This window comes from Coregonus clupeaformis, chromosome 1 (genome assembly GCF_020615455.1).
Source record: "Coregonus clupeaformis isolate EN_2021a chromosome 1, ASM2061545v1, whole genome shotgun sequence".
Taxonomy (NCBI): Eukaryota; Metazoa; Chordata; class Actinopteri; order Salmoniformes; family Salmonidae; genus Coregonus; species Coregonus clupeaformis.
In genome coordinates this window covers 97060972-97205150 of record NC_059192.1, presented here as the reverse complement: position 1 = coordinate 97205150, position 144179 = coordinate 97060972, and the positions used below count along the sequence as shown (strand labels likewise).

The 144179-nt window shown below is 42.0% G+C and overlaps 1 protein-coding gene and 1 pseudogene across 1 annotated transcript; one reads left to right on the top strand and one right to left on the bottom strand.

Annotated features, from left to right (window-relative positions):
- Nucleotides 1–43968: 43968 nt before the first annotated feature.
- Nucleotides 43969–47656, top strand: LOC121570671 (annotated as a pseudogene).
- Nucleotides 47657–52066: 4410 nt separating this feature from the next.
- LOC121570578 (mitogen-activated protein kinase kinase kinase 21-like) lies at nt 52067–138083 on the bottom strand. The gene is made up of 10 exons (XM_041882080.2): nt 137953–138083; nt 121439–121587; nt 121068–121243; nt 118970–118990; nt 113324–113543; nt 70627–70740; nt 53680–53830; nt 53478–53575; nt 52602–53361; nt 52067–52292 (listed from the first exon to the last, which is right to left on the bottom strand). Exons 1-10 carry the CDS (start codon nt 138081–138083, stop codon nt 52067–52069), a joined length of 2046 nt encoding a protein of 681 aa, XP_041738014.2.
- Between the last annotated feature and the right edge of the window lie 6096 nt (nt 138084–144179).

Sequence of the window (144179 nt, the reverse complement as noted above, 5' to 3'; positions counted from 1 at the left end):
ATGTTGAGGTGAATTTCCCACATAAACACTATGATGTCTGTGGTGGACTGTGCTACATCTCTAGAGCTGAGTGAGAGCTGAGACTGGAGACATAGAGACATGGAAACATGTCACTCAGAGCCAGACTGGAAGTTCCCCTCCTCTGCGCATGTCTCCATTGTTCAGCTGCCACAGAGGGCACCAACCCCATTCATCACAGTGACAAAGTTTCCTTTGGGCCATTCCCACACAAACAAGATACACTTAAAGCTACCACGGCCATGTACATCACCATGGAGACCAGGGGCCAGTTGGGAATGGGCCCGGCTAAACCGAGGGGTGGTGTTAGGTCCACGGCTACACTATATGCTGACGCTCACCTTTGACATGGCCCGTTGAATGGGAGTTTGTTTTCTGATTTCCACGGTTCATCTTCGCATGGAGGAAATCAAACACCAGTAAACAGGGCGGCTGGAGGTTCAAAGCCGGCTGGAAGGCCAGGGTCCTTTCTTCAGCTGTGTTCACATGAGAATCAATCTGTTTTGAGTCTTTGAAGTGAAAGAGGAATAAAAGAATGACGGGTCAGGTTATAAAGGAGACGAGGAATAAGGTTAAAAGAACTTGCAGTGGAAAACACTGTACCAGTCGATCAGGGCCTCCCCAACAAGTCTCTACATGTCTAACTCAAACCAGGATTTCACATTAGCAGGAAAATAGAAATGTAAAATCAGGGGCAAAATCATATTGTGATTGCAAAAATAATCAGACCTAATGTACGCAATAAAAAACAACGTGCTCAATGTAGGTACTGTGTAAAAGGCCCTTAATGCTAAATGTAGTTATTGTGTAACAGGCCCTTAATGCTCAATGTATGTACTGTGTAACAAGCCCTTAATGCCCAATGTCGGTACTGTGTAACAGGCCCCCAATGCACAATGTAGGTACTGTGTAACAGGCCCCTTATGCTCAATATAGGTAAGTACTGTGTAACAGGCCCGTAATGCCCAATGTAGGTAGTGTGTAACAGGCCCTTAATGCTCAATGTAGGTACTGTGTAACAGGCCCTTAATGCCCAATGTAGGTAGTGTGTAACAGGCCCTTAATGCTCAATGTAGGTACTGTGTAACAGGCCCTTAATGCCCAATGTAGGTATTGTGTAACAGGCCCTTAATGCACAATATAGGTACTGTGTTACAGGCCCTTAATGCACAATGTAGGTACTGTGTAACAGGCCCACAGTGCTCAATGTAGTTACTGTGTAATAAGCCCTTAATGCTCAATGTAGTTATTATATAACAGGCCCTTAATTCTAAATGTATGTACTGTGTAACAGTCACTTAATGCCCAATGTAGGTACTGTGTAACAGGCCCCTAATCCTCAATATAGGTACTGTGTAACAAGCCCCTAATGCTCAATGTAGGTACTCTGTAACAGGCCCCCAGTGCTCAATGTAGGTACTGTGTAACAGGCCCTTAATGCCCAATATAGGTACTGTGCAACAGGCCCTTAATCCTCAATGTAGGTACTGTATAACAGGCCCCCAATGCACAATGTAGGTACTGTGTAACAGGTCCTACATAGGTTTATTTGAACAGTGAGAGACAGAATAACAACAAAAAAATCCAGAAAAATGCATGTAAAAAATGTTAGAAATTGATTTGCATTTTAATGAGGGAAATCTCAGCTTGTTACCTGTATAAAAGACACCTGTCCACAGAAGCAATCAATCAATCAGATTCCAAACCCTCCACCATGGCCAAGACCAAAGAGCTCTCCAAGGATGTCAGGGACAAGACTGTAGACCTACACAAGGCTGGAATGGGCTACAAGAACATCGCCAAGCAGCTTGGTGAGAAGGTGACAACAGTTGTTGCGATTATTCGCAAATGGAGGAAACACAAACTAACTGTCAATCTCCCTCGGCCTGGGGTCCATGCAAGATCTCACCTCGTGGAGTTGCAATGATCATGAGAACGGTGAGGAATCAGCCCAGAACTACACGGGAGGATCTTGTCAATGATCTCAAGGCAGCTGGGACCATAGTCACCAAGAAAACAATTGGTAACACACTACGCCGTGAAGGACTGAAATCCTGCAGCGCCCGCAAGGTCCCCCTGCTCAAGAAAGCACATATACATGCCCATCTGAAGTTTGCCAATGAACATCTGAATGATTCAGAGGAGAACTGGGTGAAAGAGCTCTTTGGCATCAACTCAACTCACCGTGTTTGGAGGAGGAGGAATGCTGCCTATGACCCCGAGAACACCATCCCCACCGTCAAACATGGAGGTGGAAACATTATACTTTGGGGGTGTTTTTCTGCTAAGGGGACAGGACAACTTCACCGCCTCAAAGGGACGATGGACGGGGCCATGTACCGTCAAATCTTGGGAGAGAACCTCCTTCCCTCAGCCAGGGCATTGAAAATGGGTCTTGGATGGGTATTCCAGCATGACAATGACCCAAAACACACGGCCAAGGCAACAAAGGAGTGGCTCAAGAAGAAGCACATTAAGGTCCTGGAGTGGCCTAGCCAGCCTCCAGACCTTAATCCCATAGAAAGTCTGTGGAGGGAGCTGAAGGTTCGAGTTGCCAAACGTCAGCCTCGAAACCTTAATGACTTGGAGAAGATCTGCAAAGAGGAGTGGGACAAAATCCCTCCTGAGATGTGTGCAAACCTGGTGGCCAGCTTCAAGAAACGTCTGACCTCTGTGATTGCCAACGAGGGTTTTGCCACCAAGTACTAAGTCATGTTTTGCAGAGGGGTCAAACACTTATTTCCCTCATTAAAATGCAAATCAATTCATAAACATTTTTACATGAGTTTTTCTGGATTTTTGTTGTTGTTATTCTGTCTCTCACTATTCAAATAAACCTACCATTATAAGTATAGACTGATCATGTATTTGTCAGTGGGCAAACGTACAAAATCAGCAGGGGATCAAATACTTTTTTCCCTCACTGTAGGTACTGTGTAACAGGCCCTTAATGCTCAAAGTAGGTACTGTGTAACAGGCCCCTAATGCTCAATGTAGGTACTGTGTAACAGGCCCAGAGTGCTCAATGTAGTTACTGTGTAATAGGCCCTTAATGCTCAATGTAGATATTGTGTAACAGGCCCTTGATTCTAAATGTAGGTACTGTGTAACAGGCCCTTAATGCCCAATGTAGATATTGTGTAACAGGCCCTTAATGCCCAATGTAGGTACTGTGTAACAGGCCCTTAATGCTCAATGTAGGTACTGTGTAACAGGCCCCTTATGCACAATATAGGTGCTGTGTAACAGGCCCTTAATGCTCAATTTAGTTATTGTGTAACAGGCCCTTAATGCCCAATGTAGGTACTTTGTAACAGGCCCTTAATGCACAATGTAGGTACTGTGTAACAGGCCCACAGTGCTCAATGTAGATACTGTGTAACAGGCCCCGAATGCACAATGTAGGTACTGTGAATCAGGCCCTTAATACTCAATGTAGGTACTGTGTAACAGGCCCTTAATGCTCAATGTAGGTACATTTGACATTTTAGTCATTTTCCAGACGCTCTTATCGAGAGCGACTTTACAGTTAGTGAGTACATACATTTTTTTTTTCTTCATACTGGCCCCCCGTGGGAAACGAACCCACAACCCTGGCATTGCAAGCGCCATGCTCTACCAACTGAGCTACACGGGGTACTGTGTAACAGGCCCTTACTGCACAATATAGGTACTGTGTAACAAGCCCCCAATGCACAATGTAGGTACTGTGTAACAGGCCCCTAATGCTCAATGTAGGTACTGTGTAACAGGCCCCTAATGCTCAATGTAGGTACTGTGTTACAGGCCCTTAATGCTCAATGTAGTTATTGTGTAACAGGCCCTTAATGCTCAATGTAGGTACTGTGTAACAGGCCCCTAATGCTCAATGTAGGTACTGTGTTACAGGCCCCTAATGCTCAATGTAGGTACTGTGTAACATACCCCCAATTTACAATATAGGTACTGTGTAACAGGCCCTTAATGCCCAATGTAGGTACTGTGTAACAGGCCCCTAATGCTCAATGTAGGTACTGTGTAACAGGCCCTTAATGCTCAATGTCGGTACTGTGTAACAGGCCCCTAATGCTCAATGTAGGTACTGTGTAACAGGCCCTTAATGCTCAATGTAGTTATTGTGTAACAGGCCCTTAATGCCCAATATAGGTACTGTGTTACAGGCCCTTAATGCCCAATATAGGTACTGTGTAACAGGCCCTTAATGCACAATGTAGGTACTGTGTAACAGGCCCTTAATGCTCAATTTAGTTATTGTGTAACAGGCCCTTAATGCCCAATGTAGGTACTTTGTAACAGGCCCTTAATGCACAATGTAGGTACTGTGTAACAGGCCCACAGTGCTCAATGTAGATACTGTGTAACAGGCCCCGAATGCACAATGTAGGTACTGTGAATCAGGCCCTTAATACTCAATGTAGGTACTGTGTAACAGGCCCTTAATGCTCAATGTAGGTACATTTGACATTTTAGTCATTTTCCAGACGCTCTTATCGAGAGCGACTTTACAGTTAGTGAGTACATACATTTTTTTTTTCTTCATACTGGCCCCCCGTGGGAAACGAACCCACAACCCTGGCATTGCAAGCGCCATGCTCTACCAACTGAGCTACACGGGGTACTGTGTAACAGGCCCTTACTGCACAATATAGGTACTGTGTAACAAGCCCCCAATGCACAATGTAGGTACTGTGTAACAGGCCCCTAATGCTCAATGTAGGTACTGTGTAACAGGCCCCTAATGCTCAATGTAGGTACTGTGTTACAGGCCCTTAATGCTCAATGTAGTTATTGTGTAACAGGCCCTTAATGCTCAATGTAGGTACTGTGTAACAGGCCCCTAATGCTCAATGTAGGTACTGTGTTACAGGCCCCTAATGCTCAATGTAGGTACTGTGTAACATACCCCCAATTTACAATATAGGTACTGTGTAACTAGGCCCTTAATGCCCAATGTAGGTACTGTGTAACAGGCCCTAATGCTCAATGTAGGTACTGTGTAACAGGCCCTTAATGCTCAATGTCGGTACTGTGTAACAGGCCCCTAATGCTCAATGTAGGTACTGTGTAACAGGCCCTTAATGCTCAATGTAGTTATTGTGTAACAGGCCCTTAATGCCCAATATAGGTACTGTGTTACAGGCCCTTAATGCCCAATATAGGTACTGTGTAACAGGCCCTTAATGCACAATGTAGGTACTGTGTAACAGGCCCTTAATGCCCAATGAAGGTACTGTGTAACAGGCCCTTAATGCACAATGTAGGTACTGTGTAACAGGCCCTTAATGCATAATGTAGGTACTGTGTAACAGGGCCTTAATGCCCAATGTAGGTACTGTGTAACAGGCCCCTAATGCTCAATGTCATATCAACTGCATGGACTAACTAACCAATTAAATTTACTGTAATTTTTGTAACTTAATATTTTTGTTTAAATTATTTTTTATTTCATCATGCTTTTATCAATTTCTCATTAAATACAGGATTTTTGGAGTTCCTGATGAGAGAGGGGTGAATAAAGCAGGGGACTTCCTATTTAACTCGGCAAACTCTGCAGACATGCAGTACATTCTGACAGGAAGGAATGCTGTTTTATTTGTATTCCTTTTCTCAGAAACCAAGATGTCTGTCAAGAGAGGCACAGGGACAATGCGAGGGGGAGAGGGATGCTTCTGGCTGTTTCTTTTTGATTTCAGCACAAACATGCTCCGACATCGCTCGGCTTTCAGCTAATTAAGCTGTTTTAAAGAGAGCTGGTCTAACACTGACATATTGGCAGGGAATCATGGAGTCAATTGGGCAACACTGAAGAAGAGACATGTATGGGGTACCTTTAGCCATTGTTTCCCCCACAAGGATCTTTTCTACTTGACCGCCTCTGCTGCAGTGACCTGTACAAGAAGAAGAATGCAATGCCTAACCTCGTCGTTCCCCACAAAAGGGACAGTCGCAGAATAAGAATTTCACGGTGCTGTGCTGCAGCTCTCCTCTGCCAAGATTCCAGGGATATTTTGTCAGTTCTTCAGGGAACTACAACACAGTATAGCAAAGCTCTGGGGCATTCTGCAACACAGATGGGCCATACTGGACATCATGGGTTAGGCCTGCTATTTCCCTTGGGCTACATATGTATTGTTGTAAGAGTATGAATATATTATCATAAACCTTTGTGCATTTCAAGCCATTTAAAAGGTGATCGTTACAGAAAAACACTTTCTCTTCACAATGCAGGGTTAATAAAATCACTGGAGAAAGCATTGGATAAATATTTACTTTATAGCCAGCCTGCTGGCCACATGAACACTGTTATCTAACCACCACTAAATGGTGTCTCGTCTAAAACTGTCCCAATAAAAAAAGAGGACTGGATCATTCAACTGACTTGCTAGCCAAATGTTTTAGTAAATGATTCAGCAAAGTCTTCAAGAAGGGAAAACAGTTATTTCTGTCACCTGTTCCTCCTTTAATGAGTGTTTCTCAACCTCTAAGATTAAAAAGGTATGATGAATGCTTTGAGAATATCCACTGGTTAATCTACAAAGGCTACAAAGCCCCCTTCTATATTTGATACTTATCCAACTTGTTTTGTCTGTACCAACCCAGGCTTGTCTCTAATAGCAATGCGGACCCTTCCCTCTGTCAGACGGCAACACTGATGTTGGGCTCAAGACTTCTTTGATCTGTAGTGGCCATAACTCTTTAAATCATCATTTTAAGAGGTAAAACAAAATTGTCAACACCAACTGCTACTTTTCATCACTTTGGCAGTTTTGGTGTCTTTTGCAAGAGCGATGTGTTGTGATAATGTAACGCCATTACACAAAGTCTTTAGTGTAGTTTCAACAGAGACAACACATGAACAACAAAGTGTTTAGTGTAGTTTCAGCAGAGACAACACACGACCAACAAAGTGTGTAGTGTAGTTTCAGCAGAGACAACACATGAACAACAAAGTGTTTAGTGTAGTTTCAGCAGAGACAACACATGAACAACAAAGTGTTTAGTGTAGTTTCAAAAGAGACAACACATGAACAACAAAGTGTTTAGTGTAGTTTCAGCAGAGACAACACATGAACAACAAAGTGTTTAGTGTAGTTTCAACAGAGACAACACATGAACAACAAAGTGTTTAGTGTAGTTTCAACAGAGACAACACATGAACAACAAAGTGTTTAGTGTAGTTTCAACAGAGACAACACATGAACAACAAAGTGTTTAGTGTAGTTTCAACAGAGACAACACATGAACAACAAAGTGTTTAGTGTAGTTTCAACAGAGACAACACATGAACAACAAAGTCTTTAGTGTAGTTTCAGCAGAGCCAGCACATGAACAACAAAGCGCACCAATTATAGAGACATTGATGTGTTTGTTGAGGCTTCAAATGGGTCCAGCTTTCTCTGGGTGACCATATTGTCAGGGTCACAATGAACATCTGAAATGCTGTTTTATTACCGAACATGTGATCTCTCTCTTATTTTAATGCCCAAGAAAAAATACTTTGTTCCTTGTAACAGTTTGGCTCTAGAAGTCTCCACACATTGCTCCTGCGTCTGTACCAGCATGTGTTTCTGGGATTGTTCTGGAAGGGGAAATGGTCAAACAGCAGGGAGCAGTAGATAAACAGGTAACTTGGTGACTCATTAAAAAAGGCAATGGTGGCCAACGTTGTAGACGTAAGGACCCTCGTTTCAACTGGGCTATAAACTTTTTCTCCACCAGCTGGACCAAGCATCTGTCAGCCCGCGCGAGGAGAGATAATCTGCTACAAATGAAGCGCAGCGTTTAAAAGACCTGACGACTTACGTAAACGTGCTGATTGAGAGCCCAGGGAACGGTTTGAGCAATGACACAGCTTAATGTCACCGCGGCCGCTGGGCAGGGTGTCTGTTTGTACCACTCCTCTCTGGACACTAGCTGTGGCCAAGCAATGTCTTACCGTCTCATGCTGGATCTGGTTTCACAAAGCAAACCCTACAATGGACTGGGTGGCTGACTGGAAAGACAGGGTTTAGTCCTACTTGGGTTGGTCACACCCATTCTGAGAGAGAAAGAGAGAGTTACATTGTCAAGGCTTTTCCAGTGGACCATGGTACATTGTATACAGTAGGCTATGCTATGGCTTGTTTATCAATACAATGCCTTCCCCTTAAGCAGGACAATTCAATTCTGGTCCTGGAGGGCCAAAACACTTCTGGTTTTCATTCTTGCCTTCTGCTCATGGATTCAGGCATGGGAAACCAGGTGAGTTGAATAGCTCTAACCCTTCCCTGAAGTAAAGTGTGAGGGGAAGACCCTATATTCAATATAGTAATGTTACACTAACTTACGGCACCTTGAACGCAAGGTCATCAAAACTCCCCAACATCTAAAAAGTTTATACCAGCATAACTTTAGCATGAAGAAAGTTGTCTCTCCTTCCCTGGGGTTTATAAGGACACTAATTACAGTACAAGTGCAGACAAAAGGCATGAGAAATAGATAAGCTGGGACAATGCCACGTCTAGTTCCCTTCCAAAGGACAAATGTCTTCCACTTAAAAGTATTTGCAGTGCGAAAGAAGGCTCCTTTCATCTCGCTGCATCAGGGTATAACTCAGAGTTCAAGAAACTTTACGCGTCCCTCAACTAATTTTTCTGGAATATGAAAACATCAGCATGTGGCTGAGAACAGCACAGGGCTACGAAGTCAATTTCCCCGATGTCACATTGGGACAGGGGTGACATTCATATAAATTCTATCCCCTTGGCCCTGCGCTCTATTTCACTTTACTGCCAGGTTGTCTGACAAATCGAAGGCAAATGTTTAGCGTGGCCACTAGAGCGACAGAAGCTGGCTCTCAGCTGCCAAAGGTTGAGGCTCTCACCATTCTCAAAGCAGCATTAAAAACCTACTGTTTCATGCATATGAATTACAAAATTCCCGTTGTTTCTTTTAAATGGCCCTGTTCTTGGGCGGAGATGTGCCCACACTCGGCAGATGGGATGCAATATGGCCTGTTTTTGCCTGGACAGATGTGGCGCTCCACATCACACGGCCCTGAGGGGGATCTGCACCAAGCCAACATCTGGAGCTGTGGGCACCTTCACCCTCTGCCAACATCTGGAGATGTGGGCACCTTCACTCTCTGCCAACATCTGGAGCTGTGGGCACCTTCACCCTCTGCCAACATCTGGAGCTGTGGGCACCTTCACCCTCTGCCAACATCTGGAGCTGTGGGCACCTTCACTCTCTGCCAACATCTGGAGCTGTGGGCAACTTCACCCTCTGCCAACATCTGGAGCTGTGGGCACCTTCACCCTCTGCCAACATCAGGAGCTGTGGGCACCTTCACTCTCTGCCAACATCTGGAGCTGTGGGCACCTTCACCCTCTGCCAACATCTGGAGCTGTGGGCACCTTCACTCTCTGCCAACATCTGGAGCTGTGGGCACCTTCACCTTCTGCCAACATCTGGAGCTGTAGGCACCTTCACTCTCTGCCAACATCTGGAGCTGTGGGCAACTTCACTCTCTGCCAACATCTGGAGCTGTGGGCATCTTCACCCTCTGCCAACATCTGGAGCTGTGGGCATCTTCACTCCCTGCCAACATCTGGAGCTGTGGGCACCTTCACCTTCTGCCAACATCTGGAGCTGTGGGCACCTACACCCTCTGCCAACATCTGGAGCTTTGGGCACCTTCACCCTCTGCCAACATCTGGAGCTGTGGGCACCTTCACTCTCTGCCAACATCTGGAGCTGTGGGTACCTTCACTCTCTTCCAACATCTGGAGCTGTGGGCAACTTCACCCTCTGCCAAAAAGCTAACTTCTTATTGATGGTGAGCTGTGTTGCCAGATCACCTACTGTAGCAGTACCTCCAGGCAGGACAGGACAAACCAACATGCCTCCAAGTAGGGGTCTCTCTGGCTTAGGACAGCAGCTTGAGGGAAGAGGGTCCCCTACAGTTCAGAGGGGCCACATTCTGCTCTGGATGAACGCATCCTGCTCAACACCCATCAAGTGTGACAGTCAGGGGGCTCCACCCCTTGAGTAAGGCTTGAAGTAAAAGGGTGTCAATCATTCTGGCTGCTAAGGGGTCTGATGCAGTCTGGCTCAACATGGGCCTGTCATGGAAGGATGGACAAGTGGATTTTCCCACCTCGTAGGGGGTCAGGCTGGGGCTAACACAGATAGCAGATTTACACAGTTCACTTTCAAGCAAGGGCAAAATATGAATGTATTCTCTGTGAATTGTACAGATGCTGAGAGAAAAATGTTTTGAAGAATGGTCTGAAATACACAGATAATAGGGAGAGAAAAGTTCCCACAAAGAATGTAATGAGAAATCTATTTCAGTTGTCTTAGAAATGTTTTGTATTAGGTAAAAAGAATAATAGACTTCGGAAGCCCAATTACACAATCACAGAACAATTTCACAGTACAACAGGCAGCAGGCAATTATCCAACTTACTAATGCAATAAAGGCCTTAAATGTATCTGTGCTTGTTTTACACAGTGGCATACTAAGCTGTGGTTTTACATGGTGGCATGCTAAGATGTGATATCGTATCAGCTGCTCACACAGTTAAAACACACAGTGCCCTCTTAAGGGTAAATCTACGGGGCAGTAATTAAAATTCATGAAAATATAAATAGTATCATATGAATGAGATATTAAACACACTCCAAGTTGAAATCAGATATATATAACAATCTTAGTAACTGCATCCACCAAATGTATTATTGTGGTTAGTGGACCTCTAATTACATTACAATTATTCTCAATATAAGCAGCAACTTCTTAGCAAATGAGCTTGTGTTGAAATAGTGTGTTCAGCATTTACAGTGTCACAAAGGAAATTGTCCCATGGGAATACAAGCTTCTTAAAAAGATGTTGTTGGATAAGGAGTTCACCAAGATCTATAGCAAGACCATTATGGACCGAAGTTATCCTCTGATGTCAGACCTTACAATTCACATTTGAACATTCATGATGTGAAAAACATTGCAAATAGAACATGTAAATCAGAATGATCTTTTGAATGCCCAGGCTTAGAAGTACAACACTGTGACAGAGTGGGGACCTGGGATGCCTCCTCTGTTCAGTTCCCTTTCTATGAATAATTAGTGATGTGTGTCAATATTGCGCCCCATAGTAACCATATGGTTAGTTCGGACAGACAGGCGATTGTTTGGTGCTGTGAAATATTGTGTTGCCCTATGAGTGCTGGAGCCAGTGGATGCAGGAACTGTTGTTCAGACTGACAGTTACATTGTGTGAGTGAATGGGAAAACTTCTGAGGCAGAGATGCGAGTGGACCCAGACAGAATGTCCTGACCCTGGATATAAAGGCTGATTTGACATGGTATAGGCTCTCCCTTCATCTCCCCACATCAGCCATTAGAAAGACCAAAAGGAAGCCCACTTAACTTATGGGTGCCTTTCAAATAGGAAAGAAAAAACTCATATATTTATGTCAGACATGTTGCCGGGATAGCCTTTCTTCCCCACTGCACTGTGGCTTAGTTAAACAGGTTTCTTAACAATAGTGTACTGGTTAGCTTTCTTCTTCAACAACAAAAAAACAACAGTTGATTTGACACCCGAATTCAAATATTTTGTAAGATTTAACAGAAACATTAGATCTATAAATTGTCATATTTCATATTTGTCTTGGTATTTATTTGGATGTCAGCCATCCACAAATGTTTTCATTAATTTATTTGTCAAGGACCCTACGCTTCTTTATTGCGGTCAAATGCAGTCTTTTGATGCATTGCACCAGATTTTCGCAATTTGATTTCCATACGCAGTCCTTAGTTAATACATCCCACTGTAAATGATGTGTGTATGTTTTTATGACAGCTAGGTACAGTGTTAGTACACTGCCACAAAGTACTACCTTTTGAGTTTTACTTTCTAATTTGTATATGCAATAGAGTAAACAAATTAATCAAATTAATTGTGCCTTAACTTTCGCTCACCTTATAATGATTATTTTGGATAACTTGGTTATCTCCATTTTGAATTTATTTTAAATACTTAAAAATAGAAATACTTAAATATAGAAATATTTAAATATGGAAATGCTTAAATAAAGAAATACTTCAATATAGAAATACTTTTAAATGCTATTTGGAGAACAGCAAAAAAAGCCAAAATGACCCCAGCCATTATCACCTTGGCTGCTGTAGGTTCATTCACCTCAGTCCATCTACAGTGGCTTGCGAAAGTATTCACCCCCCTTGGCATTTGTCCTATTTTGTTGCCTTACAACCTGGAATTAAAATGAATTTTTTGGGGGGTTGTAACATTTGATTTACACAACATGCCTACCACTTTGAAGATGCAAAATATTATTTATTGTGAAACAAACAAGAAATAAGACAAAAAAACTGAAAACTTGAGCGTGCATAACTATTCACACCCCCAAAGTCAATACTTTGTAGAGCCACCTTTTGCAGGAATTACAGCTGCAAGTCTCTTGGGGTATGTCTCTATAAGCTTGGCACATCTAGCCACTGGAATTTTTGCCCATTCTCCAAGGCAAAACTGCTCCAGCTCCTTCAAGTTGGATGGGTTCCGCTGGTGTACAGCAATCTTTAAGTCATACCACAGATTCTCAATTGGATTGAGGTCTGGGCTTTGACTAGGCCATTCCAAGACATTTAAATGTTTCCCCTTAAATCACTCAAGTGTTGCTTAAGCGGTATGCTTAGGGTCATTGTCCTGCTGGAAGGTGAACCTCTGTCCCAGTCTCAAATCTCTGGAAGACTGAAAAAGGTTTCCCTCAAGAATTTCCCTGTATTTGCAGTTCCTGCTGATGAAAAACATTCCCACAGCATGATGCTGCCACCACCATGCTTCACTGTGGTGATGGTGTTCTCGGGGTGATGAGAGGTGTTGGGTTTGCGCCAGACATAGCATTTTCCTTGATGGCCAAAAAGCTCAATTTTAGTCTCATCTGACCAGAGTACCTTCTTCCATATGTTTGGGGAGTCTCCCACATGCCTTTTGGCGAACACCAAATGTGTTTGCTTATTCTTTTCTTTAAGCAATGGCTTTTCTCTGGCCACTCTTCCGTAAAGCCCAGCTCTGTGGAGTGTACGGCTTAAAGTGGTCCTATATCTCTGCTGTGGAGCTTTTCAGGTCCTTCAGGGTTATCTTTGGTCTCTTTGTTGCCTCTGATTAATGCCCTCCTTGCCTGGTCCGTGAGTTTTGGTGGGCGGCCCTCTCTTGGCAGGTTTGTTGTGGTGCCATATTGTTTCAAATTTTTTATAATGGATTTAATGGTGCTCCGTGGGATGTTCAAAGTTTCAAATATTTTTTTATAACCCATCCCTGATCTGTACTTCTCCACAACTTTGTCCCTGACCTGTTTGGAGAGCTCCTTGGTCTTCATGGTGCCGCTTGCTTGGTGGTGCCCCTTGCTTAGTGGTGTTGCAGACTCTGGGGCCTTTCAGAACAGGTGTATATATACTGAGATCATGTGACACTTAGATTGCACACAGGTGGACTTTATTTAACTAATTATGTGACTTCTGAAGGTAATTGGTTGCACCAGATCTTATTTAGGGGCTTCATAGCAAAGGGGGTGAATACATATGCACGCATCACTTTTCCGTTATTTATTTCTTTGAAATTTTTGAAAGAAGTTATTTTTTTCATTTCACTTCACCAATTTGGACTATTTTGTGTAGGTCCATTAAATTAAATCCAAATAAAAATCAATTTAAATTACAGGTTGTAATGCAACAGAATAGGAAAAATGCCAAGGGGGATGAATACTTTTGCAAGGCACTGTACAAACACATAGCCTTTTAGCTATACAGTTGTAATGTTATACCCCTGAAAGGGAATAATATGAGAAATGATTCACACTGACACATAGCATCAGGGACTGTTCAGTCAGCTGTAATGATGAATTCCATAAAATCATCAACCCTTTACATAGATATAAATTTTTTCAAATGACATTGCGTTTACATTTGTATTCCTAGGCATTACTTATCAAGCTCCGCACAAACAGACATCATTAGAGCACACAGATGATCATATTATCACATTCTCATGAATTATTAGAATATTATGTAATGACGCTGGGTGTCAAGTAAAGTGTTACCGAATATTACTTACGATTCTATATTAATATCAGTGATGTAGTGGTAACATAAAGGTGGATAATGAGTAAACTATAAACTCCAGTGTGCGATCGAGATTAGACGAACAACCATTGATATAAATGAAAACTTAGGACATTTTTAGAACTGTATTATGTTGATTGCACTGCTGAGGCCAATAGAGAAGACAGGCCATGTGGAGATGTTCATATTGAAACATATCTTCTTATTTTTTAAGTTCCTAACTTGTTTGATAAGATTAGAACAGATTTTCTCAGTGGACACCACATGGGGCCCCGACCCCAAGTTTGGGAACTACTGTACTAACCTCTCTCTCTGCTTGCTTCCCCTCTCTCTCTATCGCCTCTGCTTCCTCCTGAATGCATTGCAGCCTGCCTCAGCCTCACCACTGAGCGCCACATCACTGTCTCAGTATCCTACTCTCTGTAAAGCAAAGTTATTATATGAACTTAGTAGCCGTCCTTCAGCTGGATAAGTACTTCTGGCCAGAGCCCTTCAACGTTACTGCAATAGAAGTCTCTGCTGGCAGTTAGCTACCTGACTGACTGTCTATAAGATACTATTTACCAGCTGTGCTCTTATTCTCCGAGAGTAGTTTTTGGTTTGTTTGGGGGAAGTCTGTAGACACGGCAGTAGTCGCAGGAAGGTTTTAAAATTGCCTTTTGTCCGGCATCTCGCCAACACACTGTCATCAGCATCTCTAATGTCTACTTGAGCCTATTCCGAGCTGGGGTAGTTCGGTTCACGTCTCAGGCCCTTGACCTGTGCCGCAAGATAGCGGAGTTAGCTGTTTGAAAGAGTAGTGAATATGCTGCTAAAAAGGCAAATACAGGAGGCAAATCCGTGAGACGCAGGCGAACATAACGAACAAACCCCAGTTCATGATTCAGCTCGTTCGCAAAGAGGCAGGCGTGATTAGAACTCAGTTAGATCAAGAATATTAGCGTTCTGAGCATTGATCAATGCTGGGAGCAATATTTAGATGTTGACACGTAATAGATTTTCTTTCTTGTGCACAAAATCTCTCTCTCTCTCTCTCTCTACAGTGTATATATATTATTATTAATTTTCTTTGTCCTAATAGTTACTTAGGGCCCTGCGTACAGGCCATTATATATAGACCATAGCAACTTTGTTGAATCAATTAATAAAACATATATCAGGTCACAATTTCTACATTGTTGTTTGGTTTTTATGTTCTTCCATCAAACATGTTACCCTACATGACCATGACATGTTACCCTATATGACCATGACATGTTACCATGTATGACCATGGCATGTTACCATGTATGACCATGGCATGTTACCATGTATGACCATGGCATGTTACCTTATATGACCATGGCATGTTATCCTATATGACCATGGCATGTTACCATGTATGACCATGGCATGTTACCATGTATGACCATGGCATGTTACCATGTATGACCATGGCATGTTACCTTATATGACCATGGCATGTTACCCTATATGACCATGGCTTGTTACCTTATATGACCATGGCATGTTACCTTATATGACCATGGCATGTTATCCTATATGACCATGGCATGTTACCCTATATGACCATGACATGTTACCCTTTATGACCATGACATGTTACCCTTTATGACCATGGCATGTTACCTTATATGACCATGGCATGTTACCTTATATGACCATAACATGTTACCCTATATGACCATAGCATGTTATCCTATATGACCATGGCATTTTACCCTATATGACCATGACATGTTACCCTTTATGACCATGGCATGTTATCCTATATGACCATGACATGTTACCCTATATGACCATAGCATGTTACCCTATATGACCATGACATGTTACCCTATATGACCATGACATGTTACCCTTTATGACCATGGCATGTTATCCTATATGACCATGACATGTTACCCTATATGACCATGACATGTTACCCTATATGACCATGGCATGTTATCCTATATGACCATAGCATGTTACCCTATATGACCATGACATGTTACCATATATGACCATGGCATGTTATCCTATATGACCATGGCATGATATCCTATATGACATGTTACCATATATGACCATGGCATATTACTTTATGTGACCATGGCATGTTACCCTTTATGACCATGACATGTTACCATATATGACCATAGCATGTTACCCTATATGACCATAGCATGTTACCCTATATGACCATGACATGTTACCCTATATGACCATAGCATGTTACCCTATATGACCATGACATGTTACCATATATGACCATGGCATATATCCTATATGAGCATGGCATGTTATCCTATATGACATGTTAACATATATGACCATGGCATGTTACTTTATGTGACCATAGCATGTTACCCTTTATGACCATGCCATGTTACCCTATATGACCATAGCATGTTACCCTATATGACCATAGCATGTTACCCTATATGACCATAGCATGTTACCATATATGACCATGGCATGTTATCCTATATGACCATGGCATGTTATCCTATATGACCATAGCATTTTACCCTATATGACCATAGCATGTTACCCTATATGACCATGACATGTTACCCTATATGACCATAGCATGTTACCCTATATGACCATAACATGTTACCCTATATGACCATAGCATGTTACCCTATATGACCATGACATGTTACCATATATGACCTTGGCGTGTTATCCTATATGACCATGACATGTTACCCTATATGACCATAGCATGTTACCCTATATGACCATAGCATGTTACCCTATATGACCATAGCATGTTACCATATATGACCATGGCATGTTATCCTATATGACCATGGCATGTTATCCTATATGACCATAGCATTTTACCCTATATGACCATAGCATGTTACCCTATATGACCATGACATGTTACCCTATATGACCATAGCATGTTACCCTATATGACCATAACATGTTACCCTATATGACCATAACATGTTACCCTATATGACCATAGCATGTTACCCTATATGACCATGACATGTTACCATATATGACCATGGCATGTTATCCTATATGACCATGGCATGTTATTGTCACGATCGTCGAAGGAGGAGGACCAAGGCGCAGCGTGGAATGCGAACATATTTTATTAATTAACTGATTACACGAACAAAACAACAAACGATAACGTGACGTCCTCGGTCTAACACAAACCAACACGGAACAAGATCCCACAAACACTGTGGGAAAACTGGCTGCTTAAGTCTGGTTCCCAATCAGAGACAACAAGCAACAGCTGATACTCGTTGCCTCTGATTGAGAACCACACTGGCCAACATAGAAACACAATACTAGAAATACGTCATAGAACAAAAACACATAGACTCTACACACCCTGGCTCAACATATTAGAGTCCCCAGAGCCAGGGTGTGACAGTTATCCTATATGACATGTTACCATATATGACCATGGCATGTTACTTTATGTGACCATAGCATGGTACCCTTTATGACCATGACATGTCACCATATATGACCATAGCATGTTACCCTATATGACCATAGCATGTTACCATATATGACCATGGCATGTTATCCTATATGACCATAGCATGTTACCATATATGACCATGGCATGTTATCCTATATGACATGTTACCATATATGACCATGGCATGTTACTTTATGTGACCATAGCATGTTACCCTTTATGACCATGCCATGTTACCCTATATGACCATGACATGTTACCCTATATGACCATAGCATGTTACCCTATATGTTCATGACATGTTACCCTATATGACCATAGCATGTTACCCTATATGACCAAAGCATGTTACCATTTATGACCATGGCATGTTATCCTATATGACCATGGCATGTTATCCTATATGACCATGACATGTTACCATATATGACCATGGCATGTTACTTTATGTGACCATAGCATGTTACCCTATATGACCATAGCATGTTACCTTATATGACCATGGCATGTTATCCTATATGACCATGACATGTTACCATATATGACCATGACATGTTACTTTATATGACCATGCCATGTTACCCTATATGACATTGACATGTTATCCTATATGACCATGGCATGTTATCCTATATGACCATGGCATGTTATCCTATAAGACATGTTACCATATATGACCATGGCATGTTACTTTATGTGACCATAGCATGTTACCCTATATGACCATGGCATGTTACCCTATATGACCATGGCATGTTATCCTATATGACCATGGCATGTTATCATATATGACATGTTACCATATATGACCATGGCATGTTACTTTATGTGACCATAGCATGTTACCCTATATGACCATAGCATGTTACCTTATATGACCATGGCATGTTATCCTATATGACCATGGCATGTTACCCTATATGACCATGGCATGTTATCCTAAATGAAATGTTACCATATATGACCATGGCATGTTACTTTATGTGACCATAGCATGTTACTTTATGTGACCATAGCATGTTACCCTATATGACCATGGCATGTTATCCTATATGACCATGACATGTTACCATATATGACCATGGCATGTTACTTTATGTGACCATAGCATGTTACCCTATATGACCATGGCATGTTATCCTATATGACATGTTACCATATATGACCATGGCATGTTACTTTATGTGACCATAGCATGTTACTTTATGTGACCATAGCATGTTATCCTATATGACCATGGCATGTTATCCTATATGACCATGGCATGTTATCCTATATGACATGTTACCATATATGACCATGGCATGTTACTTTATGTGACCATAGCATGTTACCCTATATGACCATGGCATGTTACCTTATATGACCATGGCATGTTATCCTATATGACCATGACATGTTACCATATATGACCATGGCATGTTACTTTATGTGACCATAGCATGTTACCCTATATGACTATAGCATGTTACCGTATATGACCATGGCATGTTATCCTATATGACCATGACATGTTACCATGTATGACCATGGCATGTTACCCTATATGACCATGACATGTTACCCTATATTACCATGGCATGTTACCCTATATGACCATGACATGTTACTTTATATGACCATGCCATGTTACCCTATATGACCATGACATGTTATCCTATATGACCATGGCATGTTATCCTATATGACAATGGCATGTTATCCTATATGACCATGGCATGTTATCCTATATGACCATGGCATGTTATCCTATATGACCATGGCATGTTATCCTATATGACCATGGCATGTTATCCTATATGACATGTTACCATATATGACCATGGCATGTTACTTTATGTGACCATAGCATGTTACCCTATATGACCATGGCATGTTACCCTTATGACCATTGCATGTTATCCTATATTTACATTTTAGTCATTTAGCAGACGCTCTTATCCAGAGCGACTTACAGTTAGTGAATACATATTATTTTTTTCATACTGGCCCCCCGTGGGAATCGAACCCACAACTCTGACGTTGCAAACGCCATGCTCTATCAACTGAGCTACATCCCTGCCGGCCATTCCCTCCCGTACCCTGGACGACGCTGGGCCAATTGTGCGCCGCCCATGAGTCTCCCGATCGCGGCCGGCTGCGACAGAGCCTGGATTCGAACCAGGATCTCTAGTGGCACAGCTAGCACTGCGATGCAGTGCCTTAGACCACTGCGCCACTCCTATATGACCATGGCATGTTATCCTATATGACATGTTACCATATATGACCATGGCATGTTACTTTATGTGACCATAGCATGTTACCCTATATGACCATGGCATGTTACCCTATATGACCATGGCATGTTATCCTATATGACCATGACATGTTACCATATATGACCATGACATGTTACCCCATATGACCATTACATGTTACTTTATATGACCATGGCATGTAACCCTATATGACCATGACATGTTACTTTATATGACCATGGCATGTAACCCTATATGACCATGACATGTTACTTTATATGACCATGGCATGTAACCCTATATGACCATGACATGTTACTTTATATGACCATGGCATGTAACCCTATATGACCATGACATGTTACCATATATGACCATGGCATGTTACCCTATATGACCATGGCATTCATGATACAGTATATTGCAGAATAGCTGTGATTAAGTCTGAGAAAATGGGAGGAAGTGCTTGTATTGAATGTGGACATTTCCATGTAAAAGGACCCATGAGCACCAACATGTGAAGTTCATAGGAGCATATCAAATTGGGTGTCAAATTAACGTTTCTTGGGGGAAGTGAAGGCATAGATACATTTTTCAACAATTTTCTATTTTAACAATGAGGCATAAGTAAAGGCTTTGGTTTCTGATTAAACAGATGGAAAAGGGGTCATAGATAACGTCTACCAGAAAAAGTCTTAAAAGGTATCAGAAATACAGTTGCAGACAAATATACTGTATTGGCACCCTTGCATTTGCTTAAATAATTCCCTATTTCTTCGAGAATGAGTTCAAATTGAAAAATACTTTTGGTCCCCACAACTTATTGGATTTTCAACATTTCAGAACCTATTTTGTTTTTGTAAACGTAAGTAAAATAAAAAGTGTAATTCCGTTATCATGGAATTGCCCTTGTGCAACCTGATCAAAACCCATATCTGCTCTGACACAGTAATCCACATCACTTTCATCATCCTTTACGTTTTTCTTTCAATTAGCATTCTGTTAGCCCATTCTGTTCTGCTCTCTAATAAAGACAGGCTAAATTGATGCCCAGTCTGCCTTTATCTTAAAAATAAAGCTGAACAATTAAAACCCATGTCTCTTTGCACAGCTTTTGATACTATCAGTATGATTTATTTGTCTACATTGCAGACACTGCTTAATTACCCTGGGATAATCTCAGGGAGCACTTCCTGACACCCACAGAAAGGCCAGCCACTCGGGCTCTGTGGAACAACTGTTGACCTGATGGTCGGCCTGACAGGCAGGGGTTATAGGTCCGCACTGACCACTCCACCACTGTTTCTCTGTGGAGGCCGGAGCCAAAGCCCATGCCCATGTAGTCAGGCCCACGAGGCTTCTGGGTAAATTATTCTCATTCCCCCTAATGAAGCGTTAAAATAGGACTACGGACAGGACCGCCCCCATTAACGTCAAGTGATGGCATCAGCGATAAATCATTGAGCAAATGCGCTGCTCCTTTGCAAGGCTAAGCTCATAATTGTCATGTCCAACACCTTTCTCATGAAATATTCAGTGTTGTCATGCTTTAGGTTGATTACCTAAGAAAACAGTGATGTTCGAGTTTCGCTTTCTTTAGAAGTTCAAGTTTCATTATACGTGAGGGAAAGGAAAAGTTATTTTGCACTTTTAAAATGTGAAATAAAATGCAATCTTTGCAACAGTCAAGGTAATGAAAAATTATATAGAATTGCTTGATGTGAATTAAGGCAAAGTTAATTACAAGGCAAAGTGATGTCTGGAAAACAAACATTTAAAAAACACAGCTTGATACCAAACAAACATTTAACATGGTCCCTCCTTATTTATTCAATTGTGTTTTCTATATGCTTTGACACCAGGGTGTAAGCTTTTTTATATACATTTGAATAGTCAATGAAAGTAAATGAGAAGGTATGAGAAAATCATGAAACAGAAAGTCATTTTACCAAACAAAGTGCTGCCTTGTCATTGCAGAAAACTGAAAAGGAACTTGCACCCTGTCATCATGGAGAGGCAGGTAGCCTGGCGGTTAGGAGCGTTGGGCCGAAAAGGTAAAATCTGTCTTTCTGCCCTTAAGCAAGGCAATTAACCCTTACTGCGCCAAGGTCCCCGTCAGTAATGGCCCTGGCTGTGACCCCACTCTCCGAGGGTGTGTCAGGGGGTGGGATCATCAAATAAACCATTTCCATTTCACACCTCACACCTGCACAGGTTACCCACAGAGAAACAGAACTATATAAGCACCCCCTAATTATTGTTAGATAGTTTATCTTTGTCGCTTGATAGAATATGATAACATTATCAAAACAACATAAAATGCATCTGATTAAATAACGAATATCAAACATGATCAATACATTATGTTTGACATTGCAGCTACAGTATACATTTCATCCCTCCTTGACAGTTCTCAACTACACTAGTTTTCTTTCTCATTATCTATTATCAAATTAACTTAATATTTCATGACTAATCAAAGTTTTTCTTCAGGTGGGTACATTTGCAAATTGACATTTAACAAATTAAAACTTTTAAACTTTTCCATCAAGACATCAATAAGGCAACATAAACTCAGCAAAAAAAGAAACGTCCTCTCACTGTCAACTGCGTTGATTTTCAGCAAACTTAACATGTGTAAATATTTGTATGAACATTACAAGATTCAACAACTGAGACATAAACAGAACTAGTTCCACAGACATGTGACTAGGTGCATGTTCATTAATTGTTTATGGTTCATTGGACAAGCATGGGAAACAGTGTTTAAACCCTTTACAATGAAGTTATTTCACAGTTATTTATCTTTGAAAGACAGGGTCCTGAAAAAGGGAAGTTTCTTTTTTTGCTGAATTTATGATCAATGGACATCAATAAGGCAACATATGATCAAGGGACATCAATATGGCCCCTTACGTGCAAAGACAAACAAAGTTCCCATAAAGTCGTTGCCTCCTATGTTTGACTGATGTTGGGGATGTCAGATAAAAGTGAGGTAGCTTGATTCTACTGGTGTGAACAAAAGCCAGTCTCTGCGGGGCCCAGCCGCGCTCCCCACTGACTCCAGTTACCTGGTAGCCTGCAGCCTGGGGTCTGAGTAATGCTCCCCACACAAAGAGCATGACAGCAGAAGTGTGGAGAGACAGAAGAGGCGCCCCACTGGCCCTGCCTCAATGCCTTTTCTCTTTCAGCCACCAGAGGAGAGTAAACATTGTGTCCACACCGGCTCTTTTCTCGTGCCGCCAATGGGGCCTGTCAGCAGCATGGCCGGAGGGGCTAGTGAAAGCCTAGATCTACAACAAACACAACATCATTTGTCATAAAAATTAAAGGGGAGTTGGTTGATTAGTCTTCCCCTCAAAACTTCCTACATGAGTTAAGGAAATTCACTCCAGTAATCAAAATTACATCTGGTGTAGTAAGAAACTGCAAAAGAACAGACAGACTGTTAAACAAAGCCTCAAATCCTCATGGTGCTGATAGTGATGCATAACGCATGTTGAATTTCACATTGATTTGTAACCAAAACACAAGGAATCAATAATAATATACTGAAGCTAATGACCCAATGCTTTAAATCAAATCAAATTTGATTGGTCGCATACGCATATTTAGCAGATGTTATTGCGGGTGTAGCGAAATGCTTGTGTTCCTAGCTCCAACAGTGCAGTAGTGTCTAACAATACACAAAAATACACACAAATCTAAAAGTAAAAGAATGGAATTAAGAAATGTAGAAATATTAGGATGAACAATGTTGGAATCCGGAGTGTACAGTGGGGAAAAAAAGTATTTAGTCAGCCACCAGTTGTGCAAGTTCTCCCACTTAAAAAGATGAGAGAGGCCTGTACTTTTCATCATAGGTACAGGTGAACTATGACAGACAAAATGAGAAAAAAAATTCCAGAAAATCACATTGTAGGATTTTTAATGAATTTATTTGCAAATTATGGTGGAAAATAAGTATTTGGTCACCTACAAACAAGCAAGATTTCTGGCTCTCACAGACCTGTAACATCTTCTTTAAGAGGCTCCTCTGTCCTCCACTCGTTATCTGTATTAATGGCACCTGTTTGAACTTGTTATCAGTATAAAAGACACCTGTCCACAACCTCAAACAGTCACACTCCAAACTCCACTATGGCCAAGACCAAAGAGCTGTCAAAGGACACCAGAAACAAAATTGTAGACCTGCACCAGGCTGGGAAGACTGAATCTGCAATAGGTAAGCATCTTGGTTTGAAGAAATCAACTGTGGGAGCAATTATTAGGAAATGGAAGACATACAAGACCACTGATAATCTCCCTCGATCTGGGGCTCCACGCAAGATCTCACCCCGTGGGGTCAAAATGATCACAAGAACGGTGAGCAAAAATCCCAGAACCACACGGGGGACCTAGTGAATGACCTGCAGAGAGCTGGGACCAAAGTAACAAAGCCTACCATCAGTAACACACTACGCCGCCAGGGACTCAAATCCTGCAGTGCCAGACGTGTCCCCCTGCTTAAGCCAGTACATGTCCAGGCCCATCTGAAGTTTGCTAGAGTGCATTTGGATGATCCAGAAGAGGATTGGGAGAATGTCATATGGTCAGATTAAACCAAAATAGAACTTTTTGGTAAAAACTCAACTCGTCGTGTTTGGAGGACAAAGAATGCTGAGTTGCATCCAAAGAACACCATACCTACTGTGAAGCATGGGGGTGGAAACATCATGCTTTGGGGCTGTTTTTCTGCAAAGGGACCAGGACGACTGATCCATGTAAAGGAAAGAATGAATGGGGCCATGTATCGTGAGATTTTGAGTGAAAACCTCCTTCCATCAGCAAGGGCATTGAAGATGAAACTTGGCTGGGTCTTTCAGCATGACAATGATCCCAAACACACCGCCCGGGCAACGAAGGAGTGGCTTCGTAAGAAGCATTTCAAGGTCCTGGAGTGGCCTAGCCAGTCTCCAGATCTCAACCCCATAGAAAATCTTTGGAGGTGTCAGGTTTTGGCCATGACTGTTCGGGTTTTGGTCACTAGATGTCCCCATTGCACCTTTTTTGTACCTTTTGTTTTTCTTGCTCTAATTATTGTTTGCACCTGTAGGTCATTCCCTTGTTAGTATTTCATACCCGTGTGTTCCTCAGTTCCTTGCTCAGTGTTTGTAAGTTGCTTCAGCCCCAGCCCAAGCCTTGTTTTAATAGATATTTCTCTGGTGGGATTTTCCAGAGGTTCTCTGGTTTGTTCTTGTGTTTTGTTTGAGTAGTCTTTTGAGGTTTGTTTTTCCCTGCTGTTTTACCACTTTGTGGAGTTTCTTTTGTTTTTTGGAGTTTTCCTCTTTGTGCCTCTTGGCTTTATTTTTGGACATTGTGGATTTAGTTTCTTTGCCTGAAGATTTTGTTATTTAATTAAACCACCATCTCTAGTACAGCTGTGTCTGCCTCATCTTCTGGGTTCTGACAATTATTAGTGACTGTTTCTCGCACCGGGTCGTGACAGAAACACTGAGCCTTTCTGTCACGACCCGGTGCGAGAAACAGTCACTAATAATTGTCAGAACCCAGAAGATGAGGCAGACACAGCTGTACTAGAGATGGTGGTTTAATTAAAGAACAAAATCTTCAGGCAAAAGAAACTAAATCCACAATGTCCAAAAATAAAGCCAAGAGGCACAAAGAGGAAAACCTCAAAACAAAAGAAACTCCAAAGTGGTAAAAACAGCAGGAAAAACAAACCTCAAAAGACTACTCAAACAAAACACAAGAACTAAACCAGAGAACCTCTGGAAAATCCCCACCAGAGAAATATCTATATAAAACAAGGCTTGGGCTGGGGCTGGGTGCTAACTACAAACACTGAGCAAGGAACTGAGGAACACACAGGGTATAAATACTAACAAGGGAATGACCTACAGGTGCAAACAATAATTAGAGCAAGAAAAACAAAAGGTACAAAAAAGGTGCAATGGGGACATCTAGTGACCAAAACCCGAACAGTCATGGCCAAAACCTGACAGGAGGGAGTTGAAAGTCTGTGTTGCCCAGCGACAGCCCCAAAACATCACTGCTCTAGAGGAGATCTGCATGGAGGAATGGGCCAAAATACCAGCAACAGTGTGTGAAAACCTTGTGAAGACTTACAGAAAACGTTTGACCTGTGTCATTGCCAACAAAGGGTATATAACAAAGTATTGAGAAACTTTTGTTATTGACCAAATACTTATTTTCCACCATAATTTGCAAATAAATTCATAAAAAATCCTACAATGTGATTTTCTGGAGAGAAAAAAATCTCATTTTGTCTGTCATAGTTGACGTGTACCTATGATGAAAATTACAGGCCTCTCTCATCTTTTTAAGTGGGAGAACTTGCACAATTGGTTGCTGACTAAATACTTTTTTCCCCCACTGTATAGACATTATGGACAGTATGTGGATAGAATATATAGTATATCTGTAGAATACGTGGATAGAATAGTATATGTATTGCAATAGTTGAATAGGATGGACTTGACTAGAACACAGTATATACATATGAAATGGGTAAAACAGTATGTAAACATTATTTAAAGCCTGATGCAAAATCGCTGCCTAATGACTCTACCCTCTCTCATAATAACATCACCCATCCCATAACCTCCCTCCTCCCTCCATCCCCCTCCTCCCACAGCCACAAGTGTCCCGCAGGGCAGAAGCGCCATTCTCTCTCCAGGGTGAGGCAGCCCTCTACTTGGGGCCCCATTGTCACGTGTCCCACATCCCCTGGCCTTAGGAACAGAATCGCCACAGTTTGCAAGTCTATGTGTTTCCCTCAGAGCCTGTGGAGAACTTTGTCTCCAGCAGGCAGGGGAGCTGATAGGGAAGTTGGAGCGTGTCATCCTAGGGCACCCCAAGTCAGCAGAGCAGCCACAGGGCTCCTGGGCCTCCCAGCCACCATATCCAACAGGACATTAAGAGCACTGGCCATTGGTTAAACAGAGACTGGGACCCGGTCCCCATGCTCTTCCTGGTCTCATTGCTGTGGCAACAAACAGTAGAGAGTATGGATTTGTAAAGGCTAGATGCAGCCCTGAAGTTCCATTTCTAAAGGGATGTTCTTAAGCCCTCAAGCTCTCACTGAACAAGCCTAAGAGGCTTTTGGTTGGTTGCGGGATATTGTCCCATTACATTAATAATGCAGTAATATCTACATCTAGATCCACAACATACACTTGCTCATATTTCAGAGCAGGTGAGGGTGTAACATCTAGATACAAATTTGACAGTTGGGGCAGGATTGCAGATTATTATTTTTTAAATTAATTGTGGATTAGTAATTGAATACTAGAAAATAATAACAGTTGACAGTACAGGTTTGTACTGTAAGTAAATGGGGAGACACCATTAACAACAATTATTGTTATTGATATATAGTGGCAATGACATCATACATTTGGTTGCATTTGCCACTAAAATACTGATATGTTCACATATAATTTGTTGATATGTCAATAACATCATGGGAATACATATGAAAAGAAACTTAAGGTCACCATACAGCTAGACCTTTAAAAGAGGTTTGTCTCAATGACACCAGAATTCCTTCCCAGAGAGTGAGACGACAGCCAGGGCAGGAGACGTAGTCAGGCAGTTAAAGCCTGACAGAGGATGAATTGTTTCTGCTTCTGCCTATTTCCCAGCCCCTGGTTGCCACGGTTAATGTCACAGTGACCATGGAATCAGTTCACAGCCCAGCAGGGAGGGTCAATGTAATGTTATGTGTGACATGATATTCAACAATTCCCGTCCATAGCAACAATACAAGAATGCTGCTGAGCAAAGAGCTCAACAAACATCTATGAAATGGCATTAATATCAACAATATTTCCATGTCTTTGTGGAGGAAACCTCTGAATGGAGACATGTCAGGATGTTGGAGATGTTGATGGGTTGTAGATGCTGCATGAAAGGCCAGGGTAGCCTAAATTATTTTAGATATTACGGAGACAAGACTTTATATAAATATTATAAACACAGAAAATAACTTGATTACATTATTTATTTATTTTCTATAAGAATCCATGATATACTATGATATACCATGATATAGCATTATATACCATGATATAGCATGATATACCGTGATATACCATGATATAGCATGATATACCGTGATATACCATGATATACCGTGATATACCATGATATACCGTGATATAACATGATATACCATGATACAGCATGATATATCTACAGGTGTAATAGACACCATAACACAGTAAGAGACTATTATACCTGAATAAGTGGTTTGCACGTCCCCAGTGATAAAAGTATAGTTACTGTGCAAATACAAGTTATTACTATATTCCACCCACCAAAAAGTAAATCCAATTCAACCATGTGGTGTTTGTGCAACTAAACTTAATATGAAATTCAAAACGTGGAAAAAACACTATCCCTATTTGAATGGTAACTCTCCAGTCAAACAACTTACAGAGGACCACAAGGAGAAACATCAAATGGTCACTGAACCCAGTTGAGCGGACCAAAATGCATGAGACTGGAGTGGCATGCAGAGGAGTACTGGGACTTGTGCTCTCCCTGGTGGAACAGATTGCCTGTGTTCCTGAAACTACTAGGACAGTGTCTACCATCAGGTACCGGCTGGCCTTGTAGTTCAGACAAGTCTACACTGCCACCAAGTGGTAATTTTTTGCAACCCCTTACTTTCTTTCAGACAATGATGGAGCACAATCCTAGTGAAAGTTTGTATTATTTAAGCAGGGAGTCCTACTGAGACCAAGTTCTCTTTTACAAGGGAGCCCTGCATGTATTATTATTCATTCAAAACAATCAGGATGTGTTCCCTGTCTTAAAGCCATACACAATCAGGATGTGTTCCTTGTCATAAAGCCATGCACAATCAGGATGTGTTCCTTGTCATAAAGCCGTACACAATCAGGATGTGTTCCTTGTCATAAAGCCATACACAATCAGGATGTGTTCCTTGTCATCAAGCCATACACAATCAGGATGTGTTCCTTGTCATTAAGCCGTACACAATCAGGATGTGTTCCTTGTCATAAAGCTATGCACAATCAGGATGTGTTCCTTGTCATAAAGCCATACACAATCAGGATGTGTTCCCTGTTATAAATCCGTTCACAATCAAGATGTGTTCCTTGTCATAAAGCCGTACACAATCAGGATGTGTTCCATGTCATAAAGCCATAACCAATCAGGATGTGTTCCCTGTCATTAAGCCATAAACAATCAGGATGTGTTCCCTGTCATTAAGCCATAAACAATCAGGATGTGTTCCCTGTCATTAAGCAGTACACAATCAGGATGTGTTCCCTGTCATAAAGCCATACACAATCAGGATGTGTTACCTGTCATTAAGCCATAAACAATCAGGATGTGTTCCCTGTCATTAAGCCATAAACAATCAGGATGTGTTCCCTGTCATTGAGCCATAAACAATCAGGATGTGTTCCCTGTCATTAAGCCATAAACAATCAATATGTGTTCCCTGTCATTAAGCTATAAACAATCAAGATGTGTTCCCTGTCATAAAGCCATAAACAATCAAGATGTGTTCCCTGTCATTAAGCCATAAACAATCAAGATGTGTTCCCTGTCATTAAGCCATAAACAATCAAGATGTGTTCCCTGTCATAAAGCCATAAACAATCAAGATGTGTTCCCTGTCATAAAGCCATAAACAATCAAGATGTGTTCCCTGTCATTAAGCCATAAACAATCAAGATGTGTTCCCTGTCATTAAGCCAGAAACAATCAAGATGTGTTCCCTGTCATTAAGCCATAAACAATCAAGATGTCTTCCCTGTCATAAAGCCATACACAATCAGTATGTGTTGCCTGTCATAAAGCGATACACAATCAGGATGTGTTCCCTGTCATAAAGCCATAAACAATCAGTATGTGTTCCCTGTCATAAAGCCATAAAGCTAACGGCAAGAGAAAACAGTCATGTCCTGCCCACATCCGGACGAGAAAACGGAAAGGTTTAATGCTTAATCTTCATCATCATCATCATCATCATCATCATCATCATCATCACCACAGAAGCATGTAGTTTACACACATCACATATTGAGCTTCCATGGCGATTGACTAAAGAGATTTCCTTGTTCTTTGTTTATTAATAGCATTACTATCAATTAGCTCTGATTTCTATTGCTTAATTTAGGGGTATGTTCGAAATTAGTAAACATTGTCATCAAACATGTTCATATTATATTATTCATATGTGCTTGCACTGTACACCCAGCAGGCACACGTTCTTGACTGCTAGCAAAACTTCACTTGCCGAACAGAGATGCCGGCAGAAAGATGTAGTGTCAATCAGAAAGAGACAGGAGCAGGCTGCATACATGTCTCCCTTTGGGGGAACAGGACTTTTGGCACCAGTGGATAGCAGGGGCCATGTATGACAGTGAGCCAGTGTTGGACAACTCAGTCCTCCTATCTCATATCAAATAAAATAAAATGTTATTTGCCACATGCGCCTAAAACAACAGGTGTAGACCTTACAGTGAAATGCTTACTTACAAGCCCTTAACCAACCATGCAGTTTTAAGAAAAATAAGTGTTAAGTAAAGAAAAAGATAAGTAAAAAATATTAAAGAGAAGCAGTTAAATAAAATAACAGTAGGGAGGCTATATACAGGGGGTACTGGGTCAGATTCAATGTGCAGGGTCACAGGTTAGTCGAGGTAATATGTACATGTGGGTAGAGTTAAAGTGACTATGCGTAGATAATAAACACAGAGTAGCAGCAGCATAAAAGAGGGGGTGGGGTGGGGAGACAATGCAAATAGTACGGGTAGCCATGATTAGCTGTTCAGGAGTCTTATGGCTTCGGGATAGAAGGTGTTAAGAAGCCTTTTGGACCTAGACTTGGTGCTCTGGTACCGCCTGCCGTGCGGTAGCAGAGAGAACACTCCATGACTAGGGTGGCTGGAGTCTTTGACGATTTTTAGGGCCTTCCTCTGACACCGCCTGGTATAGATGTCCTGGATGGCAGGAAGCTTGGCCCTAGTGAGGTACTGGGCCGTACGCACTACCTTCTGTAGTGCCTTGCGGTCGGAGGCCGAGCAGCTGCCATACCAGGCAGTGATGCAACCAGTCAGGATGCTCTCGATGGTGCAGCTGTAGAACTTTTGGAGGATCTGAGGACCCATGCCAAATCTTTTGAGTCTCCTGAGGGGGAATAGGCTTTGTCGTACCCTCTTCATGACTGTCTTGGTGTGTTTGGACCATGATAGTTTGTTGGTGATGTGGAAACCAAGGACCTTGAAGCTCTCAACCTGTTCCACTACAGCCCCGTTGATGAGAATGGCGGCGTGCTCAGTCCTCTTTTTTTTCCTGTAGTCCACAATCATCTCCTTTGTCTTGATCACATTGAAGGAGAGGTTGTTGTCCTGGCACAACACGGTCAGGTCTCTGACCTCCTCTCTATAGGCTGTCTCATCGTTGTTGGTGATCAGGTCTACCACTGTTGTATCGTCGGCAAACTTAATGATGGTGTTGGAGTCGTGCCTGGCCATGCAGTCATGGGAGAACAGGGAGTACAAAAGGGGACTGAGCACACACCCCTGAGGGGCCCCCGTGTTGAGGATCAGCGTGGCAGATGTGTTGTTACCTACCCTTACCACCGGGGGGCGACCCATCAGGAAGTCCAGGATCCAGTTGCAGAGGGAGGTGTTTAGTCCCAGGGTCCTTTGCTTAGTGATGAGCTTTGAGGGCACTATTGAGTTGAACGCTGAGCTGTAGTCAATGAATAGCATTCTCACGTAGGTGTTCCTCTTGTCCAGGTGGGAAAGGGCAGTGTGGAGTGCAATAGAGATTGCATCATCTGTGGATCTGTTGGGGCGGTATGCAAATTGGAGTGGGTCTAGGGTTTCTGGGATAATGATGTTGATGTGAGCCTTGACCAGCCTTTCAAAGCATTTCATGGCTACAGACATGAGTGCTACGGGTCGGTAGTCATTTAGACAGGTTATCTTAGTGTTCTTGGGCACAGGGACAATGGAGGTCTGCTTGAAACATGTTGGTATTACAGACTCAGTCAGGGACATGTTGAAAATGTCATCGAAGACACTTGCCAGTTGGTCAGCGCAGGCTCTGACTACATGTCCTGGTAATCCGTCTGTCCCTGCAGCCTTGTGAATCTTGACCTGCTTAAAAGTCTTACTCGTATCGGCTACGGAGAGCGTGATCACATAGTCATCTGGAACTGCTGATGCTCTCATGCATGCTTCAGTGTTGCTTGCCTCGAAGCGAGCATAGAAGTTATTTAGCTCGACTGGTAGGCGTGTGTCACTGGGGAGCTCGCGGCTGTGCTTCCCTTTGTAGTCCGTAATAGTTTGCAAGCCCTGCCACATCTGACGAGCATCGGAGCCGGTGTAGTACGATTCAATCTCAGTCCTCTATTGACTCTTTGCCTGTTTGATGGTTCATCGGAGGGCATAGAGGGATGTCTTATATGCGTCCGGGTTAGAGTCCCGCTCCTTGAAAGCAGCTCTACCCTTCCACTCAGTGCAGATGTTGCCTGTAATCCATGGCTTCTGGTTGGGGTATGTACATACGGTCACTGTGGGGATGACGTCATCGATGCACTAACTGATGAAGCCAGTGAATGATTTGGTGTACTCCTCAATGTCGTCAGAAGAATCCCGGAACATATTCCTGTCTGTGCTAGCAAAACAGTCCTGTAGCTTAGCATCTGAGTCATCTGACCACTTCCTTATTAACCAAGTCACTGGTGCTTCCTGCTTTAGTTTTTGCTTATAAGCAGGAATCAGGAGGATAGAATTATGGTCAGAGTTGCCAAATGGAGGGCGAGGGAGAGCTTTGTACGTGTCTCTGTGTGTGCTGTAAAGGTGGTCTAGAGTATATTTTCCTCTGGTTGCACATTTAACATGCTGGTAGAAATGAGGTAGAACGGATTTAAGTTTCCCTGCATTAAAGTCCCTGGCCACTAGGAGCGCTGCCTCTGGATGAGCGTTTTCCTGATTGCTTATGGCCTTATACAGTCTGTTGATGTTTAGAGGAAGAACGGCAGCACATACTGTCTTTAAAGTAATGGGACTATCTGTGCAGAGCCATGGTGTAGTGGTAACACTCCCTGGGAACCAGTTGCATAAAAGACTGGACACCAGGGTTCAATCCCCGTGCCCATCCTCACTGTTTCTTCCACTTGGCTGTCTCCCTGTCTGATTTCCTTACTGTGAAAATAACAAGAAGTGATGGCATTGTGCTGTGCAAATCAAACCTGTGAAAATACACTGTGTGTAATGATTGAATCCTGACCTTATTATATTGAAATGACCACAAGGAGAAACATTCTGTTTGGTCAACAGTGATTATGATTGCAGACATGGGTAGTGGTACATTGGCAATGTTAGCAGAGAAAAAAGGAATCTGCATAAGTATATTTAAGTCACAAATATACAGGAATTATCTGGTTGCTTGACTTTAGACAACAAGAGATCTGGGAAAGGAGGATTCATTGCTGTCTATATTGGTTTGAACGGTACAGGCCTTCACATTGGATTCTCCCAGCAGCACTGAGCTGTGGATGATCCCTATTCTGGCCTCGCACCCACGTCCCTCCCCAGTATGATGTCATGTGTCTGTCCAGACCGCCACAAGGTGTACGACACAGTCAGCCTCTGCAGATGCTGTACTGTGAAAGAGTCCAAGGAGGCTGGCTGGCTTCCCACAGACTTGCACTTGATCAGTGTGAGATGCCACACCTCCGAGTTGTTCAGCAGGAGGGCCACGTTGACTGGGCACGTGTACCAGACGGTCAGGAGTCTTACAGCAATAAGCTGGAGCTGTCTGCCCGGTGCAGCACAGAGAACGGGTGGTTCTTACAGGTACCCTCTCTGGGGTTGATGACGCCACAGGCCACCAGCTCATGGACACAAGCACAGTGATCAGTCACATAGGCCAGTTTGAACTCTGGCCTGAGGAGGCCGGACACCACCATCCATATCAAGCAGCACAATAGAGCCTGACTAAGGTGCCTAAGGGCAGACACCTCCAACGAGGCCCTCACACAGGAAGCGTGATTAGTACTCATCTGTGTGTTTGTGTGTATATATATGTGGGGGGGGGGAGAAACAGACCACACAGTCCATTTAGACGGAGGCACACCTCACTGAAGTCAGGCCAAGATGGTGCCTCTGATCCCTTTATGAAATGGATCCTGTTCCCCAGCCAGAGACTGAGGGAATCTTAGGACCTAACTAAGCAGCTTTTGGATTATGATGAGAGAACGTCCAATCACGGACTGTCTTTGTTCTAAGCTGAGCTGCTCCATTGGCTGTTTGAGGCTGTCCTGACCAGATGGAAGGGAGTATATTGGCTCAGGAGCCTTGTTAGCACAGGGTCACATCTGTCAACAACAGAATGAACAGTAAATACAAAACAGTTCATCCTGGACCTCAAAGACGACTCCCACAGTACATCTATCAAGACATTAAACGTCTAACATTTTATTCAATGTACTTGTAGCATTTCTGTGTCTCTTCACATAGGCTTGTTTTTTTCAGGCCACCAGGTGACATATTGGCAGATATTACCCTCATACCTGCTGTAATTACCTGATTGTTTGAAGGTGTTGTTTTGAGGGATGACAGATTATTAATTTAGCAAAATAACTGAAAACCACAAGAGGGCCTTGGATTGAAAGACAGTAAGCCGAACATTTAAAGACAAGCTATGGCTTAGCAGTTTATTTCTAATAGTATGTTCCAGGGATTCTGAGAACATCGATTAAAGATTTCATTTGTGTGCTAGGAACTAGAGTTTGAATGTTTGTTGGTTGTGATCACTGATCAAGAACAGTATTAACTCCCTCCCTGAGAGATGGGTGTGTCCCTTTTCTTCAACTCAGGAGGGTCATTGGACACTATGTGCAGCTCTGAGCATGCAGGCAGACACACACCAGAGGCGGTCGGTGCAGCCTATTGGATGACTGTCATTCATGTTCTATTCACCCAGCTCAATGTAACATCGATATGTTTAGGCTACTACATGATACTCACATTTTCCCTATACACATCATAAGGTTGCTACAACCTAGCCTATGAATGGAAGTTTACAATGTAGGTGCACAGGTCGAGAGAATTTTGAGTAATCAAGGTGACAGACAGTGACATATTCAATAGTGCATTGCACACTCTTGCCTGCATCTAGCTGATCTAGGGTGTAATAATTAGTCCAACAGTTGCAAACAAGAGTTTCTAGTGAACAAATTCAGGTATGTTTATCCACGTTTCGTTCTGTTTGCTTCCGTTTAAGAAACATTTTTCAACAGAATTGGCAGAATGAATACACCCCTGATCACACGCAAACAGATCACTTTCATAGCAGCTACATACAAACAGCATGATCACTTTGCTCGTTGTATTTCTTCTCGCATCTATGCGCTTTCCTCCTCTCACCTTTTCCCTTCACTCGTGGACTTCACTGCACAACACATCAGCTGTCTGTGACCAGGTGACAAAACCTCTCCAAGCCAAACCTTCATACCATAACCGCTAACCGTTACACACAGCCTACATCGTTGTCACCATATTAGCTAACGTCATAATCAACATAGCTAATAGAACTAACGCGTTAGTAAACCCGCTACAATCATGCAGTACAGTGTAGTCAGTCAGCAAGCAGTTTAGCAGTTACACCGGCGGGCCCCGGTGGTAATAAATTACTCAAACGAAAAACGTACCTTGACTTGGAAGAGTTCCAGTGTTGGATAGCCATAGCCAGCTAGCTAACATAGCATCCCTCTCTGTTTGAGCCAGGTGTCTGAGTAGGATAAACTAGCTATCTGCATTCTCTAGCTAAGAAAGTGAACGTGAAAAAAAAATACTATGAAATCTTTCTCTCTCTCTTTCTCTCTCTCTTGCTTCTCTTTCATTTTTGAAGAAATCAATTTGTTCAAAACTGTTCAGCTATTGTCTTTCTCTGTCTGAGTCAACTACTCACCACATTTTATGCACTGCAGTGCTAGCTAGCTGTAGCTTATGCTTTCAGTACTAGATTAATTAATGTCAGTTCATGCTGCAAGACCTCTGATAGGCTGGAGGACGTCCTCCGGAAATTGTCATAATTACTGTGTAAGTCTATGGAAGAGGGTGAGAACCATGAGCCTCCTAGGTTATGTATTGAAGTCAATGTACCCAGAAGAGGACGGAAGCTAGCTGTCCTCCGGCTAAACCATTGTGTTACCCTACAGAGTGCTGTTGAGACTACTGTAGACCTTCTTTGCAAAATAGTGTGTTTTAATCAGTTATTTGGTGACGTGATTATATTTAGTATAGTTTTATTTTTAAAAAGGATAAAGGATGTTTTACAATTTTAATTTTTATGAAATTCACTGAGGAGGATGGTCCTCCCCTTCCTCCTCTGAGGAGCCTCCACTGGTTGAGGGCAGCACCAGCACTCTCTCTAGACCCTGTGGTGACAGACAGATCTTAGTCTAACCCTCAACACTTATGTCACACAGACACCAACCTTCTTTGGACTGTAGTAGACTTTGATTTGTAGAAGAAAGTGAAACATAAAGGCTTAGTTTCTGTCACAGCAGTGTTCGTACAGATGATCAGATCAAATCAAAGTTTATTGGGTGAACACAGTTTAGCAGATGTAATAGCGGGTGCAGTATCCATGGTTGTGACTATTGAGACTGATCAATGGCCTGTTATGTTTTGAAATTAATACTGTTTGTCTTGTCTTCCCAGTTGTAGGCCTATACGGTGCTTCTGTTGTTGAGGTGAAGGCGTTGCAAATGTATCAGTGGAATTAATGTCAACTAGAATCAACTGCAAAGACAAAATGTCAGGAGAAATTCAGAAAAGGACTGACTACACTGGAATGAAATGTAGTATACATCATTTAGCCTAGCCGTTTTTGTACACCTGTGAACTCTGCAGGACATTTCTATGTTTATCTTGGAGATGTACTGGTCTAGATCCTGCTTTATTCCTATGATTCAGAGGACTGGACACTGAACAAATTGGCCATTTAAATGTATAGAATCATCTAATATTCAATAAACATAGTATTCAAAACATGAAAATGGTCAGAAACAGAGAACTGATACTATATACACTCGTTGTTGGGGTGGGATTGTTGTGGGGTGTGGAGGGTCCGTGGGTGGCTTTTGCCCAATCCTTTGGGTTCTTCATGTCTAACTCATTGTTAGATAAAAGTTTGGTCCAAATCGGATGTTAGGTATTATATTTATTGAATATTATATGAATCCTATAAATGAAAATGGCAAATGTGGATGCAATCAATTAGCTTAATTTCTAAGATATAATTTTATATTTCAACAAAATAATGTTGCAGGAATCCTAATCTTATGTTTCTAACAGAAACAGTTTCAGAACAATCTGAGATGGTGGGTGGAACGACCCCGCAGTGTGTGTGAAACGCCGTCAATGGAGTATACTGGATATGCAATTATTTGGAAGAACTGAAAAATATGATATTATTACTATCACAAACTATGCAATTCATATTTGGTGCCAAGGTCCCTTCCTCATCTCAAAATGCCCAGAGCAGCTGTATTTTATGTCTTAAAATATGACAGAATAGTTATACAGTGGGGGAAAAAAGTATTTAGTCAGCCACCAATTAATTGTGCAAGTTCTCCCACTTAAAAAGATGAGAGAGGCCTGTAATTTTCAGCATAGGTACACGTCAACTATGACAGACAAAATGAGAAAAAAAATCCAGAAAATCACATTGTAGGATTTTTTATGAATTGATTTGCAAATTATGGTGGAAAATAAGTATTTGGTCAATAACAAAAGTTTCTCAATACTTTGTTATATACCCTTTGTTGGCAATGACACAGGTCAAACGTTTTCTGTAAGTCTTCACAAGGTTTTCACACACTGTTGCTGGTATTTTGGCCCATTGCTCCATGCAGATCTCCTCTAGAGCAGTGACGTTTTGGGGCTGTCGCTGGGCAACACGGACTTTCAACTCCCCTCCAAAGATTTTCTATGGGGTTGAGATCTGGAGACTGGCTAGGCCACTCCAGGACCTTGAAATGCTTCTTACGAAGCCACTCCTTCGTTGTGTTTGGGATCATTGTCATGCTGAAAGACCCAGCCACGTTTCATCTTCAATGCCCTTGCTGATGGAAGGAGGTTTTCACTCAAAATCTCACGATACATGGCCCCATTCATTCTTTCCTTTACACGGATCAGTCGTCCTGGTCCCTTTGCAGAAAAACAGCCCCAAAGCATGATGTTTCCACCCCATGCTTCACAGTAGGTATGGTGTTCTTTGGATGCAACTCAGCATTCTTTGTCCTCCAAACACGACGAGTTGAGTTTTTACCAAAAAGTTCTATTTTGGTTTCATCTGACCATATGACATTCTCCCAATCCTCTTCTGGATCATCCAAATGCACTCTAGCAAACTTCAGACGGGCCTGGACATGTACTGGCTTAAGCAGGGGGACACGTCTGGCACTGCAGGATTTGAGTCCCTGGCGGCGTAGTGTGTTACTGATGGTAGGCTTTGTTACTTTGGTCCAAGCTCTCTGCAGGTCATTCACTAGGTCCCCCGTGTGGTTCTGGGATTTTTGCTCACCGTTCTTGTGATCATTTTGACCCCACGGGGTGAGATCTTGCGTGGAGCCCCAGATCGAGGGAGATTATCAGTGGTCTTGTATGTCTTCCATTTCCTAACAATTGCTCCCACAGTTGATTTCTTCAAACCAAGCTGCTTACCTATTGCAGATTCAGTCTTCCCAGTCTGGTGCAGGTCTACAATTTTGTTTCTGGTGTCCTTTGACAGCTCTTTGGTCTTGGCCATAGTGGAGTTTGGAGTGTGACTGTTTGAGGTTGTGGACAGGTGTCTTTTATACTGATAACAAGTTCAAACAGGTGCCATTAATACAGGTAACGAGTGGAGGACAGAGGAGCCTCTTAAAGAAGAAGTTACAGGTCTGTGAGAGCCAGAAATCTTGCTTGTTTGTAGGTGACCAAATACTTATTTTCCACCATAATTTGCAAATAAATTCATAAACAATCCTATAATGTGATTTTCTGGATTTTTTTTCCTCAATTTGTCTGTCATAGTTGACGTGTACCTATGATGAAAATTACAGGCCTCTCTCATCTTTTTAAGTGGGAGAACATGCACAATTGGTGGCTGACTAAATACTTTTTTCCCCACTGTAGATGTTAGAAATGATAAAATAGTGTTGTTTGTTAGAATGCTCATGGTAGGCCTGAAGGCCAATCTAGCTTGTTATAAAAGAAAAAAAAATTAAACTCACTCATATCCAAGGAATCTTTGAAAGAAGGAACTTGGCCCTTATATTGCGCAATAAGCTGTGTCCGTCAAGGGCTCAATTCAACCAAAATGCTTTCCGTTTTCAGAATAATGCATTTATGTGCAGGCAGTAGTTGTGTAAATAATGATATTGTAAATATTAACCCTACATTGCTATGGCTGGTTTAAAAAATAGTTTACTTAACTAAAGTTACTTTAAAAGTAGTTCACTACATCCAAACTACTTTGTGAAAACATATGTACATCTGAAACGTCATAGACGACAAATTGCAAGAACAGATCACTTTGGGGTCATATTTTTTATGTTAACAGAATGTGTACTTTAGCTTATTAAACACACAAATGATTTTCAAGTGAGATTTAGGCAGGTCTGATGCCTGAAATTATTTCCTACTTCACCCATATTCTATTTCTGCCAAAGGAGTAGTGTGTAGTTCCAGTAGTTCGCTTCACCGCTACTTGGCAAATAAAAGTAATTTACTACTGAAAACACTACCTAGATTTCAATTTAGTTAAACTACCACAAAGCTACTGCAAAATGTAGTTAAATTACTAGTTGAACTACATTTAGTCCACAACACAATTTTAGCACAGTTTTAGAAACAGTCATATGGTAACTGTAGATCTTGGTCTTCACTGAGCTTTTTGAGTCGGACTGACTTTGTACTATCCTCCAGTTTCTCCTCCTGTCAACGTGAGTCTCAACTGAAACAGCTTCATAATGTAATCTATTGGAACAACAGTAAACCATCTCTGAAGCCACAGTTTAACGCGGAAATGACAATAATATATTATTGGTAATTGATGCTTAACCTCTCCCATTAATATGTTTAAGCAAAAAGGCTATCCAGTAGCGAATAGCTAGTGAATATGAAATGTTTGTTGCCACAACACCACTTCAGGTAATTATTGGTGTTCGGTTCTAATTTCTGGTACAATAACCCAGACGGACTCAGAGAAAAACTAAAACTAGATTTATTCGCCACTGGGTGTTGCAGCTGCGCAGCACCCCTACAGGACACACAAGCACAATATATATATTTATATCTTCTGACTAGGCGGAGTCGCCTTGTATTTCTAGGATAAACAATCAAACTCTGTTGCTGGGCAACAACTGAGTCTGTTCCTCCTGTTGGTGTTGTCATGGCCCAGCTTGAGTCCAGTACCGTTATACTCCTCCTCCTTTCACAGGACTTATCAGTCAGAAGAGGCCTTGAGTTATTGAGAGTACACATTCCTACAGTCTACTGCAGTCCACTAGATAATTACACTTTCAATCTCTAACAATGTATAAAACTGTATATTCATACTAAGAGTAGATAATGTTATAAAACAGTTGATATTAGATGGTGTTATAGAACAGTAACTATGATCTATTAGCTCTAGACACATGGCTCCCATTCAACTCTTATGGAATCATTCTGGCCCTCAGACAGGCCCCCTTTGTACTTTCCCTCTGCCCAAATACAATGCACATAGATCGTTACATCTAACCCATAACTCAATTACTGCTAGACTAATTATACAATTAAAACAGATTAAAATGGGCTCAAGTCAGTCTCCAACATCGGGAAACATCATACCTCCTGCAAACACTGTCAAGACAATAGCACATTAAAAACATATTTCACCCACAGACTGAATGTCTTGTCATTCTCTGGTAGGCTTCCATGCTGTCACATGGTTCAGGTGGGTCCCCCATGCACCCTGAGAGAGACATGCTGAGTGAGGTGCAAACTGGTGGCTTCCACCTGATGCAGATCCCTGTGGAATCTGTGCCAGACGAGACCCTCAGTCATCACTACCCCTCAGAAAGAGGTCCTCCACCTCCACATTGGACTGAAGGACCAGGAGAGGAGCGGTGGGGAGGTCATGTCACCCAACGTGGGGTCAGGCTCTTCACTGGAGGTAACGAGAGGGTGGGAACCAGAGAGGGACTTCGCTGAGCTGTCAGACTACGACTGCCCCATAGACCTGTGACAGAGGAAATTAGTCCTGGGGACAAGATCTGAGTCTCTCAATAACCTAGTCTTAGAGCAAAACGTATTATGTTACTGTAATGATGTCATGTCATAGTATCGTGGGGAACAGAGGTAGAGTTATGAGATAAGTAGTTTGGGATCATGAAGTCTACATTCCTTATGTCAAGGTAGATTAGTGATTTTTAGGATAGCATGAGTGATGGGCAGGATAGTGACTTGGGGTAAAGAGTGATGAACATCAAAGACAGGGAGTGCCCATGGAGACTTACCAGATGTATGCCAGGAAGAGGGTAACAGAAGGTACAGTGGGGGAAAAAAGTATTTAGTCAGCCACCAATTGTGCAAGTTCTCCCACTTAAAAAGATGAGAGAGGCTTGTAATTTTCATCATAGGTACACGTCAACTATGACAGACAAATTGAGAAAAAAAAATCCAGAAAATCACATTGTAGGATTTTTAATGAATTTATTTGCAAATTATGGTGGAAAATAAGTATTTGGTCACCTACAAACAAGCAAGATTTCTGGCTCTCACAGACCTGTAATGTCTTCTTTAAGAGGCTCATCTGTCCTCCACTCGTTACCTGTATTAATGGCACCTGTTTTAACTTGTTATCAGTATAAAAGACACCTGTCCACAACCTCAAACAGTCACACTCCAAACTCCACTATGGCCAAGACCAAAGAGCTGTCAAAGGACACCAGAAACACAATTGTAGACCTGCACCAGGCTGGGAAGACTGAATCTGCAATAGGTAAGCATCTTGGTTTGAAGAAATCAACTGTGGGAGCAATTATTAGGAAATGGAAGACATACAAGACCACTGATAATCTCCCTCGATCTGGGGCTCCACGCAAGATCTCACCCCGTGGGGTCAAAATGATCACAAGAACAGTGAGCAAAAATCCCAGAACCACACGGGGGGACCTAGTGAATGACCTGCATAGAGCTGGGACCAAAGTAACAAAGCCTACCATCAGTAGCACACTACGCCGCCAGGGACTCAAATCCTGCAGTGCCAGACGTGTCCCCCTGCTTAAGCCAGTACATGTCCAGGCCCGTCTGAAATTTGCTAGAGTGCATTTGGGTGATCCAGAAGAGGATTGGGAGAATGTCATATGGTCAGATGAAACCAAAATATAACTTTTTGGTAAAAACTCAACTCGTTGTGTTTGGAGGACAAAGAATGCTGAGTTGCATCCAAAGAACACCATACCTACTGTGAAGAATGGGGGTGGAAACATCATGCTTTGGGGCTGTTTTTCTGCAAAGGGACCAGGACGACTGATCCGTGTAAAGGAAAGAATGAATGGGGCCATGTATCGTGAGATTTTGAGTGAAAACCTCCTTCCATCAGCAAGGGCATTGAAGATGAAACGTGGCTGGGTCTTTCAGCATGACAATGATCCCAAACACACCGCCCGGGCAACGAAGGAGTGGCTTCGTAAGAAGCATTTCAAGGTCCTGGAGTAGCCTAGCCAGTCTCCAGATCTCAACCCCATAGAAAATCTTTGGAGGGAGTTGAAAGTCCATGTTGCCCAGCGACAGCCCCAAAACATCACTGCTCTAGAGAAGATCTGCATGGAGGAATGGGCCAAAATACCAGCAACAGTGTGTGAAAACCTTGTGAAGACTTACAGAAAACTGTTGACCTGTGTCATTGCCAACAAAGGGTATATAACAAAGTATTGAGAAAGTTTTGTTATTGACCAAATACTTATTTTCCACCATAATTTGCAAATAAATTCATTAAAAATCCTACAATGTGATTTTCTGGATGATTTTTTCTCATTTTGTCTGTCATAGTTGACGTGTACCTATGATGAAAATTACAGGCCTCTCTCATCTTTTTCCCCCCACTGTATATAAGGTAGAGTGTCTTCTTTGTTCAAGTTAGTTCGTAACACCAAGGGCAAAGCTCTGGTCATTGTTGTAACGAACCCGGTACCGATCATTAAACATTTGCATTAACTGTCTACAAAGTGTCTAAGTATATCCTTGCATCCTTGATTCTTTGATACCCGAGAAACTCATCATAACAGTTACTAAAATCTGTACCATTCTATTTGGTATGATATGTTACATTACATTGGCCTACCAATGTAATAGCGGTCGTACAATATAATACAAATGTAGTACGTATAGTATGTTACAAATTACAATTAGGATATGTTACAAATTGCAATTCATACAATGTTACGAATTTGCAATACGTATGATATGTTACCAATTACAATTTGTTGTTACTAACGTTAGCTAGATGGCTAATGCTAACGTTAGCTAGGCCGTTAACGTTAGCTAGGCATTAGGGTTAGCTAATATGCTAAGTAGTTGCAAAGTTGTTAATTAGCTCAAATTGTCCATGGATGAGATTTGAACGCACAACCTTTGGGTTGCTGGATGTTCGCATTATACACCGACCCATAACACCACCCTACTTTCATTTTTGTAACCTACTCTTATCGAACGTAATAAACTCAGCAAATAAAAAAACGTCCTCTCATTGTCAACTGCGTTTATTTTCAGCAAACTTAACATGTGTAAATATTTGTATGAACATAACAAGATTCAACAACAGACAAACTGAACAAGTTCCACAGACATGTGACTAACAGAAATTGAATAATGTGTCCCTGAACAAAGGGGGTGGGAGGGGGGAGGGGGGGGAGGGGGGTCAAAATCAAAAGTAACAGTCAGTATCTGGTGTGGCCACCAGCTGCATTAAGTACTGCAGTGCATCTCCTCATCATGGACTGCACCAGACTTGCCAGTTCTTGCTGTGAGAGGTTACCCCACTCTTCCACCAAGGCACCTGCAAGTTCCCGGACATTTCTGGGGGGAATGACCCTAGCCCTCACCATCCGATCCAACTGGTCCAAGACGTGCTCGTCGCTGGCCACGGCAGAACACTGGTGAGACAAAACCGCGTCTCGTCAGTGAAGAGCACTTTTTGACAGTCCTGTCTGGTCCAGCGACAGTGGGTTTGTGCCCATAGGCAACGTTGTTGCCGGTGATGCCTGGTGAGGACTTGCCTTACAACAGGCCTACAAGCCCTCAGTCCAGCCGCTCTCAGCCTATTGTGGACAGTCTGAGCACTGATGGAGGGATTGTGCATTCCTGGTGTAACTCGGGCAGTTGTTGCTGCCATCCTGTACCTGTCCCGCAGATCTGATGTTCAGATATACCGATCCTGTGCAGGTGTTGTTACACGTGTTCTGCCACTGCGAGGACAAACAGCTGTCCATCCTGTAGCGCAGTCTTAGGCGTCTCACAGTATAATGTAATGCATCTCAATAGGAAAATAGCGCTTTTACACAATGTAGAAACCTAATATTCCACAAATGACTTTGTAATTTCATTGACATCTATTCGTATCAACATTTTAGCTTTTATAATAAACAAATATATTTACAGTGTTACATATTCGTTTCTGGGGCACACCATGTGCTTCAAAAGTAGCTAGAATTAAAATCAAATCAAATTACATTTTATTGGTCACATACACATATTTAGCAGATGTTATTGTGGGTGTAGCGAAATGACCCCTGTCTGTGCCTACTTGAGTGACATTAATGTTTATGTAAGGTAGCAAGGGAATATAATGATGTTTTTGAGAGCTCCTCCCACCAGCCTCCTCTGGTGAGATATTCATCAGTTTATTGTCTGTTTATTGTCTGTCCTCCTATATCTCCTCCCACCAGCCTCCTCTGGTGAGATATTAATTAATCTATTGTCTGTTTATTGTCTGTCCTCCTATATCTCCTTCCACCAGCCTCCTCTGGTGAGATATTCAGTTTATTGTCTGTTTATTGTCTGTCCTCCTATAGCTCCTCCCACCAGCCTCTTCTGCTGAGATATCCAGTTTATTGTCTGTCCTCCTATAGATCCTCCCACCAGCCTCCTCTGGTGAGATATTACGTTTATTGTCTGTCCTCCTATATCTCCTCCCACCAGCCTCCTCTGGTGAGATATTCATTAGTCTATTGCCTGTGTATTGTCTGTCCTCCTATATCTCCTCCCACCAGCCTCCTCTGGTGAAATATTCAGTTTATTGTCTGTCCTCCTATAGCTCCTCCCACCAGTCTCCTCTGGTGAGATATTCAGTTTATTGTCTGTCCTCCTATAGCTCCTCCCACCAGCCTCCTCTGGTGAGATATTCATTAGTTTATTGTCTATTTAATGTCTGTCGTCCTATATCTCCTCCCACCAGCCTCCTCTGGTGAGATATTCCGTTTATTGTCTGTCCTCCTATAGCTCCTCCCACCAGCCTCCTCTGGTGAGTTATTCCGTTTATTGTCTGTCCTCCTATAGCTCCTCCCACAATCCTCCTCTGGTGAGTTATTCCGTTATTGTCAGTTGTCTTGTGCTGTGTATATTTGTTATATTTGGACTGTTTACACGACTGATAGTATTAGGAGTATGTCCTATCATATTCAGATAACAAAGTTATACCAATGTAAGGGGATTGCTGTGGTGATCATTTCTGTTGTTGCTATAATTTCTGGTACCTTGCTATTGTGAACGATCTTTATATTGTACTTTTCATGTAGCTAAAATCATATATATTTTTTATAAATGATAAGGCAAATGTTGCGTGCAAACAAATTCTGTTGTTTTTAATATCTTTTTTTAATCTGTTCCCCTATCATTTCCCTCATCTTAGCTTTTTTGTATTTTCTTCGCATAATATACAATAAAAGCAAATTAAATGTATTATTATAATTACAATGTTGTTAAATACAGGTTTGAAACTTCAAACAAATTGTTATGCTTGCAGGGAAGGCTGAATTACATTTTCATGTCAATTAATTTAATTAATTTAACTTATTAGTATCCCCATTAGCCGATGCCAATGGCAACAGCTAGTCTTACTGGGGTCCGACATATAACATCCTGATCCCTGTGCTACTGCTGTGTTTCCTCAGTCGCTGCTCAGAGGAAGTACTGTCTTAATATTCAACATGACGCATGTTGCATGAATATAAAATTATTTAAATGTGTATCTCTTCCAGTTAGGTGAAAAAGTATTGCTTTATGACACTGGTGTCCATTTCAGGTAAAGGGACTCCTCTAGATGTCTTCGCCCCACAGGAGGTGAAATTCCACTCCATGGACTACAGAAGTGTCTTGCACTGGAAGCAACATGCCAACTCTACTAAACTTTGTCCAATGCAGAGAAGTGCCAGCCGGCTTCTCTGTGACCTGAGCCAGGAGACATCCGACCCCAGAGAATGGAACTACGCCAGGGTCAGACGCAGGCCACTCAGGAACCCAGTCTTCATGGGTCTTAACCGCCAGATTCAACCCCAAGTGGGAGATTAAGTGCTTCTCATTACTATCCATGGGATATGAGTAATCACAAGCATTTTATTGAAATGAGGAATATATATTTCAGAACTGCTGTTATTTGACATCTTCATGTGACGGAGAAAGGCATTGTGGTCCGGCTCAAGCCTCCACACTCTCCCCACAGGAGACCTAATGGCAGCTGGATCAGTGTGAGGAAGCTGCAGAGAATGTCATATACAATACACCTCATGCACAATGACGTCGAGGAGGTAACTAGCTACTGTTATTTATAATTCGTTAATTATCCTAAACAATGGTATTTTCCACCTTTTACTCTAAAGGCCCGTTTACACCTTGCGCTAACATGTTTTTTGTGATCTGTTCAAGATGATCTAATCACTATCTGATCAAGGTTAGTCATGTCTACACTTAGTATTAAAATGTGTCTCTTATCCGTCCACTGTGCCCGAATTGTGACCACATTTCCTAGTCCCTCCGTGTATGCAAATTATTTGACAGATATTCTTTCAAAGTAATATGAATTTATTTATGTTAAGACAATTATTTATGCCATAAGTCAATGGTGCCATCTGTCAATTATTTTACAGGGTGGCATAATGATGATTTAAATAGTTTGACCATCCAGATCTGTTTATACTCTTAAGATATCCAGGCACAAATGACTTCCTCCGGAGGTGGTCAGGAAGATCTGATCACAATGAGTCTTTTAATCGTCTACACCTGTCAAAAAATGTGGGCACCATCAGAATGTGGACAAGATCAGGACAAAGGACACATGTTAACATCAGTTTTAATTGGATCTTAAGACTAGAGCCAAAATGGTCACAGAATAGTTATAAATCAAATAATTTAAATAGTTCACAGAATACTTCAAGCTTTTTACTTGACGAGTGCTGCCAAGTGATTCAGAAGTCTTCAGAGTTCTAACAACTCAAATATTGTAAATTTTTACATTTTAGTCATTTAGCAGACGCTCTTATCCAGAGCGACTTACAGCTAGTGAATACATACATTTTTCATAAATATCGCACCTCTGACTAACCCTATTCTCTGACTAATCCTTGTGAAGGAAACGTTTGAAATGGAGGGCTGTGTCAAACAGCTCCTGATCTCAGGCCTGAGCCCCTGGACCACCTACTGCCTGCAGGCAGAGAGCCAATTGCACCTGCTGGACCGCAGAAGCACCCGCAGCCCCAGGGCCTGCGTCACCTCACTGTGAGGGCCAGGGTCGTGTCTTCCCCCAGGTATGCCTTACGTAACCCAGCGCTTTGTGTCTCAGGAGCAGGCAAGACATGAGACAACCAGCCAAGACTAGCAACTGAATCTGGCCTTAGTGTGTAGACCGGTTGTACAGTCAGTGTTGACCCCAGGGAGTCAGGGGAGAAAGGCTGTTAAAAAAAGGCTGTCGGCCAGGACAAAAGATGATAAATTGAGGGGAGAAGTATTAACCGTCATCAGGGAGAGAGAAATCTCTCCCCAGAGAGATATTCATATGGGGTGAATCGTGAGTTGTGCCCTGCGACTAAAATTAGCTTTGTCAAATCTTCCCTTTGAATAAAGAACTGCCTTGTTTGGTATTTTTAGATCATTTACATGTGTAAAGCCACCCAGATTTGTTTTCGGTTTTAGCTTCAAGACATTTTAAAGTTTCTCTCCTCTGTGTTATTTCCTCCTGCAGGGGAAAATGGAGCCCTGGACTTCTCTGACAAACAGGAAACTCAACATGATACTGTGACAACCTAACCGGTCCGGAAGTATACACTGATGTATCTACTATTACCTCAGGTACTGCACAGGGATGCACTTTAGGATCCTTCACATTTCTTTCACTGATTGCTTTGGTGCCAAATGTTGTACAAAAAAACATGAGTAGACACCAAACAATGACAGCACAGTATGAGACTAGGCTAGTATAGATATATATATATATATATATATATATATATATATATATATATAAGATATTCAGACTTCCCATGCACTAAGTGCTTGTGTAGTTGGAGTGGGGTTGCACTCAACAAGCTGCAAGATAGACGGGAAGGAGCTCTGCTGTTGATCTGCAGACGGTCTCTGTGTTGAGGGACAAAACAACCTACGGTCTCCCATTGAATTAAATAGAATGACGTGGTTGTTTTACCTACCTTAGTTGACTGACGTGGGTGTTTTACCTACCTTAGTTGACTGGCATGTGGTTGTTTTACCTACCTTAGTTGACTGGCATGTGGTTGTTTTACCTACCTTAGTTGACTGGCATGTGGTTGTTTTACCTACCTTAGTTGACTGGCATGTGGTTGTTTCACCTACCTTAGTTGACTGGCATGTGGTTGTTTTACCTACCTTTGTTGACTGGCATGTGGCTGTTTTACCTACCTTTGTTGACTGACATGTGGTTGTTTTACCTACCTTAGTTGACTGGCATGTGGTTGTTTTACCTACCATAGTTGACTGATTTGTGGTTGTTTCACCTACCTTAGTTGACTGATTTGTGGTTGTTTCACCTACCTTAGTTGACTGATTTGTGGTTGTTTCACCTACCTTTGTTGACTGATATGTGGTTGTTTTACCTACCTTAGTTGACTGACATGTGGTTGTTTTACCTACCTTAGTTGACTGGCATGTGGTTGTTTTACCTACCTTAGTTGACTGATTTGTGGTTGTTTCACCTACCTTAGTTGACTGATTTGTGGTTGTTTCACCTACCTTTGTTGACTGACATGTGGTTGTTTTACCTACCTTAGTTGACTGATTTGTGGTTGTTTTACCTACCATAGTTGACTGATATGTGGTTGTTTTACCTATCTAGGTTGACTGACATGTGGTTGTTTCACCTACCTTAGTTGACTGACGGGTGGTTGTTTTACCTACCTTAGTTGACTGACGGGTGGTTGTTTTACCTACCTTAGTTGACTGACGGGTGGTTGTTTTACCTACCTTAGTTGACTGACGGGTGGTTGTTTTACCTACCTTAGTTGACTGATATGTGGTTGTTTTACCTACCTTAGTTGACTGATATGTGGTTGTTTTACCTACCTTAGTTGAATGCACTGTTGTTGTGGAACAGTTAGATATTACTTGCTAGATATTGCTGCACTGTCAGAACTAGAAGCACAAGCATTTCGCTACACTCACAATAACATCTGCTAACCATGTGTATGTGACCAATACCTTTAATTTGATTTTGATGTTTGACTAAGTCACTCTGGATAAGTGTCTGCTAAATGTCTTAAATGATAAAAAATACGCAAATAGAGTCTACTCATTTTTCTTTGGCAAACATATTGTTGAGGAGATCTTTATTTAGGTTGATTCACACAAGGGACGTGTCAAGAAAAACCTCAGGAAACTAATAATTCCAAACAAATCTGAACAATAACTTTGTCTTTTACAAGAGTCATCTCAGGCAACAATTCCAATCTACAATTCATAAATTGCAATATAATCGAGAATTTGACCTCTTTATGAATACATTCTACCTCATACTGTATCTTAAACATCACTACACCGTCTTAGAACAAAAGGGTTGTATGCTAGCTTCATATATGGTACCCCTTAAGGTTCTATATAGAACAGAAATTGGTTCCCTATATGGAACCCAAGAGTTCTATATGGTACCAGTTGTGGTTCAGTGAAGAACCACTGGGGTTCTGATCAAACAACCCTACAAGAGGGTTCTTTATAGAACCTTTAGGGGTGCCATTTTTAAGCAAGCATAGAACCCTTTTTGGTTCTATCCAGAACCTTTTTTTCTAAGAGTGTAGATTTGGTTCTGTTTTCACCAACCTATATGGAGCATGACATGGGATAGACTCATACAATTATACAGTATATTTCATTATTATAGAGTTCAATGTGTCAAATCGGAGGGCCTCAATGATGTCGCTCTTGCTGCTGGTGACTCTCAGATCCACCTCTACGCAGACGACACCATTTTGTATACATCTGGCCTTTCATTGGACACTGTGTTAACAAACCTCCAAACGAGCTTCAATGCCATACAACACTCCTTCAGTAGCCTCCAACTGCTCTTAAACACTAGTAAAACTAAATGCATGCTCTTCAGTCTAACGCTGCTGGCACCCGTCCGCCCGACTAGAATCACCACTCTCGACGGGTCTGACCTAGAGTATGTGGACAACTACAAATACCTAGGTGTCTGGTTAGACTGTAAACTCAACTTCCAGACTCACATAAAGAATCTCCAATCCAAAGTTAAATCTAGAATCGGCTTCCTATTTCGCAACAAAGCCTCCTTCACTCATGCTGCCAAACATGCCCTCGTAAAACTGACTATCCTACCGATCCTTGACTTCGGCGATGTCATTTACAAAATAGCCTCCAACACTCTACTCAGCAAATTGGATGTAGTCTATCACAGTGCCATCCGTTTTGTCTCCAAAGCCCCATATACTACCCACCACTGTGACCTGTACGCTCTTGTTGGCTGGTCCTCACTACATATTCGTCGCCAAAGGTTTCTGTACCAAATATTAAGTTCTGCTTTTCTGATGTATCAAATACTTATGTCATGCAATAAAATGCAAATTAATTACTTAAAAGTCATACAATGTGATTTTCTGGATTTTTGTTTTAGATTCCGTCTCTCACAGTTGAAGTGTACCTATGATAAAAATTACAGACCTCTACATGCTTTGTAAGTAGGAAAACCTGCAAAATCGGCAGTGTATCAAATACTTGTTCTCCCCACTGTATATTTTCTGTTGTATTTTTGACTTTATGTTTTGTTCTACCCCATATGTAACTCTGTGTTGTTGTTTTTATCGCACTGCTTTGCTTTATCTTGGCCAGGTCGCAGTTGTAAATGAGAACTTGTTCTCAACTGGCTTACCTGGTTAAATAAAGGTGAAATAAAAAAAATAAAAAAATAAAAAGAATAGTATTTAGTGTCACGCACGCAACGTCAGTAGTTTTAACCCCGCACAATTTAGGGAAATGACCCGATCCTGTAGGTTCATGCTCTACAACATTCGCAGAGTACGACCCTGCCTTACACAGGAAGCGGCACAGGTCCTAATCCAGGCACTTGTCATCTCCCATCTGGATTACTGCAACTCGCTGTTGGCTGGGCCCCCTGCCTGTGCCATTAAACCCCTACAACTCATCCAGAACGCCGCAGCCCGTCTGGTGTTCAACCTTCCCAACTTCTCTCACGTCACCCCGCTCCTCCGCACACTCCACTGGCTTCCAGTTGAAGCTCGCATCTGCTACAAGACCATGGTGCTTGCCTACGGAGCTGTGAGGGGAACGGCACCTCCGTACCTTCAGGCTCTGATCAGTCCCTACACCCAAACGAGGGCATTGCATTCATCCACCTCTGGCCTGCTGGCCCCCCTACCTCTGCGGAAGCACAGTTCCCGCTCAGCCCAGGCAAAACTGTTCGCTGCTCTGGTACCCCAATGGTGGAACAAGCTCCCTCACGACGCCAGGACAGCGGAGTCACTGACCACCTTCCGGAGACACTTGAAACCCAAGGAATACCTGGAATAGTATAAAGGTAATCCTTCAATATGGAATGTCAAATAAGATTTGTTCATCCAACTCATAAACGTTACTTAAAGATTGTTCCCTGGTAATAAGGCAGCTTATTTATTCTATGACAATAACGTATTCTCTAGTTGGAAGACGGCGGGGCGACTGGGGCCACTCTGACGGCGGGGCGACTGGGGCCGCTCTGCATTCGGCAGAGGGGCACGGTGCAGTCACGTTTCTGCCCCTCCGTGTCCATGTCCAGCAGAGAGCAGTCCATCTTGACCTCGGCGGAGGAGAGGACGATGTTGAGGCTCCTGGCGCTCTTCTCTCCAGAGAATAGGCCCAGTGAGTAGCTTTTGTTGCGGCCCCTCAGGAGACCCCAGGAAAGTGAGGTTTGCCCCGGAGGGACAGAGGCAGGGGCCTGGAGGTGACAGTCTCCCCACTGGCTGCTCTCTTAGGGGTGTCCACCCTGTCAGACTTCTTCTTCTGAGAGGTAGTGGTGGAAGACTGTCCCGATGAGGTCGTGAGAGAGCCAGATGTACCGTTAGCTGGGGACAGAAAGGAGAAACAGAGGCTGTTTCATCGTTCAGTGGTGTCAACTCACAATTAAACACTACTGCATTAAATATATACAGCCTCTATGTGTCACCCACGGTCCTGATGTCACGTTCACTCACTGTCCTGAACGACGGCCGACTTCTTCCTCCAGAGGTGAAAGCCCATACTCTGACGGTGAGTCTGCTCTGGGGCAGCAGGCTGGGGAGGGGGAGGCTGGAGTCCTGCAGCCAGGCGCCTCTGGACCCTGGGGCTGGGAGCCGCTGCTGGGCTGTGGCCTGGGGTCCGACAGGCTGACAGGGGCCACTTCCTTCACAGAGCTGGGCTCTGGCCCCTCCAAGTCCGACTGCAGGAAGCGCTTGGTGGAGTTGCACTCTGAGATGGAAGACATGGAGATGAGGTTGACGGGGCCTTGGGAGGCTGCCGACGAGGACAAGTCTGCCTCCTCCTTATGGGAGGAACGTCCGACAGGGGGGCTGGTGCTGCGGCGGAAGCGTGTGGCACGCTGGAACAGACCCTCTTTCTTCTCCTTCTCCACACTGGGCTGGGGCTCAGGGTCGTCTGCTGGTGGGGCCTTGAGCACGTCATGCAAATCAAAGCCCAATGCCACCGAGGCCAGCATAGAGGCACAGCTGTAGAGTACGGTGTCTGTCCAGCTGCGAGCGGAGGCCCTCTTCAGGCTGTTGGCGGGGGTGTGCTGGGGGGTGGTGCTGGGGTCCTCCAGGCTTTCTCCAGGGCAGCCTCCTGCCGTTCCCTCGCCCCCTTGCTGATGCTCATCTTTCCACAGAGGTAGATCGATGTACACCTGATTGGAGAACTTCAGTTGCTTTGGTTTGGTGTTGTCCGAGCCATCTGGCGAGCACATCTCCTCTTTACTGGTCCCTGAACAAGAAGGACGAGGACAGAGACAAATGGTCATTAATAGGTTTTTGACAGGGACTAAGACATGGTCTTGTTGTGTTCTATCTGATTATATTAGAATACACATTTCACCTCACCTTGCTGCTCTGCAAACAACGCAGCCAACGGAACGGACTTCTGTGACTTCCCCAGACTGGTGGACCAGGGGTTGTTTCCATCAGACAGTGGCCTCACTCTGCCAGGACAAGTCCGTTTCATCAAACAACCCACACAGACACCATGAAGATGACAGAAGAAATACTGAATGGAGAGATGGAAAGAAACACTAATGTCCTGTACCTTTCAGCATAGTTTCCCCGCTCCTTGGTCTGAACGGAGCTCGGTCCCCACGTCCTCCCCTTCTTCTTAATCCCCATCTTGACGTCATCAAACTCCTCCGGCTTGTAGATGGTGCTTCGTCCCCATGTTCTGTTGCTCTCGTCCAGAGTCACTGTGATGAAGGACAGAACATCAACAACTGGCAGACTCCAATACGCCAGTGACAAATCTCTGTGAGAGTCCAGGCCAACAGCAGATACAGTTGCAGCCAAATATATTGGCACCCTTGCACTTTTCTTAAATAATTCCCTATTTCTTCTAGAATAAATTGAAATGTTGAAAATCCAATAAGGTGTGGTGACCAATCTTTTTAAAAATTAAACTTATTTTAGAAGAAATAGGGAATTATTTAAGAAAAGTGCAAGGGTGCCAATATATTTGGCCGAAACTGTAAATTAGTCTTCAACCACTTGAGTAGCATTTAGAGGACTGGATGATTTGAGAAGACAACCTCCACCATCAACCGCAATGGGAAATATTCATATAATCACTGCAGCTGAACACTGGATAGGAAATTAAAAATAATCTGTATATTGATCTGTGAACATTTCAAGAACACGTTGGGTTGCAAATGAATAGAAAACACCTATGATCAGGTGATAAACATATCAGGTTACAAATGACCTCAGATGCATCCCAACGTGTTTTTCATTTCAAAGCAAACCTATATTATTATTATTAGTAGTAGTTGTAAACAACCTTGAAACATTCAGGGCTTTTCAGAGGATAAACCCAAGTACATTTTCTGAAATCAGGGATGATGATAATCCATCAAATTGTCTTAGAAGCCAGAAGCACAGGCAACAGCTGGTAGTCTGTTGTTAGAATCCTAGCCATTGAGAAACATGTTAGCCGGTGAGGTACACGTTAGCCGGTGAGAAACACGTTAGCCGGTGAGAAACACATTAGCCGGTGAGAAACACGTTAGCCAGTGAGAAACACATTAGCCGTTGAGAAACACGTTAGCCGGTGCATCCACAGCAGACAGAATGGCCACATCCCAACAATGTCACAGTTGCTTGCCTTTCTTCCTAACCCCAGTAGAGGGCTGGCACTCGCTGGTGATATCCACATCCTGATGATACACATACAGTGGGGAAAAAAAGTATTTAGTCAGCCACCAATTGTACAAGTTCTCCCACTTAAAAAGATGAGAGAGGCCTGTAATTTTCATCATAGGTACACGTCAACTATGACAGACAAATTGAGAAAAAAAATCACATTGTAGGATTTTTAATGAATTTATTTGCAAATTATGGTGGAAAATAAGTATTTGGTCACCTACAAACAAGCAAGATTTCTGGCTCTCACAGACCTGTAACTTCTTCTTTAAGAGGCTCCTCTGTCCTCCACTCGTTACCTGTATTAATGGCACCTGTTTGAACTTGTTATCAGTATAAAAGACACCTGTCCACAAGCTCAAACAGTCACTCTCCAAACTCCACTATGGCCAAGACCAAAGAGCTGTCAAAGGACACCAGAAACAAAATTGTAGACCTGCACGAGGCTGGGAAGACTGAATCTGCAATAGGTAAGCATCTTGGTTTGAAGAAATCAACTGTGGGAGCAATTATTAGGAAATGGAAGACATACAAGACCACTGATAATCTCCCTCGATCTGGGGCTCCACGCAAGATCTCACCCCGTGGGGTCAAAATGATCACAAGCAAAAATCCCAGAACCACACTGGGGACCTAGTGAATGACCTGCAGAGAGCTGGGACCAAAGTAACAAAGCCTACCATCAGTAACACACTACGCCGCCAGGGACTCAAATGTCCCCCTGCTTAAGCCAGTACATGTCCAGGCCCGTCTGAAGTTTGCTAGAGTGCATTTGGATGATCCAGAAGAGGATTGGGAGAATGTCATATGGTCAGATGAAACCAAAATATAACTTTTAGGTAAAACTCAACTCGTCGTGTTTGGAGGACAAAGAATGCTGAGTTGCATCCAAAGAACACCATACCTACTGTGAAGCATGGGGGTGGAAACATCATGCTTTGGGGCTGTTTTTCTGCAAAGGGACCAGGACGACTGATCCGTGTAAAGGAAAGAATGAATGGGGCCATGTATCGTGAGATTTTGAGTGAAAACCTCCTTCCATCAGCAAGGGCATTGAAGATGAAACGTGGCTGGGTCTTTCAGCATGACAATGATCCCAAACACACCGCCCGGGCAACGAAGGAGTGGCTTCGTAAGAAGCATTTCAAGGTCCTGTAGTGGCCTAGCCAGTCTCCAGATCTCAACCCCATAGAAAATTTTTGGAGGGAGTTGAAAGTCTGTGTTGCCCAGTGACAGCCCCAAAACATCACTGCTCTAGAGGAGATCTGCATGGAGGAATGGGCCAAAATACCAGCAACAGTGTGTGAAAACCTAGTGAAGACTTACAGAAAACGTTTGACCTGTGTCATTGCCAACAAAGGGTATATAACAAAGTATTGAGAAACTTTTGTTATTGACCAAATACTTATTTTCCACCATAATTTGCTAATAAATGTGATTTTCTGGATTTCTTTTCCTCATTTTGTCTGTCATAGTTGACGTGTACCTATGATGAAAATTACAGGCCTCTCTCATCTTTTTAAGTGGGAGAACTTGCACAATTGGTGGCTGACTAAATACTTTTTTTCCCCACTGTATGTGTATCACCAGGATGTGGATATCACCAGCGAGTGCCAGCCCTCTACTGGGGTTAGGAAGAAAGGCAAGCAACTGTGACATTGTTGGGATGTGGCCATTCTGTCTGCTGTGGATGCACCGGCTAACGTGTTTCTCACCGGCTAATGTGTTTCTCACCGGCTAACGTGTTTCTCACCGGCTAACGTGTACCTCACCGGCTAACATGTTTCTCAATGGCTAGGATTCTAACAACAGACTACCAGCTGTTGCCTGTGCTTCTGGCTTCTAAGACAATTTGATGGATTATCATCATCCCTGATTTCAGAAAATGTACTTGGGTTTATCCTCTGAAAAGCCCTGGGTGTTTCAGGACGTTTACAACTACTACTAATAATAATAATATAGGTTTGCTTTGAAATGAAAAACACGTTGGGATGCATCCGAGGTCATTTGTAACCTGTAATGTGTATCACCTGATCACAGGTGTTTTCTATTCATTTGCAACCCAATCTCATCTTTTTAAGTGGGAGAACTTGCACAATTGGTGGCTGACTAAATACTTTTTTTCCCCACTGTACATACTGTCCTTTCAGATACTGTCAATTCGGGCGAACACTAGAGCGAGAAAACATTCATGCAGAACCAGAACAGAGGTCAGAGAGGGAAGCTTACCCAGTCATAACAGCTACAGTGTCTTCAGAAAGTATTCACACCCCTTGAATTTTTCCACAACGTTGTTACAGCCTGAATTTAAAATTGATTACATTTAGATTTGGTGTCACTGGCCTACACACAACACCCCATAATGTCAAAGTGGAATTATGTTTTTAGAAATGTTTACAAACTAATTACAAATGAAAAGCTGAAATGTCTTGAGTCAATAAGTATTCAACCCCTTTGTTATGGCAAGCCTAAATAAGTTCAGGAGTAAAAATGTGCTTAACAAGTCACATAATAAGTTGCATGGACTCACTCTGGGTGCAATAATAGTGTTTAACATTATTTTTTAATGACTACCTCATCTCTGTACCCCACACATACAATTATCTCTAAAGTCCCTCCGTCGAGCAGTGAATTTCAAACACAGATTCAACCAGAAAGACCAGGGAGGTTTTCCAATGTCTGGCAAAGAAGGGCACCTATGGGTAGATGGACAAAAAAAAAAAAGAAGCAGCCATTGAATATCCCTTTGAGCATGTTGAAGTTATTAATTACACTTTGGATGGTGTATCAATACACCCAGTCACTACAAAGATACAGGCGTCCTTCCTAACTCAGTTGCCGGAGAGGAAGGAAACCGCTCAGGGATTTCAACATGAGGCCAATGGTGACTTTAAAACAGTTACAGGCTGTGATAGGAGAAAACTGAGGATGGATCAACAACATTGTAGTTACTCCACAATACTAACTTAAATGACAGAGTGAAAAGAAGGAAGCCTGTAAATAATACAAATAATAATAATAATAATAATAATAATAATAATAATTTACTCAAATTATATACCCTACATGACCAAAAGTATGTGGACACCTGCTCGTCGAACATCTCATTCCAAAATCATGTGCATTAATATAGAGTTGGTCCCCCCTTTGCTGCTATAACAGCCTCAACTCTTCTGGGAAGGCTTTCCACTGGAACATTGCTGCGGGACTTGCTTCCATTCAGCCACAAGAGCATTAGTGAGGTCGGGCACTGATGTTGGGCGATTAGGCCTGGCTCACCGTTGGCGTTCCAATTAATCCCAAAGGTGTTAAATGGGGTTGAGGTCAGGCATCTTTGCAGGCCAGTCAATTTCTTCCACACCGATCATGACAAACCACTTCTGTATGGACCTCGCTTTGTGCACGGGGGGCATTGTCATGCTGAAACAGGAAAGGGCCTTCCCCAAACTGTTGCCACAAAGTTGGAAGCACAGAATCGTCTAGAATGTCATTGCATGCTGTGGCATTAAGATTTCCCTTCAGTGAAACGAAGGGGCCTAGCCCGAAACATGAAAAACATCCCTACACCATTATTCCTCCTCCACAAAACTTTACAGTTGGCACTATGCATTGGGGCAGGTAGCATTCTCCTGGCAGGTAGCGTTCTCCTGGCATCCTCCAAACCCAGATTCATCACTCCAGAGAACGCGTTTCCACTGCTCCAGAGTCCAATGACGAGCTTTACACCACTCCAGCCGAGGCTTGGCATTGCGCAAGGTGATCTTAGGCTTGTGTGCGGATGCACGGCCATGGAAACCCATTTCATGAAGCTCCCAACGAACAATTATTGTGCTGACGTTGCTTCCAGAGGCAGTTTGGAACTCGGTAGTGAGTGTTGCAACCGAGGACAGACAATTATTTACACGCTGCGCGCTTCAGCGGTCCCATTCTGTGAGCTTGTGTGGCCTGAAAATAGCCACACAAGCTATTACTCCTAGACCTTTCCACTTCACAATAACAGCACTTACAGTTAACCGGGGCAGCTCTAGCGGGGCAGAAACTTGACAAACTGAAAGGCTTCCTATGACAGTGCCACGTTGAAAGTCACTGAGCTCTTCAGTAAGGCCATTCTACTGCCAATGTTTGTCTATGGAGAGTGCATGGCTGTGTGATCGACTTTATACACCTGTCAGCTTCGGGTGTGGCTGAAATATACTTTTGTATATATATATATAATGTATCACTTTTCTCAAAGCGTTTCAAAGCACAAAAAAGACAAGCAATTTAGAAAAACAACTTCACAACATGACACTCATTAGAAAGTTTATGGCTTGTGTGGTCATCGGAGGGAGGTAGGCAGGAAGTGCTCCCATCAAGATGTCTCTGCCTTTTCTGTAGTAGAACGGAGATTACGTTTGGACTCCGTAGTAGATAGCTAGCTACTCATTCACTACTACCAAAATGAAGCACCCACTTGGATGCTGCTCGGCAGTTACATGGCCCCAGAAAGCACACCACATTGAAATAATAAATCAATATCATATACAATATATAAAATACAGGGTATGCTTTTTTAGGATAGAAAGAAACGTAATAGAGTTAAGCACACGCAAAATCCTAGAGGTAACCTGGTTCAGTCTGCTTTCCAACTAGGGCTGACCCCAATTCGTCGAATGGTCGATTGTTTGATCGTTAGGCTGTTGGTCGACCGAGATTGTTTTAGTCGAGCTATAACAAATATATATATATATATATACACACAGTACCAGTCAAAAGTTTGGACACACCTTCTCATTCAAGGGTTTCTTTATTTTTCCTATTTTGTACATTGCAGAATAATAGTGAAGACATCAAAACTATGAAATAACACATATGGAGTCATGTAGTAACCAAAAACGTGTTAAACAAATCAAAATATATTTTATATTCTTCAAGGTAGCCACAACTTTGCACATTCTTGGCATTCTCTCAACCAAATAAATGAGGAATGCTTTTCCAACAGTCTTGAAGGAGTTCCCACATATGCTGAGCACTTATTGGCTGCTTTTCTTTCACTCTGTGGTCCAACTCATCCCAACCCATCTCAAGTGGGTTGAGGTCGGGTGATTGTGGAGGCCAGGTCATCTGATGCAGCACTCCATCACTCTCCTTCTTGGTCAAATAGCCCTTACACAGCCTGGAGGTGTGTTTTGGGTCATTGTCCTGTTGAAAAACAAATGATAGTCCCATTAAGCGTAAACCAGATGGGATGGCGTATCGCTGCAGAATGCTGTGGTAGCCACGCTAGTTAAGTGTGCCTTGAATTCTAAATAAATCACAGTGTCACCAGCAAAGCACCCCCACAGCATCACACCTCCTCCTCCATGCTTCACGGTGGGAACCATACGTGGAGAGATCATCCGTTCACCTACTCTGCGTCTCACAAAGACACGGCGGTTGGAACCAAAAATCTCAAATTTGGACTCATCAGACCAAAGGACAGATATTCGAAAACATAATGTTAACTTTCACTGCTATGCGGATGACACACAGCTGTACATTTCAATGAAACATGGTGAAGCCCCAAAATTGCCCTCGCTAGAAGCCTGTGTTTCAGACATAAGGAAGTGGATGGCTGAAAACTTTCTACTTTTAAACTCGGACAAAACAGAGATGCTTGTTCTAGGTCCCAAGAAACAAAGAGATCTTCTGTTAAATCTGACAATTCATCTTGATGGTTGTAAAGTCGTCTCAAATAAAACTGTGAAGGACCTCGGCGTTACTCTTGACCCTGATCTCTCTTTTGACGAACATATCAAGACTGTTTCAAGGACAGCTTTTTTCCATCTACGTAACATTGCAAAAATCAGAAATTTTCTGTCCAAAAATGATGCAGAAAAATTAATCCATGCATTTGTTACTTCTAGGTTAGACTACTGCAATGCTCTACTTTCCGGCTACCCGGATAAATAAACTTCAGTTAGTGCTAAATACGGCTGCTAGAATCCTGACTAGAACCAAGAAATTTGATCATATTACTCCAGTGCTAGCTTCCCTACACTGGCTTCCTGTTAAGGCAAGGGCTGATTTCAAGGTTTTACTGTTAACCTATAAAGCGTTACATGGGCTTGCTCCTACCTATCTTTCCGAGTTGGTCCTGCCGTACATACCAATACGTACGCTACGGTCACAAGACGCAGGCCTCCTAATTGTCCCTAGAATTTCTAAGCAAACAGCGGGAGGCAGGGCTTTCTCCTATAGATCTCCATTTTTATGGAACAGTTTGCCTACCCATGTGAGAGACGCAGACTCGGTCTCAACCTTTAAGTCTTTACTGAAGACTTATCTCTTCAGTAGGTCATATGATTTAGTGTAGTCTGGCCCAGGAGTGTGAAGGTGAACGGAAAGGCTCTGGAGCAACGAACAGCCCTTGCTGTCTCTGCCAGGCCGGTTCCCCTCTCTCCACTGGGGTTCTCTGCCTCTAACCCTGTTACAGGGGCTGAGTCACTGGCTTGCTGGTGCTCTTTCATGCCGTCCCTAGGAGGGGTGCGTCACTTGAGTGGGGTTGAGTTACTGACGTGATCTTCCTGTCTGGGTTGGCGCCCCCCCTTGGTTTGTGCTGTGGTGGAGACCTCTGTGGGCTATACTCGGCCTTGTCTCAGGATTGTAAGTTGGTGGTTGAGGATATCCCTCTGGTGGTGCGGGGCTGTGCTTTGGCAGAGTGGGTGGGGTTATATCCTTCCTGTTTGGCCCTGTCCGGGGTTTCTTCCGGATGGGGCCACAGTGTCTCCGGACCGCTCCTGTCTCAGCCTCCAGTATTTATGCTGCAGTAGTTTATGTGTCGGGGGCTGGGGTTAGTTGGTTATACCTGGAGTACTTCTCCTGTCTTATCCAGTGTCCTGTGTGAATTTAAGTATGCTCTCTCTAATTCTCTCGTTCTCTCTTTCTCTCTGAGAACCTGAGCCCTAGGACCATACGTCAGGACTACCGGGCATGCTGACACCTTGCTGTCCCCAGTCCGCCTGGCCTTGCTGCTATTCCAGTTTCAACTGTTCTGCCTGCGGTTACGAAACCCCTACCTGTCCCAGACCTGCTGTTTTCAACTCTTAATGATCGGCTATGAAAAGCCAACTGAGAGACCTGAGCCCTAGGACCATACGTCGGGACTACCGGCCGTGGTGACTCCTTGCTGTCCCCAGTCCGCCTGGCCTTGCTGCTATTCCAGTTTCAACTGTTCTGCCTGCGGTTATGGAACCCCTACCTGTCCCAGACCTGCTGTTTTCAACTCTTAATGATCGGCTATGAAAAGCCAACTGAGATTTATTCCTGATTATTATTTGACCATGCTTGTCACTTATGAACATTTTTGAACATCTTGGCATGGTTCTGTTATAATCTCCACCCGGCACAGCCAGAAGAGGACTGGCCACCCCTCATAGCCTGGTTCCTCTCTAGGTTTCTTCCTAGGTTTTGGCCTTTCTAGGGAGTTTTTCCTAGCCACCGTGCTTCTACACCTGCATTACTAGCTGTTTGGGGTTTTAGGCTGGGTTTCTGTACAGCACTTCGAGATATTAGCTGATGTAAGAAGGGCTATATAAAATAAAATTGATTGATTGATTGATTGATTTCCACCAGTATGATGTCCATTGCTCGTGTTTCTTGGCCCAAGCAAGTCTTTTCTTATTATTGGTTTCCTTTAGTAGTGGTTTCTTTGTAGCAATTCAACCATGAAGGCCTGATTCACGCTGTCTCCTCTGAACAGTTGATGTTGAGATGTGTCTGTTACTTGAACTCTGTGAAGCATATATTTGGGCTGCAATCTGAGGTGCAGTTAACTCTAATGAACTTATCCTCTGCAGCAGAGGTAACTCTGGGTCTTCCTTTCCTGTGGCAGTCCTCATGAGAGCCAGTTTCATCATAGCACTTTATGGTTTTTGCGACTGCACTTGAAGAAACTTTCAAAGTTCTTGACATTTTCCGGATTGACTGACCTTCATGTCTTAAAGTAATGATGGACTGTCATTTCTCTTTGCTTATTTGAGATGTTCTTGCAATAATATGGACTTGGTCTTTTACCAAATAGGGCTATCTTCGGTATACCCCCCTACCTTGTCACAACACAGCTGATTGGCTCAAACGCATTAAGGAAAGAAATTCCACAAATTCACTTTTAAGAAGGCACACCTGTTAATTTAAATGCATTATAGGTGACTACCTCATGAAGCTGGTTGAGAGGATGCCAAGAGTGTGCAAAGCTGTCATCAAGGCAAAGGGTGGCTATTTGAATAATCTCAAATATAAAACTTATTTTGATTTGGTTAACACTTTTTTGGTTACTACATGATTCCATGTGTTATTTAATAGTTTTGATGTCTTCACTATTATTCTACAATGTAAAAAATAGTAGAAAATAAAGAAAAACCCTTGAATGAGTAGGTGTGTCCAAACTTTTGACTGGCAATGTATACAGTGGGGAGAACAAGTATTTGATACACTGCCGATTTTGCAGGTTTTCCTACTTACAAAGCATGTAGAGGTCTGTAATTTTTATCATAGGTACACTTCAACTGTGAGAATCCAGAAAATCACATTGTATGATTTTTAAGTAATTAATTTGCATTTTATTGCATGACATAAGTATTTGATCACCTACCAACCAGTAAGAATTCCGGCTCTCACAGACCTGTTAGTTTTTCTTTAAGAAGCTCTCCTGTTCTCCACTCATTACCTGTATTAACTGCACCTGTTTGAACTCGTTACCTGTATAAAAGACACCTGTCCACACACTCAATCAAACAGACTCCAACCTCTCCACAATGGCCAAGACCAGAGAGCTGTGTAAGGACATCAGGGATAAAATTGTAGACCTGCACAAGGCTGGGATGGGCTACAGGACAATAGGCAAGCAGCTTGGTGAGAAGGCAACAACTGTTGGCGCAATTATTAGAAAATGGAAGTAGTTCAAGATGACGGTCAATCACCCTCGGTCTGGGGCTCCATGCAAGATCTCACCTCGTGGGGCATCAATGATCATGAGGAAGGTGAGGGATCAGCCCAGAACTACACGGCAGGACCTGGTCAATGACCTGAAGAGAGCTGGGACCACAGTCTCAAAGAAAACCATTAGTAACACTCTGCCGTCATGGATTAAAATCCTGCAGCGCACGCAAGGTCCCCCTGCTCAAGCCAGCGCATGTCCAGGCCAGTCTGAAGTTTGCCAATGACCATCTGGATGATCCAGAGGTGGAATGGGAGAAGGTCATGTGGTCTGATGAGACAAAAATAGAGCTTTTTGGTCTAAACTCCACTCGCCGTGTTTGGAGGAAGAAGAAGGATGAGTACAACCCCAAGAACACCATCCCAACCGTGAAGCATGGAGGTGGAAACATCATTCTTTGGGGATGCTTTTCTGCAAAGGGGACAGGACGACTGCACCGTATTGAGGGGAGGATGGATGGGGCCATGTATCGCGAGATCTTGGTCAACAACCTCCTTCCCTCAGTAAGAGCATTGAAGATAGGTCGTGGCTGGGTCTTCCTGCATGACAACGACCCGAAACACACAGCCAGGGCAACTAAGGAGTTGCTCCGTAAGAAGCATCTCAAGGTCCTGGAGTGGCCTAGCCAGTCTCCAGACCTGAACCTAATAGAAAATCTTTGGAGGGAGCTGAAAGTCCGTATTGCCCAGCGACAGCCCCGAAACCTGAAGGATCTGGAGAAGGTCTGTATGGAGGAGTGGGCCAAAATCCCTGCTGCAGTGTGTGCAAACCTGGTCAAGACCTACTGGAAACGTATGATCTCTGTAATTGCAAACAAAGGTTTCTATACCAAATATTAAGTTCTGCTTTTCTGATGTATCAAATACTTATGTCATGCAATAAAATGCAAATGAATTACTTAAAAATCATACAATGTGATTTTCTTGATTTTTGTTTTAGATTCCGTCTCTCACAGTTGAAGTGTACCTATGATAAAAATTACAGACCTCTACATGCTTTGTAAGTAGGAAAACCTGCAAAATCGGCAGTGTATCAAATACTTGTTCTCCCCACAGTATATATGGGGTATTGTGTGTAGATTGATAAGGGAAAAAAACAATTTAAGGCTGTAACCTAACAAAATGTGGAACAACTTTTTTTTAGGTTAAAGCCTTATTTTAAATTGATTCAATCGTTTTTCTCTCTCATCAATCTACACACAAAACCCCATAATGACAAAGCAAAAACAGTTTTTTTGAAATGTTTGCTATTTTTTTTTTTACATACTGAAATATAACATTTACATAAGTATTCAGACCATTTACTCAGTACTTTGTTGAAGCACCTTTGGCAGCGATTACAGCCTTCTTGGGTATGACGCTACAAGCTTGGCACACCTGTATTTGGGGAGTTTCTTCCATTGTTCTCTACAGATCCTCTCAAGCTCTGTCAGGTTGGATGGAGAGTGACGCTGCAAAGCTATTTTCAGGTCTCTCCGGAGATGTTAGATCGGGTTCAAGTCCGGGCTCTGGCTGGGCCACCCTAGGACATTCAGAGACTTGTCCCGAAGCCACTCCTGCATTGTCTTGGCTGTGTGCTTAGGGTTGTTGTCCTGTTGGAAGGTGAACCTTCACCCCAGTCTGAGGTCCTGAGCGCTCTGGAGCAGGTTTTCATCAAGGATCACTCTGTACTTTGCTCCGTTCATCTTTCCCTCGATCCTGACTAGTCTCCCAGTCCCTGCAGCTGAAAAACATCCCCACAGCATGATGCTGCCACCTCCGTGCGTCACCGTAGGGATGGTGCCAGGTTTCCTCCAGACATGACGCTTGGCGTTCAGGCCAAAGAGTTCAATCTTGGTTTCATCAGACCAGATAATCTTGTTTCTCATGGTCTGAGTCCTTTAGGTGCTTTTGGCAAACTCCAAGCGGGCTGTCATGTGCCTTTTACTGAGGAGTGGCCTCCGTCTGGCCACTAACATAAAGGCCTGATTGGTGGAGTGCTGCAGAGATGGTTGTCCTTCTGGAAGCTTCTCCCATCTCCACAGAGGAACTCTGGAGCTCTGTCAGAGTGACCATCGGGTTCTTGGTCACCTCCCTGACCAAGGCCCTTCTCCCCCGATTGCTCAGTTTAGCCGGGCGGCCAGCTCTAGGAAGAGTCTTGGTGGTTCCAAACTTCTTGCATTTAAGAATGATGGAGGCCACTGTGTTCTTGAGGACCTTCAATGCTGCAGAAATTGTTTGGTACCCTTCCCCAGATCTGTGCCTCGACACAATCCTGTCTCGGAGCTCTACGGCTTTTCCAAATCATGTCCAATCAATTGAATTTAACACAGGTGGACTCCAATCAAGTTGTAGAAACATCTCAAGGATGATCAATGGAAACAGGATGCACTTGAGTGGGTTGAGTCACTGACGTGATCTTCCTGTCTGGTTTGTCGCCCCCTCGGGCTCGTGCAGTGGAGGAGATCTTTGTGGGCTATACTCAGCCTTGTCTCAGGGTAGTAGGTCGGTTGTCTGTTGATATCCCTCTGGTGGTGTGTGGGCTGTGCTTTGGCAAAGTGGGTGGGGTTATATCCTGCCTGGTTGGCCCTGTCCGGGGACACAGTGTCTCCCGACTCCCCCTGTCTCAGCCTCCAGTATCTATGCTGCAATAGTCTATGTGCCGGGGGGCTAGGGTCAGTCTGTTATATCTGGTGTTATTCTCCTGTCTTATCCGGTGTCCTGTGTGAAATTAAGTATGCTCCCTCTAATTCTCTCTCTCCCTCCCCTCATGGAGGACCTGAGCCCTAGGACCATGCCTCAGGACTACATTTACATTTACATTTACGTCATTTAGCAGACGCTCTTATCCAGAGCGACTTACAAATAGGTGCATTCACCTTATAGCCAGTGGGATAACCACTTTACAATGTTGTTGTTTTTTTTTTTTTTTTTTTTTGGGGGTGGGTTGGGGTAAGGGGGGTAGAATGATTACTTTATCCTATCCCAGGTATTCCTTAAAGAGGTGGGGTTTCAAATGTCTCCGGAAGCTGGTGAGTGACTCCGCTGTCCTGGCGTCGTGAGGGAGCTTGTTCCACCATTGGGGTGCCAGAGCAGCGAACAGTTTTGACTGGGCTGAGCGGGAACTATGCTTCCGCAGAGGTAGGGGAGCCAGCAGGCCAGAGGTGGATGAACGCAATGCCCTCGTTTGGGTGTAGGGACTGATCAGAGCCTGAAGGTACGGCTACCTGGCCTGATGACTCCTTGCTGTCCCCAGTCCACCTGGTCGTGCTGCTGCTCCATTTTCCACTCTTCTGCCTGTGGCTATGGAACCCTGACCTGTTCACCGGACGTGCTACCTTGTCCCAGACCTGCTGTTTTCAACTATCTCTCTCTCTACCACACCTGCTATTTCAACCTCTAAATGCCCGGCTATGAAAAGCCAAGTGACATTTACTCCTGATGTACTGACCTGTTGCAACCTCTACAACCACTGTGATTATTATTTGACCATCTATGAAGGTTTGAACATCTTGGAGAAAAATCTGGCCTTAATGGCCATGTACTGTTATAATCTCCACTCGGCACAGCCAGAAGGGGCCTGGCCACCCCTCAGAGCCTGGTTCCTCTCTAGGCTTCTTGTAGGTTTCTGCCTTTCTAGGGAGTTTTTCCTAGCCACCGTGCTTCTACATCTGCATTGCTTGATGTTTGGGGTTTTAGGCTGGGTTTCTGGAGAGCACTTTGTGACATCTGCTGATGTAAAAAGAGCTTTATAAATCCATTTGATTGATTGACCTGAGCTCAATTTTGAGTCTCATAGCAAAGGGTCTGAATACTTATGTAAATAAGGTATTTTTTATTTATTATTTGTTTATACATTTGCAAAAATGTCTAAAAACCTGTTTTCATTTTGTCATTATGGGGTATTGTGTGTAAATTGATGAGAACATTTTTTTATTAAATCCATTTTAGAAAAAGGCTGTAACGTAACAAAATGTGGAAAAGGTCAAGGGGTCTGAATACCTTCCAAATGCACTGTATTTAGGTGCAGGAGCTCCACAATACTTTTTGAACTAATATTCTATAAGAGAAACAGGAGCTCAAGCAGTAGAACATTTGAGGTGCTGGTACTCAGCTCCGGCGAGCTCCTGCCCAAGTCAAGCACTGCTTCTTATCCCTTGCACAAATAGCCTACAGCTGTGACTGTCCCGAGCCCACTGGCCCAGGGAAACTCTGAGGGCCCAGAATATTTTATACAATGTTGCTAGCGCAAGCTTCGGGGCTGGACCCAATTGAATAGTTGATACAATGTTTCAAGTTCATTGCAGACAGGCCATGTGTAGGCAATGTGATTTATAGGATATTTATTTTTATCAGGATATTTTCTACCTGCAGGCTGCAATGTTTTTATTTGTTGGCTATATGTAGGCTACTTTTACATAGTTTGCAATGGCAATAGAAGTTACTTTTTAGGTTTGTATCATTTTCATTGAGATTTGGATAGAATTTTGATTAACCACATGACAATGACTTTGAGATTTGAAGACGTTATTGTAAATGAAATTAAATAGTTTCACGAAAATGTGCATATGAAAGCCATAACTGGCATGCATATCGGTAGAAATTGTAAGATAAATTGGCATTCCACATGAGAAAGGTTGCCTACTCCTCATGTAGCCTATTACCGGCAACTTCAGGAGAGTAATGGCAGAATCTGCGAAAGCCAGCAGGAGCAGGAGGAGAAGAGTTGGGTCAAGTTTTTCTTCTTCTGGTTTTATATATATATATATATATATATATATATATATATATATATATATATATATATATATATATATATATATATATATATATATATATATCTGGCACCCTCTTGAGGCACCAAACCGTAAGCTTAAAGCATCAGACAAGCTCAATGCTTATAGTTGATTTTATTAAAACACATAAGGTGTGTCTATATATGGACAAATACATAACTTTCTGTCGACCAATATTTTTTTGGGTCGGGGACAGCCTTATTTCCAACAGAGACAAATTCACCTTTCAGCAGGACAATAACCTAAAACACAAGGTGAAATCTACACTGGAGTTGTCTTGTTAGTATTCTGTCCTACATGATGTCTTGTTAGTATGTTGTCTTGTTAGTATGCTGTCCTACATGTTGTCTTGTTAGTATGTTGTCTTGTTAATATGGTGTCCCACATGTTGTCTTGTTGGTATGTTGTCCTACATGATGTCTTGTTAGTATGCTGTCCTACATGTTGTCTTGTTAGTGTGCTGTCCTACATGTTGTCTTGTTAGCATGTTATCTTGTTAGTATTGTGTCCTACATGATGTCTTGTTAGTATGTTTTCTTGTTAGTATGCTGTCCTACATTTTGTCTTGTTAGAATGTTGTCAAGTTAGTATGCTGTCCTACATGTTGTCTTGTTAGTATGCTGTCCTACATGATGTTTTCTTAGTATGCTGTCCTACATGATGTCTTGTTAGTATGCTGTCATGCATGTTGTCTTGTTAGTATGTTGTCTTGTTAGTATGGTGTCCTACATGTTGTCTTGTTAGTATGTTGTCCTACAAGATGTCTTGTTAGTATTCTGTCCTACATGATGTCTTGTTAGTATTTTGTCCTAAATGATGTCTTGTTAGTATTCTGTCCTACATTATGTCTTGTTAGTATGTTGTCCTACATGATGACTTGTTAGTATGCTGTCCTACATGTTGTCTTGTTAGTATGCTTTCCTACATGTTGTCTTGTTAGTATGTTGTCTTGATAGTATGGTGTCCTACATGTTGTCTTGTTGGTATGTTGCCCTACATGATGTCTTGTTAGAATGTTGTCCTACATGATGTCTTGTTAGTATTCTGTCCTACATGATGTCTTGTTAGTATGTTGTCTTACATGATGTCTTGTTAGTATTCTGTCCTACATGATGTCTTGTTAGTATTTTGTCTTGTTAGTATGCTGTCCTACATGTTGTCTTGTTAGTATGTTGTCTTGTTAGTATGGTGTCCTACATGTTGTCTTGTTAGTATGTTGTCCTACATGATGTCTTGTTAGTATTCTGTCCTACACGATGTCTTGTTGGTATGTTGTCCTACATGATGTCTTGTTAGTATGTTGTCCTACATGATGTCTTGTTAGTATTCTGTCCTACATGACGTCTTGTTAGTATTCTGTCCTACATGATGTCTTGTTAGTATGTTGTCTTGTTAGTATGCTGTCCTACATGTTGTCTTGTTAGGATGTTGTCTTGTTAGTATGGTGTCCTACATGTTGTCTTGTTGGTATGTTGTCCTACATGATGTCTTGTTAGTATGCTGTCCTACATGTTGTCTTGTTACCAAGATGACATTGTATGTTCCTGAGTGGCCTACATAGAGTTTTGACTTAAATCGGCTTGAAAATCTATGGCAAGATATGAAAATGGCTGTCTTGCAATGATCAACAACCAACTTGACAGAGCTTGAAGAATTTAAAAAAGAATAATGTGCAAATATTGTACAATCCAGGTGTGCAAAACTCTTAGAGACTTACCCAGAAAGATTCACAGCTGTAATCGCTGCCAAAAGTGATTCTAACATGTATTGACTCGGGTGTGAATACTTATGTAAATGAGATATTTCTGTATTTCATTTTCAATACATTTGCAAACATTTCTAAAAACATGTTTTCACTTGTCATAATGGTATATCGTGTGTAGAAGGGTGAGAAAAAGAATATATTTAATCCATTTTGAATTCAGGCTGTAACAAAACAAAATGTGGAATAAGTCAAGGGGTATGAATACTTTCTGAAGGCACTGGATGCCATGAGAAAGCACACGTAAAAAGCTTTGTTTCACAGCACACTTAAGCACATAGACTTTTTATACTGTTATGTATCTGACCCAGGTCTGTCTTGTTGCAGTATGTTGGATTGTCTGAGGTGCACTTACACTGGATAGCCCGGAGGCAGGGTATGAGTGTGGGGCTGCTGGGGGGGCTGGTGTTGTTCAGACTCCTCCTGTCCATGGAGGGTGACGCCTGCACCGTGATGTTGTGCTGGAAATCTAGAAAACAGAGACACAGGCCAGGGTGGTTGGTCACTTTGACCATTGGTGTAATCTCTCGTGGACAGACTACGTAACATAAATGGTATTGTAACGTCTGTGAAAAGACTGGTATGCGACGACCAACGAGTAACAATAGTTCCGTTTAGGGGGGTGGAGAGTCTTGTTAGTATGTTGTCTTGTTAGTATGCTGTCCTACATGATGTCTTGTTAGTATGCTGTCCTACATGATGTCTTGTTAGTATGCTGTCCTAAATGTTGTCTTGTTAGTATGCTGTCCTACATGTTGTCTTGTTAGTGTGTTGTCTTGTTAGTATGTTGTCCTACATGATGTCTTGTTCGTATGTTGTCTTGTTAGTATGCTGTCCTACATTTTGTCTTGTTAGTATGTTGTCAAGTTAATATGCTGTCCTACATGTTGTCTTGTTAGTATGCTGTCCTACATGATGTTTTCTTAGTATGCTGTCATGCATGTTGTCTTGTTAGTATGTTGTCTTGTTAGTATGGTGTCCTACATGTTGTCTTGTTAGTATGTTGTCCTACATGATGTCTTGATAGTATTCTGTCCTACATGATGTCTTGTTAGTATGTTGTCCTAAATGATGTCTTGTTGTCCTAAATGATGTCTTGTTAGTATTCTGTCCTACATTATGTATTGTTAGTATGTTGTCCTACATGATGTCTTGTTAGTGTGTTGTCCTACATAATGTCTTGTTAGTATTCTGTCCTACATGATGTCTTGTTAGTATGTTGTCTTGTTAGTATGCTGTCCTACATGTTGTCTTGTTAGTGTGTTGTCTTGTTAGTATGGTGTCCCACATGTTGTCTTGTTAGTATGTTGTCCTACATGATGTCTTGTTAGTATGCTGTCCTACATGTTGTCTTGTTAGTATTTTGTCTTGTTAGTATGCTGTCCTACATTTTGTCTTGTTAGTATGTTGTCAAGTTAATATGCTGTCCTACATGTTGTCTTGTTAGTATGCTGTCCTACATGATGTTTTCTTAGTATGCTGTCATGCATGTTGTCTTGTTAGTATGTTGTCTTGTTAGTATGGTGTCCTACATGTTGTCTTGTTAGTATGTTGTCCTACATGATGTCTTGATAGTATTCTGTCCTACATGATGTCTTGTTAGTATGTTGTCCTAAATGATGTCTTGTTGTCCTAAATGATGTCTTGTTAGTATTCTGTCCTACATTATGTATTGTTAGTATGTTGTCCTACATGATGTCTTGTTAGTGTGTTGTCCTACATAATGTCTTGTTAGTATTCTGTCCTACATGATGTCTTGTTAGTATGTTGTCTTGTTAGTATGCTGTCCTACATGTTGTCTTGTTAGTGTGTTGTCTTGTTAGTATGGTGTCCCACATGTTGTCTTGTTAGTATGTTGTCCTACATGTTGTCTTGTTAGTATGCTGTCCTACATGTTGTCTTGTTAGTATTTTGTCTTGTTAGTATGCTGTCCTACATTTTGTCTTGTTAGCATGTTGTCTTGATATTATGGTGTCCTTCATGTTGTCTTGTTGGTATGTTGTCCTACATGATGTCTTGTTAGTATGCTGTCCTACATGATGTCTTGTTAGTATGTTGTCTTACATGATGTCTTGTTAGTATTCTGTCCTACATGATGTCTTGTTAGTATTCTGTCCTACATGATGTCTTGTTAGTATTCTGTCCTACATGATGTCTTGTTAGTATGTTGTCTTGTTAGTATGCTGTCCTACATGTTGTCTTGTTAGTATGTTGTCTTGTTAATATGGTGTCCCACATGTTGTCTTGTTGGTATGTTGTCCTACATGATGTCTTGTTAGTATGCTGTCCTACATGTTGTCTTGTTAGTGTGCTGTCCTACATGTTGTCTTGTTAGCATGTTATCTTGTTAGTATTGTGTCCTACATGATGTCTTGTTAGTATGTTTTCTTGTTAGTATGCTGTCCTACATTTTGTCTTGTTAGAATGTTGTCAAGTTAGTATGCTGTCCTACATGTTGTCTTGATAGTATGGTGTCCTACATGATGTTTTCTTAGTATGCTGTCCTACATGATGTCTTGTTAGTATGCTGTCATGCATGTTGTCTTGTTAGTATGTTGTCTTGTTAGTATGGTGTCCAACATGTTCTCTTGTTAGTATGTTGTCCTACATGATGTCTTGTTAGTATTCTGTCCTACATGATGTCTTGTTAGTATTCTGTCCTACATTATGTCTTGTTAGTATGTCTGTCCTACATTATGTCTTGTTAGTATGTTGTCCTACATGATGTCTTGTTAGTATGCTGTCCTACATGTTGTCTTGTTAGTATGCTGTCCTACATGTTGTCTTGTTAGTATGCTGTCTTGATAGTATGGTGTCCTACATGTTGTCTTGTTGGTATGTTGTCCTACATGATGTCTTGTTAGTATTATGTCCTACATGTTGTCTTGTTAGTATGTTGTCCTACATGATGTCTTGTTAGTATGTTGTCTTGTTAGTATGCTGTCCTACATGATGTCTTGTTAGTATGTTGTCTTGTTAGTATACTGTCCTACATGTTGTCTTGTTAGTATGTTGTCTTGTTAGTTTGGTGTCCTACATGTTGTCTTGTTAGTATGCTGTCCTACATGATGTCTTGTTAGTGTGTTTTCTTGTTAGTATGCTGTCCTACATGATTTCTTGTTAGTATGTTGTCCTACATGATGTCTTGTTAGTATGTTGTCCTATATGATGTCTTGTTAGTATTCTGTCCTACATGATGTCTTGTTAGTATGTTGTCTTACATGATGTCTTGTTAGTATTTTGTCCTACATGATGTCTTGTTAGTATGTTGTCTTGTTAGTATGCAGTCCTACATGTGGTCCCCGACTGAGCAGTGGTCTAAGGCACTGCAGCGCAGTGCTAGCTGTGCCACTAGAGATCCTGGTTCGAATCCAGGCTCTGTCGTAACTGTCGCACCGGAGACCCATGGGCCGCACATTGTCCCACGTCGTCTAGTGTAGGAGGAATGGCCGGCAAGGTGTGTAGCTCAGTTGGTAGAGCATGGCTTGCAACGCCAGGGTTGTGGGTTTGATTCCCACGGGGACCTTAAATTATGTATGCACTCACTACTGTAAGTCGCTCTGGATAAGCGTTTGCTAAATGACTATGTTGTCTTGTTAGTATGGTGTCCTACATGTTGTCTTGTTGGTATGTTGTCCTACATGATGTCTTGTTAGTATTCTGTCCTACATGATGTCTTGTTAGTATTCTGTCCTACATTATGTCTTGTTAGTATGTTGTCTTACATGATGTCTTGTTAGTATTCTGTCCTACATGATGTCTTGTTAGTATGTTGTCTTGTTAGTATGCTGTCCAACATGATGTCTTGTTAGTATGTTGTCCTACATGATGTCTTCTTAGTATGCTGTCCTACATGTTGTCTTGTTAGTATGCTCTCCTACATGATGTCTTGTTAGTATGCTGTCCTACATGTTTTCTTGTTAGTATGCTGTCATGCATGTTGTCTTGTTAGTATGTTGTCTTGTTAGTATGGTGTCCTACATGTTGTCTTGTTAGTATGTTGTCCTACATGATGTCTTGTTAGTATTCTGTGCTACATGTTGTCTTGTTAGTATGTTGTCCTACATGATGTCTTCTTAGTATGCTGTCCTACATGTTGTCTTGTTAGTATGCTCTCCTACATGATGTCTTCTTAGTATGCTGTCCTACATGTTTTCTTGTTAGTAGGCTGTCATGCATGTTGTCTTGTTAGTATGTTGTCTTGTTAGTATGGTGTCCTACATGTTGTCTTGTTAGTATGTTGTCCTACATGATGTCTTGTTAGTATTCTGTCCTACATGATGTCTTGTTAGTATGTTGTCCTAAATGATGTCTTGTTGTCCTAAATGATGTCTTGTTAGTATTCTGTCCTACATGATGTCTTGTTAGTATGTTGTCCTACATGATGTCTTGTTAGTGTGTTGTCCTACATAATGTCTTGTTAGTATTATGTCCTACATGATGTCTTGTTAGTATGTTGTCTTGTTAGTATGTTGTCCTACATGATGTCTTGTTAGTATGTTGTCCTACATGATGTCTTGTTAGTATGCTGTCCTGCATTTTGTCTTGTTAGTATGCTGTCCTATATGTTATCTTGTTAGTATGTTGTCTTGTTGGTATGTTGTCCTACATGATGTCTTGTTGGTATGTTGTCCTACATGATGTCTTGTTAGTATGTTGTCCTACATGATGACTTGTTAGTATGTTGTCTTACATGATGTCTTGTTAGTATTCTGTCCTACATGACGTCTTGTTAGTATTCTGTCCTACATGATGTCTTGTTAGTATGTTGTCTTGTTAGTATGCTGTCCTACATGTTGTCTTGTTAGGATGTTGTCTTGTTAGTATGGTGTCCTACATGTTGTCTTGTTGGTATGTTGTCCTACATGATGTCTTGTTAGTATGCTGTCCTACATGTTGTCTTGTTAGTATGCTGTCTTGATAGTATGGTGTCCTACATGTTGTCTTGTTGATATGTTGTCCTACATGATGTCTTGTTAGTATGTCTGTCCTACATGTTGTCTTGTTAGTATGTTGTCCTACATGATGTCTTGTTAGTATTCTGTCCTACATTATGTCTTGTTAGTATGTTGTCCTACATGATGTCTTGTTAGTGTGTTGTCTTGTTAGTATTCTGTCCTACATGATGTCTTTTTAGTATGTTGTCTTGTTAGTATGCTGTCCTACATGTTGTCTTGTTAGTATGTTGTCCTACATGATTTTGTTAGTATGGTGTCCTACATGTTGTCTTGTTAGTATGCTGTCCTACATGATGTCTTCTTAGTATGCTGTCCTACATGTTGTCTTGTTAGTATGCTGTCCTACATGTTGTCTTGTTAGTATGTTGTCTTGTTAGTATGGTGTCCTACATGTTGTCTTGTTAGTATGTTGTCCTACATGATGTCTTGTTAGTATGCTGTCCTACATGATGTCTTGTTAGTATGTTGTCCTACATGATGTCTTGTTAGTATGCTGTCCTACATGTTGTCTTGTTAGTATGCTGTCCTACATGATGTCTTGCTTAGTATGCTGTCCTACATGTTGTCTTGTTAGTATGCTGTCCTGCATGTTGTCTTGTTAGTATGTTGTCTTGTTAGTATGGTGTCCTACATGTTGTCTTGTTAGTATGTTGTCCTACATGATGTCTTGTTAGTATGCTGTCCTACATGTTGTCTTGTTAGTATTTCTGTCCTACATGATGTCTTGTTAGTATTTGTCTATGTCTTGTTAGTATGCTGTCCTACATGTTGTCTTGTTAGTATGTCCCTGATGTCTTGTTAGTATTCTGTCCTACATGATGTCTTGTTAGTATGTTGTCTTGTTAGTATGCTGTCCTACATGATGTCTTGTTAGTATGTTGTCCTACATGATGTCTTGTTAGTATGCTGTCCTACATGTTGTCTTGTTAGTATGCTGTCCTGTTATCTTGTTAGTATGTTGTCTTGATAGTATGGTGTCCTACATGTTGTCTTGTTGGTATGTTGTCCTACATGATGTCTTGTTAGTATGTTGTCCTACATGATGTCTTGTTAGTATGTTGTCCTACATGATGTCTTGTTAGTATTCTGTCCTACATGACGTCTTGTTAGTATTCTGTCCTACATGATGTCTTGTTAGTATGTTGTCTTGTTAGTATGCTGTCCTACATGTTGTCTTGTTAGTATGTTGTCTTGTTAGTATGGTGTCCTACATGTTGTCTTGTTGGTATGTTGTCCTACATGATGTCTTGTTAGTATGCTGTCCTACATGTTGTCTTGTTAGTATGCTGTCTTGATAGTTTTACATGTTGTCTTGTTAGTATGTTGTCCTTGTTAGTATTGTGTCCTACATGTTGTCTTGTTAGTATGTTGTCTTGTTAGTATGCTGTCCTACATTTTGTCTTGTTAGTATGTTGTCAAGTTAATATGCTGTCCTACATGTTGTCTTGTTAGTATGCTGTCCTACATGATGTCTTTCTTAGTATGCTGTCATGCATGATGTCTTGTTAGTATGTTGTCTTGTTAGTATGGTGTCCTACATGTTGTCTTGTTAGTATGTTGTCCTACATGTTGTCTTGTTAGTATGCTGTCCTACATGATGTCTTGTTAGTATGTTGTCCTAAATGATGTCTTGTTTAATAGTATTCTGTCCTACATTATGTCTTGTTAGTATGTTGTCCTACATGATGTCTTGTTAGTGTGTCTGTCCTACATAATGTCTTGTTAGTATTCTGTCCTACATGTTGTCTTGTTAGTATGTTGTCTTGTTAGTATGCTGTCCTACATGTTGTCTTGTTAGTGTGTTGTCTTGTTAGTATGGTGTCCTACATGTTGTCTTGTTGGTATGTTGTCCTACATGATGTCTTGTTAGTATGTTGTCCTACATGTTGTCTTGTTAGTATGCTGTCCTACATGTTGTCTTGTTAGTATGTTGTCTTGTTATTATGGTGTCCTACATGTTGTCTTGTTAGTATGTTGTCCTACATGTTGTCTTGTTAGTATGTTGTCCTACATGATGTCTTGTTAGTATGTTGTCCTACATGATATCTTGTTAGTATGCTGTCCTACATGATGTCTTGTTAGTATGTTCTGTCTTGTTAGTATTCTGTCCTACATGATGTCTTGTTAGTATGTTGTCTTGTTAGTATGCTGTCCTACATGTTGTCTTGTTAGTATGTTGTCTTGTTAGTATGCTGTCCTACATGTTGTCTTGTTGGTATGCTGTCCTACATGATGTCTTGTTAGTATGCTGTCCTACATGATGTCTTGTTAGTATGCTGTCCTACATGTTGTCTTGTTAGTATGTTGTCTTGTTAGTATTGTGTCCTACATGATGTCTTGTTAGTATGTTGTCTTGTTAGTATGCTGTCCTACATGTTGTCTTGTTAGCATGTTGTCAAGTTATATGCTGTCCTACATGATGTCTTGTTAGTATGCTGTCCTACATGATGTCTTGTTAGTATGCTGTCCTACATGATGTCTTGTTAGTATGCTGTCCTACATGATGTCTTGTTAGTATGCTGTCCTGCATGTTGTCTTGTTAGTATGCTGTCCTACATGTTGTCTTGTTAGTATGTTGTCTTGTTAGTTTGGTGTCCTACATGTATGTCTTGTTGGTATGACGTTGTCCTACATGATGTCTTGTTAGTATGCTGTCCTACATGATGTCTTGTTAGTATGTTGTCTTACATGATGTCTTGTTAGTATTCTGTCCTACATGATGTCTTGTTAGTATTCTGTCCTACATGATGTCTTGTTAGTATGTTGTCTTGTTAGTATGCTGTCCTACATGTTGTCTTGTTAGTATGTTGTCCTACATGATCTTGTTAGTATGCTGTCCTACATGTTGTCTTGTTAGTATGTTGTCCTACATGATGTCTTGTTAGTATGCTGTCCTACATGTTGTCTTGTTAGTATGCTGTCTTGTTAGTATGGTGTCCTACATGTTGTCTTGTTAGTATGTTGTCCTACATGATGTCTTGTTAGTATGCTGTCCTACATGTTGTCTTGTTAGTATGTTGTCCTACATGATGTCTTCTTAGTATGCTGTCCACATGTTGTCTTGTTAGTATGCTGTCCTACATGATGTCTTGTTAGTATGCTGTCCTACATGTTGTCTTGTTAGTATGCTGTCATGCATGTTGTCTTGTTAGTATGTTGTCTTGTTAGTATGGTGTCCTACATGTTGTCTTGTTAGTATGTTGTCCTACATGATGTCTTGTTAGTATTCTGTCCTACATGATGTCTTGTTAGTATGTTGTCCTACATGATGTCTTGTTAGTATGCTGTCCTACATTATGTCTTGTTAGTATGTCTGTCCTACATGATGTCTTGTTAGTGTGTTGTCTTGTTAGTATGCTGTCCTACATGTTGTCTTGTTAGTATGTTGTCTTGTTAGTATGTTGTCCTACATGTTGTCTTGTTAGTATGTTGTCCTACATGATGTCTTGTTAGTATGTTGTCCTACATGTTGTCTTGTTAGTATGCTGTCCTACATGTTGTCTTGTTAGTATGTTGTCTTGTTAGTATGGTGTCCTACATGTTGTCTTGTTGGTATGTTGTCCTACATGATGTCTTGTTAGTATGTTGTCCTACATGATGTCTTGTTAGTATGTTGTCCTACATGATGTCTTGTTAGTATTCTGTCCTACATGACGTCTTGTTAGTATTCTGTCCTACATGATGTCTTGTTAGTATGTTGTCTTGTTAGTATGCTGTCCTACATGTTGTCTTGTTAGTATGTTGTCTTGTTAGTATGGTGTCCTACATGTTGTCTTGTTGGTATGTTGTCCTACATGATGTCTTGTTAGTATGCTGTCCTACATGTTGTCTTGTTAGTATGCTGTCCTACATGATGTCTTGTTAGCATGTTGTCTTGTTAGTATTGTGTCCTACATGATGTCTTGTTAGTATGTTGTCTTGTTAGTATGCTGTCCTACATTTTGTCTTGTTAGTATGTTGTCTTTGCTGTCCTACATGTTGTCTTGTTAGTATGCTGTCCTACATGATGTCTTGTTAGTATGCTGTCCTACATGATGTCTTGTTAGTATGCTGTCCTGCATGATGTCTTGTTAGTATGTTGTCTTGTTAGTATGGTGTCCTACATGTTGTCTTGTTAGTATGTTGTCCTACATGATGTCTTGTTAGTATGCTGTCCTACATGATGTCTTGTTAGTATGCTGTCCTACATGATGTCTTGTTAGTATGCTGTCCTACATGATGTCTTGTTAGTATGCTGTCCTACATGATGTCTTGTTAGTATGCTGTCCTACATGTTGTCTTGTTAGTATGTTGTCTTGTTAGTATGGTGTCCTACATGTTGTCTTGTTAGTATGTTGTCCTACATGATGTCTTGTTAGTATGTTGTCCTTATATGATGTCTTGTTAGTATGCTGTCCTCATTATGTCTTGTTAGTATGTTGTCCTACATGATGTCTTGTTAGTATGGTGTCCTACATGTTGTCTTGTTAGTATGTTGTCCTACATGATGTCTTGTTAGTATTCTGTGCTACATGATGTCTTGTTAGTATGCTGTCTTGATAGTATGGTGTCCTACATATTGTCTTGTTGATATGTTGTCCTACATGATGTCTTGTTAGTATGCTGTCTTGATAGTATGGTGTCCTACATATTGTCTTGTTGATATGTTGTCCTACATGATGTCTTGTTAGTATTCTGTCCTACATGATGTCTTGTTAGTATGTTGTTTTACATGATGTCTTGTTAGTGTGTTGTCTTGTTAGTATTCTGTCCTACATGATGTCTTGTTAGTATGTTGTCTTGTTAGTATGCTGTCCTACATTTTGTCTTGTTAGTATGTTGTCTTGTTAGTTTGGTGTCCTACATGTTGTCTTGTTAGTATGCTGTCCTACATGATGTCTTGTTAGTGTGTTTTCTTGTTAGTATGCTGTCCTATATGATTTCTTGTTAGTATGGTGTCCTACATGTTGTCTTGTTGGTATGTTGTCCTACATGATGTCTTGTTAGTATGCTGTCCTACATGTTGTCTTGTTAGTATGCTGTCTTGATAGTATGGTGTCCTACATGTTGTCTTGTTGATATGTTGTCCTACATGATGTCTTGTTAGTATGCTGTCTTGTTAGTATGGTGTCCTACATGTTGTCTTGTTGATATGTTGTCCTACATGATGTCTTGTTAGTATTCTGTCCTACATGATGTCTTGTTAGTATGTGTTTTACATGATGTCTTGTTAGTGTGTTGTCTTGTTAGTATTGTGTCCTACATGATGTCTTGTTAGTATGTTGTCTTGTTAGTATGCTGTCCTACATTTTGTCTTGTTAGTATGTTGTCAAGTTAGTTGCTGTCCTACATGTTGTCTTGTTAGTATGCTGTCCTACATTATGTCTTGTTAGTATTCTGTCCTACATGATGTCTTGTTAGTATGCTGTCATGCATGATGTCTTGTTAGTATGTTGTCTTGTTAGTATGGTGTCTGTTAGTATGTTGTCCTACATGATGTCTTGTTAGTATGTTGTCTTGTTAGTATGCTGTCCTACATGTTGTCTTGTTAGTATGTTGTCTTGTTAGTATGGTGTCCTACATGTTGTCTTGTTAGTATGTTGTCCTACATGATGTCTTGTTAGTATTCTGTCCTACACGATGTCTTGTTGGTATGTTGTCCTACATGATGTCTTGTTAGTATGTTGTCCTACATGATGTCTTGTTAGTATTCTGTCCTACATGACGTCTTGTTAGTATTCTGTCCTACATGATGTCTTGTTAGTATGTTGTCTTGTTAGTATGCTGTCCTACATGTTGTCTTGTTAGGATGTTGTCTTGTTAGTATGGTGTCCTACATGTTGTCTTGTTGGTATGTTGTCCTACATGATGTCTTGTTAGTATGCTGTCCTACATGTTGTCTTGTTAGTATGCTGTCTTGATAGTATGGTGTCCTACATGTTGTCTTGTTGATATGTTGTCCTACATGATGTCTTGTTAGTATGCTGTCTTTATAGTATGGTGTCCTACATGTTGTCTTGTTGATATGTTGTCCTACATGATGTCTTGTTAGTATTCTGTCCTACATGATGTCTTGTTAGTATGTGTTTTACATGATGTCTTGTTAGTGTGTTGTCTTGTTAGTATTGTGTCCTACATGATGTCTTGTTAGTATGTTGTCTTGTTAGTATGCTGTCCTACATTTTGTCTTGTTAGTATGTTGTCAAGTTAATATGCTGTCCTACATGTTGTCTTTTTAGTATACTGTCCTACATGATGTTTTCTTAGTATGCTGTCCTACATGATGTCTTGTTAGTATGCTGTCATGCATGTTGTCTTGTTAGTATGTTGTCTTGTTAGTATGGTGTCCAACATGTTCTCTTGTTAGTATGTTGTCCTACATGATGTCTTGTTAGTATGTTGTCCTACATGATGTCTTGTTAGTATGCTGTCCTACATGTTGTCTTGTTAGTATGCTGTCCTACATGCTGTCTTGTTAGTATGCTGTCTTGATAGTATGGTGTCCTACATGTTGTCTTGTTGGTATGTTGTCCTACATGATGTCTTGTTAGTATTATGTCCTACATGATGTCTTGTTAGTATGTTGTCCTACATGATGTCTTGTAAGTATGTTGTCTTGTTAGTATGCTGTCCTACATGATGTCTTGTTAGTATGTTGTCTTGTTAGTATACTGTCCTACATGTTGTCTTGTTAGTATGTTGTCTTGTTAGTTTGGTGTCCTACATGTTGTCTTGTTAGTATGCTGTCCTACATGATGTCTTGTTAGTGTGTTTTCTTGTTAGTATGCTGTCCTATATGATTTCTTGTTAGTATGTTGTCCTACATGATGTCTTGTTAGTATGTTGTCCTATATGATGTCTTGTTAGTATTCTGTCCTACATGATGTCTTGTTAGTATGCTGTCTTGATAGTATGGTGTCCTACATGTTGTCTTGTTGATATGTTGTCCTACATGATGTCTTGTTAGTATGCTGTCTTGATAGTATGGTGTCCTACATGTTGTCTTGTTGATATGTTGTCCTACATGATGTCTTGTTAGTATTCTGTCCTACATGATGTCTTGTTAGTATGTGTTTTACATGATGTCTTGTTAGTGTGTTGTCTTGTTAGTATTGTGTCCTACATGATGTCTTGTTAGTATGTTGTCTTGTTAGTATGCTGTCCTACATTTTGTCTTGTTAGTATGTTGTCTTGTTAGTTTGGTGTCCTACATGTTGTCTTGTTAGTATGCTGTCCTACATGATGTCTTGTTAGTGTGTTTTCTTGTTAGTATGCTGTCCTATATGATTTCTTGTTAGTATGGTGTCCTACATGTTGTCTTGTTGGTATGTTGTCCTACATGATGTCTTGTTAGTATGCTGTCCTACATGTTGTCTTGTTAGTATGCTGTCTTGATAGTATGGTGTCCTACATGTTGTCTTGTTGATATGTTGTCCTACATGATGTCTTGTTAGTATGCTGTCTTGTTAGTATGGTGTCCTACATGCTGTCTTGTTGATATGTTGTCCTACATGATGTCTTGTTAGTATTCTGTCCTACATGATGTCTTGTTAGTATTTTACATGATGTCTTGTTAGTGTGTTGTCTTGTTTATTGTGTCCTACATGATGTCTTGTTAGTATGTTGTCTTGTTAGTATGCTGTCCTACATTTTGTCTTGTTAGTATGTTGTCAAGTTAATATGCTGTCCTACATGTTGTCTTTTTAGTATACTGTCCACATATGTTTTCTTAGTATGCTGTCCTACATGATGTCTTGTTAGTATGCTGTCATGCATGTTGTCTTGTTAGTATGTTGTCTTGTTAGTATGGTGTCCAACATGTTCTCTTGTTAGTATGTTGTCCTACATGATGTCTTGTTAGTATGCTGTCCTACATGTTGTCTTGTTAGTATGCTGTCCTACATGTTGTCTTGTTAGTATGCTGTCTTGATAGTATGGTGTCCTACATGTTGTCTTGTTGGTATGTTGTCCTACATGATGTCTTGTTAGTATTATGTCCTACATGATGTCTTGTTAGTATGTTGTCCTACATGATGTCTTGTAAGTATGTTGTCTTGTTAGTATGCTGTCCTACATGATGTCTTGTTAGTATGTTGTCTTGTTAGTATACTGTCCTACATGTTGTCTTGTTAGTATGTTGTCTTGTTAGTTTGGTGTCCTACATGTTGTCTTGTTAGTATGCTGTCCTACATGATGTCTTGTTAGTGTGTTTTCTTGTTAGTATGCTGTCCTACATGATTTCTTGTTAGTATGTTGTCCTACATGATGTCTTGTTAGTATGCTGTCCTATATGATGTCTTGTTAGTATTCTGTCCTACATGATGTCTTGTTAGTATGTTGTCTTACATGATGTATTGTTAGTATTTTGTCCTACATGATGTCTTGTTAGTATGTTGTCTTGTTAGTATGCAGTCCTACATGTGGTCCCCGACTGGAGCAGTGGTCTAAGGCACTGCAGCGCAGTGCTAGCTGTGCCACTAGAGATCCTGGTTCGAATCCAGGCTCTGTCGTAACCGGCCGCGACCGGGAGACCCATGGGGCGGCGCACAATTGGCCCAGCGTCGTCCAGGGTAGGGGAGGGAATGGCCGGCAAGGTGTGTAGCTCAGTTGGTAGAGCATGGCGTTTGCAACGCCAGGGTTGTGGGTTTGATTCCCACGGGGGACCAGTATAAAAAAATTATGTATGCACTCACTAACTGTAAGTCGCTCTGGATAAGAGCGTTTGCTAAATGACTAAAATGTAAATGTCTTGTTAGTATGGTGTCCTACATGTTGTCTTGTTGGTATGTTGTCCTACATGATGTCTTGTTAGTATTCTGTCCTATATGATGTCTTGTTAGTATTCTGTCCTACATTATGTCTTGTTAGTATGTTGACTTACATGATGTCTTGTTAGTATTCTGTCCTACATGATGTCTTTTTAGTATGTTGTCTTGTTAGTATGCTGTCCAACATGATGTATTGTTAGTATGTTGTCCTACATGATGTCTTCTTAGTATGCTGTCCTACATGTTGTCTTGTTAGTATGCTCTCCTACATGATGTCTTCTTAGTATGCTGTCCTACATGTTTTCTTGTTAGTAGGCTGTCATGCATGTTGTCTTGTTAGTATGTTGTCTTGTTAGTATGGTGTCCTACATGTTGTCTTGTTAGTATGTTGTCCTACATGATGTCTTGTTAGTATTCTGTGCTACATGATGTCTTGTTAGTATGTTGTCCTACATGATGTCTTCTTAGTATGCTGTCCTACATGTTGTCTTGTTAGTATGCTCTCCTACATGATGTCTTCTTAGTATGCTGTCCTACATGTTTTCTTGTTAGTAGGCTGTCATGCATGTTGTCTTGTTAGTATGTTGTCTTGTTAGTATGGTGTCCTACATGTTGTCTTGTTAGTATGTTGTCCTACATGATGTCTTGATAGTATTCTGTCCTACATGATGTCTTGTTAGTATGTTGTCCTAAATGATGTCTTGTTGTCCTAAATGATGTCTTGTTAGTATTCTGTCCTACATTATGTATTGTTAGTATGTTGTCCTACATGATGTCTTGTTAGTGTGTTGTCCTACATAATGTCTTGTTAGTATTATGTCCTACATGATGTCTTGTTAGTATGTTGTCTTGTTAGTATGTTGTCCTACATGATGTCTTGTTAGTATGTTGTCCTACATGATGTCTTGTTAGTATGCTGTCCTGCATTTTGTCTTGTTAGTATGCTGTCCTATATGTTATCTTGTTAGTATGTTGTCTTGATAGTTTGGTGTCCTACATGATGTCTTGTTGGTATGTTGTCCTACATGATGTCTTGTTAGTATGTTGTCCTACATGATGACTTGTTAGTATGTTGTCTTACATGATGTCTTGTTAGTATTCTGTCCTACATGACGTCTTGTTAGTATTCTGTCCTACATGATGTCTTGTTAGTATGTTGTCTTGTTAGTATGCTGTCCTACATGTTGTCTTGTTAGGATGTTGTCTTGTTAGTATAGTGTCCTATATGTTGTCTTGTTGGTATGTTGTCCTACATGATGTCTTGTTAGTATGCTGTCCTACATGTTGTCTTGTTAGTATGCTGTCTTGATAGTATGGTGTCCTACATATTGTCTTGTTGATATGTTGTCCTACATGATGTCTTGTTAGTATGCTGTCCTACATGTTGTCTTGTTAGTATTTTGTCTTGTTAGTATGCTGTCCTACATTTTGTCTTGTTAGTATGTTGTCAAGTTAATATGCTGTCCTACATGTTGTCTTGTTAGTATGCTGTCCTACATGATGTTTTCTTAGTATGCTGTCATGCATGTTTTGATATTTCTGTCCTACATGATGTCTTGTTAGTATGTTGTCTTTTGTTGTCCTATATTCTTGTTAGTATTCTGTCCTATTTGTATTGTTAGTATGTTGTCCTACATGATGTCTTGTTAGTTGTTGTCCTATATGTCTTGTTATATTCTTCTGATGTCTTGTTAGTATGTTGTCTTGTTAGTATGGTGTCCTACATGTTGTCTTGTTAGTATGTTGTCCTACATGATGTCTTGATAGTATTCTGTCCTACATGATGTCTTGTTAGTATGTTGTCCTAAATGATGTCTTGTTGTCCTAAATGATATCTTGTTAGTATTCTGTCCTACATTATGTATTGTTAGTATGTTGTCCTACATGATGTCTTGTTAGTGTGTTGTCCTACATAATGTCTTGTTAGTATTCTGTCCTACATGATGTCTTGTTAGTATGTTGTCTTGTTAGTATGCTGTCCTACATGTTGTCTTGTTAGTGTGTTGTCTTGTTAGTATGGTGTCCCACATGTTGTCTTGTTGGTATGTTGTCCTACATGATGTCTTGTTAGTATGCTGTCCTATATGTTGTCTTGTTAGTATGCTGTCCTACATGTTGTCTTGTTAGCATGTTGTCTTGATATTATGGTGTCCTTCATGTTGTCTTGTTGGTATGTTGTCCTACATGATGTCTTGTTAGTATGTTGTCCTACATGATGTCTTGTTAGTATGTTGTCTTACATGATATCTTGTTAGTATTCTGTCCTACATGATGTCTTGTTAGTATTCTGTCCTACATGATGTCTTGTTAGTATTCTGTCCTACATGATGTCTTGTTAGTATGTTGTCTTGTTAGTATGCTGTCCTACATGTTGTCTTGTTAGTATGTTGTCTTGTTAGTATGGTGTCCCACATGTTGTCTTGTTGGTATGATGTCCTACATGATGTCTTGTTAGTATGCTGTCCTACATGTTGTCTTGTTAGTATGCTGTCCTACATGTTGTCTTGTTAGCATGTTATCTTGTTAGTATTGTGTCCTACATGATGTCTTGTTAGTATGTTTTCTTGTTAGTATGCTGTCCTACATTTTGTCTTGTTAGAATGTTGTCAAGTTAGTATGCTGTCCTACATGTTGTCTTGTTAGTATGCTGTCCTACATGATGTTTTCTTAGTATGCTGTCCTACATGATGTCTTGTTAGTATGCTGTCATGCATGTTGTCTTGTTAGTATGTTGTCTTGTTAGTATGGTGTCCTACATGTTGTCTTGTTAGTATGTTGTCCTACAAGATGTCTTGTTAGTATTCTGTCCTACATGATGTCTTGTTAGTATTTTGTCCTAAATGATGTCTTGTTAGTATTCTGTCCTACATTATGTCTTGTTAGTATGTTGTCCTACATGATGTCTTGTTAGTATTCTGTCCTACATGTTGTCTTGTTAGTATGTTGTCTTGTTAGTATGGTGTCCTACATGTTGTCTTGTTAGTATGTTGTCCTACATGATGTCTTGTTAGTATTCTGTCCTACACGATGTCTTGTTAGTATGTTGTCCTACGTGATATCTTGTTAGTATGTTGTCCTACATGATGACTTGTTAGTATGTTGTCTTACATGATGTCTTGTTAGTATTCTGTCCTACATGACGTCTTGTTAGTATTCTGTCCTACATTATGTCTTGTTAGTATGTTGTCTTGTTAGTATGCTGTCCTACATGATGTCTTGTTAGTATGCTGTCCTACATGTTGTCTTGTTAGTATGCTGTCTTGATAGTATGGTGTCCTACATGTTGTCTTGTTGATATGTTGTCCTACATGATGTCTTGTTAGTATGCTGTCTTGATAGTATGGTGTCCTGCATGTTGTCTTGTTGATATGTTGTCCTACATGATGTCTTGTTAGTATTCTGTCCTACATGATGTCTTGATAGTATGTGTTTTACATGATGTCTTGTTAGTGTGTTGTCTTGTTAGTATTGTGTCCTACATGATGTCTTGTTAGTATGTTGTCTTGTTAGTATGCTGTCCTACATTTTGTCTTGTTAGTATGTTGTCAAGTTAATATGCTGTCCTACATGTTGTCTTTTTAGTATACTGTCCTACATGATGTTTTCTTAGTATGCTGTCCTACATGATGTCTTGTTAGTATGCTGTCATGCATGTTGTCTTGTTAGTATGTTGTCTTGTTAGTATGGTGTCCAACATGTTCTCTTGTTAGTATGTTGTCCTACATGATGTCTTGTTAGTATGTTGTCCTAAATGATGTCTTGTTAGTATTCTGTCCTACATTATGTCTTGTTAGTATGTTGTCCTACATGATGTCTTGTTAGTATGTTGTCCTACATGATGTCTTGTTAGTATGCTGTCCTACATGTTGTCTTGTTAGTATGCTGTCCTACATGTTGTCTTGTTAGTATGCTGTCTTGATAGTATGGTGTCCTACATGTTGTCTTGTTAGTATGCTGTCTTGATAGTATGGTGTCCTACATGTTGTCTTGTTAGTATTATGTCCTACATGTTGTCTTGTTAGTATGTTGTCCTACATGATGTCTTGTTAGTATGTTGTCTTGTTAGTATGCTGTCCTACATGATGTCTTGTTAGTATGTTGTCTTGTTAGTATACTGTCCTACATGTTGTCTTGTTAGTATGTTGTCTTGTTAGTTTGGTGTCCTACATGTTGTCTTGTTAGTATGCTGTCCTACATGATGTCTTGTTAGTGTGTTTTCTTGTTAGTATGCTGTCCTACATGATTTCTTGTTAGTATGTTGTCCTACATGATGTCTTGTTAGTATGTTGTCCTATATGATGTCTTGTTAGTATTCTGTCCTACATGATGTCTTGTTAGTATGTTGTCTTACATGATGTATTGTTAGTATTTTGTCCTACATGATGTCTTGTTAGTATGTTGTCTTGTTAGTATGCAGTCCTACATGTGGTCCCCGACTGGAGCAGTGGTCTAAGGCACTGCAGCGCAGTGCTAGCTGTGCCACTAGAGATCCTGGTTCGAATCCAGGCTCTGTCGTAACCGGCCGCGACCGGGAGACCCATGGGGCGGCGCACAATTGGCCCAGCGTCGTCCAGGGTAGGGGAGGGAATGGCCGGCAAGGGGTGTAGCTCAGTTGGTAGAGCATGGCGTTTGCAACGCCAGGGTTGTGGGTTTGATTCCCACGGGGGACCAGTATAAAACAATTATGTATGCACTCACTAACTGAAAGTCGCTCTGGATAAGAGCGTTTGCTAAATGACTAAAATGTAAATGTCTTGTTAGTATGGTGTCCTACATGTTGTCTTGTTGGTATGTTGTCCTACATGATGTCTTGTTAGTATTCTGTCCTATATGATGTCTTGTTAGTATTCTGTCCTACATGATGTCTTTTTAGTTTGTTGTCTTGTTAGTATGCTGTCCTACATGATGTATTGTTATTATGTTGTCCTACATGATGTCTTCTTAGTATGCTGTCCTACATGTTGTCTTGTTAGTATGCTCTCCTACATGATGTCTTCTTAGTATGCTGTCCTACATGTTTTCTTGTTAGTAGGCTGTCATGCATGTTGTCTTGTTAGTATGTTGTCTTGTTAGTATGGTGTCCTACATGTTGTCTTGTTAGTATGTTGTCCTACATGATGTCTTGTTAGTATTCTGTGCTACATGATGTCTTGTTAGTATGTTGTCCTACATGATGTCTTCTTAGTATGCTGTCCTACATGTTGTCTTGTTAGTATGCTCTCCTACATGATGTCTTCTTAGTATGCTGTCCTACATGTTTTCTTGTTAGTAGGCTGTCATGCATGTTGTCTTGTTAGTATGTTGTCTTGTTAGTATGGTGTCCTACATGTTGTCTTGTTAGTATGTTGTCCTACATGATGTCTTGATAGTATTCTGTCCTACATGATGTCTTGTTAGTATGTTGTCCTAAATGATGTCTTGTTGTCCTAAATGATGTCTTGTTAGTATTCTGTCCTACATTATGTATTGTTAGTATGTTGTCCCACATGATGTCTTGTTAGTGTGTTGTCCTACATAATGTCTTGTTAGTATTCTGTCCTACATGATGTCTTGTTAGTATGTTGTCTTGTTAGTATGTTGTCCTACATGATGTCTTGTTAGTATGTTGTCCTACATGATGTCTTGTTAGTATGCTGTCCTACATTTTGTCTTGTTAGTATGCGGTCCTATATGTTATCTTGTTAGTATGTTGTCTTGATAGTTTGGTGTCCTACATGATGTCTTGTTGGTATGTTGTCCTACATGATGTCTTGTTAGTATGTTGTCCTACATGATGACTTGTTAGTATGTTGTCTTACATGATGTCTTGTTAGTATTCTGTCCTACATGACGTCTTGTTAGTATTCTGTCCTACATGATGTCTTGTTAGTATGTTGTCTTGTTAGTATGCTGTCCTACATGTTGTCTTGTTAGGATGTTGTCTTGTTAGTATGGTGTCCTACATGTTGTCTTGTTGGTATGTTGTCCTACATGATGTCTTGTTAGTATGCTGTCCTACATGTTGTCTTGTTAGTATGCTGTCTTGATAGTATGGTTTCCTACATGTTGTCTTGTTGATATGTTGTCCTACATGATGTCTTGTTAGTATGCTGTCTTGATAGTATGGTGTCCTACATATTGTCTTGTTGATATGTTGTCCTACATGATGTCTTGTTAGTATTCTGTCCTACATGATGTCTTGTTAGTATGTTGTCTTACATGATGTCTTGTTAGTGTGTTGTCTTGTTAGTATTGTGTCCTACATGATGTCTTGTTAGTATGTTGTCTTGTTAGTATGCTGTCCTACATTTTTATCTTGTTAGTATGTTGTCAAGTTAATATGCTGTCCTACATGTTGTCTTTTTAGTATACTGTCCTACATGATGTTTTCTTAGTATGCTGTCCTACATGATGTCTTGTTAGTATGCTGTCATGCATGTTGTCTTGTTAGTATGTTGTCTTGTTAGTATGGTGTCCTACATGTTCTCTTGTTAGTAGGCTGTCATGCATGATGTCTTGTTAGTATGTTGTCCTAAATGATGTCTTGTTAGTATTCTGTCCTACATTATGTCTTGTTAGTATGTTGTCCTACATGATGTCTTGTTAGTATGTTGTCCTACGTGATGTCTTGTTAGTATGCTGTCCTACATGTTGTCTTGTTAGTATGCTGTCCTACATGTTGTCTTGTTAGTATGCTGTCTTGATAGTATGGTGTCCTACATGTTGTCTTGTTGGTATGTTGTCCTACATGATGTCTTGTTAGTATTATGTCCTACATGATGTCCTGTTAGTATGTTGTCCTACATGATGTCTTGTTATTATGTTGTCTTGTTAGTATGCTGTCCTACATGATGTATTGTTAGTATGTTGTCCTACATGATGTCTTCTTAGTATGCTGTCCTACATGTTGTCTTGTTAGTATGCTCTCCTACATGATGTCTTCTTAGTATGCTGTCCTACATGTTTTCTTGTTAGTAGGCTGTCATGCATGTTGTCTTGTTAGTATGTTGTCTTGTTAGTATGGTGTCCTACATGTTGTCTTGTTAGTATGTTGTCCTACATGATGTCTTGTTAGTATTCTGTGCTACATGATGTCTTGTTAGTATGTTGTCCTACATGATGTCTTCTTAGTATGCTGTCCTACATGTTGTCTTGTTAGTATGCTCTCCTACATGATGTCTTCTTAGTATGCTGTCCTACATTTTGTCTTGTTAGTATGCGGTCCTATATGTTATCTTGTTAGTATGTTGTCTTGATAGTTTGGTGTCCTACATGATGTCTTGTTGGTATGTTGTCCTACATGATGTCTTGTTAGTATGTTGTCCTACATGATGTCTTGTTAGTATGTTGTCTTACATGATGTCTTGTTAGTATTCTGTCCTACATGACGTCTTGTTAGTATTCTGTCCTACATTATGTCTTGTTAGTATGTTGTCCTACATGATGTCTTGTTAGTATGCTGTCCTACATGTTGTCTTGTTAGGATGTTGTCTTGTTAGTATGGTGTCCTACATGTTGTCTTGTTGGTATGTTGTCCTACATGATGTCTTGTTAGTATGCTGTCCTACATGTTGTCTTGTTAGTATGCTGTCTTGATAGTATGGTTTCCTACATGTTGTCTTGTTGATATGTTGTCCTACATGATGTCTTGTTAGTATGCTGTCTTGATAGTATGGTGTCCTACATATTGTCTTGTTGATATGTTGTCCTACATGATGTCTTGTTAGTATTCTGTCCTACATGATGTCTTGTTAGTATGTTGTTTTACATGATGTCTTGTTAGTGTGTTGTCTTGTTAGTATTGTGTCCTACATGATGTCTTGTTAGTATATTGTCTTGTTAGTATGCTGTCCTACATTTTATCTTGTTAGTATGTTGTCAAGTTAATATGCTGTCCTACATGTTGTCTTTTTAGTATACTGTCCTACATGATGTTTTCTTAGTATGCTGTCCTACATGATGTCTTGTTAGTATGCTGTCATGCATGTTGTCTGGTTAGTATGTTGTCTTGTTAGTATGGTGTCCTAGATGTTCTCTTGTTAGTATGTTGTCCTACATGATGTCTTGTTAGTATGTTGTCCTAAATGATGTCTTGTTAGTATTCTGTCCTACATTATGTCTTGTTAGTATGTTGTCCTACATGATGTCTTGTTAGTATGTTGTCCTACATGATGTCTTGTTAGTATGCTGTCCTACATGTTGTCTTGTTAGTATGCTGTCCTACATGTTGTCTTGTTAGTATGCTGTCTTGATAGTATGGTGTCCTACATGTTGTCTTGTTGGTATGTTGTCCTACATGATGTCTTGTTAGTATTATGTCCTACATGTTGTCTTGTTAGTATGTTGTCCTACATGATGTCTTGTTAGTATGTTGTCTTGTTAGTATGCTGTCCTACATGATGTCTTGTTAGTATGTTGTCCTATGATGTCTTCTTAGTATGCTGTCCTACATGTTGTCTTGTTAGTATGCTCTCCTACATGATGTCTTGTTAGTATGCTGTCCTACATGTTTTCTTGTTAGTAGGCTGTCATGCATGTTGTCTTGTTAGTATGTTGTCTTGTTAGTATGGTGTCCTACATGTTGTCTTGTTAGTATGTTGTCCTGCATGATGTCTTGTTAGTATTCTGTGCTACATGATGTCTTGTTAGTATGTTGTCCTAAATGATGTCTTGTTGTCCTAAATGATGTCTTGTTAGTATTCTGTCCTACATTATGTATTGTTAGTATGTTGTCCACATGATGTCTTGTTAGTGTGTTGTCCTACATAATGTCTTGTTAGTATTCTGTCCTACATGATGTCTTGTTAGTATGTTGTCTTGTTAGTATGTTGTCCTACATGATGTCTTGTTAGTATGTTGTCCTACATGATGTCTTGTTAGTATGCTGTCCTACATTTTGTCTTGTTAGTATGCGGTCCTATATGTTATCTTGTTAGTATGTTGTCTTGATAGTTTGGTGTCCTACATGATGTCTTGTTGGTATGTTGTCCTACATTATGTCTTGTTAGTATGTTGTCCTACATGATGACTTGTTAGTATGTTGTCTTACATGATGTCTTGTTAGTATTCTGTCCTACATGACGTCTTGTTAGTATTCTGTCCTACATGATGTCTTGTTAGTATGTTGTCTTGTTAGTATGCTGTCCTACATGTTGTCTTGTTAGGATGTTGTCTTGTTAGTATGGTGTCCTACATGTTGTCTTGTTGGTATGTTGTCCTACATGATGTCTTGTTAGTATGCTGTCCTACATGTTGTCTTGTTAGTATGCTGTCTTGATAGTATGGTTTCCTACATGTTGTCTTGTTGATATGTTGTCCTACATGATGTCTTGTTAGTATGATGTCTTGATAGTATGGTGTCCTACATGTTGTCTTGTTGATATGTTGTCCTACATGATGTCTTGTTAGTATTCTGTCCTACATGATGTCTTGTTAGTATGTTGTTTTACATGATGTCTTGTTAGTGTGTTGTCTTGTTAGTATTGTGTCCTACATGAAGTCATGTTAGTACATTGTCTTGTTAGTATGCTGTCCTACATTTTATCTTGTTAGTATGTTGTCAAGTTAATATGCTGTCCTACATGTTGTCTTTTTAGTATACTGTCCTACATTATGTTTTCTTAGTATGCTGTCCTACATGATGTCTTGTTAGTATGCTGTCATGTATGTTGTCTTGTTAGTATGTTGTCTTGTTAGTATGGTGTCCTACATGTTCTCTTGTTAGTATGTTGTCCTACAGATGTCTTGTTAGTATTCTGTCCTACATGATGTCTTGTTAGTATGTTGTCCTACATGATGACTTGTTAGTATGCTGTCCTACATGTTGTCTTGTTAGTATGCTTTCCTACATGTTGTCTTGTTAGTATGTTGTCTTGATAGTATGGTGTCCTACATGTTGTCTTGTTGGTATGTTGTCCTACATGATGTCTTGTTAGTATGTTGTCCTACATGATGTCTTGTTAGTATTCTGTCCTACATGATGTCTTGTTAGTATGTTGTCTTACATGATGTCTTGTTAGTATTCTGTCCTACATGATGTCTTGTTAGTATTTTGTCTTGTTAGTATGCTGTCCTACATTTTATCTTGTTAGTATGTTGTCAAGTTAATATGCTGTCCTACATGTTGTCTTTTTAGTATACTGTCCTACATGATGTTTTCTTAGTATGCTGTCCTACATGATGTCTTGTTAGTATGCTGTCCTACATGATGTCTTGTTAGTATGTTGTCCTACATGATGTCTTGTTAGTATGCTGTCCTACATGTTGTCTTGTTAGTATGCTCTCCTACATGATGTCTTCTTAGTATGCTGTCCTACATGTTTTCTTGTTAGTAGGCTGTCATGCATGTTGTCTTGTTAGTATGTTGTCTTGTTAGTATGGTGTCCTACATGTTGTCTTGTTAGTATGTTGTCCTGCATGATGTCTTGTTAGTATTCTGTGCTACATGATGTCTTGTTAGTATGTTGTCCTAAATGATGTCTTGTTGTCCTAAATGATGTCTTGTTAGTATTCTGTCCTACATTATGTCTTGTTAGTATGTTGTCCCACATGATGTCTTGTTAGTGTGTTGTCCTACATAATGTCTTGTTAGTATTCTGTCCTACATGATGTCTTGTTAGTATGTCATGTCTTGTTAGTATGTTGTCCTACATGATGTCTTGTTAGTATGTTTTCCTACATGATGTCTTGTTAGTATGCTGTCCTACATTTTGTCTTGTTAGTATGCGGTCCTATATGTTATCTTGTTAGTATGTTGTCTTGATAGTTTGGTGTCCTACATGATGTCTTGTTGGTATGTTGTCCTACATTATGTCTTGTTAGTATGTTGTCCTACATGATGACTTGTTAGTATGTTGTCTTACATGATGTCTTGTTAGTATTCTGTCCTACATGACGTCTTGTTAGTATTCTGTCCTACATGATGTCTTGTTAGTATGTTGTCTTGTTAGTATGCTGTCCTACATGTTGTCTTGTTAGGATGTTGTCTTGTTAGTATGGTGTCCTACATGTTGTCTTGTTGGTATGTTGTCCTACATGATGTCTTGTTAGTATGCTGTCCTACATGTTGTCTTGTTAGTATGCTGTCTTGATAGTATGGTGTCCTACATGTTGTCTTGTTGATATGTTGTCCTACATGATGTCTTGTTAGTATGCTGTCTTGATAGTATGGTGTCCTACATGATGTTTTCTTAGTATGCTGTCCTACATGATGTCTTGTTAGTATGCTGTCATGCATGTTGTCTTGTTAGTATGTTGTTTTACATGATGTCTTGTTAGTGTGTTGTCTTGTTAGTATTGTGTCCTACATGATGTCTTGTTAGTATGTTGTCTTGTTAGTATGCTGTCCTACATTTTGTCTTGTTAGTATGTTGTCAAGTTAATATGCTGTCCTACATGTTGTCTTTTTTAGTATACTGTCCTACATGATGTTTTCTTAGTATGCTGTCCTACATGATGTCTTGTTAGTATGCTGTCATGTATGTTGTCTTGTTAGTATGTTGTCTTGTTAGTATGGTGTCCTACATGTTCTCTTGTTAGTATGTTGTCCTACAAGATGTCTTGTTAGTATTCTGTCCTACATGATGTCTTGTTAGTATGTTGTCCTACATGATGTCTTGTTAGTATGCTGTCCTACATGTTGTCTTGTTAGTATGCTTTCCTACATGTTGTCTTGTTAGTATGTTGTCTTGATAGTATGGTGTCCTACATGTTGTCTTGTTGGTATGTTGTCCTACATGATGTCTTGTTAGTATGTTGTCCTACATGTTGTCTTGTTAGTATTCTGTCCTACATGATGTCTTGTTAGTATGTTGTCTTACATGTGTCTTGTTAGTATTCTGTCCTACATGATGTCTTGTTAGTATTTTGTCTTGTTAGTATGCTGTCCTACATTTTATCTTGTTAGTATGTTGTCAAGTTAATATGCTGTCCTACATGTTTTTTTGTTAGTATACTGTCCTACATGATGTTTTCTTAGTATGCTGTCCTACATGATGTCTTGTTAGTATGCTGTCATGCATGTTGTCTTGTTAGTATGTTGTCTTGTTAGTATGGTGTCCTACATGTTCTCTTGTTAGTATGTTGTCCTACATGATGTCTTGTTAGTATGTTGTCCTAAATGATGTCTTGTTAGTATTCTGTCCTACATTATGTCTTGTTAGTATGTTGTCCTACATGATGTCTTGTTAGTATGTTGTCCTACGTGATGTCTTGTTAGTATGCTGTCCTACATGTTGTCTTGTTAGTATGCTGTCCTACATGTTGTCTTGTTAGTATGCTGTCTTGATAGTATGGTGTCCTACATGTTGTCTTGTTGGTATGTTGTCCTACATGATGTCTTGTTAGTATTATGTCCTACATGATGTCTTGTTAGTATGTTGTCCTACATGATGTCTTGTTATTATGTTGTCTTGTTAGTATGCTGTCCTACATGATGTATTGTTAGTATGTTGTCCTACATGATGTCTTCTTAGTATGCTGTCCTACATGTTGTCTTGTTAGTATGCTCTCCTACATGATGTCTTCTTAGTATGCTGTCCTACATGTTTTCTTGTTAGTAGGCTGTCATGCATGTTGTCTTGTTAGTATGTTGTCTTGTTAGTATGGTGTCCTACATGTTGTCTTGTTAGTATGTTGTCCTGCATGATGTCTTGTTAGTATTCTGTGCTACATGATGTCTTGTTAGTATGTTGTCCTAAATGATGTCTTGTTGTCCTAAATGATGTCTTGTTAGTATTCTGTCCTACATTATGTATTGTTAGTATGTTGTCCCACATGATGTCTTGTTAGTGTGTTGTCCTACATAATGTCTTGTTAGTATTCTGTCCTACATGATGTCTTGTTAGTATGTTGTCTTGTTAGTATGTTGTCCTACATGATGTCTTGTTAGTATGTTTTCCTACATGATGTCTTGTTAGTATGCTGTCCTACATTTTGTCTTGTTAGTATGCGGTCCTATATGTTATCTTGTTAGTATGTTGTCTTGATAGTTTGGTGTCCTACATGATGTCTTGTTGGTATGTTGTCCTACATGATGTCTTGTTAGTATGTTGTCCTACATGATGACTTGTTAGTATGTTGTCTTACATGATGTCTTGTTAGTATTCTGTCCTACATGACGTCTTGTTAGTATTCTGTCCTACATGATGTCTTGTTAGTATGTTGTCTTGTTAGTATGCTGTCCTACATGTTGTCTTGTTAGGATGTTGTCTTGTTAGTATGGTGTCCTACATGTTGTCTTGTTGGTATGTTGTCCTACATGATATCTTGTTAGTATGCTGTCCTACATGTTGTCTTGTTAGTATGCTGTCTTGATAGTATGGTTTCCTACATGTTGTCTTGTTGATATGTTGTCCTACATGATGTCTTGTTAGTATGCTGTCTTGATAGTATGGTGTCCTACATATTGTCTTGTTGATATGTTGTCCTACATGATGTCTTGTTAGTATTCTGTCCTACATGATGTCTTGTTAGTATGTTGTTTTACATGATGTCTTGTTAGTGTGTTGTCTTGTTAGTATTGTGTCCTACATGATGTCTTGTTAGTATATTGTCTTGTTAGTATGCTGTCCTACATTTTATCTTGTTAGTATGTTGTCAAGTTAATATGCTGTCCTACATGTTGTCTTTTTAGTATACTGTCCTACATTATGTTTTCTTAGTATGCTGTCCTACATGATGTCTTGTTAGTATGCTGTCATGTATGTTGTCTGGTTAGTATGTTGTCTTGTTAGTATGGTGTCCTACATGTTCTCTTGTTAGTATGTTGTCCTACAAGATGTCTTGTTAGTATTCTGTCCTACATGATGTCTTGTTAGTATGTTGTCCTACATGATGACTTGTTAGTATGCTGTCCTACATGTTGTCTTGTTAGTATGCTTTCCTACATGTTGTCTTGTTAGTATGTTGTCTTGATAGTATGGTGTCCTACATGTTGTCTTGTTGGTATGTTGCCCTACATGATGTCTTGTTAGTATGTTGTCCTACATGATGTCTTGTTAGTATTCTGTCCTACATGATGTCTTGTTAGTATGTTGTCTTACATGATGTCTTGTTAGTATTCTGTCCTACATGATGTCTTGTTAGTATTTTGTCTTGTTAGTATGCTGTCCTACATGTTGTCTTGTCAGTATGTTGTCTTGTTAGTATGTTGTCCTACATGTTGTCTTGTTAGTATGTTGTCCTACATGATGTCTTGTTAGTATTCTGTCCTACACGATGTCTTGTTAGTATGTTGTCCTACATGATGTCTTGTTAGTATGTTGTCCTACATGATGTCTTGTTAGTATGCTGTCCTACATTTTGTCTTGTTAGTATGCTGTCCTATATGTTATCTTGTTAGTATGTTGTCTTGATAGTTTGGTGTCCTACATGATGTCTTGTTGGTATGTTGTCCTACATGATGTCTTGTTAGTATGTTGTCCTACATGATGAGTTGTTAGTATGTTGTCTTACATGATGTCTTGTTAGTATTCTGTCCTACATGACGTCTTGTTAGTATTCTGTCCTACATGATGTCTTGTTAGTATGTTGTCTTGTTAGTATGCTGTCCTACATGTTGTCTTGTTAGGATGTTGTCTTGTTAGTATGGTGTCCTACATGTTGTCTTGTTGGTATGTTGTCCTACATGATGTCTTGTTAGTATGATGTCCTACATGTTGTCTTGTTAGTATGCTGTCTTGATAGTATGGTGTCCTACATGTTGTCTTGTTGGTATGTTGTCCTACATGATGTCTTGTTAGTATTATGTCCTACATGATGTCTTGCTAGTATGTTGTCTTGTTAGTATGCTGTCCTACATGATGTCTTGTTAGTATGTTGTCTTGTTAGTATACTGTCCTACATGTTGTCTTGTTAGTATGTTGTCTTGTTAGTTTGGTGTCCTACATGTTGTCTTGTTAGTATGCTGTCCTACATGATGTCTTGTTAGTGTGTTTTCTTGTTAGTATGCTGTCCTACATGGTTTCTTGTTAGTATGTTGTCCTACATGATGTCTTGTTAGTATGTTGTCCTATATGATGTCTTGTTAGTATTCTGTCCTACATGATGTCTTGTTAGTATGTTGTCTTACATGATGTATTTTTTTTTCTTTCTTCTTTTTTAAGGGGAATGGATCAGCTTAATATTGCAGATAGATTGTATCTTCTATCAATGTAATTGTCTGCATCACTTCCAATCCCCCATGTTTATTTTTATTTTTTATATATATATTCCCCTTTATTACTTTTCAACCCCACCATCCTTTCCCTACTTGGAGTAAATTAGTGAACAACAACGCCCAGGCCTCTACTTCCGGTCTATACTTACTATCTACACCTTATGGACAGAGTTAATTTTACAATAATTCTATATATATATATATATATATATATATATATATATATATTTATTTTTTTTATTTTTTTGCTCCTGAACTTCTTCTACTCTCAACCTCTCCGATCATTTTCATGATGTCCATCCGGTTTGCTTCTAAATGCCATATCTTTCTAACTGTGCTCTTTCCCAAAAGCTCCCAACATACAACCTATATACTTATTATGGACACAGTATGCTTACATTATTAGCTATCTTTGTTATTATTTGTTGTTATTTGTTATTAGTCCCATCCTTCAACTCTATTCAATACCTCCCATCGATCTCTTAACACCATCCATATAGGATTTCTATTTGCCATATATATTTCAACCGTACTGTGATGTTTTACAAAAGTTCTGAACCTTTCTATTCTCATTGCTTCTACAGATTGTGAATTAAAAATAAACATTTTTGCTAAAAATATTATTATATTATTGATTGATTGACTATGACTTTTCAGATCACCCAGTAATGCTATCTGCAAGGTTAGTTCCAGGTAAATATTGCAATCCTTTAGCCATTCCTGGACCTGTGTCCAAAAACAAGCTACAAATGGACAGAACCAAAACAAAATGATCTAATGATTCTATCTCTTCACAGCAAAATCTGCAGAGCTGGGAAGATTGTAACCCCCATATAAATAACATTATATTGGTAGCAAGAATTTTATATAATATTTTAAATTGAAAGATTCTAATTTTTGAATCCGGTGTCGTTTTGCGTGTCAGTTCATAAACACTATGCCATGGGATCGGTACGTCAAAGATCTCTTCCCAACTATTTTGCAATCTATATGGGACGGCTGTCAATCCTTTGGTCCTTAAGTGAAACTGATATACTTTTTTATTAATCACAGTTTTCCTTAACCAATTATGTTCTTTAATGCAAGGCCGACAGACAAGTTCCTTACTTTCTCCCCCTTCAACTTTCCTCTTCCACTTTTGCGGTAAGGCTGCAATTATTTGGTTGTAATTTTGGGTAGAGCAGACATTTCCATATGTTTTTGTTAGCTGCATGTGCGACATAACTCCACCAGTCCTACCGATGACATCATTTACGAAGATTATACCTTTTTTAAACATTCTGTCAAAAAATAAAGGTTTTTTGTCAATTAGTATATTTGAATTTAACCACAATATTTGTTGCATTATTTGTTCTGTCGTTTCTGGAGGATTAAATTGAAATTGCAACCAACTTTCTATGGCTTGTTTTAGAAATAGTGACATTTGGGAGATTATTTCCTTTTCAAATAACTGAAAGTGAGAGGTTGTAATCTGAATAAAGGGAAAAAGGCCTTTCTTGAACAGTGGGTGAGACAATCTTACTAATTTGCTTGAGAACCAGTTCGGATTTAAGTATAACTTTTGGATGACTGAAGATTTTAGTGATAGGTCTAATGCTTTAATATTTAATAATTTCTGTCTTCCAAATTCATATTCATTATATAAATATGCTCTTTTAATTTTGTCTGGCTTGTCGTTCCAAATAAAATTGAATATTTTTTTCTCATATAATTTAAAAAACTGTTTGCTAGGCGTAGGCAATACCATAAGCAAATAGGTAAACTGGGATAATACTAAAGAGTTAATCAGGGTGATTTTTTCCACAAATTGACAGGTATTTTCCTTTCCATGGTAGTAAGATCTTATCTATTTTTGCTAACTTTCTATTAAAATGTATTGAAGTGAGATCATTTATTTCCTTTGGGATATGTATTCCGAGTATATCCACATCACCATCAGACCATTTTATTGGTAAACTACATGGTAATGTAAAAATTGTATTTTTTAGTGATCCAATACGTAATATAGTACATTTGTCATAATTTGGTTTTAATCCAGAGAGGTTAGAAAATGTATCTAGATCCTCTATGAGGCTGTGGAGGGATTCTAGTTGTGGATCTAAAAGAAAACATGAATCATCTGCGTACAATGACACCTTTGTTTTTAAGCCCTGTATTTCTAATCCTCTGATATTATTATTGGATCTGATTTTAATAGCTAACATCTCGATGGCCACAATAAATAGATATGCCGATAGTGGACAACCTTGTTTCACTCCTCTTGACAGTTTAAAACTTTCTGAGAAATAGCCATTATTTACTATTTTACACCTAGGGTTACTATACATGATTTTGACCCATTTTATAAGAGATTCTCCAAAATTGAAATGCTCCAGGCATTTATATATAAATCCCAGTCGAACTTTATCAAATGCCTTTTCGAAGTCTGCTATGAATAGCAGGCCTGGTTTCCCATATTTTCCATAGTGTTCTATTGTTTCCAATACTTGCCTTATATTATCTCCAATGTATCTTCCATGTAAAAATCTGTCTGATTAGAATGAATAATATCCGACAATACCTTTTTTAATTCTATGCGCTATACATTTTGCTAGGATCTTTGCATCACAACACTGAAGTGTAAGGGGCCTCCAATTTTGTAAATGGACTGGATCTTTATATTTTCCACTTGTATCCTGTTTCAGTAATAATGAGATCAGACCTTCTTCTTGAGTGTCAGATAATCTACCATTTACATAGGAGTGGTTAAAACATGCTAATAACGGTCCTCTTAGTATATCAAAAAAGGTTTGGTATACCTCGATTGGTATGCCATCCAACCCTGGAGTTTTCCCGGACTTAAAGTCTTTAATTGCATCCAGAAGTTCCTCCTCTGTAATTTCACCTTCACATGAGTCTTTCTGTGTGGCTGTTAATTTGACATTATCAATAGAAAAAAATCTCTACAATTAGCTTCAGTTAGAGGAGATGGAGGCGACTGAAAAGAAAACATATGCTTAAAGTACTTTGTTTCTTCCTTCAAAATATCATTAGGTGAATTATGGGTGACTCCGTCAATTGTAACCAGTTTCATTAAGTTCTTTTTGGTAGCATTCCTATGTTGAAGATTAAAAAAGAATTTTGTGCATTTTTCCCCATATTCCATCCAGTTTGCTTTATTTTTATAATATATTACACTTGATCTTTCTTGAATAAGTTTTTCCATTTCTTTTTGTTTTTCCTCTAATTTATTCTGAGCCTCTATGTTACAGTTTTTATTGCCATCTATCTGTTCTGTTAGACTTTCTATTTCCTTTCTTAGTATAAACTCTTTTGACCTAAATTGCTTTTGTTTTCGAGATGAGTACTGAATTGCATGGCCTCTAAAGGCACATTTAAAGGTGTCCCATACAATAAGGGGATTCGCTGTACCTATGTTATGTTGGAAAAAGTCAGTTATAAATTCCTTTGTTCTAATTATAAATAAATTATCATCCAATAGGCTTTGATTAAATTTCCAATATCCTCGCCCACGTGGAAATTCAGTCAGAGTAATGTATATGCCTATTATATGATGGTCCGACCGCATTCTGTCCCCTATCAACACTCTTTTTACTTTTGGTGCCAACGAGAATGAGATAAGAAAGAAGTCAAGACGACTAGCTTGATTCAGTCTCCGCCATGTATATCTCACTAGATCAGCATATTTAAGCCTCCATATATCTACTAGTTCTAATGTATCCATGACATTCACAATTTCCTTAAGAGCATGTGGGTGATTGTTTGTGGTGTGATTTCCTTTTCGGTCCATTGAGCTATTTAAAACAGTATTATAATCCCCCAGCATAATAATATTGTCTTGAGTTGCTTGCAGGCTTGATAATTTATTATATATATTGTCAAAGAATTGTGGATCATCATTATTTGGTCCGTAAAGGTTAATGAGCCATATCTGTTTATGGTCCAATACCATATTTAAAATAATCCATCTACCTTGCGTATCTATTTGGACAATTTGCACATTCGGATCGAAATTACTATTAATTAATATCATCACCCCTTTTGAATTTCTTTGCCCATGGGAGAAGTATATTTCCCCCCATTCTTTTTTCCACGCTACTTCATCTCGAATTGTTGAATGAGTTTCCTGTATACAATAGATATTATATTCCTTCTCTTTGAGCCATGTAAATATTGTTCTTCTTTTGTTATTATCAGCTAAGCCATTACAATTATAACTGTCTATACTTATTTCACCATACACCATAATGAGATACAAGTTTCAAGTCTATTTATCATTATATATGTTTGTAAATTTACCAATAAAAAAATAGCGTAATGATTGAGTGTCCATATAGCTGTACCGTGATATTTGCATTGCTACGGAGTAACCCTTCAATTGTTCTCCACTAATTCCCCGCCTAAAGCCCCTCCCCATCCCAAGTTGAGCCGTCATCCCAGTGATCAGCATCCCACCCACGTCCCTCCGTATCCCTAAGGCCCCGAGAGGCCAGGACCCATCCATCGAAAACAGCACACAGTGCCACCCACAAAACAGAAGCAGGTTAACCGCCAAAAGCATTTCCAATGCTTTCACCTCTCTATATATATATCTATATAACTATTTTTTTATTTTTTTATTATGCATATCCTATTTTCCATCATTATCAATTAATATGCGTAATAATGATGTATTGTTAGTATTTTGTCCTACATGATGTCTTGTTAGTATGTTGTCTTACATTATGTATTGTTAGTATTTTGTCCTACATGATGTCTTGTTAGTATGTTGTCTTGTTAGTATGCAGTCCTACATGTGGTCCCCGAGGGGAGCAGTGGTCTAAGGCACTGCAGCGCAGTGCTAGCTGTGCCACTAGAGATCCTGGTTCGAATCCAGGCTCTGTCGTAACCGGCCGCGACCGGGAGACCCATGGGACGGCGCACAATTGGCCCAGGGTAGGGGAGGGAATGGCCGGCAAGGGGTGTAGCTCAGTTGGTAGAGCATGGCGTTTGCAACGCCAGGGTTGTGGGTTTGATTCCCACGGGGGACCAGTATAAAAAAATTATGTATGCACTCACTAACTGTAAGTCGCTCTGGATAAGAGCGTTTGCTAAATGACTAAAATGTAAATGTCTTGTTAGTATGTTGTCTTGTTAGTATGGTGTCCTACATGTTGTCTTGTTGGTATGTTGTCCTACATGTTGTCATGTTATCTTGTTAGTATTGTGTCCTACATGATGTCTTGTTAGTATGTTTTCTTGTTAGTATGCTGTCCTACATTTTGTCTTGTTAGAATGTTGTCAAGTTAGTATGCTGTCCTACATGTTGTCTTGTTAGTATGCTGTCCTACATGATGTTTTCTTAGTATGCTGTCCTACACGATGTCTTGTTAGTATGCTGTCATGCATGTTGTCTTGTTAGTATGTTGTCTTGTTAGTATGGTGTCCTACATGTTGTCTTGTTAGTATGTTGTCCTACAAGATGTCTTGTTAGTATTCTGTCCTACATGATGTCTTGTTAGTATTTTGTCCTAAATGATGTCTTGTTAGTATTCTGTCCTACATTATGTCTTGTTAGTATGTTGTCTTACATGATGTCTTGTTAGTATGTTGTCCTACATGATGACTTGTTAGTATTCTGTCCTACATGTTGTCTTGTTAGTATGCTTTCCTACATGTTGTCTTGTTAGTATGTTGTCTTGATAGTATGGTGTCCTACATGTTGTCTTGTTGGTATGTTGCCCTACATGATGTCTTGTTAGTATGTTGTCCTACATGATGTCTTGTTAGTATTCTGTCCTACATGATGTCTTGTTAGTATGTTTTCTTACATGATGTCTTGTTAGTATTCTGTCCTACATGATGTCTTGTTAGTATTTTGTCTTGTTAGTATGCTGTCCTACATGTTGTCTTGTCAGTATGTTGTCTTGTTAGTATGTTGTCCTACATGTTGTCTTGTTAGTATGTTGTCCTACATGATGTCTTGTTAGTATTCTGTCCTACACGATGTCTTGTTAGTATGTTGTCCTACATGATGTCTTGTTAGTATGTTGTCCTACATGATGTCTTGTTAGTATGCTGTCCTACATTTTGTCTTGTTAGTATGCTGTCCTATATGTTATCTTGTTAGTATGTTGTCTTGATAGTTTGGTGTCCTACATGATGTCTTGTTGGTATGTTGTCCTACATGATGTCTTGTTAGTATGTTGTCCTACATGATGAGTTGTTAGTATGTTGTCTTACATGATGTCTTGTTAGTATTCTGTCCTACATGACGTCTTGTTAGTATTCTGTCCTACATGATGTCTTGTTAGTATGTTGTCTTGTTAGTATGCTGTCCTACATGTTGTCTTGTTAGGATGTTGTCTTGTTAGTATGGTGTCCTACATGTTGTCTTGTTGGTATGTTGTCCTACATGATGTCTTGTTAGTATGATGTCCTACATGTTGTCTTGTTAGTATGCTGTCTTGATAGTATGGTGTCCTACATGTTGTCTTGTTGGTATGTTGTCCTACATGATGTCTTGTTAGTATTATGTCCTACATGATGTCTTGCTAGTATGTTGTCTTGTTAGTATGCTGTCCTACATGATGTCTTGTTAGTATGTTGTCTTGTTAGTATACTGTCCTACATGTTGTCTTGTTAGTATGTTGTCTTGTTAGTTTGGTGTCCTACATGTTGTCTTGTTAGTATGCTGTCCTACATGATGTCTTGTTAGTGTGTTTTCTTGTTAGTATGCTGTCCTACATGGTTTCTTGTTAGTATGTTGTCCTACATGATGTCTTGTTAGTATGTTGTCCTATATGATGTCTTGTTAGTATTCTGTCCTACATGATGTCTTGTTAGTATGTTGTCTTACATGATGTATTTTTTTTTTCTTTCTTCTTTTTTAAGGGGAATGGATCAGCTTAATATTGCAGATAGATTGTATCTTCTATCAATGTAATTGTCTGCATCACTTCCAATCCCCCATGTTTATTTTTATTTTTTATATATATATTCCCCTTTATTACTTTTCAACCCCACCATCCTTTCCCTACTTGGAGTAAATTAGTGAACAACAACGCCCAGGCCTCTACTTCCGGTCTATACTTACTATCTACACCTTATGGACAGAGTTAATTTTACAATAATTCTATATATATATATATATATATATATATATATATATATATATATATATATATATATATATTTATTTTTTTTATTTTTTTGCTCCTGAACTTCTTCTACTCTCAACCTCTCCGATCATTTTCATGATGTCCATCCGGTTTGCTTCTAAATGCCATATCTTTCTAACTGTGCTCTTTCCCAAAAGCTCCCAACATACAACCTATATACTTATTATGGACACAGTATGCTTACATTATTAGCTATCTTTGTTATTATTTGTTGTTATTTGTTATTAGTCCCATCCTTCAACTCTATTCAATACCTCCCATCTATCTCTTAACACCATCCATATAGGATTTCTATTTGCCATATATATTTCAACCGTACTGTGATGTTTTACAAAAGTTCTGAACCTTTCTATTCTCATTGCTTCTACAGATTGTGAATTAAAAATAAACATTTTTGCTAAAAGTATTATTATATTATTGATTGATTGACTATGACTTTTCAGATCACCCAGTAATGCTATCTGCAAGGTTAGTTCCAGGTAAATATTGCAATCCTTTAGCCATTCCTGGACCTGTGTCCAAAAACAAGCTACAAATGGACAGAACCAAAACAAATGATCTAATGATTCTATCTCTTCACAGCAAAATCTGCAGAGCTGGGAAGATTGTATCCCCCATATAAATAACATTATATTGGTAGCAAGAATTTTATATAATATTTTAAATTGAAAGATTCTAATTTTTGAATCCGGTGTCGTTTTTGCGTGTCAGTTCATAAACACTATGCCATGGGATCGGTACGTCAAAGATCTCTTCCCAACTATTTTGCAATCTATATGGGACGGCTGTCAATCCTTTGGTCCTTAAGTGAAACTGATATACTTTTTTATTAATCACAGTTTTCCTTAACCAATTATGTTCTTTAATGCAAGGCCGACAGACAAGTTCCTTACTTTCTCCCCCCTTCAACTTTCCTCTTCCACTTTTGCGGTAAGGCTGCAATTATTTGGTTGTAATTTTGGGTAGAGCAGACATTTCCATATGTTTTTGTTAGCTGCATGTGCGACATAACTCCACCAGTCCTACCGATGACATCATTTACGAAGATTATACCTTTTTTAAACATTCTGTCAAAAAATAAAGGTTTTTTGTCAATTAGTATATTTGAATTTAACCACAATATTTGTTGCATTATTTGTTCTGTCGTTTCTGGAGGATTAAATTGAAATTGCAACCAACTTTCTATGGCTTGTTTTAGAAATAGTGACATTTGGGAGATTATTTCCTTTTCAAATAACTGAAAGTGAGAGGTTGTAATCTGAATAAAGGGAAAAAGGCCTTTCTTGAACAGTGGGTGAGACAATCTTACTAATTTGCTTGAGAACCAGTTCGGATTTAAGTATAACTTTTGGATGACTGAAGATTTTAGTGATAGGTCTAATGCTTTAATATTTAATAATTTCTGTCTTCCAAATTCATATTCATTATATAAATATGCTCTTTTAATTTTGTCTGGCTTGTCGTTCCAAATAAAATTGAATATTTTTTTCTCATATAATTTAAAAAACTGTTTGCTAGGCGTAGGCAAGACCATAAGCAAATAGGTAAACTGGGATAATACTAAAGAGTTAATCAGGGTGATTTTTTCCACAAATTGACAGGTATTTTCCTTTCCATGGTAGTAAGATCTTATCTATTTTTGCTAACTTTCTATTAAAATGTATTGAAGTGAGATCATTTATTTCCTTTGGGATATGTATTCCGAGTATATCCACATCACCATCAGACCATTTTATTGGTAAACTACATGGTAATGTAAAAATTGTATTTTTTAGTGATCCAATACGTAATATAGTACATTTGTCATAATTTGGTTTTAATCCAGAGAGGTTAGAAAATGTATCTAGATCCTCTATGAGGCTGTGGAGGGATTCTAGTTGTGGATCTAAAAGAAAACATGAATCATCTGCGTACAATGACACCTTTGTTTTTAAGCCCTGTATTTCTAATCCTCTGATATTATTATTGGATCTGATTTTAATAGCTAACATCTCGATGGCCACAATAAATAGATATGCCGATAGTGGACAACCTTGTTTCACTCCTCTTGACAGTTTAAAACTTTCTGAGAAATAGCCATTATTTACTATTTTACACCTAGGGTTACTATACATGATTTTGACCCATTTTATAAGAGATTCTCCAAAATTGAAATGCTCCAGGCATTTATATATAAATCCCAGTCGAACTTTATCAAATGCCTTTTCGAAGTCTGCTATGAATAGCAGGCCTGGTTTCCCATATTTTCCATAGTGTTCTATTGTTTCCAATACTTGCCTTATATTATCTCCAATGTATCTTCCATGTAAAAAACCTGTCTGATTAGAATGAATAATATCCGACAATACCTTTTTAATTCTATGCGCTATACATTTTTCTAGGATCTTTGCATCACAACACTGAAGTGTAAGGGGCCTCCAATTTTGTAAATGGACTGGATCTTTATATTTTCCACTTGTATCCTGTTTCAGTAATAATGAGATCAGACCTTCTTCTTGAGTGTCAGATAATCTACCATTTACATAGGAGTGGTTAAAACATGCTAATAACGGTCCTCTTAGTATATCAAAAAGGTTTGGTATACCTCGATTGGTATGCCATCCAACCCTGGAGTTTTCCCGGACTTAAAGTCTTTAATTGCATCCAGAAGTTCCTCCTCTGTAATTTCACCTTCACATGAGTCTTTCTGTGTGGCTGTTAATTTGACATTATCAATAGAAAAAAATCTCTACAATTAGCTTCAGTTAGAGGAGATGGAGGCGACTGAAAAGAAAACATATGCTTAAAGTACTTTGTTTCTTCCTTCAAAATATCATTAGGTGAATTATGGGTGACTCCGTCAATTGTAACCAGTTTCATTAAGTTCTTTTTGGTAGCATTCCTATGTTGAAGATTAAAAAAGAATTTTGTGCATTTTTCCCCATATTCCATCCAGTTTGCTTTATTTTTATAATATATTACACTTGATCTTTCTTGAATAAGTTTTTCCATTTCTTTTTGTTTTTCCTCTAATTTATTCTGAGCCTCTATGTTACAGTTTTTATTGCCATCTATCTGTTCTGTTAGACTTTCTATTTCCTTTCTTAGTATAAACTCTTTTGACCTAAATTGCTTTTGTTTTCGAGATGAGTACTGAATTGCATGGCCTCTAAAGGCACATTTAAAGGTGTCCCATACAATAAGGGGATTCGCTGTACCTATGTTATGTTGGAAAAAGTCAGTTATAAATTCCTTTGTTCTAATTATAAATAAATTATCATCCAATAGGCTTTGATTAAATTTCCAATATCCTCGCCCACGTGGAAATTCAGTCAGAGTAATGTATATGCCTATTATATGATGGTCCGACCGCATTCTGTCCCCTATCAACACTCTTTTTACTTTTGGTGCCAACGAGAATGAGATAAGAAAGAAGTCAAGACGACTAGCTTGATTCAGTCTCCGCCATGTATATCTCACTAGATCAGCATATTTAAGCCTCCATATATCTACTAGTTCTAATGTATCCATGACATTCACAATTTCCTTAAGAGCATGTGGGTGATTGTTTGTGGTGTGATTTCCTTTTCGGTCCATTGAGCTATTTAAAACAGTATTATAATCCCCCAGCATAATAATATTGTCTTGAGTTGCTTGCAGGCTTGATAATTTATTATATATATTGTCAAAGAATTGTGGATCATCATTATTTGGTCCGTAAAGGTTAATGAGCCATATCTGTTTATGGTCCAATACCATATTTAAAATAATCCATCTACCTTGCGTATCTATTTGGACAATTTGCACATTCGGATCGAAATTACTATTAATTAATATCATCACCCCTTTTGAATTTCTTTGCCCATGGGAGAAGTATATTTCCCCCCCCCCATTCTTTTTTCCACGCTACTTCATCTCGAATTGTTGAATGAGTTTCCTGTATACAATAGATATTATATTCCTTCTCTTTGAGCCATGTAAATATTGTTCTTCTTTTGTTATTATCAGCTAAGCCATTACAATTATAACTGTCTATACTTATTTCACCATACACCATAATGAGATACAAGTTTCAAGTCTATTTATCATTATATATGTTTGTAAATTTACCAATAAAAAATAGCGTAATGATTGAGTGTCCATATAGCTGTACCGTGATATTTGCATTGCTACGGAGTAACCCTTCAATTGTTCTCCACTAATTCCCCCGCTAAAGCCCCTCCCCATCCCAAGTTGAGCCGTCATCCCAGTGATCAGCATCCCACCCACGTCCCTCCGTATCCCTAAGGCCCCGAGAGGCCAGGACCCATCCATCGAAAACAGCACACAGTGCCACCCACAAAACAGAAGCAGGTTAACCGCCAAAAGCATTTCCAATGCTTTCACCTCTATATATATATATCTATATAACTATTATTATTTTTTTAAATTATGCATATCCTATTTTCCATCATTATCAATTAATATGCGTAATAATGATGTATTGTTAGTATTTTGTCCTACATGATGTCTTGTTAGTATGTTGTCTTGTTAGTATGCAGTCCTACATGTGGTCCCCGAGGGGAGCAGTGGTCTAAGGCACTGCAGCGCAGTGCTAGCTGTGCCACTAGAGATCCTGGTTCGAATCCAGGCTCTGTCGTAACCGGCCGCGACCGGGAGACCCATGGGGCGGCGCACAATTGGCCCAGGGTAGGGGAGGGAATGGCCGGCAAGGGGTGTATCTCAGTTGGTAGAGCATGGCGTTTGCAACGCCAGGGTTGTGGGTTTGATTCCCACGGGGGACCAGTATAAAAAAATTATGTATGCACTCACTAACTGTAAGTCGCTCTGGATAAGAGCGTTTGCTAAATGACTAAAATGTAAATGTCTTGTTAGTATGTTGTCTTGTTAGTATGGTGTCCTACATGTTGTCTTGTTGGTATGTTGTCCTACATGATGTCTTGTTAGTATTCTGTCCTACATGATGTCTTGTTAGTATTCTGTCCTACATGATGTCTTGTTAGTATGTTGTCTTACATGATGTCTTGTTAGTATTTTGTCCTACATGATGTCTTTTTAGTATGTTGTCTTGTTAGTATGCTGTCCTACATGATGTATTGTTAGTATGTTGTCCTACATGATGTCTTCTTAGTATGCTGTCCTAAATGTTGTCTTGTTAGTATGCTCTCCTACATGATGTCTTCTTAGTATGCTGTCCTACATGTTTTCTTGTTAGTAGGCTGTCATGCATGTTGTCTTGTTAGTATGTTGTCTTGTTAGTATGGTGTCCTACATGTTGTCTTGTTAGTATGTTGTCCTACATGATGTCTTGTTAGTATTCTGTCCTACATGATGTCTTGTTAGTATGTTGTCCTACATGATGTCTTGTTAGTATGTTGTCCTACATGATGTATTGTTAGTATGTTGTCCTACATGATGTCTTGTTAGTATGCTGTCCTACATGTTGTCTTGTTAGTATGCTGTCCTACATGTTGTCTTGTTAGTATGTTGTCTTGTTAGTATGGTGTCATACATGTTGTCTTGTTGGTATGTTGTCCTATATGATGTATTGTTAGTATTTTGTCCTACATGATGTCTTGTTAGTATTCTGTCCTACATGAAGTCTTGTTAGTATGTTGTCTTGTTAGTATGCTGTCCTACATGTTGTCTTGTTAGTGTGTTGTCTTACATGATATCTTGTTAGTATGTTGTCTTGTTAGTGTGCTGTCCTACATGATGTCTTGTTAGTATGTTGTCTTGTTAGTATACTGTCCTACATGTTGTCTTGTTAGTATGTTGTCTTGTTAGTTTGGTGTCCTACATGTTGTCTTGTTAGTATGCTGTCTTACATGTTGTCTTGTTAGTATGTTGTCTTGTTAGTTTGGTGTCCTACATGTTGTCTTGTTAGTATGCTGTCTTACATGATGTCTTGTTAGTATGTTTTCTTGTTAGTATGCTGTCCTACACGATTTCTTGTTAGTATGTTGTCCTACATGATGTCTTGTTAGTATGTTGTCCTATATGATGTCTTGTTAGTATTCTGTCCTACATGATGTCTTGTTAGTATGTTGTCTTACATGATGTATTGTTAGTATTTTGTCCTACATGATGTCTTGTTAGTATGTTGTCTTGTTAGTATGCTGTCCTACATGTGGTCCCCTAGTGGCACAGTGGTCTAAGGCACTGCAGCGCAGTGCTAGCTGAGCCACTAGAGATCCTGGTTCGAATCCAGGCTCTGTCGTAACCGGCCGCGACCGGGAGACCCATGGGGCGGCGCACAATTGGCCCAGCGTCGTCCAGGGTAGGGGAGGGAATGGCCGGCAGGGGTGTAGCTCAGTTGGTAGGGCATGGCGTTTGCAATGCCAGGGTTGTGGGTTTGATTCCCACGGGGGACCAGTATAAAAAAATAATGTATGCACTCACTAACTGTAAGTCGCTCTGGATAAGAGCGTTTGCTAAATGACTGAAATGTAAATGTAAATGTCTTGTTAGTATGTTGTCTTGTTAGTATGGTGTCCTACGTGTTGGTATGATGTCTTGTTAGTATGTTGTCCTACATGATGTCTTGTTAGTATGTTGTCCTACATGATGTCTTGTTAGTATGTTGTCCTATATGATGTCTTGTTAGTATTCTGTCCTGCATGTTGTCTTGTTAGTATGTTGTCCTACATGATGTCTTGTTAGTATGTTGTCTTGTTAGTATGCTGTCCTACATGATGTCTTGTTAATATGTTGTCCTACATGATGTCTTGTTAGTATGTTGTCCTACATGCTGTCTTGTTAGTATGTTGTCCTATATGATGTCTTGTTAGTATGGTGTCCTACATGTTGTCTTGTTAGTATGTTGTCCTACATGATGTCTTGTTAGTATTCTTTCCTACATGATGTCTCGTTAGTATGATTTCCTACATCTATGATACAATCTAATGGAGCATCTGAATAAATAAATATTGATGTAAATCTATTGAGGAACTTTTTCTCAACTCGAAGTTAACATTTGACTTTGACAAACACGATAATATTGGCTTTGACAAACAGAAAGACAGACTATCAGCCTACCCGACAAGACAGAAAGAGAGTCAGAAACACCCACCTGAGGGCAGGCTGATGCGGTTGCCGTCGTTTAGGTTGATGTGGCTGCGTTTGAACTTGCCCTTCCTCTTCTTGACATTGGGCTTTTCCTTGTTGAGCTGGAAGATGAGGATGATGAGTTCCCTCTCCAGCACGTTGATCTCCCGCTCTGCCAGCTGCTGCTCTCTCCTCTTTAGCAGCTCCTCATGGGACTTCTGCTGCAGTGCCACACGCGTCAGCTCCTCCTCTGTGACGATCCCGGCTGTCTGAGTCGGGTCCTGTCTGGTGACTAGTGTTCCTGCTCGTATTCTCCAGTTTCCCGAGGGTTCGGGGAACGCTCCGGGGAGCGCTCTGGTTTTCCGCACCTGCATCCCATCAGCAATCTGCACACCTGGTCCTGATCATCACCCTTCTTAGGCTCTGGCCCAACATCCAGTTCCTGCCGGATCGTTAGCCATGAACAGTATGTTTGTCAGCGTATCAGCCTTTGAGTTCTAGCGTTAGTTTTGTTGTTTTGCACCTTGTTGATTTGCTGTGTACTCACCTCCGTTTTGTTCTGTCTGCAGTCTCTCACCCGGAACCTTCACCCAACCTCTGCCTGATGGTCGGCGGCTGCCGAGCCAGTACCGGACCAACCACTGCACCCTCAACAACCCATCCACGCCACCCGCTCTGTTCCCTGGATTATTCAGCTTCACTCGGACTCTATAAATAAACACTCACCTTTGTCTCACGTACCGTGTCCTGGTCTGCTTCTGGGTTCTGGCTTAGTTAACCGTGACAGAACGATCCGGCCAGTAATGAACCCAGCGGACCTGGACTCTGTTCGCCATGCTATTACCCAGCAGGAGAAGATGTTGGGCTATCATAGCACGGTACTACAGGAGATCGCGTTGTCAGTTCGGAACCTTTCTACCGGTCTGACGGAGGTCCAGAACCAACGCAAGTGTCCGGTGGAGGATCCACTACCGGTTTCACCCATCTCGCCTGCCGCTTCTGAAGCTGTGTCCATCCGTGAGCCCAAGGTTCCGACGCCGGATAAGTATGAGGGAGAGCTGGGAAGATGCCGTTCCTTCCTTATGCAGTGTGGACTAGTGTTCGATCTACAGCCCTACTCTTATGCCACAGACAAGGCTAGGATAGCCTTTGTGATTGAGTTGCTGCGTGGTCGAGCGCTGGAGTGGGCTTCAGCCGTTTGGGAACGACAGGATCCCTGCATGGCTTCATACCAGGGGTTCACGGCCGAGATGAGGAAGCTCTTCGACCATTCCGTCCGAGGGAGGGACGCAGCTAGGCGCCTGTTTTCGCTTCGCCAAGGAACTCGCAGCGTGGCCGACTTCGTGATCGAGTTCAAGACGTTGGCTGTGGAGAGTGGGTGGAACGAGGAGTCTCTGCAAGCGGCCTTTTACCAGGGTCTGTCGGAGCAGCTCAAGGATGAGTTGATCTCCTATCCGGAGCCTAGTGACCTGGACAGCTTGGTAGCTTTGTCTATTCGGGTGGATAATCGAGTCCGAGAGCGAAGGAGGGAGAAGCAATGGGGTCCGTCCAATCGATCAGCTTCTCAGTTCCCAGTCGGGTCGGGTGGTGGACCAGAACACGTCGATCATTCTCCACCACAATGGATTAGTGGAGAGGTCCTCTCTCCCGATGCTGAACCCATGCAAGTGGGGCGGCACGGGTTAACCAAGGAGGAGCGTCAACATAGACGTCAGACCAACTGCTGCCTCTACTGTGGTAGCTCGGGACATTACATCTCCACCTGTTCCCGGCGGTCGTCAAACTGCCCGGCTCGCTAAAGTTGGGAGGACTTTTAGCGAGCCAGTTTCAACCTCTCAGTACCTCTGTCAGACCCCGTTTCCCGGCTACCCTTGTGAACAGGAATCAGAGCTTAGCGCTTAACGCTTTTATCGATTCAGGTGCCGATGGAAGCTTTCTTGATGCCGAGTTGGTGGAACAGCTGGGGCTTTCCAAGGAGCAATTGCCGGAAGCCATTGAAGCGACCACTCTGAACGGCAGTAGTCTGGCACGTATCACGATGAGGACTGAACCGGTTAAGATGCGGTTGTCGGGGAATCATTCTGAGATGATTTCATTCTTCATTCTGCCGTCTTCCCATGTTCCTCTGGTCCTTGGATACCCCTGGCTGAAGGAACACAATCCCACGTTCGATTGGGTGACGGGCAAGGTAACGAGTTGGAGCCTTGATTGTCATGCTAACTGTCTCAAGACTGCCTGCCCCCATTCGGTTCCCAGTCAGGTGATTGAGGCTAAACCCCCAGATTTGTCCCTGGTTCCCGAGACATATCACGATTTGGGGAAGTTTTCAGTAAGCAGAAGGCTCTGTCACTCCCTCCCCACCGACCATATGATTGTGCCATCAACCTGGTCCCTGGAGCTGTCTACCCCAAGGGAAGGTTATACAGTATCTCCCGACCTGAACGTGAGGCGTTGGAGACCTACATCAAGGAGTCCCTAGCTGCTGGTCTCGTTCGTCCCTCGTCATCACCCCTGGGGGCAGGATTCTTCTTTGTGGGTAAGAAGGATGGCTCTCTTCGACCGTGTATTGATTATCGGGGGTTGAATGACATCACGGTCAAGAACAAGTATCCCCTGCCCTTGATGAGTTCTGCCTTCGACTCCTTACAGGGTGCTACGGTGTTCACCAAGCTAGACCTACGCAATGCGTATCACCTGGTCCGGATCAGAGAGGGGGACGAGTGGTTGACGGGTTTCAATACACCGATGGGTCACTTCGAGTATCAGGTGATGCCGTTTGGACTGACCAATGCTCCAGCGGTATTCCAGAGTATGGTGAACGACGTCCTGAGAGATATGATCGGTCTCTTTGTGTTTGTTTACCTGGATGACATTCTGATCTTCTCGAAGGAACCTTCCGACCACGTCCAGCATGTCCGGCAGGTTCTGCAGCGATTGTTGGAGAATCGTCTGTTCGTGAAGGCCGAGAAGTGCGAGTTTCACGCCCACACGACATCCTTTCTCGGGTACATCATCTCCAGGGGAGAGATTAGGATGGACCAGGAGAAGGTTAGAGCGGTTCTGGAATGGGCCCAGCCCGGTACGAGATTGCAGCTCCAGAGATTTTTGGGGTTTGCGAATTTCTACCGCAGATTCATCCGGGATTACAGCCGTGTGGCCGCTCCGTTAACTGCCTTAACTTCCAGTATCAGGACCTTCAAGTGGAATCCGGAGGCGGATCGAGCGTTTCTGGATTTGAAGAGGCGATTCACCAACGCACCGATTCTCTCTCAACCGGACACGGCCCGTCAGTTCGTCGTTGAAGTGGGACGCGTCTGATGTGGGAGTTGGCGCCATCCTGTCGCAGCGATGCTCCACGGACAGTAAACTCCATCCCTGCGCCTACTACTCTCGTCGCCTTTCGCCTGCGGAGAGGAATTACGATGTGGGTAACCGGGAGCTTCTCGCGGTGAAACTTGCCTTGGAGGAGTGGCGCCACTGGTTGGAGGGGGCGGAGCAACCGTTTATTGTCTGGACTGACCACAAGAATCTTGCTTACGTGCAATCGGCTAAACGTCTCAACTCCCCGTCAGGCCAGGTGGGCGTTGTTTTTCGGACGATTCAAGTTTGCCCCTGACGTTCCGACCTGGATCTAAGAACGGCAAGGCGGACGCCTTGTCCCGGATGTTCTCCAAGACGGAGGAGAGTGGGTCCAAGACCGAGACAATCCTCCCCCGGAACTGCGTCGTGGGAGCAGTTATGTGGAAGATTGAGGAGGAGGTGCTGGCGGCCCTTCGGACTCAGCCCGGTCCCGGTAACGGTCCACCCGGTCGGTTGTTTGTGCCTGAGTCGGTTCGTCCTGCTGTCCTCAAATGGTCCCACGCCAGCAAGATGGCTTGTCACCCTGGCGTGGCTCGGACTATGGCGTTTCTTCGCAGACGCTTTTTGGTGGCCTGCCATGGCCGAGGATACTCGGGGTTTTGTTGCTGCCTGTCCAGTGTGTGCGCAGAATAAGAGTACCAATCGGCCTAGCTCTGGACTACTTCACCCCCTTCCTATTCCCCGGCGACCATGGTCGCATCTGGCCCTGGACTTCGTCACGGGGTTGCCCGCTTCTGAGGGGAACACGGTCGTTCTGACTATCGTGGACAGATTCAGCAAGTTCGCCCACTTTGTGCCAATTGCCAAGCTTCCCTCTGCCTCGGAGACGTCCGAGATCCTGGTTAGGGAGGTTTTCAGGGTCCACGGTTTGCCCAGTGATATCGTTTCCGACCGTGGCCCTCAGTTTACCTCTGCTGTCTGGAAGTCCTTCTGTTTGGCCATTGGAGCTACGGTCAGTCTCACATCTGGTTTTCACCCCCAATCCAATGGTCAGGCGGAGAGAGCCAACCAGAAGATGGAATCAACGCTACGCTGTCTGGTCTCTTCCAACCCCACCTCCTGGGTCTCTCAGTTGCCTTGGGTTGAGTATGCCCACAATACTCTTCCTACATCTGCCACTGGGATGTCTCCCTTCCAGTGCCTGTATGGCTACCAACCTCCCCTGTTTCCTTCTCAGGAGAAGGAGCTCTCAGTGCCTTCTGTTCAGGCCCATATTCGGCGTTGCCACCGGACCTGGCATCGGGCCAGAAAGGCACTCCTTAGAGTTTCGGACCGGTATCAGCTCCAGGCGAATCGTCGCCGGATTCCCGCTCCCACCTATACCATCGGAGATAGGGTTTGGTTGGCCACACGGGATCTTCCGTTACGGACTGAGTCTAGGAAGTTGTTGCCGAGTTCATTGGTCCGTTTGTGGTGGAGAAGGTGATCAATCCAGTGGCAGTTCGACTCAAACTACCGAGGACGCTCAGAGTCCATCCCACCTTTCATGTCTCCTGCCTCAAGCCTGTCTTCCTCAGTCCTCTGTTGCCTCCTCCGCCTCCTCCTCCTCCTCCTCGGATGATCGGAGGTGGTCCTGCCTACACGGTGCGTCGCATCATGGATTCCAGACGGCGGGGCCGGGGTTTCCAGTATCTCGTGGACTGGGAGGGGTATGGTCCTGAAGAGAGGAGTTGGATTCGCGGCGACAGGTCCTAGACGCAGACCTCATCAGTGACTTCTACCGCCTCCATCCTGGCGCTCCGGGAAGTCCGCCCGGTGGCGTTCGTCGGAGGGGGGTACTGTGACGATCCCGGCTGTCTGAGTCGGGTCCTGTCTGGTGACTAGTGTTCCTGCTCGTATTCTCCAGTTTCCCGAGGGTTCGGGAACGCTCCGGGGAGCGCTCTGGTTTTCCGCACCTGCATCCCATCAGCAATCTGCACACCTGGTCCTGATCATCACCCTTCTTAGGCTCTGGCCCAACATCCAGTTCCTGCCGGATCGTTAGCCATGAACAGTATGTTTGTCAGCGTATCAGCCTTTGAGTTCTAGCGTTAGTTTTGTTGTTTTGCACCTTGTTGATTTGCTGTGTACTCACCTCCGTTTTGTTCTGTCTGCAGTCTCTCACCCGAACCTTCACCCAACCTCTGCCTGATGGTCGGCGGCTGCCGAGCCAGTACCGGACCAACCACTGCACCCTCAACAACCCATCCACGCCACCCGCTCTGTTCCCTGGATTATTCAGCTTCACTCGGACTCTATAAATAAACACTCACCTTTGTCTCACGTACCGTGTCCTGGTCTGCTTCTGGGTTCTGGCTTAGTTAACCGTGACATCCTCACGCCAACGCAGCTCCTACAGGAAGGCAGGAACACATGGAGGGTCAGCCGAATAGATGGACAACTCAGTTTGATAAGGGCCGCGTTCCTCTGCCCAGGCATTTCTGACGCATGCCAGACCTGGATAGGTATTTTACTTATCAGCTAACTACATCATATGTTATAGCGGAGATAGACAGGGGTGCCCACCCCTGCTATACAATAGTAGGGGAAACACTACCATAATGATCCACACACAGGTTCTAGGCAGTGCATTATTTCCTTAGCCCTTCTGTCTGTAATTTCTACTCAAAATAACTTGCATACCTTCCTTGTTCACGTATTTTTATCAAGATTTTTTCTTAGCATTTACAACGAGTTCAACATTTTCTCCAAACACAGCAGTGATCAGCATCCTTCCCCAAACCTTTACAATCAGTGAACTTACTCTGGGTGGTAGAAAAACAAAGCATTAGCTTTAGGCTAGAGTGGCCTGTGACCCCCGGCCACTCAGTCCACAGAGCTGTCCCAGGCCCTCTGTCTGCAGTAACTGCAAGGCAGGCCCACTGTGGTACTACGGCACCCTGGAACAGAGCCCTGACTGAAGGAGAGCTCCTTTAAGAGAGGCTGGCCAACACTCACAGGTTGTAAATCTCAACTGGCTTTATGGAGCTTTGCAGAAACTTTGTGGTGCTTGGGGAGAGGATGACTAAGCCAAAGATCACAAGCTAAAGGGGGCCCTTAGTTGCTGAGGTACATCCACAGCGATGTACAGGGGCCTTTGACTGCCTGGGTAAGAGCATGATCATCAACTAGGTTGCGAATGAGTAGGGTTAACAAAATCAGTTGATCTATTACGCAGGACAGCATTTGGATTTTGTTTTGGTTCCTCTCAGAAAACGGAATAATCCTTCATGAATGACTTCTGCAAAGCAGCTTTACAAACCCACTGGAGTGAAAATTAGATTTATGTTGTGTAACAACAATGTTGCAACTTGTGAGGTAGAAAAACGCTACAATCATTTCAGTGTTAAAAATAATAGAAAATCAAAAGCCCTATATAGTGCTAATATCTGGACTCAAACCTTCACTTTGTAGTTACAGAAGAAAGAAGCAAGCTGAACCTACAGGCCTGGGTTTAGACTGACCGCCCCTCAGAAATATAGATGGATAAGTGTTTTAGATCATATGAAACCTTTAACAATGGAATGTAGAAACACACACTCAGTAGGAAAAGTGTGTGACTGTCTGTGCTTCCGTTACAACGTTATCCTTTTAGAGGTAATTAAATGAACCAGTGTCATATGGGGAGACAACATGAAGAATTGACATGCTAGACAATCCCTGGGAGAGCTTTAGTATATTGCACCATTTGCCAATTTTGCTGCTTAACGATTCCGCTGAATTTGCAGGAAAGTGCATTCTCGATACAGCAATTACAAATCCCATTTGATTTAACGAGGAGGGACTAAGGAAAGCAGCTTATCACATTACCAAGGGGAAATACTTAAAACCATCAACACTAATAGCTTGTTTTGTTAAAGATACGATTAGCTCGCCTACAGAAAGTAACCAATTAAAATCTAAGCCGATCAAAGCACTCCCTTAACTACAGGTTTATTGCACCACTGCCTTCCACGTGCTTCTAATCTTGTACTTTACACGGTGGGAAGGTCTTGTTCCCACATTGGAGGTTTACCTATACAACTTATCTACTTTATGAGACCACAAAGGATGAGTCTAAGTTATGAACAGGACAAATATACTTAGGGAAAATTCTAAATACATTGCACAATTTCTCTCAATGTGTCCTGAGTACTGGAAATGCCATGTGAATGGTGAGAGGCACTGTTTGGGAATACATCCCCCCTACACTGATCAACTGAACAAAGACATACAGGGAGAGAGGTGACATTTGCAGCAACAGGATTTGAACGTTTAGTCCATAATGTTGTTTGATCAGCGGTAAGGCTATTAGCTGGACGAAAGTAGGCTACATGAAAAGTGGGTTTTCAGTGAATTTATGTCAATCCCAAAGCTCATCTGCATTTCCTGCGGTGCAGGAACATTTCCAGCAACAAAATAGTGATCAAATTAAGATCTAAAATCTGTACCTTCTCTTTTGTCCTGAGCTCGTCAAACATCTCCTGGATCTCCACCCTCCAGTTCTCCTGCATGGAGTGGAAGGAGTCCTGGGGCATGGTGGCCATCACTGCCTCTTCGATGGCTGTCAGCTGCTCTAGGATGGAGGCAAACGACGGCCGGATGTGGGGGTCCTGCTCCCAGCACTCTGGAACTTTGACAAGTAAATTAACACCATTAGCTAGTTGTGGGACATTGACACACACACACACACACACACACACATTCTGGAACAACAATATATCATCCAATGAATGTAGCTACTTCAGGCAACATGAATTGTTCTTGAAAGTGGGTTGAGGAATGGCAACAGCAGATGGATGGTCTGACTTGGTGACTGCACCTTCCATGAGCTTGGCGAAGGGTTCTGGGCAGGTGGATGGAACAGGGAGGGTTAACTTGTTGACAGCCACACCATAGGCCACAGCCAGCCCATCAATCCCACAGTAAGGCACCTCTCCTGTCAGCAGCTCCCATAACAGAACACCATAACTAGAAGAGAACACAGATATAGTGAGCACAATGTCTTAATACCACTGTGTTATTATAACACTATTATTGTGATGGGGGGAAAATCTATAGTTACATAGAGATTTTATTATTATATGACGAAATATTGGATCATTTTGACAATATCACAATATTATTTTTGTACTAGTTGGCTGTACCTGAACTAAAACTCCAGTATTTTTCCTTTATAGCTTGTTCTCCATCTTCTTTTTAAACAGTGAGCCAATTTGTTTTCATCACTTTTATTTCCATGAATGATCAAAACTCATTTTCTCATGGCTCTCTCATCTCTCTGCAGCAATCATATAGTGAGCAATATGTTTGCAACATCAAATTACAATAAAATCACAGTATCGAATCTCAATACATATAGAATTGTGAGAATCACAATACATATCGTATCGGCACCTAAGTATGGTGATAGTGCAGTATGGGGAGGTCCCTGGAAATTCTCAATATTATAACACATCAAAACACTCCAATTAACATTGCCTAAACCAGGGGTGTCAAACGTCCGGCCCGCGGGCCGGATCAGGCCCGCAAACGGGTTTAATCCGGCCCGCAAGATGATTTTGTAAAGTATAAAAATGCGCTGCAATTTTTCAATAAAATAAACTGCTGTTCCAATTGCGTCCACTGGATGGCGCAATAGCAATTGTGTTAAGCAAGCAAACTGTTTATACCGGGGCAGAGCAAGTAGGTCAAGTCTGTGTTTACTCACAGCCGAGACATCAGTGACGCTGCAGTGAAAGCTAGCTACCTCATTGCTAATGAAATCGCAGTGGCTTCAAAACCATTTAGTGAGGGTGAATTTGTAAAAACATGCATGATGAAGGCAGCGGAGATTGTGTGCCCTGAAAAGCATCAGGCTTTTGTAAATATCAGCCTGACAAGAAACACAGTTGCAGACAGGATTTCCGATCTTTCAGTGGATTTGGACAGCCAGTTGAAGCAAAAAGTAAAGTCATTTATTGCGTTTTCGGTTGCAATTGATGAAAGCACGGACATTACAGATGTTGCACAACTGGCCATTTTCATCCGCGGAGTTGATGACACATTGACCGTCACCGAGGAGTTCGTGGAGTTGGTGCCGATGACAGATACAACGACAGCAGCTGATATTTTTACCGCACTCGTCGGGCGCGCTGGACAGGGTCGGAGTGGACTGGTCCCGCGCTGTCAGCCTGGCTACAGATGGTGCGCCCTCAATGATCGGGAAAAAAGCAGGCGTTGTGACAAAGTTCAGAGAGAAAGTGCAATCTGCAAATGGAGGACGTGATTTTTTGACTTTTCACTGTATTTTGCACCAGGAGGCTTTGTGTTGCAAGTCATTAAAGATGGATAACGTCATGAAGGTGGTCATCCAAACTGTTAATTTCATCCGATCCAGAAGCCTGAATCACCGTCAGTTTGACAGCCTTCTCAGAGAGAAAGACCACATCTATGGCCTGCCATACCACACTGAGGTAAGATGGTTAAGCCGAGGTGCTGAGGCGTTTCTTTGATTTACGAGAAGAAATTGAACAGTTCATGGAAGAAAAGGGCAAACCAGTGTTAGAATTCAATTCCGCAGAATGGATGCAGGACCTTGCATTTATGGTGGATGTTACAGAGCACCTGAATAACTTGAACAAACAGCTGCAAGGGCGCAACAAAGTTGTCACGCAGTATTATGACAGCATACGTTCTTTCAAGTTGAAGCTGTCATTGTGGGAGACGCAACTTGCCGGTGGTGATGCAGCTCACTTCCCCTGTCTGAAAAATGTGTGCGCGACCCAACATGTGACAGACATGAAGAGGTTCAAAGATAAAATAACGGGACTGTTACGGGAGTTTGAGCAACGCTTTCAGATTTTTGGTGAACTGGAGAAAGACTTCATTGTTTTTTGCTCGCCATTCACCGTGAATCCCTTTGATCTGCCCGTCAGCATCCAACTTGAAATAGACTTGCAGTGTGACTCGGATTTGAAGGGCAAATTTGCCGCAGCTGGCTTGGACACATTTAATCAGAATCTCTTGCCAGGTTACCCCAACTTGACAGCCCTCGCTGCAAAACTGTTGTGCATGTTTGGAACCACATATCTTTGTGAGCAAGTTTTCTCTGTAATGAGCATAAATAAAACAAAGCTGCGCTCAAGGCTCACGCACAAGCACTTGAATCACATCCTGAAGTTGGCTGCCACTCAGGATGTGACGCCTGATATTGATGCGCTGGTGAAAGCTAAAAGATGCCAGGTATCAGGAGTCAAATAAACTATGCAACCCCACTTAAAGTGCTACATGAGACACCCTGATATAGTTCTGTGATCTGTGATATACTTCTGTGAATCACTGAGGCATTGTGTGTTTGTGTGTTCTTTGTCCTCAGAACTTTCAAATAACTTGAGGTGTTTTATGATTAATAGTGATGTTGTGCTTTTGGACACACTGTCCTCAGGCTCCAGCTTTATGTTTATATGTTTTTATGTTGATGTGCTATTGTTTTTAATTGATTTTATTTTATTTGTATATTTAACCTATTCTTGACTCTGTGGTTCTTGCACTTGTTTGGGGAACAGGATTTCATTCTTTTTATCTACATTTCTGCCTGAGAAATGACCCCCTGATATAGTTCTGTGATCTGTGAAACAGTTCTGTTAATCACTGAGGCATTGTGTGTTTGTGTTCTTTTTCTTTAGAATTTTCAAATAAACTTGACGTGTTTTATGATTAATAGTGATGTTGTGCTTGTACTATTTTGGACACACTGTCCTCAGGCTCCAGCTTTATGTTGTATGTTGATCGTATTAAAACAAAGAAAACAATCTGAAGTTGTTGTTTTTAAGTTATATATACCATGATTTTTCCGGTCCGGCCCACTTGGGAATAGATTTTCCTCCATGTGGCCCCTGAGCTAAAATGAGTTTGACACCCCTGGTCTAGGAGCATCAACGGCTCAGCCGCGAAGTGGTAGGCCACACAAGCTCACAGAAACGGGACTGCCAAGTGCTGAAGCGTGTAGTGCGTAAAAATCTTCTGTCCTCGGTTGCAACACTCACTACCGAGTTCCAAACTGCCTCTGGAAGCAATGTCAGCACAATAACTGTTCGTCAGGAGCTTCATGAAATGGGTTTCTATGGCCGAGCAGCCGCACACAAGCCTAAGATCGTCATGCACAATACCAAGCGTTGGCTGGAGTGGTGTAAAGCTCGCCGCCATTGGACTCTGGAGCAGTGGAAACAAGTTTTATGGAGTGATGAATCAGGCTTCACCATCTGGCAGTCTGACGGAGGAATCAGAGTTTGGCGGATGCCAGGAGAACGCTACCTGCCCCAATGCATAGTGCCAACTGTAAAGTTTGGTGGAGGAGGAATAATGGTCTGGGGCTGTTTTTCATGGTTCGGACTAGGCCCCTTAGTTCCAGTGAAGGGAAATCTTAACGCTACAGCATACAATGACATTCTAGACGATTCTGTGCTTCCAACTTTATGGCAACAGTTTGGGGAAGGCCCTTTACTGTTTCAGCATGACAATGCCCGCATGCACAAAGCGAGGTCCATACACAAATGGTTTGTCGAGATCGGTGTGGAAGAACTTGACTGGCATGCACAGAGCCCTGACCTCAACCTCATCGAACACCTTTGGGATGAATTGGAACGCCGACTGCGAGCCAGGCCTTATCGCCCTTTCATCAGTGCCCAACCTCACTAATGCTCTTGCGGCTGAATGGAAGCAAGTCCCCGCAACAATGTTCCAACATCTAGTGAAAAGCCTTCTGAGAAGAGTGGAGGCCGTTATAGCAACAAAGGGGGGACCAACTCTATATTAATGCCCATGATTTTGTAGTGAGATGTCAACATACTTTTGCTAATGTAGTGACACACAAGACTCCTGTCTGGTTCACGCCCATCTCAGTGAACTAATTCATTGCGGAGGCTGAGACTAATCCATTGCAGAGGCCGCGGGAATGGCACAGTCCAAGAAGAAGGGAAATGTGGCTAAGATGCCCAATGGATTCGGCTCTCGCTCCCGAGGGCTTATGATGGCACAGCTGCCGGGTGTCAGGGTTTCCTGCTCCAGGTCGAACTCTACCTGGCAACCATCCACCCGGTCCCCTCGGGATACGAAAGCGTGTCCGCCCTCATCTCCTGTCTGTCCGGCAAGGCGCTGGAGTGGGCCAACGCCGAGTGGGGGGGAATAGACGCTGCTACTGTCAACTCTGCGGAGTTCACCCGCCGCTTTAGGGCGGTATTCGATCATCCACCAGAAGGAAAAGCGGCGGGTGAGCGTCTATTCCACCTCAGACAGGGGAGGAGGAGCGCGCAGGAATTCGCACTGGACTTTAGGACTCTGGCTGCCAACGCGGGATGGAATGAGAGGGCCCTCATCGACCACTACCGATGTAGCTTGAGGGAGGATGTGCGTCGGGAATTGGCCTGCAGGGACACCAACCAAAGCCTGGACCAACTGGTGGATGTGTCGATTCGCCTGGATACCCTGTTGGCTACCCGCGGACGTCCGGATCCGGGGCCGTCCATTCCATCCCCCAGCACTTCCGAGCCGACCCCTATGGAGCTCGGAGGTGCTGGTATGATGGAGACCAGGAGAGGGGCCGTCCCCTGCACCAACTGTGGCCGCAGAGGACACACTGCTGGTCGGTGCTGGGGAGGGTCTCCGAGGAGTCGAGGCCGTAGGCAGCGCACTGATGAGCCATTCCAGGTGAGTAGGCACCCAACTCACCCAGAGCTCCCTGTTGCGCATATGTGTATTAATGTTGTGTTTCCCGAGGTTTCTCCTCATTCCCAGCATAAGGCGCTAGTCGACTCAGGCGCAGCTGGGAATTTTATCGATCATCAGTTTACCTATAAGTTAGGGATTCCTATTGTTCCAGTTGATGTGCCTTTCCCTATCCATGCCCTAGATAGCCGCCCCTTGGGGTCAGGGTTGATTAGGGAGGTCACAGCGCCTCTCAGGATGAAAACGCAGGAGGGCCATGAGGAGATCATTAGATTGTATCTGATTGATTCTCCTGCGTTTCCTGTGGTGTTGGGGCTTCCCTGGTTAACTTCTCATGACCCCAACATTTCATGGCAACAGAGAGCTCTCAAGGGATGGTCTGATCAGTGCTTGGGGAGGTGTGTAGGTGTTTCCGTAGGGGCAACGACGGTCGAAAGTCCGAACCAAGTTCCCTCCATGCACATTCCGCCTGAATATGCCAATTTGGCTCTCGCCTTCTGTAAAAAGAAGGCGACTCAATTACCACCCCATCGACAGGGGGATTGTGCGATAAACCTCCAAGTAGGCGCTGCGCTTCCCCGAAGTCATGTGTATCCTCTATCTCAGGAGGAGACGGCGGCTATGGAGACATATGTCACTGAATCTCTGAGACAGGGATACATACGGCCGTCCACTTCCCCTGCGTCATCGAGTTTTTTTTTTGTGAAGAAGAAGGATGGTGGTTTACGCCCGTGCATTGACTACCGTGGTCTCAATCAGATCACAATCAAATACAGCTATCCACTCCCTCTGATTGCTAGTATGACGGAGTCATTACACAGGGTGCGCTTCTTCACAAAATTGGATCTCAGGAGCGCGTACAACCTGGTGCGTATTAGGGAGGGGGATGAGTGGAAGAGAGCATTTAGTACCACCTCGGGCCACTATGAGTACCTTGTCATGCCATAAGGTTTGATGAATGCTCCTTCAGTCTTCCAATCGTTTGTGGATGAGATTTTCCGGGACTTGCATGGACAGGGTGTAGTGGTATATATCGATGACATTCTAATATACTCCGCTACACGAGCCGAGCATGTGTCCCTGGTTCGGCAGGTGCTTGGTAGACTGTTGGAGCATGACCTGTATGTGAAGGCGGAGAAATGTCTGTTCTTCCAAGAGTCCATCTCCTTCCTGGGACACCGTTTGTCCGCGTCAGGTGTGGAGATGGAGATTGACCGCGTTTCGGCCATGCGCAATTGGCAGACTCCCACCACGGTGAAGGATGTGCAGCGGTTCTTGGGTTTTGCCAATTACTACCGGAGATTTATCCGGGGCTTTGGGCAGGTAGCAGCTCCCCTTACCTCCCTGCTAAAGGGAGGGCCGGTGCGTCTGCAGTGGTCGGCTGAGGCGGACAGGGCTTTTAGGCATCTGAAAGACCTGTTTACCTCGGCTCCGGTGCTGGCACATCCGGATCCCTCTTTGGCATTCCAGGTTGAGGTGGACGCGTCCGAGGCTGGGATCGGTGCTGTACTGTCTCAGCGCTCGGGTACGCCACCAAAACTCCGTCCCTGTGCTTTCTTTTCTAAGAAGCTCAGTCCGGCGGAGCGCAATTATGATGTGGGGGACAGGGAGCTGTTAGCTGTGGTTCAAGCCCTGAAGGTGTGGAGGCATTGGCTTGAGGGGGCTAAACACCCTTTTCTCATTTTGACTGACCATCGTAACCTGGAGTACATCCGGGCGGCGAAGAGGTTGAACCCACGTCAGGCAAGGTGGGCTATGTTTTTCACTCGATTTGTGTTTACGCTCACCTACAGACCAGGTTCCCAGAACGCTAAGGCAGACGCCCTGTCCCGACTATATTACACCGAGGAGAGGTCCATTGAGCCCACTTCCATACTTCCGGAGTCTTGTCTGGTGGCACCGGTGGTGTGGGAGGTTGATGCGGACATTGAGCGGGCATTACGCACCGATCCTACTCCCCCCCAGTGTCCAGAGGGTCGGATGTACGTGCCGCTCGAGGTTCGTGATCGATTGATATATTGGGCTCACACGTCCCCCTCCTCTGGTCATCCTGGTATCGGTCGGACAGTGCACTGCCTTAGTGGGAAGTACTGGTGGCCCACTTTAGCTAAGGACGTGAGGGTTTATGTTTCCTCCTGCTCGGTGTGCGCCCAGTGTAAGGCGCCTAGACACCTGCCCAGAGGGAAATTACAACCCCTACCCGTTCCACAACGGCCGTGGTCTCATCTATCGGTGGACTTTGTCACGGACCTTCCCCCCTCACAGGGGAACACTACGATCTTGGTCGTTGTGGATCGGTTTTCGAAGGCCTGCCGTCTCATTCCTATGCCAGGTCTCCCTACAGCCCTACAAACTGCTGACGCCCTGTTTACACACGTCTTCCGGCACTACGGGGTACCTGAGGATATAGTGTCTGATCGGGTTCCCCAGTTCACCTCTAGAGTCTGGAGGGCGTTTATGGAACGTCTGGGGGTCTCGATTAGCCTTACCTCAGGTTTTCACCCCGAGAGTAATGGACAGGTGGAGAGAGTGAACCAGGATGTGGGTAGGTTTCTGAGGTCCTATTGCCAGGACCAGCAGGGGGAGTGGTCGGGATATATCCCCTGGGCAGAGATAGCCCAAAACTCACTTTGCCACTCCTCAACTAACCTTACGCCTTTTCAGTGTGTGTTAGGTTATCAGCCGGTCCTGGCACCTTGGCATCAGAGCCAGATCGAAGCTCCTGTGGTGGACGAGTGGTTTCGGCGCTCAGAAGAGACCTGGAACGCTGCGCATGTCCACCTGCAGCGGGCTATCAGGCGACAAAAGGCGAGTGCCGATCGCCACCGCAGTGAGGCTCTGGTGTATGCACCGGGAGATCGGGTCTGGCTCTCGACCCGAAACCTGGCCCTTCGCCTGCCCTGCTGGAAGCTGGGTCGGCAGTTTGTGGGGCCATTTAAAGTCCTGAGGAGATTGAACAAGGTTTGTTATAGGTTACAACTTCCCATGAATTACCGTATTAACCCCTCGTTCCATGTGTCTCTCCTCAGGCCGGTAGTAGCTGGTCCACTCCAGGACTCTGAGGTACGAGAGGTTCCTCCGCCCCCACTGGACATCGAGGGGGCTCCGGCGTACTCAGTCCGTTCCATCTTGGATTCGAGGCGTCGGGTGGGGGGCCTGCAGTATCTCGTGGAGTGGGAGGGGTACGGTCCGGAGGAACGGTGCTGGGTCCCTAGGAGGGACATCCTAGATCCCTCCATGTTGAGGGATTTCCATCAGAATCATCCGACTCGCCCTGCTCCGCGTCCTCCTGGCCGTCCCCGAGGCCAGGGTCGGCGCACGGCTGGAGCCGCGCGTCAAGGGGGGGTACTGTCACGGATTCAGCCGAGGCTGCCCCTCCTCCTTGCTCGGGCAGGCTTCGGTGTTCGTCGTCCCCGGAGTACTAGCTGCTACCGATCTATGTTTCTGTGTTTGACTTGTTTGGTCTTTATTGTGTACACCTGTTTCCCTTTATGTTGTATTGTCTTCCCTATATAACCCTCTCTCTTTCATTGTGTGTTGTGTGTGATTGTATTCGTCATCTGCAGTAGTTAGTGTGCAGGTTATTTTCCTCCCTGTGTGGAGGTTGTTTATACTCTGGTTACTTCCGAGTAAAGTACGTTTCCAGTAAGCTCTGTGTCCTGCGTTTGACTTCGCCTACCGCATTCACTGACGCTCTGACACTGTTCCAGGAAAATGTGCATACGAAAACCATAACTGGCACGCATATCAGTAGAAATGGTAAGATAAATTGGCCTTCCACATGATAAAGGTTTCATAGCAGACTCCTCATGTAGCATCTTCCTGGCAACTTCAGGAGAGTAATGGCAGAATCTGCAGAAGCCAGTAGGAGCGGGAGGAGGATGGTCGGGTCCAGTTAAGTTTTTTTTCTTCTGGTTATCTAGAGCTCTGGCTCCCTTGAGTCATTTGTGTCTTATTTCATCTAACAGTGAGCTTAAAACATCAGACAAGCTCAATGCATATAGTTGATTTTATTAAAACACATAGGCTTTTAAAATTAAAGAACAGACGACTTTAGGTAGTTCAAGATTTTTGGTGTCGGGGACAGCACTAGATGAACAACATTGTAGTTAATCCACAACTAACCTAAATGACAGAGTGAAAAGGAGGAGGCCTGAACAGAATAAAAATATTCCAAAACATCCATCCTGCTTGCAAAAAGTCACTAAAGTAAAACTGCAAAAAATGTGGCAAAGAAATGAACTTTATGTCATGAATACAAAGTGTTATGTTTGGGGCAAATACAACACATCACTGAGTACCACTCTTCATATTTTCAAGTATGTTTTCAAGCCTGTTATGGGTATGCTTGTCATCGGCAAGGACTAGGGAGATTTTTTGGATAAAAATAAACGGAATAGAGCTAAGCACAGGCAAAATCCTACAGGAAAATCTGGTTCAGACTGCTTTCCAACAGACACTGGGAGAAATGTCACCTTTCAGCAGGACAATAACCTAAAACACAAGGCCAAATATATATACACTAGAGTTGCTTACCATGACGACATTGAATGTTCTTGAGTGGCCTAGTTACAGTTTTGACTTAAATGGCTAGACTTGAAAATGGCTGTTTAGCAATGATCAACAACCATTTTGACAGAGCTTGAATAATTATTTAAAGAATAATGTGCAAATATTGTACAATCCAGGTGTGCAAAGCTCTTAGAGACGTACCCAGAAAGACTCACAGTTGTAGTCACTGCCAAAGGTGATTCTAACATGTATTGACTCAGGGGTGTGAATACTTATGTAAATGAGATATTTCTGTATTTCATTTTGAAAAAATCTAAATTCGTGGTGTAGCCATGGGCTCCCCCTTTCCCTCAACTATGCAAACCTGTATGTGGGACAATTTGAGGAAACACTCATTTACAAAACAGAGACACACCCCCTACTTTATAAAATCCTCCTATGGAAGAGATACATAGATGAGGTCTTTGTGCTCTGGGAAGGAAGTCAGCAGGAACTAAATTAATTCCAAACTCTGCTAAACGAGAGCTCTGAATATCTCAAATTCATCATGCAGCTGGATGAGAGAAAACTTATCTACCTGGATTAATGGATCATCAAAGAGAATGATGCATTACATACAGACTTATACACAAAGCCCACAGACCGCAAAACCCTACTAGGTGTGGATAGTATGCATCCCCTTCCCCTCAAGAATGGTCTACCATGTAGCCAGTTATGCAGGGTTAAACCAATATGTGGCCACCAGTCAGATTTTGACAGCAATGCTAAGAAAATGACAGATAACTTCAAAATGAGAAGCTACAAGGACAAAACTCTTTATGCTGCAATGATGAAAATATCTCAAAAACCAAAAGAGGAATCGCTCAAAACTAAACCAAAGAAGGAAAACAACGCAACAGTCTTTTGCACTAAGTACACCAAGTGTTCGGAGAAAATGAAAGCAATCCTGAAAAAGCACTGGCATATTCTGCAATCAGGCAAAAAAATTGCACACCTCTTCAAGAAACCCCCACTGGTGGTCTATAAGCATGGTGACAATATTGGGGATAGCTTAGTGAGATCTGACCTGCCCCCTGAGCCCACACAGACACTCTTGACACACATTCCAAATGGGAACTACAAATGTGGCTCATGTGCACAGTGCAATAGCACTACGAAAACCTCTTTCTTCAGGCACCCACATACAGGTAAAAAAATCCCTGTTACGGGTATCATCTCATGTGAGACAAAGGGAGTGATCTATCTCATCACCTGTACATGTGGGAAAGCCTATGTAGGACAAACGAAAATACAGTCAAAACAACGCATATCTGAACACCGCAGCTCAATCAGGTGTAAGAACACTGACTATCCAGTAGCAGCCCACTTTGTTGAAGCTAACCATCCCATCTCCTCCCTCAAGTACACAGGCATTGAGCATGTTGCTCTACCAAGGAGAGGAAGTAACATGGAGATCCTACTACTACAGAGGGAGGCCTACTGGATATCCTGTCTAAAAACACTGACCCCTAGTGGTCTGAATATTGACCCCTAGTGGTCTGAATATTGACCCCTAGTGGTCTGAATTTTTAACCCTAGTGGTCTGAATATTGACCCCTAGTGGTCTGAATATTGACCCCTAATGGTCTGAACATTGACTTTGATCTCAGGCCCTTCTTATGAACAATTATATTTTCTATGAACAACTCTTATAAATGAATATATTCTTTCTACAGCTTATCAGCGTACACCCAATATGTTCCCCCTGTTGATGATGCTTATTATGTATTATGGTTGAACCAAAAGATTACACGTAACAAAAAAATATATTCAATATGCTGTAAACTATAGTCTTAACAGTTTCACTCAATTCATTCTAGTCAACCTAATAATTATGACACACCCCTCACTATTGTCATTGGTTGCACTAATTGTACTGTTTGTCTACATAACCTGGTTCAAGCATTCATGACATTACCCTGAAGAAGGCACAGTGATGCCGAAACGTTGGTGGTTTCTTACTCAATAAATTACTGGGAGTTTATACATATGGAGTGTGCGACTCTCTTTGTTTTTTATAGCTTACAGTTTATTCACCGTTAGTCAGCACCTTTACACTCAATAACGTTCTCTGGGTGATTCTTTAAAAAATGTAATCCATTTTGAATTCAGGATGTAACAAAACAAAATGTGGAAGACGTCAAGTGATATGAATACTTTCTGAAGGCACTGTAAGTCAAGAGGTACTTACAGAACCTGTCTGTAAGGCAACACCAAACATACCACCTTTTAATTGCATTACAAAGGCACAAAACAGTATAAAGTGTTCTCCGAGCATTGTAGCTTTTGCCTTATTTAAAATGTATCTACATTTGAACCACTTACGTTGTGCGATTCCTTCAAAGAATAACAATATAAAATATGCAGTGAAACCTGATTACTCCTCCTTTAATTTAGAAGACACTCTTCCTCATGGACATATACACAACATGGATATTACCTACTGTACCCAAACTATAGGCCTAGCTAAAGAAGGCAGGCCATTATTTAGTTCGACAGGTGTGCCACCCTCTACTTATTAACATTGGCATTCAGGCCAGGTTTGGACACCTGTCGATTAAAGACAATGTTTCACAGACTCCAAGACTGGGGGTGGTTGTCTGAAAGTCAGATATCAGCTCATTCTGTCCTTGACTCCTCCATATCAACTCCACAGCCAACTTGGCCAAGCTAACAAAAAGCCATTGTCCAAAGACTAAACACATATTTCATTTTTACAGGGGAGCCCTTAACTTTCCATGTCCTTAGTGTTGATATTTAATAATAATCTACTCCAGAATAGAGCCTACAGTAGACAAGCCCACCCACAAGACCTTGACTCTACTGCCAGCTCACAGTCACTGACTTGCCAAATGGGAGGGTGACAACAAAGCACAACATAGGCTACATCTGGGGGAGGGTAAAGTAACAAATAGTCTACATCTGGTGGAGGGTAATGTAACAAATAGGCTACATCTGGAGGAGGGTAATGTAACAAATAGTCTACACCTGGGGAGGGTAATGTAACAAATAGTCTACATCTGGAGGAGGGTCTACATCTACATCTGGTGGAGGGTAATGTAACAAATAGTCTACATCTGGGGGAGGGTAATGTAACAAATAGTCTACATCTGGTGGAGGGTAATGTAACAGAATCACTGGAGCAGAACAGCAACAATATGGTGGAGAGCTATGTCAGTGTAGGAGGACTATTTGTGTCTTCTGTTCTGTTATTTGTAGTAGATAAACATTATATTGTAACTGACATAGTGTCTACCTTCACCTAGATTTAAACAAATACGCCCCAGTGGCACAATATTCAAAACAGGCTTCTAGAAAGAAACTAGGCCTATTCCATTTCAAACATGTTTCACTGGTGTCAGCGTCGGGATGAAGTGGTGAAACGGAATCAGTCGCAGGACACAGAACTGAGAAAAGTAATGGATTTACTAAACAAAAGTAAACCATAACAAACCCTCCATGCAGGGAAGAGCAGAACAACAGCTCACCAAACGACGTAAGACGTAAGACAATCACGCACAAACTCAGGAGGGAAAACAGAGGTAATTATAGGGACACAAATAAGCATAATGGGTAACAGGTGTGATTAATAAAGACAAGACTAGTGTAACACAGAAACATCGATCGGTGGCAGCTAGTACTCCGGTGACGACGAATGCCGAAGCCTGCCCGAGCAAGGAGGAGGGTGTATTTGTGACAGTACCCCCCCCCCCCACCCCCCCGATGCGCGGCTCCAGCCGTGCGTCCACACCGGCCTCGGGGACGGCCAGGAGAACGCGGAGCAGGGCGAGTCGGATGACAACAATGGAAATCCCTTAACAAGGAGGGGTCGAGGATGTCTCTCCTGGGAACCCAGCTCCGTTCCTCCAGACCGTAACCCTCCCACTCCACGAGATACTGCAGGCCTCCTACCCGACTCCTCGAATCCAGAATGGAATGGACCGAGTACACCGGTGCCCCCTCAATGTCCAATGGGGGCGGAGGAACCTCCCGCACCTCAGACTCCTGGAGCGGACCAGCTACCACCGGCCTGAGGAGAGACACATGGAACGAGGGGTTGATACGGTAATCAGGGGGGGAGTTGTAACCTATAACAAACCTCGTTCAACCTCCTCAGGACTTTAAAGGGCCCCACAAACTGCTGACCCAGCTTCCGGCAGGGCAGGCGAAGGGGCAGGTTTTAGGTCGGGAGCCAGACCTGGTCCCCCGGTGCATACACCAGAGCCTCACTGCGGTGGCAATCGGCACTCGCCTTCTGTCTCCTAATAGCCCTTTGCAGGCGTACATGGGCAGCATTCCATGTCTCCTCCGAGCGCCGAAACCATTCATCCACCGCAGGTGCCTCGATCTGGCTCTGATGCCATGGTGCCAGGACCGGCTGGTAACCTAGTACACACTGAAAGGGAGACAGGTCAGTGGAGGAGTGGCGGAGGGAATTTTGTGCCATCTCTGCCCAGGGAATGTAAACGGACCAATCCTCCTGCCGGTCCTGGCAATATGACCTCAGAAACCTACCCACATCCTGGTTTACTCTCTCCACCTGCCCATTACTCTCGGGGTGAAACCCTGAGGTCAGGCTGACCGAGAACCCCAGATGGTCCATGAACGCCTTCCAGACCCTAGATGTAAACTGGGGACCCCGATCAGACACTATATCCTCAGGTACCCCGTAGTGCTGGAAGACGTGTGTAAACAGGGCCTCCGCAGTCTGTAGGGCAGTAGGGAGGCCGGACAAAGGAATGAGACGACATGACTTAGAAAACCGATCCACAATGACCAGGATCGTGGTGTTACCTTGTGACGGAGGGAGATCCGTAACAAAGTCCACCGATAGGTGTGACCACGGCCGTTGCGGAACAGGGAGAGGTTGTAATTTCCCTCTGGGCAGGTGTCTAGGTGCCTTGCACTGGGCGCACACCGAACAGGAAGAAACATAAACCCTCACGTCCTGAGCTAAGGTAGGCCACCAGTACTTCCCACTAAGACAGCTCACTGTCCGACCGATGCCAGGATGGCCAGAAGAGGGTGACGTGTGAGCCCAATAGATCAAACGATCGCAAACCTCAAACAGAACGTACACACGACCCACTGGACACTGGGGGGGAGTGGGCTCCGTGCGTAACGCCCGCTCGATGTCCGCGTCAACCTCCCTTCCTACCGGTGCCACCAGACAAGAAGCCGGAAGTATGGGAATGGGCTCCCTGGTCCGCTCCTCTGAGTCATACAGCCGGGAAAGAGCGTCTGCCTTAGCATTCTGGGAACCTGGTCTGTATGATAGGGTGAACACAAAACGCGTGAAAAACATGGCCCACCTTGACTGACGAGGGTTCAGTCTCCTCGCTGCCCGTATGTACTCCAGATTGTGGTGGTCAGTCAAAATGAGAAAAGGGTGTTTTGCCCCCTCAAGCCAATGTCTCCACACCTTAAGAGCTTTCACAACAGCTAACAGCTCACGGTCCCCCACATCATAGTTTTGCTCCGCCGGGCTGAGCTTCTTCGAAAAGAAAGCACAGGGGTGGAGTTTGGGAGGCGTACCCGAGCGCTGAGACAGTACAGCTCCTATCCCAGCCTCGGACGCATCCACCTCGACTGTGAATTACAAGGAAGTATCCGAATGAGCCAGCATGGGAGCTGAGGTGAACAGCGCCTTCAGCTGACCAAAAGCCCTGTCCGCCTCAGCTGACGACATCAGGTGCACCGGTCCGCCCTTCAGCAAAGAGGTTATGGGAGCTGCTACCTGACCAAAGCCCCGGATAAATCTCTGGTAGTAGTTGGCAAACCCCAAAAATCGCTGAACCTCCTTTACCGTGGTAGGAGTCAGCCAATTACGCACGGATGAAATGCGGTCACACTCCATCTCGACCCCTGACTCTGACAGGCAGTATCCTAAGAAAGAGACGGACTGTTTGAAGAACATACATTTCTCAGCCTTAATGTACAGGTCATGCTCCAACAGTCTACCAAGCACCTTGCGCACCAGGGACACATGCTCGATGCGTGTAGCGGAGTAGATGAAAATATCATCTATATACACCACTACACCCTGTCCATGCAGATCCCTGAAAATCTCATCGACAAAGGATTGAAAGACTGAGGGAGCATTCATCAACCCGTACGGCATGACGAGGTACTCATAGCGACCAGAGGTGGTACTAAATGCGTGGTCTTCCACTCGTCCCCTTCCCGGATACGAACCAGATTGTACGCGCTCCTGAGGTCCAATTTTGTGAAGAAGCGCGCCCCGTGCAATGACTCCGTCATACTAGCTATGAGAGGTAGAGGATAGCTGTATTTTATGGTTATCTGATTTAGACCTTGATAGTCAATGCATGGGCGTAAACATCCATCCTTCTTCTTCACAAAAAAGAAACTTGAGGAGGCAGGGGAAGTGGAGGGCCGAATGTATCCCTGTCCCAGAGATTCAGTGACATATGTCTCCATAACCACCGTCTCCTCCTATGACAGAGGATACACGTGACTTCTGGGAAGTGCAGCACCCTCCCGGAGATCTATTGCACAATCCCCTCGTCGATGGGGTGGTAATTGAGTCACCTTCTTTTTACTGAAGGCGAGAGCCAAATCGGCATATTCTGAGGGAATGTGCATTGTGGAGACATGGTTTGGACTCTCCACCGTAGTTGCCCCTACGGAAACACCTACACACCTTCCCGAGCACTGAGTTGACCATCCCTTAAGAGCCCTCTGTTGCCACGAAATCCTGGGGTCATGGTTGGCTAGCCAGGGAAGCCCCAGCTCCACGGGAAACGCAGGAGAATCGATAAGGAAGAGACTAATTCTCTCCTCATGACCCCCCTGCGTCTCCATCCGGAGTGGAACTGTGACCTCCTTAACCATACCCGACCCTAAAGGGCGACAATCTAGGGCACGTATGGGGAAGGGCACATCTACAGGCAATATAGGAATCCCTAATTTATGCGCAACCAGCCTATCCATAAAATTCCCAGCTGCGCCGGAATCTACGAGCGCCTTATGCTGGGAATGTGGGGAAAACCCAGGGAAATGTACATTGACCGTCATGTGAGCAACAGGGAGCTCTGGGTGAGGTGGGTGCCTACTCACCTGGGATGGTCCACCAGGGCCCTGCATGCTGCCTCGATTACATTAGGGTCCTCTCCTGCACCGGCCCGCCGTGTGTCCTCTGCGGCCACAGTTGGTGCAGGAGACCACCCCCTTGCCGGGTCTCTCCACATTAGCACCTACAACCTCCATAGGAGTGGAGTCGGAAGTACTGGGAGATGGACTGGACGGACCCTGATCCGGACGTCCGCGGGTGGCCAACAGGTTATCCAGCCGGATTGATAAATCTACTAGCTGGTCCAGGTTTAGATTCGTGTCCCTGTAGGCCAGCTCCCTACGAACGTCCTCCCGTAGACTGCATCGGTAGTGGTCAATCAGGGCCCTCTCATTCCATCCCGCGCTGGCTGCCAGTGTCCTGTAATCCAGGGCGAAGTCCTGTGCACACCTCCTCCCCTGTCTGAGGTGAAACAGACGCTCCCCCGCCGCTCTCCCCTCCGGCGGATGATTGAATACTGCCCGGAAACGGCGGGTGAAGTCCTCGTAACGTACGGACTCAGCGTCTAATCCACCCCACTCCGCGTTGGCCCATTCCAGCGCTCTGCCCGACAGACAGGAGATGAGGGCGGACACGCTCTCGTATCCCGAGGGAGCCGGGTGGATGGTTGCCAGGCAGAGCTCCACCTGGAGCAGGAAACCCTTACACCCAGCAGCTGTCCCATCATATTCCCTCGGGAGCGAGAGCCGAACCCACTGGATCCAGGGTTTGATGGTCTTGATGGGGGAGAAATCAGAGGAGGAGGAAGTGTAGGAAACCCACTTCTCTCCCATCGATCCATGGTGTTCACCACTCGATCCATAGCCGACCCTAAAGCCTTCAGCTGGATGCGTTCCTCCACCGAGGCGCTGGGATCGGACGTGCCTGCTGACTCCATAGGTGGTGCGTGATTCTGTCAGCGTCTGGGTGAAACGGAATCAGTCGCAGGACACAGAACTGAGAAAATGAATGGATTTACTAAACAAAAGTAAACCATAACAAACCCTCCACGCAGGGAAGAGCAGAACAACAGCTCACCAAACGACGTAAGACAACGGACAATCACGCACAAACTCAGGAGGGAAAACAGAGGTAATTATAGGGACACAAATAAGCATAATGGGTAACAGGTGTGATTAATAAAGACAAGACTAGTGTAACACAGAAACATCGATCGGTGGCAGCTAGTACTCCGGTGACGACGAACGCCGAAGCCTGCCCGAGCAAGGAGGAGGGGCAGCCTCGGCTGTATTCGTGACAACTGGCTTAATGAGAGCCTAGAAAATACAGCAGTTTCATCTCTTGTTGTCTCCATTTCCCATTGCTTAGTCTTGTGTGTTTCTACCACACTATATACAAAAAGTTAGCCTTAAAAGTACCAGCTCAAGGTGATAATAATGCCTAATTTGTAGACAGAATACTGGGTTGAGTCAGTCAGGTTTTCACCAGCTGTTGGGCTATTCAAGGTGCCTGACAATAATCGGTTCCTAAGTGGCCATAATAATAAAAATATTCAAAGCTTTTCCAGATGTCCTTTCAGAAAAAGCCTGCGGTAGGCTAACTACACATTAATTAAAGTTAATTTCAGGGAAGGGACAAAAAAAAAGTTGCCTTGCAATCTTTAGTCATGCTCAGCTTACTTAAGCCCTCCTCTGAAAGGGCCTATATATTTACAGTACCCATTTTATAAACCTGAGAGCCAGACACAACAATAACCATGACTTGGATACATGGGATAACACTGACTTCCAACAGGACACTATTGTTCCCCGGTTTCATTTCAAGTGCATGCATTCTGGAGCGAGAATCTTGAAATTCTTTAACCTTCACATCTCTGTGCCCGAAACGACAAAATGAAAGTGTTAGGAGGGCTGGCAAGAGGCCACGTTTCAATGTGCTGTGCACTGTCTGCCAATGAATATTGCTTCCACCTACAGTACCCCTCTACCCTACAGCCCCAAGCAGCAGGAAGGAGTAACCTCTTGTAAAAAAATAAAAAAATAATACACAAATAAAATAAAAGAGTTGCAGCTGTTGTGGAGATTAAATATAATGAAAATAAGCCTTTCAGACCCGGGAGTCTGGGCTTTCTTGTGGCTGCTGTCACCTAGCAACTAGTGCTTGACCACTCCATTGTGCACACTTCTGTTACCCTCATTAGCGGCATTCCTCCTTTGACCGAGAGGTATTAAAAGATTAGGGAACACAAACACACAATTTCACTGACTTTTTGATATTCCCTTAAGATAATCATTGATCAAATCAGTGTGTGTAGTACTACACTAAGTCAATTGTGGGTTGATCATTTCTGAAGGTATAAAGGTTGTTGGGTTGTGGAAGTTTGTGCACTGCATTTGCCCTCCTCTCACAATGCATGCTCAAGAGACACCTTCACAATGATATCCCACAGATGAATTGCCCTTTAGGCTGCCTTATTTGTGGCTGGTGTCCTGAGTAACTGGTTTAAGACTATGAAACAAGAGAAAGTGTATAGTTCCCGGTGGGGGTCGGTGGGTGAATTCAGTGCGCCCCCTAAACAAACATGTTATATTTTCCAATTAAAGTCAGCAAGCTACAATTGTTGTTTGACACAATAATGTGGAAAGATAAACACACTACCTTGTGTTAGCAGTGCAGTTACCGTAATTCCGTTACCGGATGTAAATCCACTTCACCTACCGTAGTTCAATAACCAAAAAACATAATTTCTAACTCAAGGTGTCATGTCATAGCTGACACCCCATTCTTTCTGCAGACATCTTTGAATCTTAATATTTAACCGTTTTTGGAATGAGTGGTCGCATAAAAAACAGAGGGAGATTTTACCATTATTCTGTTACCAAACATTGCACCTGCACAGTTCTTCCAGTAAACGTGTTTTTTTAAGAAATGTTCTGTGTAAATTGTTCAAAGTAGTCCTTGTACATAAAGTTGTATGGTTTGTTAAACTTCGAAATGAATGGTTTTTGTTTGGCATACATTATCAAGTGAAAAAAACGGAGTCAAAATTTAATTCTGTTATAATGGAATTGCATTGTTCAATAAAAGGAGGTTGGGTTTGTTTGGTTAGCCTACACCCACATCTGACAGTCATTGTGTAGACATGTATATGATTCCATGGTGAAAAATTAAATGCAGCCAAATGAATTACCGAACAAGGTTCACCTTCGGTGAAAGCATAGCCTGATGAGACACACCAGAGAACAGACAGTGTGCCAAAAGCATGTTTCACACAACACAGAGGTCTCACTTTGAAGTACGTAGCCACATCAACTCTGAAACCTTCTCATGCATTATTCAGAGGGACGACTCAGAGGAAGTATCAAAAGGTAAACAAAGCCCCATCAAAATTTGAGTCTGGAAATCTTCTCACCTACTGGAAATCAGGCCTAAAAGTTAACTGTAGCATGTGTCAGTTCTAGAATCTTCAGGATTTGTTCAGGTGGCTCAGTCGGTTGGTTCTTGCAACACCGGGATTATGGGTTTGATTTCCACATGGGCCATATTTACCTAATATAAGATGCTTTGGGAAATTTAGGAGCACATAGTCTAGACTGATGACATGGTTTGAAGTTGAGTGTTTAGTAAATCAGGGGCTTTATTTGAGCCAACATTTCAGGGTGGTGGGGGTTAGGGAACCCAGCTGAGCAAATGTAGACCTTATTTCACATCCTCTCGAGGGTCCCCCCTGCATACACAGATCCTTCTCTAGGGTCCTGCCTGGTTTTCACATGCCCTGAAGAGGATCTGTGTTTGTGGTAGGGCTGTCCCCGACCCAAAAAATGATCTCTGTCAACCGAAAGTTGTCTGTTCTTTCGACCAATCGATTGCTCAACATTTTTTGTTTGAATAAAATCAACTATATGAATTGAGCTTGTCTGATGCTTTAAGCTTACAGTTTGGTGCCTCAAGAGGGTACCAGAGACATTTATAACCAGAAGAAAAAAACTTAACCTGACCCAACTATTCTCCTCCTGCTCCTGCTGGCTTTCGCAGATTCTGCCATTACTCTCCTGAAGTTGCCGGTAATAGGCTACATGAGGAGTAGGCAACCTTTCTCATGTGGAATGCCAATTTATCTTACAATTTGTACCGATATGCATGCCAGTTATGGCTTTCATATGCACATTTTCGTGAAACAGTTTCATTTAATTTATAATAACGTCTTCATATCTCAAAATCATTGTCATGTGGTTAATCAAAATTCTATCCAAATCTAAATGAAAATGATACAAACCTAAAAAGTAACTTCTATTGCCATTGCAAACTATGTAAAAGTAGCCTACATAGAGCCAACAAATAAAAACATTGCAGCCTGCAGGTAGAAAATATCCTGATAAAAATAAATATTGGCTACACATGGCCTGTCTGCAACGAACTTGAAACATTGTATCAACTATTAACTTGGGTCGGTCCCGAATCTTGCGCTAGCGAACTTGCAACATTGTATAAAATATTCTGGGCCCTCAGAGCTTCCCTGGGCCAGACACAGCTGTAGGCTATTTGCCCAATGGATAAGAATAGGCCTAATTCTATGCGTGCGCGTCCTAACTCAACATTGACAGGAGTGCTCCAAACAAAAGACAATGACTATATTGACAAAACTCAAAAATTGAATGAAATAAACCAAAACTTGTTTCTCACAAGTGTAGCATAGGTTGTGCACTCTGCAAACAATGTGTCCACTCAGACCATGTGTCACGCCCTGACTCGGGGGACTCTTATATGTTGAGTCAGGGTGGGAATATTCTATGTTGTGTTTTCTATGTTGATGTCTAGGTGTTGTATATCTATGTTTGGCCGGGTGTGATTCCCAATCAGAGACAGGTGTCGCTCGTTGTCTCTGATAGGGGATCATACTTAGGCAGCCTATTGGCACTAGTTAGTTGTGGGATCTTGTTCCGTGTCTAGGCTTGTTTTTGGTGTTCAGCCTTAGGACTTCACGTTTCGTTTGTTTGTTGTTTTGTCGTGTGTTTATCAGTATAATAAACATGTACATGTAGTATCTGAGGAATTTATGACTTTGCTAATGGTTTCAAATGGTTTTAGAGGATGTTGATTTGGCCCAGGGAGACATCTGGAGAGCAGTTCTATAGGAGTACCCTAAAGCAGAGGAAGTCTGTTAGGTGACCTCCTGGGATTGGTCTGTAGGGGAAACACCCATATCAGATTACATAGGATAAATACTTGTTGAAGACAAAGGAGGTCAGAATAGCATATTTAGAATTTGGGTCGGCTGTTCTCCGGATGCCTGCAGGTATCTGTAAATTGAAGCTGTAACCCTTTGATATAAATAAACCTTTATGATTGAAGTACAGCGTCAGCGGATTTCCTTGTTCTCACAGCATAATTAGCAACGTTTTCTCGACACAACAAAATGGCAACGAGGTATTTGGGACGGATTGCGTTTTTTCTCAGCGTTCCATTCATGGGCGCCGAGCTGACTCTGGCTCCAGAGTCCGGCAGATAAGGGTGAGTTTTCTCACCACTTTGGCCTCTGGTTAGTTCGTGTGTCTGTGTGTCTGTGTGTTGAATGAATGCACCGTTAAGAACTTGCGTGTGTGCTTTGCTGATTTGCTGTGGGATAGGAGTCCGTTCTAAATTTGTTTGCGCTGGTAAACAACGCAAAAAGGGGGGAGTGTCTATAGGGATATTTTGCTTGAATAAAATTCAAGAAGAATAGAATGAAGATAAGGTCAGGAACTAAGGTAAATGTATACAAATTAGAACCATTGCGAATCTATGTTAGCCCTCTCAGGAGGCGATCATTAGGATGGGCCGAAAATCCTAAAAGCACGTTAGGTGTATTTAGGTGAGTCCAGGGGACTTGAGGCTGTGGTATATATATTCGGTTGCAAGTTACCTCTCAACATGTGGTTGACGAATTATATGATTGATGTGACCGCTCATTGGATGTCCGCGGAACTCGTGGTAGCAGAAATGTAGAGACAAAGGAATTATACGGCGCAATGGAGGTAACATGCTACATGCTACATGCTGCACGATACATGCTGAATGCTACCTTAGAGGTCCATAGGAATGGAATTAAGCCTCTTAAACTGTGTGTAGAATAGAGTAGGATTTGTGTCCTATGGTTTGTGAGCTCTGTTAAGTGTTATTGTTTGTCTATGAGGGGTAAAAGAGAGGAAGTACAGCGGGACTGTTAACTTTCTGTTGTCTAGCTTGGAGAGAGCTGGGAGAGAGCTCCATCCACTCTGAAATTGTATTGGTGTAT

Bases quoted from the DNA above. Each gene is read 5' to 3' on its own strand.
- LOC121570578 (XM_041882080.2), bottom strand. From the start codon at position 138,083: ATGTGGAGAGACCCGGCAAGGGGGTGGTCTCCTGCACCAACTGTGGCC. The intron at 53,576-53,679 runs GTACAGGACATT...TTGTCCTGGCAG, and splicing joins CGGGGAAACTATGCTGAAAG to AGTGAGGCCACTGTCTGATG. The intron at 52,293-52,601 runs GTGAGTGAACGT...GGGTCTCCTGAG, and splicing joins GTCGGCCGTCGTTCAGGACA to GGGCCGCAACAAAAGCTACT.